This window comes from Falco biarmicus, chromosome 3, assembly GCF_023638135.1.
Source record: "Falco biarmicus isolate bFalBia1 chromosome 3, bFalBia1.pri, whole genome shotgun sequence".
NCBI lineage: Eukaryota > Metazoa > Chordata > Aves > Falconiformes > Falconidae > Falco > Falco biarmicus.
The window spans coordinates 11,304,030-11,430,887 of record NC_079290.1 but is presented as its reverse complement, the minus strand read 5'-3'; the positions used below and the strand labels follow the sequence as shown (position 1 = coordinate 11,430,887).

At 40.2% G+C, this 126,858-nt stretch overlaps 2 protein-coding genes across 3 annotated transcripts; both read right to left on the bottom strand.

The window, feature by feature from the left end:
* Positions 1-45,771: 45,771 nt before the first annotated feature.
* Positions 45,772-55,481, bottom strand: ZNF622 (zinc finger protein 622). The gene is made up of 7 exons (XM_056332849.1): positions 55,395-55,481; positions 52,577-53,185; positions 50,310-50,558; positions 49,436-49,598; positions 48,520-48,632; positions 47,467-47,610; positions 45,772-46,858 (listed from the first exon to the last, which is right to left on the bottom strand). The coding sequence occupies exons 2-7, from the start codon at positions 53,181-53,183 to the stop codon at positions 46,731-46,733; spliced, it is 1,404 nt and encodes a 467-aa protein (XP_056188824.1). The 5' UTR covers positions 53,184-53,185; positions 55,395-55,481; the 3' UTR covers positions 45,772-46,730.
* Positions 55,482-56,465: 984 nt separating this feature from the next.
* On the bottom strand, positions 56,466-126,542 carry RETREG1 (reticulophagy regulator 1). Of its 2 annotated transcripts, none has more exons than XM_056332677.1 (9): positions 126,091-126,542; positions 110,368-110,474; positions 108,584-108,650; positions 70,234-70,360; positions 68,305-68,389; positions 66,864-67,001; positions 64,997-65,061; positions 63,721-63,847; positions 56,466-60,755 (listed from the first exon to the last, which is right to left on the bottom strand). In XM_056332677.1, the coding sequence occupies exons 1-9, from the start codon at positions 126,363-126,365 to the stop codon at positions 60,244-60,246; spliced, it is 1,503 nt and encodes a 500-aa protein (XP_056188652.1). In that variant the 5' UTR covers positions 126,366-126,542; the 3' UTR covers positions 56,466-60,243. The 2 variants fall into 2 exon arrangements, with proteins under 2 accessions (XP_056188652.1, XP_056188653.1); XM_056332678.1 differs by having other exon boundaries at positions 108,584-108,614; positions 126,091-126,540.
* Positions 126,543-126,858: the final 316 nt, after the last annotated feature.

The window sequence follows — 126,858 nt, the reverse complement described above, 5'->3', positions numbered from 1 at the left end:
CAGGACATGTCAGAACAAACAGATGAGTCCAAAATACTGGTTAGGAAAGAACTAAAGCAGAACCAGAAGGAAAAGACAGTGGAACTAAAGTAGTGAAGTGAGAAATGAATGCTAAAAGGTTACTCATCTGCATCAGAGGAATACAGCGTGCCCTTGCCATTTGCTGTTTGCTGGGGATTATGCCATTTTTCTTTCTCATCCTTTTGTTTGTCAGCAAAAAATCAATAAATAACATGGCTTTTGGAAAGGATAAAAAGAGAAGATAAAAATGTCAACACAGAAATGGAATGACTTCTTAATGACAGGAAAAGAAAGAACAATGTGGCGATAGAGAATAATAGTGTTAAGAATTAAGGTCAATCTTTTCTACTTAATCCGCCCCAAATAAATGTATAACATGACTCTTCAAAGGGTTAACAGATCTAGTATAATTATAAGAATTTTTCTTTCACACATATGTAATTAGTTTGGAGAGCTGATTGCAAGTGGGTATGTCATAGACATGAGGTTTTTAATACATCACCTGTTTACATGTCTACCAACAGCTTACTGGCACACTAGCTAAAATAAAATTGCAAAGGCTATCGATCCCCATGTTTCAGCGTACATTAGCATTGTTTGGCATGCTGGGGGTGGGAGGAGATGCCAGCAAATGAGCAGGGGGGGGTGGTAAGTGTTATATAACACAGCATCCAACCCAAGCGGCGTTCAGCCTTCTGCTGAGCGAGAGAACAGAGAGCCAACAGCAAAGATCGAAACAGAAAGAAGAAAAATTTAAAGCAGGAAAGGATATTCTGCTTCGTAACAGCAGTAGTGTAGGTGGTTGGGAGAAAGAAAAAAAAGAAGCTGAAAAGAGGAATTAATTTGTGATGGGGACAGTGAAGTGGAGCTCATGGGATTTATGTTCAAGCACAGCTTTGCCATGCGCTCTTTGAACAACCTTGAGCAAGTGACCTCCGGTGGAATGCAGGCATCCAGTCCCCCAGACACAGCAGCTAGTCCTACCGCCAGCTGGGTGTCCAGCAGCCTCCGGAGGACTGTGGCCATCACCTCTGCTGTCTCTTTTGGGAACCGTGGGGCATTCAAACTGGCACCAGACTTCTAGATGCAGGCACATCTCCCTTAGTCTCTCTGTCTTGTTTTCTACGTAAAACTGAAACAATAATGTTCACTTTCTCTGTTCTTATTCCTGCCTTTTCCATTAGAATTTGCAATATTTTACTGGCAGATTCAGGCCGTATTTGTACAGTCTTGATCTTGGCTGAGGTACCTAGGCATTGTAACAAGGCAAATAAAAGGAATAGTGATACAGATAAAAATAACACCAAGGTGATAAGACTGTGGGACAGTGAAATTAATTGCATTTTCAGCAGGCAATGGAAAAGGCAGGAGAAGTACAACCCCTGAGAGAATGGAAGTTGTCTCTCACCTATTTTACTCTCAGTTCTGCTCCACGTACAGTCTTTTTCCCACTCCACCAGCTCGGCACCGTGCAATTTTTTCCTCTAAATAAACCAACGAGAAGTCAAGCCCATTTTTTTACCTGAGGACAATCAGATGTAGATAGAATATCCAGAAAGAAAAAACAGAGGAAGGTGTTTGAATGGTGGGGAAATGTTCAGGGAATGGACAGAACAGGGTTTTTTGTTATTTTTAAATTATTATCTATCAAGATAAACACTGTAAGTACAGTTTTGTGTACACAGAGGTGTTGGTTGCACAGGAATAAAGGGTAATACTCAGGGGATGTTATAAGAATGGAAGCACTGTGTTACTGCACATTTAGAAACTAATCCCTGCTCTTCTTTTTTCTCAAAAAGTTTCTGTAATGCATTGGTCTGTACCATAAATACAGTAACAGTTCAGTGATAGGTTTGTTCCATTTTGCGGCTTCCTGTATCTCTGAAGAAAACAAAATGATATAGTTTTAAAATATTAATAAAGGAGTAAAGGGAGTAATTTCCAGTGTATTACATTCAAAACAAAAAAACCCTGAGATAGTAGAAAGCGAAATCCACTTGAATGATAATACAGACACATTATTATTCTATTTACTGAATAGCATGTATATGTCCCTTTCAGAATAAAACTCAGGTTAGTGGAGATCCCATGTAAACAAAAATAAGACATTTCAGCTGTAAACAAATGCCTCAGATTAACTGGAAATGCATTTTACATGTTTAATGCAACATAAAAAGTGCTTCTGAGTAATATCCCCATCTGTCAAATTTCCATGCTCAACTTTATTACACTAAAAGACCTGCACAGATGGTTAATAGCCATGCTGGTGACTGTGTATTATTTGCTGGTTCACTGAATGTGCCTGATTTTTGTTATGAACACACATGCATCCTGCGGTCGAAGTTTTTACAGTTATGTCAACCAATTAAAATCTCATGCGGACAGAAACCTCTTGGCTAATGAAAATCTTTATTTTCATATTGCTCTCTTTCTTTTTTGGAAATGCATACCTAGGTTCCCATCCAACCCAATATTGCTCGAAACTGATACATCTCTACATTGCAAAAGTGTCTAGTCTCTAGCAGCTACAGATGTTTCTTGCTCAAACCTTCACAGGGATTTCCCATCTCCGTGGGGCCGTGAGCGCATCCCCCCTCCCAGGCAGTTGGCTCCCAGGTCTCAGGACTAGCTCAGGGATGGGGCAGCCACAGGCTGTCCCCTTCCTTCCTTCTGTGACTGGGCACGGCAGGGGAGCCACAGCCTGGGCCAACCCCTGACCCTGGGAGCTGTTTTAAGCTGAGCCTCTGCCACTTGGGCCCTGCCTGAGCTACATCTCCCACCATATCATAGGACATGCCTGGCCATGGCCACATAAACTTGGGCGCAGCCACGGGACCATGTCCCATCTGGTCTCATCCCCACCCGCAGAGAGGTGCCCAGTGCCCGGGGCTGGGCTCCCCCAGCTGCCCTGGCCACCCAGCCCTGCCATCACCCACGCAGGAGCCCCTGGCACCCCTGGCACAGGAGTCTGCAGTGCCCTGACCGTTCTCTGTATTTTCTTTTGTATTTTGCCTTTTCTTCTGTATTGTCCAAGAAATGGTGAATGGCATCCTTGTCCTTTTACAGGAGGCTTCTGAAAACATGCATCCACTAATTATTTTAATGTGCTTTCAGATGCTTATGTGGGTGATCATAGAAAAGTTTAAAATTTTTATTTTAATATAGTTTTCCTTCTTGGAATATTATACCATTCATAATCACTATGTTTTACTTACTGAATTCCCATCTTATTTGCCAATATGCTGTCTTTCTTCAGACCTGCTAATTTATTTTTAAAACATTTGAAACTACCTATGATTAATTTTTCTCCACCGTGAAATATAGCTTACTGTGAAATATAGTCTCCCTTTTGATCTTTAACTGTTTGGAAGTATTTTTTCTTAACATTTTTCCTTGTACCAGTTGTTGAGGGGGAAAAAAAGGCTTAGCATACCTCATTCCAGAATGAGGTAATCTTTGTTTGCAAATAATTTTAGTTCCTTGGTTTATTTTGGAAATAGATCAGCTGTCATGGATTCTAGAGGGCAGCATCACTGAGTTCGGTCTATTGAAACAGAAATGACAGGATGTCAATTAGCTTTTCCATTACAAGTTATATGAACAAAAACTACCATGCAAGGCCAAAGTGAATTTATTTTAGTATCAGCTGAACAGATCCCTTTTTATCTGTTTACAAAGAAAAGAAAAATAAACCTTTTTTTTTTTTTTTAACAGGCATTTTTCTTCGATTTCATTGTCTTTAAGCATCAGAATGACTGTAATATGCGATATAGGGAACCTCAAACCTTTAAAAGTAGTGTTGAGACACCAAAAATAATCTAACAGCTTCCCAAATATTTACCCGTTGGCTTTTAGCCTATTCTGTATGCCTCCAGTGTATGTCTAACAACTTAAAAAGATTTGAGATGTTCATTCCTGGCAGAGGAAGCATTGGTCTGGTTGTTTCTCACACCATAGGCTGTTCTTGACTGTTTTGTCTCCAAGGGCTCAATCTCATTCTGGAAATAAAAATACGAACCCCTGTATTTGAACTAAAGACCAGATCTTGATGTGGCAGCAGTTGTAAACTTCTGTGTGGTCTAAGCCATAGAAGATGTCACAGCTATGATGAGTCAGTGTGAATTACCTAATCTAGTGCTTTCTGAGACACTGGCAAAAATGCAGACTTCCAGGTTTACCTCCGGTTGGACTGCGTGTTTTGCAGCTCTACCAGAAGTGACCTGTGGACGTTATCTGCTAAAAAGGAGATCCAGCTCCTGCAGATATGAAACTTTGCTTCCTTAAGGGGTTCCAAAACAATGAGGTGAGTTGTTGGAAGAGCTAGAGATAGAATTCATAATTTCAAGATTGCAGCTTGACTGTGCTTTTCTGTGAAATAGTTTTGTTCTCTTCATCCTGCTACCCACCAGCCCTCTCAAAAAGAAAAAAGAAAAAGAAAATACTATCTCATGAGATCGCCCATTATGTATCAATAGCCAAAATTGTGATTCTTTTGATGAATTTGTAACAAAATATACAATAGCCACCACAGGCCATGCTGGATTAGATTAGGAAAGTGTTACATCACTGAAGAGGGTATTCTAGTTCTTACAAAATCTGCTGCATTTGCCAGTTAAATAATCTTGTTTCAGAATGACAGTTACATAAACCAGAAGAAGTGACATCTTTTATGCTTCTCTAAGGGGAAACAGTAAATACTCTCTTCTCACTGATCCCACCCATCCTTGACTACCTTATCGAAATAAGATGCTAGCTAAGTCTGTTTTTAGCTTTTTGGCTCCGTTTCTTCCTCTGAAGACACTTGCAGAAAATGTGAGGTAATGCAGGAGCATGTCATCTGCTGCGGGAAAGGAAAAGGAAATGATTGGTGTTGGTGGAAGCTCATGAGTGTTTAATCAAGGTCTGTGGCTTGAAATCTATAGCAAAGGAAATGCAGGATTTCCTGTGCATTGGTGATCAGTCCTGGAGGTGACCGTCGAGTAGATGTTTACGCAGAGAAGTGAAGGATAGCGTTTAGGAAGGATTCTTTATTTATGGCACTTTGCAAGGGATACTTTGCAAGCAAGGTAGGACAGGGCAAGGACAGAAAAGGGAACCGTGGACACGCCTATGCTGCAGTAACAGCTAGAGCTGCCGTGTGGCAAGAGTTACTGTCTTTCATTGAACTTATTTCATGCATGTACTCACAACACACCAAGTACACAAAGGGTAGAGCACAAATCCATTGGATACCTGCTTCCTTCACTGCACGATTTTTGCTTTCACTGCAGGAAGGCATGCTAGGGACAAGCAGATACAGCTTCACACTCGGGGTGTGCAAGGTTACTGAGGTTACTGCAAAGAGAAACTGGACAAAAAATGCTAAAGAGCTGCAGAACCGGTGGTTCGTTAACTGCCCCTCCCTGGTGAACTGTGCATTGTCCAGCCTGAACCTGAACACTACACTGAATAAAAGCTGCAGAGATGAACACAGAGATGTGTTAGCTACGTATGTGACCCTTTTGAAGCACAGCTGCAGGGAAAGGATAAACTGGAGGTTAGTCCTGCAACTATTCTGAACATTCCCTGACTGCTAAAGCTGCAAAATGAAACATGCCTGAGTGATACCAGACATTGTGGAGGCACCGAGACAGGAGTGGTTTCAGATCCAGCGGCAGATACTTCAGTGAAAACTTTGAGTGTACTAATCTGAAATCTGTGTCCTTTGGATGCAAGCTATCATTGCATTCCTCTGAGACATTCACATGGAGCATGCAGATACGCTGTAGGACCTATAAGAAACCCATGCCCTTCTGGCGAAGCATCTGGAGGTCTGGAGATCAAGAAGGATACCTAAGGGCATTCAAAATGGCACCAAATACCTACATGCATGCAACTAATTAAAACCTGAATCAACCACCGCTAGAGAAACAGGAGGTGGGCAAAGTCAGATTGGTCAGACTGCACTTGAGCGCATCTTAACCTCTCGCTATTTCTCTAGACTTCTTGAGAACTAAGGTATTACCGCTCCCACTCCTGTTTCGGCACAGTTCCCTTTCTGTCTGTCATTTGGGGTGGCAATGGTGGAGAAAGAGATACGTGGGCAATGCTAAACTGGATGAAGAGATCCTGGATAAAAACATCCCTAGATTAAGCCTATTTCTAATCATGAATATACAGTTAGCGAGCTTGATCCTTGTTCTCCTGGTAACAAACACTTCTTTCTAGAACAATTGCTTGAAACAGCAAGCAATTGCCTTCTTCTGTACATTTGATTACTAATTTCTTATCAGAACAATAAAACCCAAGTCACTTCTCTTCCAGTCCTCATATTATAATTTCATTTCTGCTGCCAAAGCGTGCCTGCCTGGCTTCTGCTTTGTATATTTGATGTGCAGCTGTGGTAGGAAGCCACAAATAGCAGCACAACATCTTTAAGAGCTGCGTTTCCAAGGGTAGAAGGACCCTGCAGGGCAGCTATTCCAAGGGAGCCAGGGAGCCATCCAAAATGTTTGGGAAGTAGCAAATCACGTTGTGATGAGAAAGGTGCAGAATTAACCAGAAAGTGTTATTCTTCCAACTTTCCCATTGCAGGAAAGAAAGTGGCTTTTGGCCAACTATACACAAAAGAAATCGGTACCCTTTCTCACTAGTTTGAAAGGCAGATATAGGCTGCTCTAGCTGTGTTATATATTTATGGAGGCATGACAAAGTATGCAAGTATTATTCCATATATTGCGCTTTTTTTTTTTTTTTTTTTTACCTGCTGTAATAGATAAGGGATACTTGCAAAGCAATCAATCTGTAGGATGCCTTAGGATTAACTAAAAGGGGTTTTTTTCATCATTTACAATAAGGATGGACACATGGCATTTATTTAACTGAAGAACCTTATGCACTCAAGAGAGGAAGGGAAGCACCCTTAAGCTGTGCATACTAGAATCTAATTGCTATCCCTTATTGTATTCATATGCATGAATATGCAGGGATGTCCATGTCTGTCTTCAGGTGAAATAGGACAGCCTTTATAAAGCTTACATGGCTGGCTGTGGGCTTTTCAAATTCTGGATGCTCCAGAGCTTTCTGTCTCTTTTTAGCCAAGAGCTGGAAGCATAACACTACTTGAAAGATAATCCTGGGTGTTTAATTAAAATCTGAAGAAAGATATTTGAATATGTTACCTTAAATTTCAGCCCTGTATCTATTTTCATCTCATAGAGGCTTCTCCTGACAGCGTCGGCTCTTTTGAAATTGGTCTTTCCTTGTTTATTTGTAATAAGCATTCCCAAGTTTCTCTTGATAATATTGCAATGAATCGTTCAAAGAGCAGAGCGAGTTGGATTATTTGGTCCAGAGTAAATTGTAATACGCAGTGATTTTTATGTCTGGGTCATATTCACTTGAACCACAGGGAAAATGAGTTTTAGCATCCTTAATAAAAAATGTTCCCTTGGGATATATACCCAATTTGCAATGATTGTCAGTTAGAACAGCTGATACAGATACAAGAAGTTACCAGCTAACCTTACTTAGCACTTCAGAGCTCTAGATCCTGGGAACAAAGTTCAGTGGTACAATTAATTGATCTTTCTGTCTATTTATGTACTTTATCTTCTCATGCCTGTATACATTCACTAGTAACTTCGATATCAAACAAAAAACATTGTGCATAAATTCTTATCCAATTGCGTGCCATTATTGACTTTTTATCAAATTTATTGCATTCTGAATAAGCATGAAACTGCAGCATAAAAATCTTTAGGGGATTCCAGGGCAAGTACATGAGCCTGTCGTAACTTCAAATATTCATAGGAACATAGATTTCAACAAGCCAGAAAAGATCAAGAGTCCAAATGTTGAAACATCCTGCCCCTGGCAATGGTCTTTAATTATCTTTCAAAGAAAGTTCACATGGCTTATTTCCACACTGGGTCAAGCCTATCTGGGTAAAAAAACCTGTTCAAATGCTAGTCATATGGGTGATCTGCTTGTGCCCCAAAGCACTAGATTCGCTTTCCCAAGCCATTCTAATATGCATTTGCTCTTCTTATTGCTCTCAACCACACTCTAATCTCATCTTTGATACTTGGGAGAAAAGTCAACCCAAAAAATGAGATTCCTTTAGCTAAGTCTTTCCACATTATTTCCCTCTATTTATTTATTTATTTTTCATTAATACACCGGCTTCATTATAGGACATGAAAAATTATAGTGACACAGAGTTTAATTACTGTGCTTTTTCTCAAGGGAACTGCATTGTAATCTGTATCACTACTATTACTGCCTTAACTAATAACTAAAAGAGGTCATGTTCTAGGTTAATAGCCTGCAGCTGCAATGTAGAAAAATCTGCAGTACTAAATATTGCTGTCTAAATAAACTAGATACAGCTAATAGTGCTATCCAACGACAGTGAGTATTTGCACACAGATGTTGACATTAATCTCAAGTGCCAGTTCATTTCACTCTACTTGACTTTATTGCATTTGCACCTACATTGAAAACCAAATCAGGTCTGGAAACAGCATGTTGGTCAAATAATTCTTTCCAGCTGAGGAATTTCTGAAGGTGTCCAGCTGGAGAGAAAGTTATTCAAACCAATGAGTTACAGGTGGTCTCAGCCATCTTGACAGTCTTTACTTTAGACGCTTTTACACTCACTGTCAAAATAGACTTTGTGAAGACTTCTTCATCTGTCCTTTCAATGGAAAATAAATCACAAATCCCACTTTGACTTCAACAATACTTTAGAATTTTTAACAGGGACACTGATGGTGTCCAAAATTATGCTATACTCAGCACTTGTAGAGTACAGCACAGTCAGTCTGCATTTCCTTCCCTGTCAAACCAAACAGCCAAATGTCTATATATAACTGCTTAGCTATCAGGAGGGGGCTTATAGTGAGAGCATTATGGAACAAAAGAATTTTCCTCCTATATCTCCTACATCTAACATGCCCGTCTGGCTCAGTTAAAACATTTCACACAGTCTCTTGCTTGTGTCTTCACCATTTGTTATTATACAAACAAATTGAGTCTTTGTTGTATAACCTGTACATCATGGCCACACTAACACAGATGATAAAGCTACTGATGTCTCTTGCATTTGCATTTCATACATGAGAAACGGATGTAGGAAAGTACAAGAAACTGACTGGAAAATTCAAAATAAAACTTGTATGCCTTAGAGTTATCCTGTAAGGTGGTTTTGCTTTTGGTTTTGAATTTAATTTAGCTAAAAGAGTTACAGTATATTTGGTTTGTGTATTTGTATGTTTTGATGTCTTCTGAGGAAGGATTGCCACCATTTCTTTGTTTATACAGATATTTTGCAATCCACAATTCCAACTATTCTACGCAGTGGTGCATCCAGAAACTGTTACTGAGATTAAAAAATAAGACTGTTGGAAAGGTGGCACAGAATCACACTGAATAAGAACGAATGAGATAAGAACGTGAGGAATGGGAGCTATGTTGGTTATTCATGTGGGATATTCTTCACACCCACTGACAATGGTCCTAAATGAGTCCTGACACTCAGAAGTCCCAGAATTCTGGATGTCAGCTTTGATGATGATCCCTATAAAAGCATGAAAGCCTTGTTACTACAAACCTCTCTGCAAGTGTCTAGCAGAGACTAACAAACTTTGCAGCTCACTGCTTCCCTACACCCCTGCCTCAGCTGCTGCCTGTGTAGTCTGGTCAGAGGCTGGAGACAACTCCAGCAGAGCTGGTAGGCAGGCTTAGACCTTACCCACTGCACAGTTTTCACTCCATAGCAAGAGAAACAAGTATGAAATGAAAATCAGAAGGGCACCGCACCACTGATTTTCCTTGTCTTCTGTTTTTGGTATATTTCACAGATTGTGCTTTGTTATTTAAAAAGCATAACTCATTACTGTTTGCAGCAGATGATTTGTCTGCCTTGTTCTTTTCCTTTCCTTCCAGAAATTATTCAAGGCACACAAAACTATGATTGCCTTCCACTAACAATTATACCAAAACTCCCCCAAAATTATTAAATTGGCATTACCCTCTTTGGGAACTGTTGGGAAAGAGCAATACTCTACAAGGTATGGTTTTGTAGCATGCTATGTAACAAAGCAAGCAAACATGGAGTCTTATATAATAAGATATTTTATCCAAGTAGAGATTAGCATTCTGATTGTCTGAGACATTCAGAAATGCAGCAGAGAGAATAAGATATCAAAAGTATCATTTTTCTGGGCAAAGCACATACAATTGCAGTGCATTATTCATTAAAATCATTGTACCTGGCAGAGAAATGAACACATATGGCATTACAAATTTCCCTTGCCCCCCAGATCCTAATGTAATGTTATTTATATGAGTACTTTCTGGTCGTACAAATTAGTCTGTCAGTTTTCAGAACTTTCACCATATGGAAAGAGTCACTTATAACTTTACAGATGTTGCACAGAGCACAGATGGCCACACACACAAAAATGGTGTTTGTAACATTTACAACCCAGGTACTTTGGAAACACCACCATCTTTAACCTTCAAAATGTGCACTCTACTGTCACTGTGCAGCTACTAAGAGAGTAATTAAATTTTCCGTGTGTCTTACAGTGCTACAATAAGATTTTGAAATCAGTGATAGCAGAAAATAGGAACACAACACAATGTTTTATTTCATAGCTGTTATCCCACAAAATAGTCACAATACTTACACCCTGGTGCAACAAGGTGGGACGGAAAACATCACAGTCTATCCAAGCGTGTATGTGCCTCATTTCTTCATCATCTTGGTGGCATTCTCTGATATATGAGAACTGATGAACCTGCCCCTACAGAGTCCCAGCGTTATATTCTCAGTCCCATTCTAGGGCTCGGTCAAAAGTCGTGAATGTCCTGTCATCTTCCCAGCAGAGTTTGAAAAGCCTGTTCTCTCAATGGCACAAATTGATGTGCCCCAGTCTGGGAGTAAATGAACCTCACTGTAGCTCCAAGGGACCTGCACCATCATCAGAGAGCTGGTTGACTTACTACTGCTGATGAGCATTGCTAGCTGAGTGGTCAGTGTCAAGGCAAGTACAGCATCTTTGCATCCCAGGACACATACTGAAGTGGCTGATAAAATTTCAGCATTGTGAAAAATAATCTTTGAGAATTCATGGAGAATGGGTGGCATTTCAGATAATGGGAAGAGTAAATATGTTGTGAGCTTTAAAAAGAAAGGAAGAAAATATGGCCAGTCAGCAAAGCTTCTGTTTCTGGAAACAGAATTACTGAAACAAGTAACTAGACAGACTTCTTGGAGGATAACAAGGAGAGAGTAAAAAACAATGTCACTTTTTTTGTGAGAAGAGATTATATCAGAATAATCCACTTTCCTTCTATGATGGGTAACAGACGCTGCAGACAAAGGAAAAGCAATTGCTATCATATTTCTTGATTTCAGAAAGGCTTTTGATGCTGTTGTTCATGACATTCTCCTCGGTAAATTAGAAAACATGATGTACATGAGTCTAGAAAAGAACAGATACAACCCACATTGGAAAATCCATTCTCAGAGACAGAGAGGCTACGGAGGGGCACAGTCAATGTGGAAGTTTGTATTGCATGGGTTCCATGAGGATCCAGTGAAATGCAAGTGATATTCTGCAGTAAGATACTGCAAATTAATTCCTTGGAAATCCTTCCTGGTAAGGGTAAGAATAAGATGCTAAATACCTCTCAAGATGGTGATATTCTCATTAGCAGAGCTTTTCAATAACAAACTAGAAAAAAAGTATGTTGAAAAAAACACAGGTAAGCTGAGTATCGTAACCTCCTTAGCATCAACTTTAACTGGCTGTTTTGGTACTTAGGGACTGGGGCAAATACATCTCAGACCCTCTTAAAGGCTCACTTGTCTTAGTGCTCTGACTCTAACCATAAGAAACAAGGCAAATATGGACTAATGCATAACTCTGTATATGCCTCTGTTGCAGTTTCCCAATTTTTTTTAGCTGTTTAAGGCCTGTTTAAGGATTTCTCAGGCTGGAGGTTACATCTAGAGCTGATAGTTTCTAATGCATTCATGGATTTTCCAAGGCTTTTGTCAGCCTGCTTGTACTTTGACCTGACACCATGCAGAATTACTGAAATCCACAGTTTAACCATGTGTGAAAATGTATTCCTTTGTGTTTATTTTTAAACCTGCTGCCTGAAACTTTCACTGAAGTCATTTAAACCTTATTGTACACAGTAATAGAGGTGTGACTTACCTCAGGCAGAGGTACTGGAGTTACTGCTACTTACCCCAGACGGGCAAGGAGAGAACTTCCTTTGTGTTGTGTTTGTTCAGCCTTTCAAGAAACATTAGTGCACACCTGGTAGCAAATGTCATAGTATCAACTAAAAATGTCCCTAATTTTTCAGCCTCATTCTTTGCATTTCTTACTCCTGTGTCTCACAAATTGAAGTGTCTCCCTATCTACAGCACAGATAGTTCACCGTTCACTAGAGCAGCTAATGGAGTCATGAGTGGCAAGGAGGATCAGTTGTTCATTGTCTTTTCCGAGGCAGGAATTAGGGATTATCAGGTGAAAACAGCGGGTAAGAAGTCCAGAGCAAACAAAAGGCAGCGGTTCTTCACACCAGGTATTTACACTGGCTGTGCAGCTCCTTCCTACAGGATTTTGCAGATGCTAAAGCTTTTACACTGGTTTAAGTGAGGATAAATCTATTTCATGGAAGAGAAATACCTTGAGGATAACTAAATACACAGGAGCCACATTTGGCTTTAGGAGTCCCTGATTCTCAAATGGTTAGAGGCTGCAAGTAATACTAAGAAGTATAATAAGCTTGTCCAGTTCTTACACCCTTTGCAAAGCATCCACATTTGATGATTAGCAGAGAGGCCACTGGGCTAGATGGACCTTTAGGCTGACCCCTTATGGCTGTTTCTGTTCCTGTAAACTGGTACAAAAGTAAATTATCAAGTAGTATGAAAATAAACCTGCTGTTGGATTTGTCTAAAGACAATGTCTAATAACGCATTACATATTATTTTCCATAACAGCCTTGCTGTTACAGTGACGAGGCACCGAGTCCTGCCCCCAGGAACCCCAGACATGACCACTGAGAGACACAGTGGTGGTTTCTGTGCCTAAGGAGGCAAATGCGCTCCGCAGCGTGTCTCACAATCTTGCTCTAGTGCTTGTTCAGATCGAGGTGCTTGTTCAAACCAAGGTGCTTGTTCAAACCCAGGTGTTTGCTGCTGGGTGCTGCACCTGCCTTCCCGCCTGCACTCCTGGGTCTTTGCAAAGGAAACCAGATGTGCAGGAGGAGAAGGGCTCATCCTGATACTGAATCAGGCTACTCCAAGAAGTTCATCTTTTATATCCAGCCTACATTGTCGGCACCAGGCTTTGTGAGCGATATAACCACTGTTTGCCACATATGACAATGTGTTCTAGCTGGTTAGAAGCCTTCCATCAGCAGCAAGAGCAGGTATCTTGCAGTGTTGACATATCCATAGTTTTGGCTTGCCACAAACAGGTTTGCTGCCCCTATGAGAGTGTTAATATTCCTCTTTGCATCTACTCTATGTCTCTTCATTGTACATCTAGATTAAACCTAATCAATGATGAGCACAAATACTTCTGTATTTGTAATCTGGAAATAGTTTTCCAATACTAATCTGGTGTACAAAATAGTGACTACGCTGCTGCATATTATCATTTCTTGGAAGTAATTTCGGCAGAGCTGTACAATGAACTTCGGGCCAAGCCTTAGCCCAGAGTTTCGCTCCTGTGCCAATCTATGTGAGGCAGCCATTCACATCAGTAATGGTCTGCCAGAGGCTGATACCAATCAGTGTACTTTCATAAACTTTGAATTATGACTACATGTGGCAGATGTAGGACTGGTCCTGTTTATATTTGCCATAGCTTTTAGCTAAAGTACTAAAAAACCACCATCATAATATCAAACTTTTACATTCCAGAAATTCCTTTCTGCTTGTAAGAATACAGTGTTACAACAATTGTAACAGCATTCAATAATACATTAATAATCTTAATTTCATTTTGAGAAACCAAATTTTGCCACTATTTCAATGAGCAACTCCTTGTTTTCTTTTTCATGTTTTTGTTTGGTAATACTGACAGAAAAAATGTGACTGAACAGGCATAGGAATATCAGAACCTGGACCACTACAACTGGTAAGAAACCTAAGCTTGTTGCAAAAAAAAAAAATTAAAAAAAAAAATCAAGATTTGGTATCAAGATAGAATTTGTCTAAACCTAATGCACAGTGGAAATCTAAACGTGACCGACATTTAGAAAAATTACAGCTTTCATTGCTCCCACACCCTTAGATGCTTTAGTTTTGTGGAAAGGTTCCTTACAGGTAGAAGTGCATTTCCTGCACAGGTGTAACACGGCTGCTTGGAGCGCTGCAGACAGACACCGAACTCAGGCGTTACACCACCGAGTTTCACAGCACAGAATCATAGAACAGCCCAGGGTGGAATGGACCTCAGAGGATCATCAGACTCAACCTTTAGAAAAGGTTGAAACAAAAAAAATCTCATTTTTCGAATTGTTTTTCCAACAAGGGGGCATTCGAACAGTATTTCCACATTTCATTCAGAATTATCCAAGCTTTATTTGGAAAGCATTGGAAAATGCTGACATTATTAAAAATAGGAAAAAAAAAAGGTTATTAAGTATGCAACTGCAGTCATCATATATTACAGCCTAGCGGCCTGAAATCATTAAAAACACATTTCATTACTTTAAATATTTTGGATCAGCTTTCCATGTTAAACATCATCTGACTAAACCAGGGCTATCCATGTAAGAGTTTGCAGAATCTGCTTTACACAGCTCCTGCAGTACTAACCCTTTGAAGACTGCTGTTGTCAAATGCTCTTCCCAGACAACATGAAATAATTCAGTGAGAAATGATGGATGAATGCCAGATGACATAAAGTATCAATGATTTTTTATTCCAGACTTTGAAACATGTGTTAATCGCAAGAAGATGTGTAAAATTGGTGAAAATGTGGAAAATGCAGTCTGCTGGGCTATCCTGTACACTGATAAAATCTATATAGAACTAAGACATGTGTCTTCATTTAATCTTATAATTGCCAAAGGCGGTTCATAGGCCCTCTCCAATTCTCTTCACCTCTTTCCCAAAATTCTTGGGCTGCAAAACCTGGCATGTATTCTGTTCTGCCAATTAGAGCAAGACTTGCAGAACCTTTATGTTCTGACTAGCAATATCATATCATGTTACACCAAAGACACGACATTTATTAATGCCAGAAGAACGTTGTACTGTTAAATTATATCATAATTGAAATATAGATCTTAGTGTGTCAAAGTTCAAAGATGAGTTCTCCTCATTTGGTACATTTCTATCAAAAGCATTGGATACAAAAGCTACCATTCTGACCTGACAGTGCTTCACATAGGCAGCAAGGACTAAGGTAAGCTTGGTCTGCACTCTGCACTCCTACCTCTTTCACCAGGGAAGTTTTCTCCTAATTGTAGCCATACCGGAAATAAGTATGGAAATTAAAATCAAATCATTTTACCAGACATCTAAGCTTAATCTGAGCAGAAAAAGGTGCAAAGCGGTGAAAGTCTGGGGCAAAATTTCTTGTCATATTCCTGAAAAAAAAAAATTGCAATTTATTTTTCTCCTCTCATTTTACTCCTCTTAATCATCACGCTGAGACAGGTCTTCTTACATGTTTGCAGAACCTTCTTTATGAAACCCCTATATCACTGACCCTTTGAAATCTGTTCTTAAATATGTTTGCAGATCAGCGTGAAGGGTCTGCCTGTGCAACACTGGTTTTTTTAATTCAAAAGAAAAACTTGTATCTCCTTCAACATGTTTTCAAACTCTACAAGCCGCTGACACCTTCTCCTTCAAGTACAGCTTCTATAGCGTGACCCACAGGTCTTTTCTTCCTCTTGCACTTGCTGTTCCCTTGATTATGGTCCCATAATCAGCACAGTGAAGAACTGGCAAGTATAAAGGCAGTGAGCCCAAGGACATCACTCAAGCATTAAGATAGTGCTGCTTGGGAAGGTGTAGAGAAGTGGTGTCTGACCTTACTGAACCACCTGCTTATGAGAATATAGTTTAGCAATAGGCCTTGTCCACAGGCTCTACCCAGCTCATTTTATCTGCTCTTTGCAGCTGCTGGCAGTCATTGTGACCTCTGCCATGTTCCTACTCTTCTCATTCTCACTCCAAGAGCCAGATCACTTAGTGCCTTGAACACACAGGCATTCATGCAGTCCTAGATCTCCCCCCTCCCATTCTGCCTCCATTCATGGGACCTCAAGCAGAAGTCTCCTGCTCCAATGAGATGGTAACCAAGGGGACATTTTGGCATCCTAACTAGGCCAGTCTGGCCGGTGGTCCTCACAGAATCACAGAATGGCTGAGATTCCAGGAACCTCTGGAGGACATTTGGTCCAACACCCCCTGCTCAAGCAGGGCCACCTACAGCTGGTTCCCCAGGACTGTGTTGAGTATCTCCAAGGAGAGAGATTCCGAAACCTCTCTGGGAAATCTGGGCCAGTGCTTGGTCACCCTCACAGTGAAAAAGTGTTTCCTGATGTTCAGAGGGAACCTCCTGTATTTCAGTATGTGCCCACTGCCTCCAGTCCTGTCCCTGGGCACCATGGAAGAAAGAGTCTGGCTCCCTCCTCCTCTTTGCACCCTCCCTTCATTTACTTATATGCATCAATAAAATGCCCCCTGAGCCTTCTCTTTTCCAGGCTGAACAGTCCCAGCTCTCTCAGCTTTTCCTCATAGGAAGATGGCCTAGTCCCTTCACCATATGCGTGGCCCTTCATTAGATTCTCTCCGCTACGCCTATGTACCTCTTGTGCTGAGGAGCCCAGACCTGGAGACAGTATTTCAGGTGTCACCTCCTCAGTGATAAGCGGAGAGGGAGGATCACCTCCCTTGACCTGCTGGCGATGCTTTGCCCAGTGCAGCCCAGGATACCGTTAGCTGCTTCTGTGGCAAGGGCACATTGCTGGCTGGTGTTCAACCTGGAGCCCACCAGCACCCCCAGGCCCTTTCCTGGAAAACTGCTCTTCAGCTTGGTGTCCCCCAGCATATACTGGTGCACAGGGCTGCTCTTCCCCAGGAGCAGGACTTTGTACTCCTCCTTGTTGAACCTCATGAGGCTCCTGTCAGCTCATTTCTCCAACCTGTCCAGGTCCCTCTGGCCAGCAGCCCGACCCTCTGGCGTGTCAGCCACTCCTCCCGGTTTGTCATCAGCAGACTCGCGGAGGGTACACTCCAAGAGTGTGCCTCCTGAGTGCTCCTCAGCTAATCCAGAGAAGATAAAAGAGGACAAAAGATATCGGAGTCCTTGAAACTGTGATCCTGGGTTTACATGCGATTTTTCAGCTGCTTTGATCCGTAGTTATCCTTCCCCATATTGCAGCTCAGTAGATCCTCACCGTGTTCCCTCAATAGAGAAAGAATTTTTGTCCTTTTTTACTATACTCTTTTTTTCATTCATTTTCTTTAAAATGCATAAAAAGGCTCTTAGTTACAAAAATATGGACAGGAACATGTATATGTAACTATGTAAATGTGTTCCCTGAGACACACAAGAGTAGCTTCTAAAAGCTTAAAAGACAATATTAGGACCTCTGCTAAATCTCGGAAATTTCAGTATGTGTAAGATCACAAGAATAACTGTAGCTATGGTGAAAATTAGTAAACGATATAATTATTGCTATGTATTTGATATATGTCACCCTGCTTATTTCAGTCTAAGAGTAACGCAAATACTTCTGCTAAGCCCAGCCATACGGATAGATGCTTAATGTTTTTCTCAGAACAATGCCTTGGAGAGGGGCTATGTGTTCCAGAAAAGAAAGCAGTATTTGCTGAAGTTCTGTAACTACTCTGCTACCTGGCTCTTAATTGCCACAAGTTCCTGAGGAAATAAAAGCATATGTAGCTTCCTCAGCTTTTCTTCCAACTTTTCTTCATCCAAAGGGAAAAGCACAGTTATCAAAATCAGTTTGCCCACATCCCCAGATGTGGTATTATCCTGCCAAGAAACAATTTCACATGAATTATAACTGATCCCATAGTTCAGATAATAAAATCTCAAGTACTTGAAGGCAACTACTCCAATAGCAATAGGAAGAAGAAGGAAGCAGTTTGATGAGCAGCTCTATCTGAATGTGACTGTGATGGAGTGGTCACTCATAGCCATCCCGAAAGGTGGCTTTTCCGTTGTTAGCAATGGGACTGCTTACAAAATAAGATGAAACACCACCACAGGGAAACTATTGCTTTAAGGGGAATGAGACCAAATTAATCTGGTTTGTATGTTATTCATTATAAATATTTTTCTCAGCTCAAACCATGGTTTTTACTAGTGCCTCTTGTTAAATCTATTAGAATATTGAGATGATGAGTGCAGCACAGAGAGGAAGCATTATGTCTGGTTTTGTTTGTACAAATAAATGCTTTCCAAAGCTCTGTATGTGAATCCTGGAAAAGAATGGTTTTGATTTTCCCTTGGGAAATGGGCTGAAACATTTTTGTCAATAGGCGTCCTTTTCAGATAGAAACCTAATTCATTCTGGCCCTGCTGAATCGTTTCAGAGCCATGCACCCTGGCAGCAATAATACTGTCAGCTTTACTCTCATATTAAATTCACACTTGAGGAGCTGTAGATGATGAATTTCAGATTGCTCTAACCCTCGATGCTGTTTTCAGATTTTGAGTAAACTAAAGCAAAAGCTGCTTGCTGAAGGAAGTTGATAGAGTCTGTCGATAAGAATCTGAGCCTTGGGGTCATATAGTAAAACATTTTAAAAAAAAATATATAAGCATTGTATCAATCTATAGGTAGCACAATGGCCTTCCTTTAGGCCAGCTTAAATCAGACATTTTAACCTTCTCTCTTTCTTTCCTTCTAGGTATGTATATGTACTACATTATATAATAGTTCAGAAATCCTCGAAGAGAACTTATGTTGGGGTCAATTAAATTAACCAAGGAGGGATCTGGTAGTCCAAGTCCAGGACAACTAAGTCATTGAAGTAATTTTCAGTTTTAATCCTAAACTTTAGAAAAACAGTATCTTTATCCAGTCTGGTATGCATTGATCTCAGTGCGGGGTGGGAGGGAAGGCAATTTCTGTGCCTTGCATGTTTATACAATGTCTTGAACATTTAAACAAGATGTGCCTGTTCAAGATGCAAGCATGATTGCTTTATTGCTTTGCACAGTGTCCTTGAGCTCTACATTTACTTTTGTGGAGAAAGCATCAGAATGAAAGCCCAATGGTCAAAGGCTTGTATTCCAAGTAGGAACTGGCATGGGAAGAAGAGCATTCAGCTTTGGTGAGGAGTCAGAAAAGCGAGTAAGGGGCAATTCTGGCAAAAAAAGGGCTCAAGCACAGTTCAGAAACAGAGGTTTTCCAAAAAGGAATTTGTATCCTGTTTGACTTTTTATTCTTGTGCATATTGGCATGGCGCCAGTAGCCTGTACATAGCTTTCCTAGCTCAGCTGGCATAAGTAGTCTCTCCCGAGCATAACTAGGTTATGAAAACAGAGGTAAGGTTTGGGGTCTTCCCACTCACCAAGGAAAATAGAAAGAAAAGACACATCGAAAACATCTGGTTACCTTAAGGTCCTGCTCAGCAACGTGCTTCTTTTCCCTTCTCCATACAAGCCACAAATTCTCCCAAACCTTGACAATGTCTGTTCAGCTGATCTGTCCACCAGACATTTCTTTTGAACTGAACACTGCAATTTATTGCTGGGCAATGAACTTCCCAGCCTTGCTTTACCATAGGAACATGGCTGGATCTCAAGTGGGCACTACCTAGAGGTTTTACTTTCCTTCTTAGGCTTCCTCCTTTTCCTAGAGCTGTACCCTGTTCCTGATCTACCAGACCCAGCATTCAGGCAGCGTACACCTTAAAGTCATTACCATGAATGGTAAAAAGATGTTGGTAGGCTTCAGATTGCCAATTAAGTCTAAATTAAATAACCTTACAAAATTCACTATTTAATACGGCTTGTTCAAGAGAAGATTAAAATAAATATGACAACATCATCGCAGCACAATCATGGAGAGAATTATGTGATTTGTTTCAGTTTTGAGGGAATTAGACTCAGTGGGAGAAGAAGAAATTCCTTAGCCATAAGAACCAGCTGTGGCAGTAAAACATGGACATAAAATTAATTCCCAATTAAAGATAAAAATCATAGGTATGTGGGGAGATGTTTCTTTGTAGTTTAGGGAGGGGGGCTTGTAGATCTGTGAAGAATGGTCTTTATTGGCACATCAGGAAGTCTATCCCTTTGAATGTGAAATAAGTAGAGTGGGTGCTTCACATCAGCTTCTCAGCACCAATCTGCACATCTTTCCTTACACAGTACTCAGCCCAAGCTATGATGCCACCTTGCAAGTCCAGCCACCAGAGACACAAGCCCAGTGTGTTTCTGTTCATTTTAGCCTTAACATCATAGAACCTAGCTCCTCACCAGGACGTCAGAAATACCTGGAAGTACTGTTGGAAAAGAAAATATTTAGTTGCATTACACATTAAAGTGCACTGCAATTCACTCAATAGAAAGCAGAAAGTACACAGAGAAGACTTTCCTCAAAGCACCAGACTCAGGTAACCCCAGGCTAACCAGAAACACTGAAGAAAGCTGAAGCACGCTCGATGGCCTAAACCTACATCTTAAACCTGGCAGCAGCCAGGTTCTCTGCACACCACAGATGTAAAGATTCTGCAAAGAGAGTAAACATACTGCAGGCAACAGCTCAGAACCAGGCACGCGTGCAAATGCTGCACTTGCCAATCCAGTAGAAGTCTTTCCTGTGCCCAGCAAGGAAAATGTTGTAAGGGAAAGAAGCCACGCAAAAATAAAACAAACAACAAACCAAACCAGAAAATGTTCTTGTATGCTGAGATGGCCCCAAGCAGCATCAAACATAGGGAATTTTCAGATTAAGCTTCACATTTGAGTGCTCAGGCTTTTCACAAGTATTTTGTAGCACTTAGACATTAAAGAAGAAAAAAAAAACCCAAAACCAAAGAAGGATTTCCTGTCACTGAAATCATTATAATTCATGAATGTTTGAGGTACTCCTAAAAAGCAGAGACGTATAGATATACCGGGCTAAACTGGTAAAATGCAGCATTGCAGGATTACCCATCACTGCTGCACAGAATAACAAGCACAAAATTGCTGCATTGTAGCTCCTGCCAGGCATTTTACAACACAATCACTCATTCACTCTCCTCAGCCTGACTAGAGACAGAAATGGAGCAACATCAGGACAATACTAACTCAACAGTTGGCTCTTGTTTTGCGGTTTTCTCCCTCTCCACATTTTAGCAGTATGTGGTTGTTTCTATTATTTCCTGATCTGAGTCCTCTCTGTGTGTAGAGATGTTGCTAATGGCTAATTGTATTCGTGAAATTCTAGCGGGAATGCATTTCAGCATGAAATATACTCTATATCCTGCATTTATTCTTAATCAGGAAGCTCAGCCTGTAAGGAAGTATGCTGATACATCTCCTTTATTTTTACGTCTGGCACCTTACAGAAAAAAAAAAAAAAAAAGAAAAAAAAAAAAGGAAAGGTTGGCAAGACCTCAGTCTTTACTATACTGAGATTTTAACTCCTTCAGAGTCTTGTGTTAAGAAAAGATGAATCAGTTTGAATAAGAAAGGCATCCTCATCCTTCATGCTGTACGTATGGGGAAATCTGGTAGCCCTCTGAGGGCATTTCAGAGCAATGTTATTCCTAATTTCAGATGCAAGCAGGAATTTGAAAATGGAGCTATCACCAGTCTACTCATAAGTGGAAGGCTGTATTGTAAGGTTTCTTAATCTGCCAGATAGATATCCTGATCATGGAAACTTCAGATGCAACACTGAATTTGACCCATATATCTACATCTCTTGTAGCTTATGCATCCCTGGAGAGATGTACATGAACTGAGGAAATCTGTTTAGCTCCCTTTTCAAGTGAGGCCTTGTGAATGCTTCAGAACATATTCGAAGCCCCCCAAAGTCAAAAAGACACTGAATTTTAGCAACTTCACTGGAGCTACGCCATCACGTACCATCTTAGATGTAACTGCTGAGAGAAACAGTTAACATTGTTTTTTGGACTTTCTGTGGCATGCCATACAGTTATTAAAATATTAGAAAAGTATTTTTCTTAATGAAGAGGATATCAGGGTAACTTAAAGAATAAGGATATAATAGGCATAATTCTGAAGTCATGGGGAAGTCTGTTACTGGTTTCTGTGAACTTCACATCAGACCTTCACTTTGGAAAACGTTAAAGAAAGCAAAAATGGAGGTTTTCCTTGGCATAATGCAATGGTAGATCTGCCACATGTGGCATGCACCCACTTCTTTTTATTCCTCTTTTTTTTATTAAAATATTAAAAAACCTTGTAATTTGCAAAATTTACATCTTGGAGCATAATATTTCCCACCACAATTCATACATAAGTTTGGCAATTTTCTATCAATTGCATTATTTCCTTAAAGCTTAGTTTGATCTTTTATGGGTACAAGTTGGCAAAATTATGATCAACAACTTGTCGTACTCTGACATGGGCACAAAATGGATTTGACAGCCCTTAGAATGTGTCTTTTAATCCATTAAATTAGCCCAGTCCATTAATATTTACTTGCACAGAAATCTAAAAAGAAAGCTACTATTTAATATGGCAAGTTTGGCGGGCAAGTTTCGTAAAGCTACTATTAGAAAAGAAAAGGTGGTATCTGATGGCAAAACGTGCAAGTCTTCTACCTGGCAAGCACTCACAAAAGGATGCCCTGCATTTCAGCACTGGAAACCATGCAAACATGTTCCTGCTGTCAGTGTGGGTCTCGCCTGTTGTGGAAGGCCATCTTCCAAAAGATTTTCTTAAATAAGCTCAAATAACCATCAGAAGAGTGGAAACAAGCCTCTAATAACATGTCATGCCTTCAAATTTTTATTTTTGGCCCTGACAACACGCCTGGCTATTTTTAGCTTTGAAACTTTGGGTTCAGCTATTTTTCTGAGTGGGGCATTCACAAATAAATGGTGAAATGTTTATTGTATCAGATGGGACCATACAGCAACTTAAAAAATCAGAGGACCCTTGCAATAGCTGCGGAGGTTGGTACAGACAATGACATTGTGTGCCATTGTGACTGAGTAAGGTACTTAAAAGCAAGTGAAAAAATAGCTGGGCATATGCAAAAATGTACCCTGCATCCAAAGTAAAAATGAACAGTTTATTCATACTGATCATGAAGAATGTTTCATCAGAGTGACTTTCTTTAGGCTACTGTGTGGCTCAATAGGTAGCCAGTCTTCAAAGAGAGGCCAAGAGGTAAAAACGTGCATTAGAATATGGGGTCATCAATAATACGCTGAAAAACCTGAAGAGTCATGTTTATGTTTCTCAACCAGAGAGGAAAACTCTTATTCCATGAAAGCATGTATAGCAGCAGCCAGAAGGGTTTCTAGGAAAAGCTCCTAATAATATATGCTCATTTTTTAAGACTCTCTTTAAAAATATATAGAAAATGCTCTTTTCAAAGTTTGTTTATATTAAATTTAAATTCCAAGCAAAGTGGCTTTGGGAACAGTAGCTTTCTGCAGAATTATGCAGGCAGCTCAGGGAACGGCCTAGTTAGGACTGCAGTTCAGACTGTAACTCAGAACTGTGCTGTGTATGTGGCTATATATGCAATTATATGTGTAAACACAGCTGCACATATTACACCCTTCAGTGCTGATCCGGAAATGCAAATCGATTGGAAAGCATCGAGGGACTGAGAAGGGGGGAGCTGGAACACACAGTGTTCCAGCGGTGGCAAGTGGGACAGTTGTTCAGCTGAGAAAATGCTGGAAGGCAATCGAGACTCAGGCTGCTCCAAAAAGACCCCACACCACTTACCCTCAGGTCTTCCAACATCTAGAAAAAAATAAAGGGAGGTGTAGGAAGCAACAGCTACTTCCCTTCCATTTGCTTAGGGTGGCAGCAGATCTGAGCCGTTGCCTTCTGATTATCTGATACTGCTTTTGCCACTGGATGATTTGCCATGCTTCAGTAATGCAGCCACCTCAAATATACATGATGATGCACTGCCATGAGCTCTTCTTAAGGCACAGACTGGGGGGAGGCAGTGGGAGCATACAGGCAGCGCAAGCGCTTGCACCCAGCTCTAGATGATCTGTGCTTTGGCTGATAACCTTATTAGTATTTATGGGAATTGCTGTGTAAAGTTACACGCGGTGCTCCTTGCCAAAGGATCAATTTAATGTTCTGCCCTTAAGGTGCATCGGTTGTCTGAATAGTTTCCTCTTTATAGATTTGGGCAATATGAGACTGCATTTTCAGATATCCCTGGCTGGAACCCAGTCCATGTCTCACAAATACATTGATTCAGAGAAGGAAATGAAGGAGATGGGGAGGAACAGGGGGAAGTACAGACCTGATAGTCTGTGTCAGATAGATTGAATCAGCCTTCTATTACCTGCATTGCGGGGACTATATCAATCAAAGATACGTTTAAGAAATGGTTCTGAATCACCGAGCTGTGTTTCTAAGTAACCAGGAAGCTTACGCTACTGTGATGTTTATCGACCTTTTAAAATTCTTCTTTAAATATATACTTATGATTGTGTCTACCACTCACCAGACTGGCACCTGTCAAAATGAACCTAGCTTGGCTGTTGAAGCAGGGACCCCTCTCCCTATCCCATTGTCTTCAAGCATCAGTTTCATTCCCTAGTATTTCAGATCGATTAATCTACTTCCTCAGGATCTGGAGTGCCATTTTTACAATTTCTCTGCCTGCAGTGGAATTGCATTCAAGAATGGTGCCCAGCTTGCACGTCCCATTGAAGGTAACTTACCGTCTTCACTTTTCCCCTGTAAGACTTCATCTCAGCTAAGGCTGGGAAAGTGCCTGATATTAAGTCTGATTTCCCTCATTTGTGCAGTGCCCACAGAGCTAAAACAAGAACAATATTATTGACAAATTAATAAAAGGAGGAGATATGTTGATAGATGAAAGGTATTTGCAGGGAGGGAAGACTGTTAAGAGCTGCTAGACCATAAACCCGTCCAGCTAGGTCTGCTCAGAAACAAACACATTTTCATCAGATTTCCTGATTCTTTCAAATAGAAATAATGTCTGTAGATTACATGATTTCACTGGAATTTGTCTGGAATTCTGCTAGCAACCCATCTGCTTTCCCACTGTCCTCCTGTTCAGCTCCAGGGACACCCTTCTTATTGATGGGCATGGGTAGAATGGAAATGCCTGATTCTCAGCATCCTGAAATCCCAAGTGACTTTTGTGTCCATGGCTCTAGGGTTCTCTTTCCTTTCACAAGGAGAGACATAATTTCATTTTTTTGTGGGTTTTTGTTTTTGTTTTTGGGTTTGTTTGGGTTTTTTTATAATATTATTGATGATCATCTCTGCACAGGACCACCCCAGATTTCACCATAACCCAGCTCCCCATCAGATGCAGAAATGAATTCTCTCAGCTCAGTTCTCCACTGTCTCATGTCTAGCTCTTCAAAATGGGGAAAAAAAGCAGAATTTGGTGCTTAACTACTTAGAAAGATGTGAGTACGCAGCCAACCCACTCAAGAACTGTGTATTAGTAAGGAAGAAAAAAAGAAAAGAAAAAAAAAAACCCAAACATGCCAGCTGTTGCAAAATGGTATGTGGAAAAATCAAACCTTTAAGATGTTTGTGAGGTGCAACTGAGCTATCTGTAATATACACCACATGCTGCCTAACATGGTGCCAAGGTTTTAAAGAATCCTCTGAAAATTTAAGATGATGCTTTTCTTTGTTTCTGATCCTTCTCTCGCTCGTGTTTCCTAGCAGATCAGGTAAAAAGGGTTTTCTACCATCTTAACACATGTTAGTGGTAAGGGAGTAATATAACCTGTTGTCCAAACATCCGATAGATTTGGTATTTATACTTGTAAGGGTAAATTTCAAGCCAGATATTTTCTTTCTCCACAGGTATTTGCTCCCTTGCATCTGTGTTGATGTTGCTTAACTAAAAAAAGGTATCTTGCAGATGAACACATGCGTATTTCTCCTGTGACTAATTGTTTCCACCAGAGCTGCATATCCACCCTCTGCTGGAAACTGAACTGTTTCCACCTTCTGGAAACTGAACTATTATTAGACTTAATCTTGTGGCACTTTATCCACAATGTGGCTCCTGGAAGGAAAGAAATTGCTGTAGGATGGAAAGGGCAGAACAATGATAAATAAAAATACTTAAAAGCTCAAGGTCCGTCTTCAGCCAGATGAGCTCAAAGCAGAAAACAAGTGTTCTTTCAGAAAATACATTACAGCATCCTCTGGTAATGAAATAGCACGAGCGCTGTTGTTACATGTATCTGCAGTCAACTGGAATTAGCAGAATAGGAAGAGCTACTTAAATTCTGTGTGCTGGTGGCACAGCACCCCAGAAGCCGCTGGAAAAGTTGGCATGCAGGAGGGAAAAAAAGCGTGCATGGGAGGCATGGTAAAGGAAAAGTAGAAAAGTTAATACTGATTAAAAAGTGTTCCTGTCTGTTGTCGGGGGTTACATTTCTGACCTGTTGTAATTGGCATTCGTGAATGTAAATGTGTACTTTCACATGTAGCTGGAAGAGTCTGTCCTGGCTGTCAGGCCAAAGGAACTTGCTCCCTTGATGATGATGGGTGGAGAGTAGCCTCTCGTGAAGGCTGCAAATATATCTGTGCTAATTTCTCCATTAAGTAACAAGCTCAGCCCAAGACATCTGAAACCTACCTGCGAAACTGACAAAAATTTAGTACCTTGCTAAAGTGGCCACACTGTCAATGACGGGCCCATCCTCTGAAGCATCTGTAAACGTTCTCAAGCAGCACTACTCATGCAGAAAAGCTTTCTGGGCTGTTTTCCTACTCCCAGTCATCTGTTACAACGGCTTTGTTGTTTTATTTGCCAGGATATCTTCCATAAAATCTATAGTTGCATTAAAAAACATAATCCTGAAAGACTGCTCTGCAATGGCAGTATGTCAAGAACAGTGGCCACAGGAAGAGCATTTAGTAAAAGACCGTCAAAGGGCACTTTGTATGTACTATGTCAGTGACATGCAGCCACCTCTGGGGTAGCCCACACATGCTGCTCAGTGTGCTTTAGGAACACTGAACACTGGAGACAACCATCATTATGTATCCATCTGAACAGAAAAGCCCCTACAGAAACCATTATTTGAAGAGTCAACTCTGTTGACCGTGGGTGGTTTCTACCGGTCGCTTGTCAATCACAGCACGGATACAGATGCTCTCTCACCAGTCCCCTGTGCACCTTTGGTCTGGTCAGGCTTTTTAGCAATTTCCCCAGGAAGACAGGCATCCTGATGGAAGGAATGATCTACTGTCTTTGATGAGATTTGCCTTCCAGCTCATACTAGTGTCCTCTTGCACCAAATACAATCCATTGGGAAAGGGGTCCTTCAAGAACAGGAAGAAGGTGGTGGCGGTAGCAGGTTTGTCACTGGAAACAAACAGCTGGGTTTGTGGCGGCTGAGGGGACAGCATGGCAAGTTGCTTGCTAGGCACCAGGGTGGTGAAGCTTGATACCTAGGGAGGTACTTAAGGGTGCAAGAATGAGCCTGTAGGTATGCTGGTACCAAACAGGACGGAAGCTGTAGGATAAGGATAAGAATGGGACTGAAGTCCGAGACCCCTCTCCTGACTTTTTCTGAATGCTTCTAGTTTCCTGGGAGAGACCCTGGGGGCAGGTGGAGGTACTGAGTGCTAGTGTGTGGAGGAGTCTTAGGGTAGAAAGGAGGGATTTATGCCTGCTAAGACCAGGAGACAGGAGTAAGCTGTAAAGGATGGATAGGCTATACCTTAACGGAAACAATTCCAGTTTGCTGATGCAAGGAACCATGGCTGAGAGAGCTGATGGGAATGGAAAATTTTCTTTTTACAGCTGGCACATTCCTCAGAAGGAATGTGGTTCAAACTCATTTGGCCTCTGAAAAGACCAGAAGGGAAATAAATAGCACAGTCACAATGAACAGAAAAAATCAAACCGCCTACAAAGCCAATACCGAGTGACAGAGCAAGGGCAGTACTTGCAGGTGCATTTACACCAACACCAGAAGTCTAAAAATGGCACAAGGGAGCCAGAACACTTGGCATCAAATGGCAATCCTGATCAAACCAGCACCTTGGGGATGCAGTGGGGGGAAGATAATCAATGGCAGCTCTGCCACACTACCCACTTTACAGGAATGACAGGGAGGGACATAGGGGTGCGGGAGTGACACTGTACGTGAAGGACTATATGAACCGTAATAGAAGAAATATATCATAGGAAAGAGACTCATTGTAGAATGCTTGTGGGTTGAAATACTGTGGTGGAGCCAACACCATGATCATGCTGATGACAGCATTTAGGAAATACTATCACAGATCAGAAAACCTGAGAATTTATGACTGGTGACTGTAGAATTCTCAAGCTACCTTTACACAGAGTGAATAAATGCATCACCAGAATGAGATACAGAATAAGTAGCTCAGGAAGCATTTTAAGAACTTTTTCCTAGACTCCCCAAGGGGTGTGGGAGCTAGATCATGACATGCTAGCTAAAGGGCTGCTCTGTAATAGTACCCATAATGGTAGTAGGTTTAACACTACAGTGGGAAAGGACAAGCCAAATAGACTCAAGCCATAGCTATTCAATTGCAAATAAGAAAGTTATGTAGAAATAAGGGAGCTGATCAAACATATAAAGACCAATTCAAAAGCCTTTCAGGAGCCTGGAGACTGTTCAAAGATCTTATATCAGAAACCCAAGTAAATGGTATAGCACAAGTGAAAAAGAGAACAGTGAAGACCTTGGACGCAAGTAGAAAACAGAATAAAATAGGGAATAGAAAAAAAAAAAAAAAACTCAATAGAAAAGTCAGGCAGGTTAATCTAGAAAAGTCAGTCCCCCCCTTCATTGGGGGGAGGGGGAAGGCAATACTTAAAAATGGAAATGCTCAAATGAGAACAAGAATGGCCACAACACAAGTCAGGTCAAATGTAAACAGGAATTAAGAGGGCCCAAAAAGAACTTGAGGAGCACCTTGGAATGGATGCTTATGCTGACAGCAAAAAAGTTATGTAAATACTCATAGGCAGGAAGCACTAGCAGTTGTGAGACGGTTGGATGACTGAGGTGTAGAAAGGACATTCAGGAATGAAAAAGCCACGGCAGAGAAGCTCAGTTAATTCTCTCCTTTTCCTTTTGCTGATGAAGATGGTGGGGAGGCACCTGCTCCCTACCCACTCTGTGTAGCAGATAGGTCAGAGAAGCTAGCTTGATATAAGGTAAACCAACAGTAAGCATTAGATGGAATGAGTAGGTTAATGTTAACAAGTCACCAGGACTAGCTGAAGTTCACCTGGGAGTCCAGTGGGAATGTGGCTGTGCAACATACCCCATATGTTGGCCAGTAATTCTGCAGCGCTGCACCAGCATGCATGTGGTCTGCCAGGGTAGGTCTCATCTACACATACAGCCCAGAGATGGTTCAGGGATCTGCAGACTCATCAGCCTCCCTCCCACCCCAGGTAAGAGGGACTCTTTCAGAAAATAGGATCTCAGAGCATGGGATGAACACAACCAGCTGGGAAAGAGCTAGCATGGTTTCTGTAACAGAAAACCTCTGCTCCAGCCCACTGAACCTCTGGGGGCAGCGGGGGGTGTATGAATAAGCATGTGGATAAAGGAGATCCAGTTGGCCTCATAACTTGGATTTTCAAAAAATTGTGTGTTGGGAGTGGGGACAGATGGGCTTCAGGGTAGATAAATACATTACACATCTAGGGGGGAAATAATCTAATACTCATCTATGGGATGCTGAACTTGGAACCTGCAGTCGTAATTCGGGGATCTTGGAGTCACCACTGACGGTTCTCTGAAACTGGCTTTTGTTGGCTGCTGCGCATTTAGCCAACAAGATGTGGGGAATCATTATGAAGGAACAAGACTTTTGGCCCTAATAAAGACTTTGCACAACCACAGCCACCTTCAGCACTGAGTACAGTCCTGTTCACTGCACCTCAAGAAAGGGCATACAGAGCTGGAGAAGGTTTAGCGAAAATCAAGGGAATAAGCACCTGCCTCTGTAAGAAGACACTAACAGAGGCTGGGGCTTCAACTGGGAGATGGGGGAGGTTATTCAAGGGCAATCTCTGAAGCTTACCACAGGCAGCTGTTGGAGGCACACTGCATCAGTAGGTTCAAAGGCAAACTTATGGACCATGAAGAGATGCTAAAGGCAATCAGCAGCAATGAAGCATCACACTGCTATTAAAGAAGTATGACTGCTGAGGAAATATGAGGAGAATGGGTCACTGGAAATGGCCAGGCTCACAGACTCTTGCTAAATAGTGTCTCCTATTGCCATTGCTGGAGAGTGTATTGGGCTGGATGGGCCACTGGTCTGAACAGACTTCCACCACACTATGGCTGCTGCTGGAAATAGGACAGTAGACTAATGACGCTTTTGATCTGACCCAATACAGATGTTCTCATCTTCCCAGAGAGCTGGGAAATTGAAAAATAATGACACAAAAGCCCTTGTCCAGGTAAGACAGATCTGAACAAACCAAAATATCTCTTTATACCAACAAACCCATTGTGACTTGCTGCTCTGAAGAGCGGGGCAACTGAAGGGAAGCTCAGCAGAGGTGAACACGCACTGTGTTTGTCACTCTCCAGCCTTACCACCAACTTCATCAAGTATGGCCAGGTTGGAGGCTTGAGTCAAAGAAAAACAGCAGTGGATGAAAACAATTGCCCCATGAACAAGCCTGAGAAAAGTCAAACTTAACTTCACCAGTCAGACAAGGGAGGATGTAACACCTGAGCCACCTGCCTATAAGATGATCATTAATCAGCTGCTTCTAAGACAAGCATTGGACACTGACGTAAGGTACTGAGAAAGGGAAGAAGGAACCAGACTTACAGGTCTCTGACCTGCATTACAAGGTGCGAACTGAAAGACTATCCTTGCCTTAGTGAGCAGGAGTCTAGAACAGGACACAACAGAGCAACACAGGTCTGGAGGAGTGTAAGAAAACTGTAGATTTGCACAAGCAGTTGTCCTTAGAAAACTTAAAAAAATAGATCTATTTTCATGGTCTTACATCTTTGGAGATGTGAATTGAAAGTACTCATAGGATACAGCCAAAACTACTGGGCTGGGGGAAGGGAAGTCTGTGGTAAGCAGGTTCAGGAGAACCCACTTTCTTGAAAAGTTGACAATAAAAGTGTATTAAGAAATTACACTTCAGAAACTGAAGCCAAAGATGACTGGAGCCTAGTGATGCTCAAGGCATGCAGAACACTAGGGAAGGGAGGCTAGTGACAGTCCGGCAAGGTCAGCATTAGCCAAACAGTTCACTTTCAGCCTGAACTGGAAACACCAAAAGGGAAACCAAAAATTATTTGTAGTAAGCTACTTAGATTTTAGCATCTTTATTTTTTCCTTGATACAGGCATTTGACCACCATCTTCCCATCTTTATGGTTACTGACAACATGAATAACAACAATGTGCAACTTGGTATGTTGTGTAGGCTTGGAAGAAGCCAAACTTACCGCCCCACTCAATCCAAAGGGTACCCCCATGATTTCATCTGCCCGCTCTGCAGCTACCAAATAGATGTAGAGGAAGAACTGATGTGAAGGAGAACTGTGCAACTGTTACAGAAAAAGAAATGCTCTTAAGTACAACTGCAGCAGCAGAGCAGTTATGTGAGTTCAGAGGCAGATGAGGAGCCTGTACGAGCTACTCATTTCGGAGTAGGGTAAGAACGTGAGTAGGAGGCCTAGTAAGAAAAGAGAACCAAAGATTATCCTCCTACATATACATATATCCATACACATACACAGAGGTTGCATGCTACTTACACAAACTCTTCCTCAGGCTTTTTCTGTACCCGTGGAGCAGTGCTACCACTGTTTAAAGTCCTGAGATTTTTAATAGGTTTGCCATTAATTCTGTTCTCTCCTTCAACACCTGGTGGGGTCTGGCCTTGCCGTAGAGATGACTGTCATTGCCAGTTATAAACTTGAGGACTGAGGAGGAAAGCTGGCAAAACCAATGTAGTCAGCTGTTAGAGCTTTGGAGGGGTATGGGGGTAAAGATGGAAAAGTGTGGGGTCTCCTCTTTAACTGCTCCTTAAAGCTGAAGATTCAAGGACTGCTTCAGCTCCAGGAAAGCATCAGTATCTTCACAGAATCATAGAATAGCAGGTTGGAAGGGACCTCAAGGAGCATCTGGTCCAACCTTTTCTGGCAAAAGTACAGTCTAGACAAGATGGCCCAGCACCCTGTCCAGCTGAATCTTAAAACTCTCCAATGTTGGGGAATCCACCACTACCCGGGGGAAATCAGTTCAGTGGCTGATTACTCTCATTGTGAAAAATTTTCCTCTTGCGCCCCATTAGAATCTCCCCAGAAATAACTGGTACCCATTACCCCTTGTCTCTTCCAGGTGACTCCTTGTAAAAAGGGAGTCTCCATTTCCCTTGTAGCCACCCTTTAAATACTGGAACATGGTGACAAGATCTGCCCTGAGCATTCTTTTCTCAGGGCTGAACAAACCCAGTTCATTCAGCCTTTCCTCATGTGGCAGGCTTCCCAGTCCTTCGATCATCTGTATGACCCTTCTCTGGACCCTCTCCAGCCTGTCCACACCTTTTTTGCATAGTGGGGACCAAAACCGGACACAGTACTCCAGGTGTGGCCTGACAAGCGCTGAGTAGAGTGGGATGATTTCTTTGTCTCTGCTGGGGATGCCCCTGTTGATGCAACCCAGCATCCTGTTGGTTTTCCTGGCTGCAGCAGAGCACTGTTCACTCACACGGAGCTGCTTGTCCACCAGGACTCCCAAGTTCCTTTCCACAGAGCTGCTCCCCAGCCAGGTAGATCCCAGCCTGTGCTGCACTCCTGCGTTACGTTTTCCCAGGTACAAGACCTTACATTCGTCTTCGATGAACTTTGTAAGGGTCTTGTTAGCCCACTCTTCCAGCCTGTCCAGGTCTGGTTGGAGAGCAGGGTGGCTCTCCCTTCCGAAGCGTCCACTTCCCCACTCAGTCTGTGGGGCAAACTTCATCAGGGTACACTTGATCCCATCATCCAGATCACTTACAAAGATACTAAACAGTGTTGGGCCCAATAGCAGTCCCTGGGGGACCCCACTTCTGACAGGTTGCCAGTCTGAAAAGGAGCGATTTACAACCATGTCCTGGTGCACCGCACGGACCGCTTCTCTAGGCAGTAACGTATCCGTTTCTCTAGGAGGAGGCTGTGGGAAACCCTATCAAAAGCCCTGGGAGAAATCCAGGTAGACAACGTACATCATTCACCCCACATCAGCTGAGCCCATTAGTTGGGTAACCTGCAAGTCCAGTGCTGCAGTTATATATTTTAAAGAATATAAAGTTCAACAGGACAGATAAGTGCATTAAGACAAGAGCATGGAGTTCTTCCCACTAAAAAGCAAAACAATCAAAACCTGAAATTTGGACTCATCATTCAAGCTGTGGTACCAATGCACTTTAATGTAGACTGTAGTAAGAAAACACCTTTGGGGCAGCAGGGAGAGAGGGACAGTTACTAGAAGCTCTCCCTCCTTTCTTTGCAGAGAAGCTTAAAAATGCAACTCATATGCACTGGAGGAAGGAGATGAGGGTTGGATTTGCCTCCTGTTGCTATAGGGGAGGATTTGGTATTCCAGATAGGGGTAATTGAGATAAGACTCATGATTGCTACGAAAACCTACTTCTGTGACACTGGGGCCTCCTCTGTTCTTCACGGCTGTTTTCAGTGCCATGTAAAAAGAAAAAAGTTAAACTAACTATGTATGAAAATATTTTAAAGGGTTCCTGCAACTTTTCTGCCATAGTTCCCTTTTCTCCCAATTTAAAAAAAAAAAAAAAAAAAGAAAAAAAAAAAAAAAGGTGGGTGGGATTTGGAATGTGGAGAAGGCAGCACAGAGCTGCTATTCCCAGTGCACACCTAGAACCAAACACCACCAAGACAGGGAACTGCACCAAGTGCATCACTGGTCCCTGCAATGTCAACTTTTATTAGTCTCTACAGTAATGTAAGAAACATGAGGGCAATCTTTTGTAGTCTCTCTTCTGAAAGGATTGAACCTCTTCTAGTGCTGCAGTTATGTATTTTAAAGAATATAAAGTTCAACAGGACAGATTAGTCCATTAAAATGAGAGCATGGAGTTCTTCCCATTAAAAAGGAAAATGATAAAAACCTGAAGACCGGAGTCATCATTCAAGCTACAGTACCAATGCACTTCAAAGTAGACTGTAGTAAAAAAATTAATATTCTTCTCCCTTGCCTTGGCACTCCTCCAGTTGCATATTAAGCCTGTGGGCTTGTAAAGAACAGACTTTCCACATAAATATACATCACATGTAATTCAGTATGTGAGGCCAATTCTTCTGATAAATATATTAATTTTAGGCTTGTTGATCAATGATCGTGTCTCTTGCTGTTCTGCGTTATCTGTCACTCCCCCAGGGATGTTTTCTTGCCAAAAGCAGACACCAGTAAGCAAAATGCTGGTAAAATGCTGCAAAATGTCTTGGGCTTTTGTTCTTGACTTCAGCTCAGATCTCAGAAGAGGAGACTTTTCAGTGGTGGTGAGGAGATTTCCTGTAGATCCTAAGGATAAACAGGCCGTAGGTTGGATGGAGCCGTTTCTCCAGTACTTCTTGCTTTCCTCTTCCCAAAAGTCCCCATACTGTCTTACACCTCTAGAAGCGATGCAGAGGAAAAGTTAAGGTCGTGGACAAAGCTCTACTGCTGAGTACAGAGTCTGCTTACCTGCCCAGATAACGGAAGATGCCGTGAAGGACCGCAAGCACAGTACATATGAAATGGCACTGGCAAAAGGGAACACCCAGGCACTCAGTCCACAACACTGCACCTACTGTGATAAGGTATTTAGCACAATTCCCATTCACAAATAATTCATGCTGATCGGCTGGATCAGCATCGCTCTTGTTCTGCACGCTGCTCTTCCTCCATTCAGTCATTAACTGCTTTAAACTTGTTTAACCACGCTAGTAATATGCAAAAAAAGGTTTTAATTTACAGGGCTATCTTCTCAATATGAGCATTTTAAAGTTCATTATTACTTAGAAAATGTGGCTCCAAGTGAGATAAAAACTTCAGCTCATGGATATTGTTAATAAAGCTCTGCTGATGAGCTGGGCTTCTGCATTTTGAAGCCAAATACAAAGCAAGCCCAGGTGAATTAGCATATGCTATGTTACTGAGTTGTCTAGATCTCAAACAGTGACGCTATTGACTCCCAATTAATCATACAAGATGACAGTACTGAAAGGAGATAAAAAGGAAAAAAGGGCATTTGTGAGTTGGCAACAAATCTAAAAGCCGTCACAGTTCAGCGGGGAGGCTGGGGAAGGCACGCTGCACAGGGAGGACAGCATTTCCTTTAAGATTACACAGGGTTTATGACTACTGGATTTGGACCATCAGGTCCAGTTTGTTATTTCTCCAACTTTTCACACAGCTCTGCTTAGAATGCAAAGGCTAACCCTTTGCTTTTGGCTGAAGATCCTGGGGCTTGACACTCAGCTAGAGCCTAAACGTGGTTGTGGACAGGCTGTAGGAGCAGAAGTTGGAGGGGGGCAGACGGAGCCCCTATGCGGAAAACCGGGAGGAGAGCGGGGGAGGCAGCAGTGCAGCGCGCAGCAGCATGGCTGCGCAGGGTCCACGGGGCTGGTGCAGGGTCCACGGAGCTGGTGCCGGAGGGAGCACGTGAGCCGCCTGAAGCACGTTCCTCCAGCTCCCTGAAGGAAGCCTCAACGCTTCCCACCCATGTGGTGCTTGAGCTAACATTAGAAGCATTCAGCTTGCACAAAGTACCAGCTCAGGAAAACACAGCAAGGCTGCTTCTTACAAATGTGAAATTCTTCATCCACTTGCCCCCGCGTGCCATCTGCCCAGTTCATCCCCCACATGAGGGCAAGCTGGATGTAGTTCCAGGGCAAAGAGCCCAGTGAAAGCAGAGAGCAGAGGGGAAACTCTGTCCTCAAGAGTCTTGCCGGCATCGCTTGCCAGACTTGCATCGTGACTGGTGTCCGTTTTTATTGAAACACCCACCTTGATACTACTGACTGAAGATCAGTTTTCTGATATGGTGGCAAATAGTTTGGTCGGGCAGTCGAACACTCCGGTGTCCAGAGTAACATCGACACGTTAGCTGGAACGGGCAGCGCGGCTGGCCTGACGTCCCGGCCATGTCTCTCTGCTAGGCAGAAATGCAATCACCTTGGATGAATAAAGATGAGGTCGTCTTTACCACAGTGCACAGACTTGGGTTTTTTTTTCCAGCTGTGAGTCTTTCCTTGCATGTTTTGCCCCGTTCCCTCTTTTTACCTGCTTACCTCAGGGCTCTCGGGGAAAAATTGCTGTTATCAAAACATCTGCTCATGACTCTGTGTTGGTTTAAAGCACAGGTTCAGGAAAGTCAGATCTTTTACTTTCTTCTTTCAGCGCAAAAAGCTGAGACCCAGGAGACCCAGCACTAGGCAGCAGCCTCCACTGGATTCTCCCACTGTGTGTGCAATGCACACGCCTGGGTTGGAAGCAGAGGTGGGATTCCCAGTGCGAGCCCCTTAGCTCTGCAGCGTGCATCAGGCTTTCCCCAGGGCTGCAGGAGAAAGTATTTTCCTTCACACACAGACGTTCTGAAGTGTAAAGGGCTGTGATGGAAGCTGGATTTCGGTGAAAGCTGTCAAGGTACAGCACAGAAACTCTTACACTCCTGATAATCTGGACTGAGCCACTTTCAGTCAGCTGGATGCAGTTCATTTTGTGGTGGTTGACTTCTAGAGACAACTTATCCCTACTACAGAAATGTTTTTGCTTTTTAATAGCGGTACTACAGACCGCTGTATCACAAAAAGTAATAGTCTGCCGTGCATTCTTGTTGCTATTGTGGACTGTATTTGACTTCAGGGTAATTTGTGTGTTTGCTCTTGGATGTGGACAGAATTTTCTGTGAGGCTGGTGTGCTGTCTATAAAGTTTTACACCTCTGGTCAAAACTGTAACAAATTTTCGGATGTAAGAAAGCAAGTTCTGTCTCCAAGTGAGGCACCGAAGTCAACTACAGAAAAACCAAGCGATGGTTTGCCCCTTTTGAAGCCCTTCTGAATGTACTGGGTCCTTGCAAAGATTAGCATCTTCCATGAATGAATGGATAGGAGACACTGTTGGAAGTAAACTGAAAAGACTGCTGCCCAAGGGACTGATCCTATGACTGAATCAGCAGCGTTTCTCTGTGGTTTAGTCTCGAAATACAAGACTCAAGCAAACAACAGACAGCAGGAAGAGGGAAGCAATCAGGTGATGGTATGTCCCGTGCTAACCAAAGGTACTGAGTAACTACAATCCTGTTTGTAAATAATACAGGTTATGTTACGCCAATCTCAAAGATCAGCTGGAGTCGGAGCCCCTCCAAAGAGCTAAGCTTTTGGGAGAACATACTCAGTGTTGTGTGGCCCTCCCAGAAGAGACCCCCTGTAGAAAAGACCTTGGTCTCTACTGCAAGATCTATTTTTCCTTCTATCTGGATACATTTACCTCTTTCTTGCTGTAACCTTGATCTGTCACTGTAGTCCAGATAGGGCACGTCAAATAGGAAGATGAACAGACATGCAAGGATGCTGACGCTTTTTGCAGTATCATCACCTTGGCCGAGGAGGAAGACAGTCTTTTGAAACCTGCTGGACACTCATTCATAAATTGAGGCTGTTGCACTAATGAAGAATTCCAGTTTAGTCTTCAATGGCTCCATAAAATAGTTAATTATCGGTCATTACAGAGAAAAAAAAAAAGCCCCATATACGTGATGACCAAGAAATAAGAGAAGCAAAGAAGTTAAAAAGGAACTAAATCAAATTACATCTACAGCAGAGCCTGTCACCAATTGCATAGCTGGAAAATGTTGAAGTGGCTGAAGTTCATATTTTTCTGAAGCATTTGTTAGTTTCTAGGAATAGCTCACCTGTTTCTTCAATGGACTTTTAGAACATTAAGCAACTAGTCTCTAAATATTATCCTCTAAAGATCCACTGAGACTCCTTTCTTGCAGGCTGCACATTCAGTATGCAAGGGTCTTGGACTGCACAGAATCTCCACCCCTTATCATACTACTTTTTTCTTTTCCTCCAAACCCTTTAAGCTGTGCTGCAGATTTCGTTTTTTGCTCTGATAACCTTGAAAGGTGCTGTTAGGCAACTAATGAATTTAAACCGGGAAGATAAATATGTGTGTATTCCTGAGAATATTCTCAAGAGATTCCCTTTGAGATAGTAGCCAAGAAGAATGAATGTCTTGGTCATGTAGACCTCAGAAGCATTCCAGATGTAACTGGTACACAAAAAAACCCTGAGGAGCAAGTATTTATTAAAGGTGCAAGGTCTTAGCAAGAATGGCACGCTAATGAGGGAGGAAAGCCCGTAAACTGCTCTTGCAATGTTGCTTTTAAACAAATCGAAGAGCAGGATCTGATCAAGTATATCATGGCAGCCATTGCCTTTTCTGCTTCTTCTGATAATTTTTTGTGTTGAGGTTTAAAATACCTATGGGAAAACCAGTCATAAAAGCTACTGACCAAGCAGGCAGGTGGGGCACAGTCAAGCCAGAAGCTCCTGACACATGATTTAATGCACTTGTATGACCTTCAGGCCTTGGCAAGGCGATGTCTTGCACTTGCCACTGGACATCAAACAACCTAGCCAGTCAAAATGGGATTATTTTCTCACAATCAATGAGCCAGTAAAATATTATACAGAATAACAGAGGATTTATTGATTCTCTCTGTTTGAATGATTTGCTGTTAATAGCTGCAGCTGTCACAGGCAGGCATATAAACGGGCTTGGAAGTTCAAGAGCCTGCATGCTGGAATGCCTCGCTTAAGCGAGCATGCGAGAACGTGAGCTGTGATCTGCTCCTGCTGACACAAACTGCAGGAAGAAAAACACGTAACAAGTTATTTTGCTATTAGATTTCCTTTGGTTGTTTGCTAGGGTTGTCAAGGGGCTTCTTTTAGTTCACTTGGAGATCAATCTCCTAACAAGGCTGGTGTCAAGGAGCAAAGAATAATGTGGGGCTACTCTGCTGAGCTCTGGGAGCTGACTAGCCAGTCTGAGATGCCCGAGAAACAGGACGATACGAGCAGCAGCAAAACAAGGGCACGGTGCAAGGGGATCTGACCATTGGTAAGAACAGGTGGATTTCCAAACTATTCAATTCTTGGTGACCTTGTGATCTTACCGTTGGGGTATGATAAAAGATTTGAGGTGGGCTGACAGCAGTTTCTGGCACAAATTTCCTGTACACACAAGCCTGAGTAACTCAGGCATGCACGTACAACTTTGGCTGTAATCCCACCCAAAGTACCTCAGCTATTCTTAATGGCTGTACTGGGATGGCTTATTGGAGCTATGCCACAGTACAGAAAAAGATGGATGATTCATGGGGTCAAAAGACTGAGTCATTTAAAATAAAACTTCAAAGGCATCTGGCTGATTTCTATATTTAACTGCCTAGTAACCACGAATCTGACCAGCTGGCCTATTAATTAAGAAACAGGCACTATCCTGCAAGCACTTAAATGTTCAAATCGGGTGTGGTGAGTTACCTGAAAAGCACCTGCGCCCCAGAAAGGACTCTCTGCTTCAGATTACAGCTGGAGCCCAGACCCCAGGGCAAGGTGAGATGTTGCATTAGGTCCTGTTGATTAGTTCTTGGTAGCTCCCTGCTAGAGGATCGTGCGGCCACAGCAGAGCCACCTAATCCTCTTCATGCTCTGTAAATGGCTATTGGACTAAGCCATGATGGTACTACTACTCTCCTATAAAATGTTGGTTTTCTGTCAGGAACTAGGTTGCAGGAAGAACTATGGTGACTTAGGTGTTGGAAGAGTCAAGGAAAACTTGAGCATAACATGCTCGCTCTCATGCAGCTATGACAGGCACGGCTGACCTCAGCAGACAAGCAAATAAAAATAGGTTGTGCAACGAACTACGGGGCTTCTACCAACACCGGCTGGCCAATCTCTAAAGCACTGGAGGATGACGGACAGAGCTCTGCACCTTACAGGTCACTTTTCCCTTCTCTGAGGGACGATGAACCTTCTCCTGGCAGGAAAGCAGGTCCAGCCTGCAAATGTCCTATATTAAAGATGAAGAAAGGTAACACCATTTACCAGGCACTTGGATATGGGAACAACTTACCACATATCATTTGAATAAAAATAACAGTCCAGGTTTATTATTGGTCTATGGCCAGTTTAAGGTAATTTGTGGGAAAAAGAAACAAACAAAAAACCTGACAAAATTCTTCATCTGCTGTATTTTGAAAGCAGGTGCTTCATTAGTATGGTTTAGTTAAAATACGGTGACGTGAATGGCAGGATTTATTGAAATGCCATGATTGCAAGGCATTAAGTAAGCTATGTATGGCTGCACCCATGAAGTACGTCAGAAAATACCTAGATTTTGGAGCACTTCAGTGAAAACTTTATCAAATTTTCAGTGCATATAGTGTAAGCAAACACATAGCTGCCCTGCTTGCTAAGGTGTTAGTGGTGGTTAGCATAGCAGAATTGTACGTGACCAAAGGCAGAGCTTGCCCAGGAACGCCAGCTTGCTTTCATGTCTGTAAAGAGCGGACGTTTAAGGGTGGAAAGCTACCCAAGCCAACATATCTATAGATGACTCAATAAACCTTGCCAAATCATTAACAGGCATTGGCAAGGATGGGAAATGTGAAATTGCTTTTGCATGGTAGGATTTGGTTGAGGTGAAATGATAGAAGGCAAATTGGCCTTGAGGTTTACAAGCATGCCTGCTCTTCTAGCTTAAAAAGAACCGGAAGTAACGGAGGAAAGTGAGGCAACGACACGCCGTAACGGGCTTCAGCTGGTATTTGGGGCTGCACCTGTGCGTGTTGCAGAGCCTGACATGAGGTGCTGCAGAGGCTGAAATCCCCTGTGGAGCACTGCAGCCATGTGCCAGTGTATGCTCAGCAAGACTCCTTTTTCCTTCCCGGCTTGCTGGAAAATGTCCTCAGAGCTACGTGCTAGCCTATCCTCTTCTTACACACCTGAGGTACCTGTTTTACACATTTTCTATCGATATGCAGCTTCTATTGGTCTGGTGACTATTTACTGAGCCATTTAATTTTGTAAATTTCTAGCTGAATCTTCCAGGCATGGAAAAAAATGTATCTTGCTACAAACTTCATTTTGTTAAAACATGAGGTTATCCTTCATGGCCTCTAGAGCTTATAAGAAATGTAAAAATTATCTTTTTTCCTCTCTTTAACCAGCAAATGTTACTGTTTTTTTCCCCGCTAACTCTGTTATTCAGGTTACTGATTGTCAGTAATTCCTACCCAGACCTGTTTCCTGAAGATCCTTCAAGAAAGGGATGTTAAGATATGAGGTCATCTGATATGCAGAGTCCTGGTATATGTTCACCTTCGCTATTAACACATGATGCAGGAGGAACAAACCTCTTACTTCCATACCCACGGTTATGAAATTTACCACTTTAAATTCTCAGCAAAGATAAAAAAGTTGAAAAAACAAATCTAGTAAAGAGGGATGCATATAAGACTCCCAAAAAAAGTTGAAAAAACAAATCTAGTAAAGAGGGATGCATATAAGACTCCCAACACATCAAGCGTAATGAATGGTAGAAAATATGTCTCAATGTTAGACAACTCTTTTTGGGTAAGAGGAACTGTACAAAGACATAAATGTTTGTTTGGTAATGTCGTTGTTTAAAAACGTGTTTTAAGGTTCCCTTTTTGCTTTTGGGAAGTCATATAACTTCACACTGGGAAGTGCTGACTGCTTTTAGACTAGAGCAATTCTGACTCCCTTCCTGGCTCAGCTGGCATTTATTACTCTGCTTTTAGTCTGGTACCCTACACATGTACAGAAATCTTTAACTAAAAGCGGGCAACAGGTCTCCTGTTACTGCTTCTGTTGCTCCTGAAGGGCTTCTGCATCTTACGCAGGGTAGTTCGGGATGTAGCGAGAGAGACAACAGAAATTTCCTCTGGGTCAGACTCCTGAAGCATGCTGTCCCACACGAAGTGCCATCAGTTGGTCACCTTAATTATCCAGGCTCTGCTGACTGCTGAGCATTCAGGATTTGATGCCAATGTGGTGACTGCTGCTCTCCAGCCTCAGTATGGTAGTCAGCTGGACTAAAGCAATTCACTACTAAGATTCAAAGCCTTTAAGACATGTATTTTAGTGTTCAGTCAGATGCGCCCTAAGGCTTATCTCTAACCTCTCAGCTATTACAGGTAATAATAGTATAAACCCACTTGGGTCTCTGAAGTGCAGTTTCCCACCACAGCTTTATGCAGATAGAGTGGAGGAAGATGACCGAACCCCAGAGCAGACAAAGCCCATTAGCACAGGATGTCTCAGTTTTAATAGATCAAAAATAACTCTTTGACGCTGTAGCAAAGAATCTGACTCGGGTGCTCCTCAAGCATCAGATGTCAGCTGGGCGATGGTCCAACTCCTTCACGTATCAGGCCTCTACCCTTGTGGGAACTGATGAGGGATCGATAATGCACTCTTAAAGGGTGTTCACTTTAAATAGATCTTCATTTGGTGACCTGCAGCTGCAGTGTTGTAAGCTGTTAGGATGTTTTACATACCTGACTCTAGTGTCTCTGCCACTCTGCATCCCATATGCTTCTCTCTCTTTCCCTTCCAGATAATGGGTACATGTTTTTCCCTCTAGTACCACCTGGGCTGCTCTTAGGAAACTTAAGTGTACAAAACAGAAGAACTACTTCCAAAAGGAGACAGGCAGATGTACTCTATCAGGTTCGCCAGATCTTTCATTCTGCCGATTCATTCTGCAATGCCTGAAGCAGCACAAGGACCATTTCAACGTTCAGCTATTACTGGATGGACAGGCAGACACAACCCGTTTGTCCAAAATGGGATACCTTCTCCATACCTCTTCCTAGCCTTTCCTAGTATGGATGCACCAGCTTCAGAAGGGATCATCTCCTCTGGGAGCAACACACCCACCGAACTGCAATCATACCAGGGAATTCTTGCCCCAGAGTATCCACTGTATCCAGGGATTGTCTCAGTCTACTTGGTTGCATCTAGACTTTAGTTTCTTCTCATTCTGATAGCAAAAGCCAGAAAAAGCAAGGTCAGAGCAGGCGAGCACAAGCGCCAGGTGAGGTCATAGCTGGAAACATAGCTCCTTGGTGGGAACCATCATCACTTAAGAATTCCTTCAGGAAGCAAAAAAGCTGCTCTCAGCTATCCTTCATACAATCTTCAGGATTTAGGCTAGGCAGGTAAGAGACTAAACTGTGACACTGTGGAGCACGTTTAATAAAAATACTCTCACGTGGTTGGACATCGCTGGAGTTACCTACAAGCTGTGCAGCCTGCAGCACTTTAAACACTGCAGAGTATCTACATACTTGTTCTAGCCACCCTTTGCTAGCAATGCTCTCCCTGGGCCTACATAAAGATATTAACAGCAATTAATCTCGCAGAAGTCTACTGCTAATCGTAACTTGTTAGTGGCGAGCTTTGCCTTCTCACCCTACTGGTGTTCCGCATGAATGTACTCTTATTAGATTTTATTTATTTCCATAGTAAGCACAATACTGGAAAAGCTTTTCTGTGCCCTCTGCTGGTTTTCCAAGGCACTCATTTTCAGCTTAGAGTAAAAAACTTTTAAAATACTAGGCCAGAAACATAGGTGAATACTGTAACAAACTGTCTCGTCCGCTTCCCTCTGAGACTTGCCATATGACTACAAATCTTCACTTTTGCTTACTTGCATTTCCTTCTGAACTAGACTGTTCAGGAAATTCAGGCAATCCCCATCTTTTCATAAGCAGCAGGCTTCTTTGAGCAAGTCTGCATGGACTTAACTACTGGAGTTTCTTTTGGTTGCCCTTTCATGTTGAGGAGAACAGCACACTCCATGCACCTCCAGCCTGAACCTTATGGACCCCAAATCATTTGTCATTGGATCAATTACCTCCTCGTATTTCTGCCTTTACTGCAAAGACTCCTTTAAAAGCTACCTCTGAGACCAACTGTACTAGGTTATGCCCAAGACTCTTCCAGGACAACTGTCCTGTCCTTCACGTAAATTTTGGATATTCCATGAGTGTTTTCCAAAAGCTCCAGACTGAATGCTGCTCTGATGCTCACTGTTGACTTACACTGGTATTCAGTCAGTTGAGAAGACTTCTTTACAAGAGTCTTAACCTGAAGCCTAACGCATCTATTTCTACATTTTGTGGCATTTCATTTTGCTCTGTGTGTAAAGACAATGTACGTTCATAAGCATACGATCCTTTGGTAGTAATCTAACTTCAAAGAAAAAGTCAGAGATTACCATGAGCAGCTCCCAAGGGCCACATGCTGAGGCTTGACAAATACAAGTAGGATATACCCTCAGTGCTAGAAATCTGTATCACAGTTGCAAGCTGGGCCTGGTTATGAGTGTAATAAAGGGTATGATATCTTAAGATTCACACGGCTTGAGTCACATAGCTGAGAAGAGAAGCCTTACTTCTAACTTTAAAAGTAAAGCACACTAACCCAGAACAAATCTCCTAGAATAAATTGAAATGTGAGCTAGATGCAGCTATGGATACACAGCGGCAGTAATACTGCCTTGCCCGGAAAAAGGATGTATGCCTTTATCATCCTAACTGTAGTTTAGGATTTTGGATGTGAACATAGCCTTTTTTCAAACCGTTTTTAATGTACGAGTGACTTGACTTAGAAAAAACTGTCTCATATCTATAAGCCTGCGTTACTGATCAAGTTCTGTCTTCTCAGTACAAGCAGAAACACTAAAAAACTAACAAGGCAGCAGAACTTACTAAAAAAAACAAACCAAACCCCACCAAACCCAGAAAGCAAAACACCACAGACAAATCCACAGAAGAGTAATACAAGCACGCACCTCCATTGTGAAATGACAAATTTCCTAGGAGTCCCACAAATACTCTTTCAGAAGTGCTGATATGCCAACAGTAATACTTTTTATGAACTACTTCTTCAGGAAACTTTAGTAGAAAATTACAGTGTTAATTGACAAAGTCTCCCCCTACCACTCCCAGTGATACGCACACACACACCACAGGAGAGGAAGAACACTTACGTTAAAATCATGCCAGTAAAAGCCGCTACCAGGGAATCCAGAGTCATCTTAAAACACAGGAGTGTGACATGACTAACCAGCTGCAGCTGCCTTCGCAATGAATGGAGCAAACAAACAGTAATTTTCCTGTGGCATACACCCACGGCATCCAGCACACCACCAGCTCGGGGCCTCGTGAGCTAGCCCACACCTTTGCGTGTAAGTGCCCACCTCACCAGTTCTTCTCACCTTCATGTAAGGTCACAGAAGCTTTTAACATCTGTAACAGCAGGACCAACACGAGTGCTGGTGCCTCAGCCCTCTAACAAGCAGCTTTTCTCTACACCTGCCTGTAACAGTTGACCTGCTGAAGCGAGAGACTGTGCCTCCATTCCAGCCAATCCATGTCTCGGGTCACTGTCCTTCAGCAAGATCATACCAAATGCCAGTACTCGATGGGAACAACAAAAGCTGTCATCAACAGTAACTTCAGAGTTTTAATTAGGAAGTCTTTAACAGATCATCCGAAATTTTGATTGGCATTCATCTAAATGTTACAGTAATTTTGAGCAGATTTTAGATCAGGGGTCCTCAAACTTTTAACCAGGGGGCCGGCGTGTGGATGCAGTGGCAGGCAGTCATCTGCGGCTGCTTGGTTTCCCTCCCCAACCCCCGGCGGGGCGGGGGGGTTCTGTAAATACCGGGGGGCGGACTGAGGACCCTGGGGGGCCGTATCCGGTGCACAGGCCGTAGTTTGAGGACCCCTGTTTTAGATTATGAAAATTCATTACATTCAGCATAGAACAACTGCACTGTAAATTATTAATCCAGCCCTGAGCTGGAGCATTAAACAAGTGCAGTCAACTTCTGAAGACAGTATTAATCCTGGAGTTACATCTTCCATCAGTGCATTGCTTCAAACAGCTGTCACTTAACTTTTCCCAGAATCTCTGCTCCTGAATTTTCACCTCAATAGTACCAGCCAGAAGCCCAAAACAACCAGCTAATTTGTGTCTGGCCTCACCAGTGAAAGCCTTCAATACACCCCATCTCAGGCTCTTAGATCTAGGATCTTCTTTTGGCATCAACCATTTTGCAGAAGTGAAAACTGAAGGTATTTAGATAAATGACAATGTCAGCTGCCCCACAGGAATGGATTGCACAAAGATGGGCAGCAAGACTATGTGTGCTTCTTTATTCATAGCCATAGCTACTTTGCCACGTATTCCCTTTAAGTTATTTTATTTTTTAAGTTAGATCAACCATCGTTTCACTGGAAGAGACAAGTTCCCTGCTCTTCTGGTAGGGAGGAGAGCACACCAGCATACGTGTCCCCATTTGATATGTACCAAGTCCATTTTAACAACAGAATCCTTGGCCCAGAAACTATTAAATCCCCCCTCCCAAAACCAGCTGCATGCAGCTCTCTTGGGAACTCAGAATCTGACTTGCGCCCGGAAATGCATCTGCTTTGTAGCGTTGTTACGCATTCCTGTCTTGAGCATCCACTTTGACTTCATCCTCTGCAGGTACTGCATATCACGCTGCTGAGCAAAGACTGCCCCTTCAGAAAGAGAGGAGGAAGAGAAAGGGGGTAAGTGTCTGTAAGCTTACTTACTACTTACATACAAACCAGCTAACCTGTCCATTTACATCAGCAGTTAGCTATACGTTTTCCTTCCCATACTGCTCTAATTCTTTATACTTTTCTCTTGGGAAATGCCAGTTCCCCCTACGAATACCCATGACCCTGATTAAGGGAAACGGTTATTTTGCATTCCAATGTATGATTCTTTTATTTCAAAAGTGGATATAGATCACGTCACTGCTTTCCAACTTGAAAAGTATTCTAACTGTCAAAGAATGGTTTATGTTGCCTTAATAAATAGCAAGAGTAGCGGTTTTGACAGGCAGAAACCAACAAATCTTAGGAAGTCACCAAATATCACAAACGCACATGCTGATGAACTGAAAGGCTTGCACAAAGCTGCGATGGATTTTAGACACAACTTCCTGTCACTTATTTTGCTTGGATGTCAGGAATGAAAGGGGACCGAGTGGAAGACAAACAACTGCATAAAACCCCACAAATGTGAAACAAAATTGACCTATTTTAATTGTACAGTAACGACATCCTAGAACCTCCTCTGCAAAAAAGCCACAGTCACTCACCTGTCTGACTTGTCCAGCCCAAAGCTCTGTACTGCTGCAACACCCGACCCACTGCTTTCTTATTTTTCGCAACAGCCACCGTTCTTGACAGACCAAACCGTTGCTTGTAGTATCTCATCAAAGAACGATGACCCACCCTTGCACCTGTTGAGAGGAGGGGACATCTTACTATGCATAATGAAGCAGCTTCTGAAATGTAGTATTCAAGCACACCGTGAAAACTGTGGAAAATCCCTATGCTAAGAAATGCTTTTAGAAGGCTCAGAAGCTAAAAACCTTTAGGACTACTAGGACCTTGATTTAAATACTTTAAGAGCTGCTGTACTGCACTCTACCTTGAAGGAAAAAAACCCAAAGAGTGCTGTTGTTCAAGAGGGCCTTAGCTTAGATAACAAACAGGCAGTTATCAGAACAGAAAGTTTTCATTAGGAGAATGAGTAGAGGCAGTGCTGTTTCAAGTGACCAGGGAAGTAACTTGCTGACATTCAGGAAATCTTCTGTAACTGTATAGTTGGCAGCACTTTTCAGAATGAAAGGGCTGAGGTCCACTCACACAAAAACCACTAAAAGAAACAAATATACAAAAAAACCCCAAAACAACACGGAAATAAAAATCCAAGCAAGAGTGTCAAATGCTACACACTGCAAGAGTACATTGTTTAAATAATTTAGTTTTACTGAACTAGTTTACTAAATTAGTTTCCGGCTGCCTCTCTGCAAAAAAACCTACACTAGATCACCTAAGTTATAGCCTCTCCAAGTTGCACTATGAAGCATGGAAACTCTTGGAGTATACCATGAGAGTCACGTTAATGAAGAGGTGAAGTGGGCAAAGGCACCCCCTGCCTCAGTCCACAAATACATTCATGCTGAAGAAGTGGAACTACCTGTGAGTGAGAATAATGGAAGGCGAGGCCAAGACCCCAAAGACCCTTAGATGCAAAATTACCTTCTCCCTTGCCATAGGAAACCCCTCACAGTGATGACCTACGCTGCAGGTAATGGCTGCAGCTGTGAGAAACAGAGACATCATAACACAAATCTTACGCCTACCTGATGGAAGGATCAGCTCCATAGTGTCATCATCATAATCCAACTCTCTCTCTGCTGGGCGCTCTCCAGACACCTCCATATCTTCCCCATCCTTGTGATCAGGGTAACTGCTCCTGTGGAAGAGTAGCAGTACATGGTTTATACATGGCGAGCAGCTACAGCTATCCAGACCCATTACACAGAAAAACTGCTATGCACAGCTACAGCAAGCCACAAACATTGTCACGTGTCATCTACTTTAGTTTGGGAGTTCTTCCCAGTAGCACCCTGCCCTGAACAGATACCCAAGACAAGGGCCACTCTTCCTCCCCCTGTCCTATAACTCAGCACGGCTCTCCTGCTGCACATGTAACAGCGACTTCTGGCGAAAAGCCACCACTGTGCAGCCCAGCAGCTCTGCACAGCTGCTGAATGAGCGCTCAGAGAAGCTCCGCTAAATCCACCTGTCACCATAATAGGAGGTATTTCTGACCAAACTGAACTCATCTTAGGATAAGTTACAGGAAGCTCAACCAGAGGCCTCTGAATCACAGCAGTCCTGTTTAACTCCAGCTACTTAAAAAAATTAAAAATCCACAGTAGGTATTAAGCCCACAATCCATCTAAAAGGTAATGGAAAAGACAGAAATACCCTTTCATGGTCTCTTCTGGTGCACTGGAATCTACACTCAGTAACAGCAAACATACAAAACAATTCAAAACATATTTTTATGTAGGACTGGTATTAGTGGTCACAGGAGAGGAGAACCAATCGTGTTTATTTTTACCTAGAAAAGTAGTCAACCAGCTATGCAAAATAAGCATCAGAACCAGAAACGGGCTAACTTTTAAGAATGAGTAATAGTTTCTGATGCAATATTCAACTGTCCTTTTGTCTGTCCCCATCTGTGCTCCACTCAAAGAAAAGCATTCTCACCTAAAATCATAGAAGTCTGCAAATTCCAAGGCAGCATCTCCATCTGTGAACAGTTTGCAGTGGCTTTTATCATTCATGTGAGCCTGCACTGCTTCTGTAGAGTAGAAGGATTTCCCTTTCTCGTTGCACCAGATGCAGATTTTCCCAACACCAACTTTCTCTCCTGCGGAAAACATTGACACTTTTACTGGTCTGAACAGAGCCTCTCTAGTCAATAATGAACATTCCTCTAATGTGGGCCTCCTAGCTCGCAGAGACAGAGGAAGAGCCTTGAGCCTTGCATTTCCAGAAAAGCCCTGCTGTTCCTATGCCTTGACCATACGGCTCCACCAGGGACAAGTCTGTGCATTCAAAGATTTCTTATGACAAGATATGGATCATTATGTACTCTCAATAACAAATTTCATATGAACAATACAGGTTTTTATCTATTACTCCAAAGTTATTTTGTTTGCATCATTATTTGTAGACATCCAAGAAGGTATTTTTTTTTCAGCTTTTAGCTCTCTTATAAGTATTATAAACCAGTAAGGCAAATACTTGTGACTCGTTAGTAGGGTACACAGTCCATATGCACACATCAGCAACAGTGTTGTCCTAAATTTCATATTAGCTGAACGACCTTCTCAACGTTAGAAAATTACATGAGACCTACAGGGTACATGACCACATGTTTGATCAATGGGGTTTTCTCCCACTCTCTCCTGAAAGCCTGTGGTCCTGTTCATGATCAAAATAAGGAACTAGACAGCACTCAGATTTTACACAAAAAAAAAACCAAACCCAAAACATTTAAAGTCATATCCAAGTGAAAATAAGCAATAACAGTATATAATTATCCTGACCAAAAATCAGAGAACATTCACAGGCATACCCAGGTACTGGATTAGTCCTCTCAGATCCACAAGGTACTCTATGTCTGGAATGAAGAAACTGTGAGCTTTCGTCATATGGGCCACATTTTTCGTGAGAGATCTTGAGTGGTGGGGACAGAACAAGCAGTCCGTGACTGGGATGGCCCCAACAGCAGGAGTGCTTTCAGCTTCTGCCTGCTCCTCCTCTTCTCCTACACTTTCCATCTCTTCAGAGCCGATGTCTTCATCAGAATCCATGTCTTCCCAGTCTTTTAAAGGAAGTTAAAAAAAATATTTATTTGTATGATTACTTCTCCCAAGCAAAATAAGTCCTGATTAAGTTAGAAAAAGCTATAGACAATATTGCATTTTCTATTCTTACAGCGAAGTGCCACACGGTCACTTCCAGGTGTAAGAATACACCATTTCCAGTAAAAGACATTTGCACAGCAAAGCTTGTCTGCTCATAAAAAAAGTGCACAGTTCCACTATTTCCCACCCTCTCTCCATTTTCTCAGCTATTGAAACTTTATTGCTGTTTTGAAGCCTTAAATTTAATTCACCACAGCACAAGAACACAAGTATGGCTCATTAAAAACAATACAACTCTGTCAGAATCATGAAAATACTGATTTCCAGCAGAGACTCAGCAGTGAGGGAAAACACTCCTGTTTACACATACATTGTCAACAACAGAGAAAAACAAAACCAGCTGTCACAGATACACTATGTTACATTATATGTTAGTAATACCAAGATATACTAATTATTTTACACATTTGCAAGATTACTGCAGAGCTCATTAATGGATAGATGAACCAGCAATCTGATTATACTGCTAGAGGGGTCTAGAAATCTTTAAGGAGTTCAGATCCAGTGCAGTGAGCATTTCCCAGTACTCTGTTCGTACTGGTCCCCTTCCAAATGCCATGCGCACGCACAGTGTTTGAGAACAGGGAACACAATGCTCTCCAGTGTTGTAGGTGGCTAATTAGAGATCTCTGCTATAGGATGTAGTTTAACAATTTCAAAAGCCTGACACTGAATTAACAGGCAACATTCCTGAACAAACACTTAAAAGGAAAATCAACACTCAGAAACCTACTGAGATTTCAGCATTACAATTTATGACTAACACATGAATACAAAACAGTGCATGCTAGCTCCTTCTTTAGATGCAGAGATGCACGTTGAGAGATGCAAGTTTCTTCTCCTGTAGAACAGAGTCCCTGAATTGCAAATGAAATTTCACCAGCACAAAACTGCTGTAACAGATGTAGCAATGTGACACAACGGTTTCAGTAATGAAGCTGGCATGGTATCGTCCCACTTCATTCACACCTGTCCCCTTGCTGCAGTTTAATCACCCCATTCAACTGCTCCCATAGATGCATTTGGGGCTGCACTGTAAACTACAGCACTGAAAGCATCCATGTTAAAAATAACCTTTTTACAGGAATTCTGAAGCTCTGATCTTTTCAGTTGTCCATTTTGCAGGCTCACCTCCAACAAGGAGCTGTATCCACACAAGTGGTGAGGATGAAGCAGCACAAACAGGTAGTACGAGTGGCAACTCTTAAACCAATTTTGATATAGATCAGGCGTCCTCAAACTTTTTAACCAGGGGGCCGGCGCGTGGATGAAGTGGCAGGCAGTCATCTGCGGCTGCTTGGTTCCCCCCCCAACCCCTGGCGGGGGGGGTCTGTAAATACCAGGGGCTGGACTGAGGACCCTTGGGGGCTGTATCTGGTCCACAGACTGTAGTTTGAGGACCCCTGATATAGATGCTGACAGCCTGAGAAGCTATGTCACACAGTGTCAGGCTAAGGAGCAAACTTTCTCCTCTGGTCTTGAAGGACAGATTAAAGAAAAATCAACACTTCAACAGATAAGTGACTGATGGGACAACAGCAAAAGATCATGAGTGGATTTCAGTTCATCTATTTTGCAGAAGTAGTTTTAGGGTAACCTTTTATGTTAGACTTTGTTAAAGGAAACTTCTGGAATTTTACGTTGGAAATAGTGTTCGTATTAGTAACACTGAACCTTCACACACATTAGTATCTTCTCCAGCTGGCAGTTCAGACACTAACAGAGTCCTTGGCTGCAAGCATGGGCCAACCGCCAACCTTAACTCCTTTGTTAAGCTGAAAATTTAACCAACAGGAAGACCTTTTGTGATAGAAAATGCTGTACTACTACAGAAATAGGAGGAGACTTTAACACAAAACCAGCAACGACGTAGCTTACCCCAAGCCATCTCTTGTCAGTATGGTTACCGCCTTACCTTCTTCCACATCCTCTTCTTCCTCTGCTTGTTGTTTGGCCAGCTTCTTTGCTTGCTGTTCAAACCACTGTAGCCGTGGAGGTTTTTCCGATCGTTCTCTACTCTGCGATAAGCTGGCGCTTTCTGTAGAAACCAGAGAGCTACTTGTATTACTAGGAGGTAAAGGTGTCTTCTTTGGAGACGAAGACGGCTGAGCTCTGATGGCTTGCTGAATAGCTGTGTTCATTTCATCTTTGTTTACACCCTCTGGGGCCAGCCCCTTTTCCAGGTTCTTTTCATTTAATATTTTTACTTTCTTGCTGACAGCTTCAACAGCTTTCTTCTCCAGCTCCAGGTGCTTCTTGGACTTTAAGTGATTCTCATAGGCATTGAAGTTAGAGAATCTCTTGCTGCAAACTGTGCAGTAAGTGGCAGTGATTTTGTTCTGCTCCTCTGCTACTGCTCTCTGTGCTAGGACTCTCTCTTCAAAATTCTCAGCAGTGACAGGAGGCATGTCAGCAACCTTACGCTTCAAGTTGTATCTATGCCAGTCAGTTTTGTAATGGGCACGCTGAATGTCAGCATCCTTGAAAGCCACACGGCAAGTAATACAAGTGTAGGTTGCCATTACTGGAAAGTGAGCAAAAAAATAACCGTTATGCTAACAAAGATAAGTAACAGCCACAAAAAAAAAATCCCCAGACACAACATCCTGACAGCACCCATGTAAAGCAGCACTGAGACAAGACAGTTCTTGCACAGAATTAAATTTAGTAAACATGCTGTTTGCTAATGCTGGTATTATGTACTAGAAGGAGTAAAAGAAAATATAAAAGACTTTGATAGGGTTATCAGAGATAACTCGTACCACAGGAGATCTGAGCATCCCAGCTCTGGACCCAGCACCCACTGTGCTTGGCCAGGGTTCAGACAGAATGAGTATTCCCAGCCCTAGCAGCAGTACTTCAAAAGCTCTGCAATTTTTACTGAAGATCAGACACTAAAGGTTCTTGTCAAATGCGTGTTCTGCCAACTATAGGCTTCTGAGGAGATTAGTGATTGCTACAAAAAAAGGGCAGGAAGGGAAATCCTGCTTTCATGCCTATTTTCCACTTTCCACAGCCTTATCAAATAGAAAAAAAAAAAGGTTACCGCATTTAAAAAATAAAACCCCCTCAGCTATCTGGAGCAGCACAAGTACTGTCAACAACACTTTACCCCAAAGTACTGTGAATCTGGAGACACAGTCAGTCATGCCTAGATCTCGTGCTTGAAGCCACTGCTACTACTGGTCTTCCTCTATGCTCCACCGTGTAGTTGAGCTGCGTTATCGGGGCTGTCACAGGACTACTAGATGGCAGTGACCTGTAACTGATGTCGCCCTTTCCAAAGCCACTCATTTCCTTTCTTTTCAGTGCTTAATGAAAGTTAACCTTTCTAAGCAAAGCTGATGGAATCTCTTGAACGCTTCAAAAGCTAAGAGCAAAAAAAGCATGTTCTAACTGGAGAGCACTAAAGCCACCCCCATGTTTTAACCAATTTAGAAAACCTATAGTTTAATCTGGAAAAAAAAAAAAAAAAGAGAAATAAGACATCAGGAGGAGGGGGTCTGAAAGCAGGTGGAGGAACAACAGCTCCTCCCAGAACCTACCAACAAGGAGGAGCAGTTGTGAAAGACACAAATACACAGAGAACTGAAAGGTATTTTATGAAATGCTTGTTCCCTGGAAGAACTGGACTCCTCATTCTCTGTTTGCGCTATCTGTAATCCTACAGGGACAGAAGATATGTTAACAGAAAATAAAAAACACACTATTTTATTTGAAACACCATAAGCATCCATTCAGTATAACAGATGCCTTTTGTCTGAGAGGAAAATGTATTCTCTGCTCACTGATGGATCTCGATTGCGCTCTGAAGCATTTCCCTCCCACCTGCAGAGCTGCCTATCCCTTTCCTAGCCCCCAAGCAAGTATTTTACTGCCACAAACCAAATGACGCAGAATCACGTTTGCTATTAATCACAACCCCCTTGCAGAAACCTCGAAGACTGAACAGTTTGATCTGGTCTCTTACAGGTAGACAGCAGCTACGCACTAGACTACCCTCAGGTTGATTAAAAAAAAACAAAACAAAAACCAACAACAAAACAACAACCAAAAAAACAGATCAGAAGAAGAGGTACGCCAATGAGAGCATCCAAAACCATCACCCTTCATATATGACCACGAAATGAAGAAGCAACATTCACAATTCAAGCTGCATAAAGTACAAAAAGCAGAAAAAGTGCAAAAAGCAGCTGCAACCAGCCCTTCCCACTGCCCACGTGCATTTTCACTCCCAATTTTAACCGACCAAACCAAAGCACTGACCCTTCCCCTGCGTGGGGCTCTGGAAAACCAAACCCGAGGCGCTCGCAAGGCCCCAGTCCGGGCACAGCCGCGCCCGCGCAGAGCCGCCCCCCCGCCCAGGGCCCGTCACGGCCTCGGCTGCTTCCACCTGAACTCGGGCCGAGGCGGTGTCCGCAATGCTGACACAAGACGGAGGGGCCTGGCTGACAGGCAGGCGCTTACCCTGCGGACACCAGAAGCCACCGCACAACCTAAACCCGAGGGGAGAAAGCAATAATAATAGATTAAACCCCAGAAGGGGCGCGGGCGGAAGCCGCGAACCTTCGGGCCGCTGAGACGTGGCCAGCCAGGCCTGACAGAGAGGCTCCGCCATGAGGGACCGCGACCGACCGGCCGGGCCGCGCCCTCCCCGCCACCCCCGCGGAGCCGGGCCATGCCGTGCCGCCCACCGCCCTCCGCAGGACCGCCGCCGCCGCCGTGCCGCCCACCTGCCGCCCGCGGGGCCCGGCCTCCCGCGCCGCCGCCGCCAGCAGGAAGTCCCGCACGGCGCCAGGCGGGAAGGGCGCCAGGCAGGAAGGGCGGGGCTGCCCCGCCGCCGCCGCGCCCGCCCCCTAGCGACGCGGAGGCTGCGCAGCGCCGCCTGCTCGCTCCGCCGGCGGGCCCGCGGGGGCAGCGCCCCGGCCCCCAGCGCTGTAATCCCATACCACGTTATTGGGGGGATCTCATGTGAATCCAGTTATGTAAGCGGGGCAAATACATTATACTATTCCCAGACTAGTCCCATGATACTGTTGTCCGGTGTCATCATTCAATAGTGTCCAACAGTATTATTAATTCCTTCTTAATTAAATTTGGCTTTTATTTCCAAACAAGTATTTACTGAATTTCAGGAAAAAAATTCTTTAGAGGATATGTTCAAAAATAATCAGGTGCCAAATGTATTCCAAATTTTTTAAGTGCTGTCAGTCCTATTTTCTGAACACTCTTCAAAAGAAAATGAGAACCATTGATCCCACTCCCAGTAAGGTAAAATAGAATAACACTTCAAACAGGTGCTGACTGGATTACTAAAAGTGAGCTTTAAATGAAACTCAGTGACTGTCAGTAATTTCCAAAGCTCAGTAATACCTTTAGGTATCTCAACATGAAAGATGCAGTACTTACCCCCTTATAATTAAGGGTTAACTCTTAATAAATAAGAGGGTTAATTCTTAGAGATAAGTCTTGGGGATAAGTCTTAGGGTTAAATCTTAAGGTTAAGTCTTAGGTTTAAGTCTCAGTGTTAAGTCTTAGGGATAAGTCCTTGGGTTGAGTCTTAAAATTTAAGTCTTAAGGTTAAGCCTTAGGGGTCACCGCCGCCCCGGGTCTGTGCAGGGGTAACGCAGCGTGGGGGGCTGCGGGCAGGAGCGGAGCCCGGCCCCTGCGGGAGGAGAGCAGTGGAGCTCCCTTCGAGGGCTTTTTTGTTTGTTTGTTTGTTTGTTTGTGGTTTCTGCTTTATTTTTGGGGGGTGGATGGGTATTTTCCCCAATTTGGGAACAAACGAAGCATTAGCTATGATGAAAGATAAAAACTAACACGCATTTATTAAATGGTTTTACAAACAATCAATATAATAATTCCATGTTTACAAAATAGTAATCACGCTAGGTAAAGTGCTGCAAAATACTTTTAAATAAAGACATTTTGTAATTTTCCAGTTTCTGGTTACCCAGGTTGGTGTTGCTCACAGACCGTTACGCTGCTCGTGCAGTGAACAGACACAGAGACTACGGGAAATTTGTTCAGAAGGCTTAAACAGTCCGGGAAAAGTGCAAAACGAACAAAAACCAAGTAAAACTAGTATTTCTTCAGATCCTATTACTTTGGATTAAAAGACTTCCCCTCCTCTGCATAGACTTTCTCCCCCCCCCCCCCCCCCCCAACCAAGCTGAGGAGTGGCAAGCAGGTGTGTGGGACCCACGCGCAAAAGCCCCATGTTGCTGCTTTTCCGCTGGATGTGACACACCTGAAGGCCACGGATCCAGCGGCAATCGCTCCGCCTGCACTAACGCCAGGGGAAACTTGCCGAGCACAAAGGACTGAACAGCATCCCACAGACCCTGTCCTGACACATCGTTTTCTTCCAGCACGGATATATGACGCGGCCACTGCAAAGCGAGGGAGGGTGAGCGCTTCAACCACGCTACTGCGAAAATACACAGCATCCTCAATGTACTGGCAGGCAAGAGCATGCCAGATAGTGCAGGCAGTACTGATCCCACGGCAAGATCACGCTGTGTTACCCCACGGCACTTGCTCACACGTCCCCACGCTGATCTATGCCCTCTGCACTGCCCGTACTGCCCTTTGACTGGAAATTGAAGGCAAGCAGGCTTTCCACGGAACAAATGCACATTTCCAAGCTACATCCTACCTCATACATAGCTTGCCTTTCCTCCTACCCGTGTATTCAGTTTTGGAAGATGGGAAGGTGACGACAGTGCTCGATAGGAAAGATGCTGTGGGCCACTGTGACAGGAATTTTTAAGTAACTGCTATTTTGTGGCTGCTGCTAGAATACAACAAAATGAAGGTTTTCCTGAGGGATTTCCAACTGAAGGCAACATGGAAGGGTTGCACAAAGGAGAGAAACGTTTTCTTTGTGTTTTGCTGTCAAACTGCTGGCAGTGGAATGTATCATGTCCAAGCAAAGTGATTCTTTCATGCAGTTGTTTGGGAGGAAGAGGTAATATCCTGCAGAAAATTAAGCATCTTTCCACTACCTGCGGAAGAATATTGAATATTACAGAATTACCTCTTTCCATTAAACAGTACTTAGGGGCTTGAATAGAATCAACTACCACAAGAACAGAAAAAAAAAAATTCTAACGACACTCAAATAAGCAATTATGCCCCTAAACTTGAACAAATTGCATGTTCAAGTTTTGCTTTGTTTTTCTTTCTGGGGAAAAAACAAACAAACAAAAAACCAAAGAAACTCTTACTGGAGAAAAACTGGATCTAGTTTTCTATCTTGAAACCAGAAAATGGATCATTTACAAAAAGTCCAAGAAACTCCTCCAACTGCTTTTCCTTCTTGATCTATTATTCTAGACGAGTGCCCCTGCATTATGTACTTCATAAAACAACAATAAAGTGCATGCTGTTATAAGCCACGATTGACAGCCAGCTAGTCTGTTCTGTCAATCCGCTCCAGAAAAGCCTGTGAAGGACTGCTCCCTCCCTCCCTCCCTCCCACCTCTCCCTGTCCCGCAGCCTGCTTCCCTTCCCGGCACCAGTACTCCTGTACAAGGAACAAGGAAGCACACAGTTGTTTGTGTGCCTTACAGTTTCATCAACAAATTGGAAGTTTTTAAGTGTATAGATTGTCCTAAACATGCAGCAAGGAAATGAGGCTTTTAACTCATCTGAGAAATTTAAATGGCCTTTAAACTTACTGATTTTCCAGCAAAAGCTTCTTTTATTTTTGGTTTGGTTTTGTGTTTTTGTTCTGTCTTGGTTTGGTTTTTTTCCCAAATGAGAAGGACAGGCTGTGGGAAGCTAAAATGGAAACTTAGTGACCAATGCTGTGGAAGTGATGTCGCCATGTTTTTTAATCATTTCCAGAAACTTGCTTTTAATGTTAAAATGTATTTCAAAAACTGCATCTTGTGGGTGCTATATCCAGCACCCGCTTACTTCATAATGGATTTGATAATGAAGGCACAGGCTCACGTTTTTTACAGGAAAAGGACAGCAAACACGGTCAATATGCATTACTGACACAAAAGCACAAGCAACGATAAAGGTAGTGTCAAAAATTCTCAGCATCTTTCTTTTTTACTATACTCTTTTTGGCCATCTGCCTATTTTTTCACCTCAAAAGGAAAAAAAAAATGGAATTAATTTTGAACACAGGCTTACCTACACATATATGTTAGTGGAAGATTTTTATACTCTGTTGCTGTACTTTCTGAGGGTCCTAGATGACAGTATTCACCTCTTCAAATGCCAGTAAATGGAAAATGACTTTAGTAGTAGTAGCAGCTGACATGGTCCCTCAACTTTGCTAATGGTTTACATCACATTAAAAAAACTAGCTTTACTTCTTCCTATGTCTTTGATTACTACCTCTTGATATTATAATTCAATTTTGTCACAGGTGAACAAAAAAGCCCTAGAAAAAGTTAAATCAGTTACCTGCTTAAGATCCCATGCCACTCACTCAGCATGTCTGGAGTTTAAACTGGCAAACAATTTAAACAAGTTCTTGTTTGTTTGTTCTAAATTACATGCCAAGAAGAAGACTGTGAGTGTCTTCTACAGCAAATGACCTCACCAAATACTTTTAAGTATCTTAAAATATTCAGCTTGCAACACAACTTTTGTTGCAAGTGATGGCAGCTGTCCTGGGGAAAAAAAACCCAAACACCACAGAATCTTGAATTAATGAAGTGGTATCTAAAAATGTGGGGTTTGGGTTTTTTTTAACTCTCTAACCTCTATTCCAAACAATTACTATCCACACCTGCTCCCAAAAAGGTTGCTTGGGTTAGATGATATATCAACTTGTAAAAATAAAAAGGTGTTGGCTGACTTCACATGGGCAATACTGCCAAGGACCAGACTCTATCAAGGAACACAGCAGGTGGTCAGTCAAATAGCATGCCACTTTACAACTCTACAAGCCTAAAACAGCAAAAACCTTGGAAATGCATCGCCATATCCAAAATAATTCAAAGGTTTTAAGTATGAAATCAAATTCTTTGATAGTGTTGCACACATACTTAAACTAGAGTTGTGTTGGTTAATGTGTTTCATATTTAGTAGATGTGCTATACGTAATGCTAACTCATGGATTCATGCTTTTCAGCATGACTGAAGGAGGTGAGATTTAGTTAATCTCATTGCAATCCTGTGGCAATTTACCCTCGCCGTGTGAATCATTAATTTTATCACACGGTTGGCAACCAAGAATAAATAAACTGCCAATGTTAAAAATTTGGCTCAGGACCCCAAAATGCATGGTTGGCAAAAAGATAAAAAACCCCTCTCCCTCAACTCTTGGAACAACTCATCTCCAACACTCACCTGCAACCAAACAGTGAATAGATAATTCATTTCCATGCTATTACACTGAGGTATAACTACCAGAAACACTGAACTATCAGTATCAGCTGATATTTATCCAGTTAATTCACTCTGCATAAGGGAAATTATTACAATACATCTAAAGGAATAGTTAAAGCTTACAGCTCAGAATTTTCCTTTTTTTTTTTTTTTTTTTTTTTTTTTTTCATTTGATTTTTTTTGTGTATGTGTTTAATTTCTTCTATGTTACCATCTGCAATTTCCAGGTTAATGACTTCCAAGCAGATTTGAAAGGAAGCCTGAAGGCTTTTTCTTTTCCTGGGATTCTGCTTCTTGGCCTTGTGAAAGTCCCAATTCTTTCTCAATCTGCTCAAGCTCAGACTGGTCAAGCAGTTCAAAATCATCAGCTTCTTCTGTGTCTGTCTCCTCGCTCAAACTGGGCACTGCATGTGAGGGAGCTTGCTGTGCCGACTGCAACTGGTCTTTGATGGCAGCAGATACTGCAGCTGCGATGACATCCCCAGCAATTCCACTCATTAAATTAAAGGTTTGGTCACTGGTCAAAGGCAGGGAGAGCCCTGCAGTGGATGGTCTCTCTTTACTCTGTCTGGAAGCATGATCCACCTTGAAGTACGTTTGTTCTTTTCTTCGTTTTTGCTGGATGGGCATACCGATGCTTGAGTCATCATCATCATTTGTTCCGGCACCATTTTCTAAAGAAGGAAATTCTGAAAGATCTCTAGCGAAAGCTTCTTCATGATCACTAGGTCGGTCAAAATCTATTACAGGATTAACAGAAGGTAACAATGTTAGCAAACATGAAAGGCTTCCCCCCAAAAAGCAGCCAAATATAAAAATGCAGTCAGTAAGTGTTTAAATACATTTACTAATCTATAGACTGGCAGTTTTCTGAAATCTCAATGCAGAGCAGTTTGTGTGACATCTAAAATAAAATGGTTTTGAGGTCGTAAATCAAATACCATAAATCAGCCGGTATTCACCTAACTCACTATTTGAGGAAAATACCTTTTAAAAATAGTATCTAGCTGTATATGAAACAACCCACGCAAACCTTTAGCACAGCTAGTTCTAAATATAGCAACCACAGAAAGTCCTAGAATTTATAATGGGACACGAGGTCTCTAAACTCTTTTTTTTTCACAATACATATAATTTAGAAATATGTAAGCATGTACAAAAGTATTGCAAGCTTTTAATATACTTTTAGAATAACAAAAAGAATATTTACCTGTTTAATCAAAAATACAAAACCTCTGTAAAGACTTTATTTCTGAATTTTTCCTTTCTTGGCCAATGCTTGTATTAAATAGGAAACAGAAAATGAAAACTCTACAGATGATCTGGAATTGTTTCATGTTTTTAAGAGGCCAAAAAGCAGAATGTAAACTAATAAAATATTATAACGGCTGCATTAATGGCATGATATTTGTTACTAGAAATGTGTAAAACATACTGTACAGTACATGGCCTGTGGAAGAGGCCTAATGAGCATAAGGGAATACTATGATCTAATAGTGGAATGAGAAGGTAAAAAATAATCGGTTTGAACTTACTTTCTATGAAAACAAGCAATAGAAGTATTCATAAGGGCTAAGGAAATGAATCCTAAAAATGTCTCATACATCATTTTCTCCATTTTCTTTAGGATAAACAGGCTGGGAAGGTGAGGAGGAAGGGTTGTGCTGTATGCAGAGTGGTGTCTCAAATGCACAGAGCTTTGACAGGAGATGAGCCAATCACTGGATGCATCCCATCTGGTCTTGCACTTGTGTGTCTGTCCCATTTGCTGAAATGCTCCATAGGACAGAAGAGTGGATGTTGTTTATTTTTCACTTAGCAAGGCCTTTAACGCAGTTTCCCACATTATCCTTACAGCCAAACTGGTGAGTGAAGTGGGTAAGTGAACTGTAAGATGGGTGGGATATTGGCTGGACTGACAGGGTCACAGGGCTGTGATCAGCGATACAAGGTCCAACTGAAGGCCATTTATTAGTGACCTCTCAAAGGTACTGAAACCAACACTGTTCAATGTTTTTTATTAATGACTTGGATGACAGGATGGAGTGCGCTCTCAGCAAGTTCACAGGCAGAAAGGAACTGCTGTGGGCCAGGTGTATTTCATATTCTGGAGGGCTGGGTGCCCTCAGAAGGACCTCAACAGGCTGGAAAAATGAAGAGGCTGAAAAGGAACATCATGAAATTCAACAAAAGCAAGTGTGAAGTCCTGCATCTGGGATGGAATAATCTGTGCAGCAGTACAGGCTGGGGGCAATGAGACAGCAGCTTTCAAGAAAAGACCCATGGACAGCACGTCAGTGGTATGTCCTTGCAGCAAGAAAGGACAGCCAGATACTGAGCTATAATAGTGAAATCAAAGTAGCAAAGTCAATGGAAGGGATTTTCCACCCTCCATCCTACACCTACATTTGGAGTACTTTCTCCAGTTTTGACCTCTCCAGTGCACGACAGAAAATGAAAGACTGGAGTGAGTCTCCTGGAGGGCCAGCACAATTATTAGAGGGCTGGAGAACAGGACATTAGAGGAGATGCTGAGAGAACGGGCTTTGTTGGGCCTTAAGAGAAGGTGGCAAAGGGGGGGGGGGGGGCGGGGAATCACATAGCTGTCTAACTACCTAACGGGACGGTATAGAGAAGACGGGGCCTGACTCTTAAAGGTGCACAGTGGAACGGTAAGAGTAAATTGACACAAGCTGGAACATGGGAAATTTTGACTCACTGTAAGAAAAAAACTGTTTCAGCATGAAGGTGAGCAAATACTGTAAAAGGCTGTCCAGGGAGGTTCCTGAATCTCTGCCACTGGAGATGCTCAAAATTCAAATGGTCAGAGCCCTAAGCAACTTGATAAACTTGAACCTGCTTTGAATAGGAGGTTAGATGAGATGGACATTGATTTATTCCAATTTACGATTCTGTGATCATACAATGCCATCTATTTACAACTTGAAATAGTAACAAAATAATTTAAATTATTAATTTAGCCTGTATAATGTCATTACGTAGTATCACCCTGCTTGTAATTTATAGTGAACTTTTCCTAGAAGAGGAGAAATGCAGGATGAGCAGAGCCACGAATCCACAGGTAAAATTACACCAAACTACTCTTGCCCTTAATCTTTATTCAGGCGAAGCGCTAACTGAAAGCTTGGTGCGTAAAAAGTAAGAACTTGAAGATCTGGTCAATACCAAGACGAATGCTTGAGAATCTTTTCCTATCTTAGTCTTCACATCTAATTTAGGCTTATTGCTGGCTGTCTTCATTAGCGTTCTGGTAATAAAACCTAATAATACTTTCTTTAACTGGCCCTTCGGCAATTCAAAGTATTCACTTTTTCTTCCTCAGCTTTTATTTGTATAGCTTACCCACAAAAGCATTGATACTAACTTAAATGATTTATTTGCTTAAAAGGTTTGGCAGAAGAGAGCACTAAATCTAGCACTTACTGAACGTGTTGGTTTTACCCACCACTACTTACTTATTTAGACACTTGCTGATCCACTTCATGGCTTTTAAGGTGAGGACAGTTCTTACACAAGACGTATCCAAAATTATATAAAACTCTGGAATTAATTTATATTCATTGTAGGTGAAAAAAAACCCAAACCAACCAACCCAGAAAACTTCTGTCCTCAAATTCTCCGATGATTTTCAGGTAACTTACATGACTGCAATTCATCGGTGAAACAGATGAAGCCATTACATACCATCAGATGTGTCTGTCTGTGGAGAATACCCCTCGGATAAGTTAAAGGTCCCATTATCGGTCCAAGATACTTCTGATACATCTGTGTCAGACACTGACAGCTCTTTGGCAACAACTGCAGCACTAACCTACACATAAAAAAAAAAGTCCCATACATGGCATTCTTATACTCAAAATAGTCATGCTACAGGAAGCCAGTGCTTAGATACTGAAAAAGAAGCCTCTCGCACGTCATAGCAATATAAATCACCTCCTATTTAAGCTTTAATTGTAGAAACATGAAGAGAATAGGAGTATACAATACTTAGGAGTGAAGCATCCCTCTCTGTAATAACTTAAAGCTGTATTACACTAAGGAACACAGAGAATTCCAGTTATTCATTCTGGAAGTAACATCCTACTGTAATGAAAGCAGAATGAGCCTGCAAATACAATATACATTTAAATGTAAAGAAATGCATAAACTTGAATTAAAAAACCAGTCCATTATCTATACGACAGTCAACAATTAGCTAAACAAAAATCATTATCCTTTCCAAATTTATCCAACAACATTCAATTATGACAGCTACTAATTTTTATCCCATGAGATATATATTTTTTTTTCAGAATACAAAACACCTTCAAAGCAACCACTATAAGTCAGACTCTATACACTATTGATCAAATACTGCATAAGAATTCCTGTAAATCTGAACTTTTTTTTGTATCTACCAGTGTTCTGATTATAATGGAAAATCCTTTACCATACAGTTATTTGGATTATTAAGAGAGAAAGGAGATATTAGTGTTCTCATACATATCTAGAAAGATATTTCTAGATAATGTGCTGACTTACACTATTACTGAAAATGATCAGAGAAGCGGTTACAGAAGTATCTGACAGATTATGTAGGTTTTCTATGAACGTTTCCCTTTTATGTTTTAAATTGATAAAAATGAACTGCAATTTCACTGTTGCAAATAAAACCAGCCACCTTTGCTGCTGAATTCTAGCTTAATCATTCTACAGCCAATACAAAATAAACACGTTCTTAGTTCAATAGGCCAAAGAAACCATTACCTTAAGGCCAGAAGTCACAAATGCAGTAAGATAATCAGTATAAGCCTAAAGATGGAGACTATGAATCACTTTTAAAGCATACTGCTTAGTTCAGGAACAATGCCTCCTGAGCAGGTTAAAGTCTTCCACAGAAGAACAGAGACAGTAGTCTAGATATTCTCCATTATCCATATAGATTTTAAAAGCAAGACAGGGCTGACTGAAAAAAAGTCACCTTAGGACACAGAGCTGATATGTCTAATTCACTGTCATCTTCTGTGGGTTTTGTTTTTGCTGTTTCTGAAAGAAAAAAAACATATTTTTTATCCTACTCATGACAATGGACTTCCAGGTTCAATGTGTGTTCTCTGTCACAGTTTGCGTAGTACAGTAAACTTTCACCTGTTGGCGCAGTGCATCATTTACGTAATGTGCTACTAAGGTGAGGGAAACAAGGCTGATTGAGAGGCTATTTAGCAAAATATATTGTGCAGCAGCCAAAGCGGGACAGATAACGTTGCTCTGAAATACATTCCAACAGATTTGTTTACCTGTATTGTACTTCCTTAGAAGTCTCTGTCGATCACCATAATGTTTCTACCCTGGCAATATCTATCTATCTTTTAAACTGCACTGTTGGTACAACGCACAGTTGTAACATAACGTTAGAGCAGTGTAGTTATCCCAGCACATTACTTTGCCATGAGAACATGCAATTTTCTGGATAATTCATGTAATCTTCATTCACAAAACCCTTCTTCTTTGCACCCAGCCACGCTGCATTCATATTTATATGCAAATATGCATACAAAGCATCCTGTGAAGTCTAGTAGAAGGTTGCTCCTTACAAAGAGACACACAAATTTTGTCTCCCCTCTCCGTCTCAGAATAGCTTCGTTAATGTTTTCAACCAATCTAAGCTGAAAAACACAGTCATATTATTCTTGGTGACCTATTTATCCAAACTGCTATTTCCTCTCTTGTGTCAGTACAAAGGTTTGTGAACCCATGTGGTGAACACAAGTGGTGAAGCAAGGTAGGGAACTTGTCTGGGTTAAATTAAACTGGAGGGTGAGGGGCAGGACAAAACAAATCTAACTTCAACCATTTCCCCAGTGCTGGCTTATGACATTTATGAAGCAATAGTCTGATGTCTCTCTCTGCCAGTTTCACTTAAAAGTAGAACAAGGTAGAATAATACATGAAAGACAATTTTCAGTGCATGATTCCGTATTTCCAACAACTGCTGCATTGTATGTAAGAGCAGGGGAAAAGGCAGATGGTTCCTCTGATTGTGTCTAGGAACAGCACATTGTTTGATGAACAGCTACAAGAAATGCATGTTTTAAATCAGATACAAAATCTACTGCTGTAACACTAACTAAAAAGGGTAGGCTACCTGCAAGTAATGTGACTATACTACCAAGGTTTAATTAACAAAACTGTAGCACACACAAAAAGCAAACTAAAAATAACATTGTTCATATTAATATTTTTCTTGAAATAGCTTTATTACTTAAAATCTAAAAGTTTTCAATGTTATAAAGATTTCAGGTGAGATAGGTGAAATTTTGTTTTAAACCGATTTTTCCGCTTTCTAACTAAAAACTTTAATTTGTAGCAACGATCCTACCGCAATTCTTAAATGCTTACTGAGTATTTGGGGAAGAAAAATTCTTGCTGCTGTTGGGAATGAAAACAAGGCAGATTCAGATACCTGAACAGAGTTCAGTGTCCTACTGAAAATTCTGTTATGTCCTTATTTTGTATTATTGGGCAAGTGTCTCTCCTGGGTAAGTCTGCCACATCTAAACAGAGATAAGCATTGCATACTGAAAGCGAGCAGGTTTTTTTCTGAAAACCTACAAGCAGTACATCTAATCAAGTATGAAGAGAACCATCAGCCTTGCCTTGTTGCCTTCCATGACGGAAACCATACCCAGACATCTGACATACATTATCACTCCTTATAAAACTAAGAATGGTAGCCAGGTTCAAAGCATGAAATACCTTTACAGTTGGCTTCACAGGACAAACCAACTGGTCTGCAATTTTCTCTGCACACAGAAATATATTATTTGGGACTATAGTTCACTACTCACCAGACCTCTCTCTCTTCTTCTGGTTGATATATTCCACTATTCCAAAATCTAGTTTCATCAGAACAGTCTTAATTTTGTTGCACAATTTCTGTCCAAACTCATTGCACTTAAGGAAGGGACATAAAAAGGCACACAATACTGTGATAAAAATGAAGACAAGAGAGAAAAATTGTATTGAAATATTGCTTTATAAGAAGTTACTCAGTAAAGTTTAAACAATGCATTTACATAAGGTACCTACTAATTTTACGAAATACAATTAGTTTTACATTAAAAATGCACTGTGAAATACCCATGTCACACAAACTGTTAATGTCAAATCCAGTTTCTAGGAGCCATTCCTACTTGTTACAGAAAATACCATTGTATTCTTACCAACTGACACCTTTTTTACTTCCAGTAAGGCACAATTTATGATCAGCTTAACATTTATCATTATCTTGACAATGGCCGCAGTGTGTCAGAATCACCACACTTAAACGCTTGTAAGCTGACTTCCATATGAGAAAAGGCACTTGTCAGAACATATATATGGGTATATATATATATATACACACACATGTATATATGTCCCACCTGACCTTGAATGTTTGTGGGGTGACTGGTGGTGGGGGTGCAGGTATCTACCACTTCTCTGGGCTACCTGTTCCACGACCCTTACTGTAAAAAATTTCTTCCTTATATCTACTCTGAATCTACCCTTTTTTAATTTAAAACCATAACCTCTTGTCCCACCAAAACAGACTCTGCTAAAAAAGTTTGTCCTCATCTTTCTTATAAGCCTCCATTGAGTAATGAAAGGCCACAATAAGGTCTCCCCAGAGCCTTCTCTTCTCCAAAGTTTGAACCACCCCAGCTCTCTCAGCCTCTCATCAGAAGGGAGATGTTCCATCCCTCTGATATTTCTGCAGCCCTCCTCTGGACCCTCTCCAATAGGTCCGTGCTTCTCCACAGCTGGATGCAGTACTGCAGTTGGGCTCTCACAAGAGTGGAGCAGAAGGGGACAATCACCTCCCTCAACCTGCTGGCCACGCTTCTTTAGATGCAGCCCAGGATATGGTTGGCTTTCTGGGCTGTGAGCCCACATTGTCGGGCCACGTTGAGCTTTTCATCCACCAGCACCCCCACATCCTTCTCAGCAGGGCTGCTCTTAATCCCTTCACCCCCAGCCTGTATGATACCGGGGGCTGCCCCGACGCAGGTGCAGGACTTGCACGTGGCCTTGTTGAACTTCATGAGGTTCCCATGGGCTCACAGGCACCTCTGGATGGCACCCCATCCCTCAGGCCTGCCAACTGCACCACTCAGCTTGGTGTCATCTGCAAACTTGTTGAGGGTGTGTAAATATATACGAATAAGTAAGGAAATGCTCCCTATACAGAGACCAAATAATGAACAAACCACATACATAAATTGTGGCTGAAACAGAGACTGTACTTACGCAGGACATAGGAGAGGACAACTCCAGGAATGTAACTTCCCAAGACAGTGAAAAATGTACATACACTGCAGACTAGTAGGCAGAACTGGCAAAAACATTAAAATTGTCCATTAACACTTCCACTGTTTAAATGTTTAGATCATTTTGCAAAAGAAAAATGCTGCACGCTAATTGAAACCTAGAATGCAGTGGAAAATTTAAGGTGCTTTTGCTTTTTGTTGTTTTTTTTTTTTTAATTAGGAAGTAACTTTAACACTTCTGGTGCAAATAAGCATCACACAATCCTCTGGCTAATTAAAACGTACCCCTTCTTCTACAGAAATATGCTATTTTTATCGATTTGCTGTGAAGTTTTAATAAGCTCACAATTATTGCTAAAATTTCTAGTAATTACTTCACTACACAAAGAAGGCTAAACAGCTGATATTCAGGGAAAAAAAATCAAATCACTCATTGAAATATTACAATGCATACTTGCTGCATGCTTACAAAGCAAAAAATCCTTCCTGTAAGTACAGTTCTCTCCTCTGTTGTGTTGCTTTGTGAAACCATTTTCTCTTATACGCTGCAAGCATTCTCTTGATGCTTGTTGGTACTCTAGCATTCCTGTTAATGACAAGACTGAGCTGAATTTTCAGTATCAAAAGAGATTTGGCCTCTGCTGTGACTGAGACAGAGCGCATCTTTCACAACTGTACAATGCTGAGTACAGAACTGATCTGTTGAAAGTTTACAGAAGGAAACCATTTGGGTTTTGTTAAATTGCAATAAAATGGTTAATTCAAAGAAATTTTGCACACAGCATCAGTGCCCAATTTGCTTGCAATTATAGCAATAAAATAATGGCATGGCTTCCAAAATGAGGTCAGAAAAAAGAAGGAAAGCACACGGTCAAAATTATCTTTTTAAAGTCAGTGTTATATGTATCTTAACATGCAGTTACTAAGTCATGTTACCACATGACAAAATTATGGGACTGTGTATACTAAAACCACATTTCCTTACCTCAATATATACCTACTTTTAAAAAATATCAGTTTATTATCCTGACCATATAACTTCTTTTTGTATACTTTATTAATCTTTGAAATGTATTTCATCCTGTTACTTGTCCATATTTTCAGTCTAAACTAATATTTGAGTGTGGTACTATATCCTATTTGCTAATTCTGAAAAGCCTGTTTTCAGGAAAGATCTTGCGGCAAAGTTAACTGAAAATTAAAAGAGGAGAAAAAGCTTCCTAATCTCCTTCTAAATTGTATTTAACAATACAAATATAAAAATGAAATCTTCTGTTGTCATGAGATACTTCTAAATTATTTATATTTTTCTTTGGAAAAGAAAGCTGCTTTGCTTTTCACTAGAAACTACGTAATGATATTCCTCCTATTTGGAAGGAAGAAACCTTACTCTTGCCTGCCTCTTCACGAACTGGGTTCTCCAGCTCAGTCTTCCCAGTAAAGAAACCCAAACCCACCAACTATGTCTGTATAGAAGAAAAATTATCACAGTAACGTAAGAAATTATCTTCTATCATGCAATACTTGTGCAACTATTCCTGAATGCTACAATTATTTGAAAAAAAACCTCCATATATACGTTCAGGAACTGTATACTTTTTCTGCTTTTTCAAGCTTTTATTAAATTGTGATGTTTTGAATTTCCTTTCCATGGAGTGACTGGTGAGGTTCCAGCAGCTGTAATGGGAGGGACTGTATTGCTATAAACTGTACCATGAGCTTTGCTCACTGACAAGCTACCTGTGTTCTCCACAGCAAACAGTGGCAGAAACTCACGACTGAATGTATTATCACGTGTATTTTATTTTTCATGGTTTTGCTTGCTTTGGGTGTTGTGTTTTTTTTTTTAACTTATCTTGCCTTTTTATAAAACAGTATTGAACTGTAAATCTTACTTGGGAGTGCTTACCTTGCCAGGGTTTTGTTCCTTGAAGTGGGACATTTCTTGAAGAAATACAAATAAATTCATCAGTGTTTCTGAAATGCACTGATTTATTCTGGGTCTGTAGTCTTGCCTGGAACTGATGACTTTCCAGCTGAGTAAAACAAACACAAATACACAACAACTTTGGTTATAGCTCATACAAAAGTTGAAACTGGTTGAAAAAACATGTTGTAAAGCTATAGTCTTCAGTGATCCAATGTCTGCTGCTATGCTAAAGAAACCTGTGCTTGTTTCCACATATTTTATACTTACAAAATATTTTTTAAAAAATAAATATTATCTTGGCAGTAGCAATTCTCAGTCCATACAAGCAATTACGAAATAAATTACTGCTTGTTCATTCCAGCCATATGAAAACACTGAGTTCAAGGCACAGCTGTCATCTAAATTAAGCAACTGAACCCCAAACTTGTTTTTTAATAATTCTTTTTTCTTAAAAACAACACAGCACAGTAATTTTCATTGCCACAGGTTGGCCTGCATATTAATACGTTTAATTTCAAGCATACAATCTTTGTGCTTTTTCTTATCTATTTTTTGTCTTGTTTGCCAGACTGCCATGGTCTGTAAGAGACTGATATCCAACTTAGAAAAAAAAATAGCTCTTAAGGTTTTGATGCTTACATTCATTTCCTTACTGATTTTTTTATTTCTCTATTATACTGAAAGGACTGTTTCTAAAGCTTAGCTTTTTTGGCTTATTAGTGTTCAGTCCTTCTAACACAAATTAGAAACTTTAGAACAATTTGCTGCAAAACAGGAGAAAGCTTATCTATCTAATTTCGGGCTGATCAGTTTATAGGCAATATCCAGCTGAAATGATGACATGGTATATATACCTTTTTGGAGCAGACAAAAACATCTACAACAAAGATGCTTTAGGAAACAACAAATGAAAGGAAAAACATACACAGGCCAGTCGATGTCAAGTGAAGTGGGTACCAAGTATGGATGTACCACCATGCAAACCCTGAGAATCCAAAGGAAATCTGCACCAATTTTACAAAGTTATCTTTTGCATAATTCACTGCTCAGTACACACACAGCTTTGATCACAGTGAATGCAAGTAAACCATAAATAACCCCACAGCCACTTTACCTGGATACATAATCCATTAGATTTTTAATGCATCACTGCATTAACGGTAAACATTTTTTCACAGGTGGATCACATTACAGGATAAATAAAAAACTACGCTATGAAAAAAGTTTGTGTGCAGCAATAAGGCCATAACATAGACTGTCAGATCAAACTGCCAGCTTCTTCTTCCAAGTAATTACTGTTTAGCTACTAAAACAGCACAAGGCCCTGTTCACAGTTGTTATTGTTATTCAGAATGCAAATGCCCTCCGATAGCTCCCTGGGACAACTTACATTTTAGCAAGTGTCAGAAAGTGACTGATGAGATATTTGCTATTCAAACCTTACCCTGTATGAACTTGGGTTTTCAAAAGTAACATTTAAAATTTTGCTTTACTATTAGGAATAATGAGAGATAAAAATTTTTTTGTAGTGAATATATGACTTTAAAAAAATACTTCCTATCACCACTTGTAATGATACCTGCAGTGATTAAAAGCTTCAACATTGATAGATGCTCAACAGATTGCTTAGTCATTTCTGTTGGCACATACTGTAAAAATTACACGCCGTGATGAGCATTTGGACTTTCCTCAGTTGAAAGCTGGTTAGTAGGTAGCTCTTGTCTACCTTCTCTACTGAGGACACAACACATAACCTACCTTTGCTGCACCGTACTGTATTCGCTTTGAGTCGTTCTTACTGTAAGGCACCGTTATGTCTTAGGATACGAACTTGTTAATGCCTCTCATTTCTTGATATATGGAAAGCCATGTAGGTTGTAAATTTTTTGAACATGTTTGTATTTTTGTGAGCCACTGGCAATACTGATGCACATGTACAACAGCCTTGACGCCCTGAGGCTACTGAGACTGCCAGCTCAGGTGTTACTTTGGAGTTCTGTTCCGTGACAGATGTAATGGTGCATACTTAAAATTACAGTACTGCTTTCTAATTTGCTTTACACCTAACATTTTTCAAAACAGATGTGGATCCCTATACAGCAAGTTTAACCTACCAAAATAGGCTTATTTTTCCTCATAAATATTTTGCAGCTTCTTTAGAATTAGTTATAAACTTGCAGGAACCCATAGATTAAAAGTGGCCGTTCTGTTTTTCCAAAGTGCTTAAAAAAAATTTTGCTCCCTCATGTTATTTTTACTTCTTCAGCCTACAAAGCAAAAGTTTACAGTAATGTTTTTATATGGGCATGAGTTCACACCCCACTTGCACCAAGAACTGCAACGCAGTTCTTTCTAGTAAAAGCAACTGGTTTACTTACACAGCCCAAGGGAGAAAACGGCTGAAGGAAAAATGGATTTGAATTCTGGAAATTATGTACTTAAAAGTTACACGTATAATTGCACTGCACTACAAGAGATATATTGATTTTTCCTAAAAAGATAAACTTCTGACTTGCTTCCTTTTGCAGGGCTGGGACTATATGCTCATACTGCACTGGAAGGAAAGTGGTCTCTCACATGGCAGTATGCAAAATATACTAATATAGCACTAAAGGGATGGCTATTAAAAGGTTCAAGTGGCCTAAATTAGGCAGAAGCTTTGATCAATGAATCAGGATAGGAAGTAAAATAATGTAGTCCACACTGTCTACTGCATTATAACATCCAATGAAAAGTTTGGGATTACAGTATTAGCTCAGATTTCTGGTCAGAGATTAATAACAAAACTAGGCAAATGGTAAATATATATATAAATGTCTATTCCACTTTATCTTCCAACTGAAAAAAAACCCTCTATATTTTCAGTTGTAGAACCCCAAAGATTACTTGTATTTTACAAACTATGATAAAAGGAGAAAGCGACTTTGAATTTAAAATCCAATGTCTCAGCAAGAAGAACACCAAACTTAAGTTTGCCTTAAAATCTTTAATTAACGTTTCAGTGAAACCCCAGACAACATGTCTGACATTCAATTCAGCAAGGTCTAAAGCCACTTTTTCTTACAATTATATAATCTTGTTCTCATTTCTCCTGAACACACAGGATAAGAAGATTTTGGGCTTATGTTGAATTTTATACACTTTGGTCCGACTGATTCCCACATTTAACTTTGTGAATTTTTACATACTTTTATCTAAGCCAGGAGTAAGTCTTCTCCCGCATACATGACACCCATTTTTATTCTACCTGGGAATGGTACATAACTTCTTTTCCATTAAACCTGAGCTTTCCTAATGTAATGGAGGTTAAATAACCTTCTCCCCATTTTCAGAGACAGCCTCCACAGCTTCATTTTTAATAGCAGGTCAGGAATAATTTTGGTGAAAAATGTCTAGTTAAACACAAACAGAGAAACGTCATCTTTATGCCTGTTTTTAACGACGGTACAGCAACCTCACCACGAGATGGCGCCACAGCAACACCGGTACCGGAGCACGGCTTGGCGCCATTTCATACGGGACATCAATGGCGCTCGTGGGGCATCCATAGTCAGTCTGTCACCTGCACAGCGAAGCGCTGAACATGACTGAAGGAAAAACTCGTATTTCAGCAGCAGTGACAACTGATTCAAGTTCAAAACCCAAGCTGTCGCCCTATACCTGACTTTATTATACTATTTATAGTGTTGCAGTAGTGTGATTTCCTCTTACATTACAAAATATTCGGGGTGAGGTGTTCCCCCCCCGGCCTCTGAGAATAAAAACCGTAATTTAAAATAGTGTACCTGAAATTTATAGAATGAGAGTCTCCTGTCTTGAACTAGGTGACTTTCCTAAGACAGAGAAAATGCGACGTATTTTCCAGGCACGCATGGCACTGCGTGCTGGTATTTGCCTCCAGCAGAGAATGTAAATAAAACCATTAAATAACTCATGGAGAACCCAGCAGGAACCCGCTGGGAGGGATTAGCAATGTTACACAGAATTTTTGTCCGCCTCCCATCCACACTAGTAATTCCAATTTGCATCCTTTCTGATAATTAGCAGCTTCAGAAAAGTAGTATACAAGGGTTTTGCTTTATGAGAAATGCAATTTTATGGATAGGCTACTCTCCTTACAGAAACATCACTTCCAGCTTTTGTAAACCATTCTGCAGCATTAGTAACAATTGAGTTGCCTGTTTATTCTAGTGCTGAAAACTATTATGACAGCATTCCGCATTACAAAACCCTTTTAGAGACTTTGCTCCTATCCTTTACTTAAAATTGTTGACAAAGCAGAACTTTGTGGAAGCACAAAGAGAGAAAATGGATAGGCCTGATACCTACTATCGAAACAGAGCTTTTGAAATACATAGGACAATTGTAGATAGTTGGCTTACTAACTTTAAGTTAACAGCAAAAAAAGGATGGGTGTGTGTGAAAGCATAAACTACAATAATGCAAACTACTTCCATACACACTAACCAATACAAAGACAATCTAAAGAGGAGATGCAGCAAGGCGCGCTGGGGTAAGTAACAGCAATTCAAAAGACGCAGGCAAATTACGCAGAAAAATGGCACATTTGCAGGGAAAGTTCTCTGGAGCTGCTTCTCTTCACCGTTAATAATGCTTTCTTTTGCCAAGCTGAAAAGATGTTGAAGGTATGAGCTGCAGTGCAGATAAAATGTGTTGCTACATGCATTGGTCCCGTGGTCCACATGTGGTGTGCTGACAGAGAAGCAGCCAAGCAAGGCGAGTGATGGCTCAGGTGAAGTTTGTTCCAGAACATTACAAACCCGCTATTAAGCTTGGTCCACAAAAGAACGCTTGGCAGTTTCTTGTAGGCCACCAGAAAATCGTAACACCTTTGTCAGTTCTGCTATAGCCACACTTTTCTATTTTACAAGGAATACCAGGGACTATTTCAAATCCTTGTTCTAAACTTGGGCAACTAGAGGTGCAAGAAAGTCAGCTTGCGGATCTTCAGCACGAAAATCAGATGCACATGCTGCCTCTTCTTGTTCACACCTACCAAGAACTACCAGCCCTGGTAACACCTGTCCCTCCTGTCCCTTGTCCCCAGAGCCCACCTGAACAGCAGCACTACCCAGAGGCCAGATGGTTGGAACCTGATGAAGGGGGATCGAGAAAGAAAGGAGATACAACATGTGGTTGTATGTACACAAAGATGGGAAGGTTATGTCATGCCCTTGTAGAAAAAGAAATAAACATTAGACCTGCATGAGATCAAAAGCTGACAGACACATAAAAATGCATACTCCATACAAATTCATTCTTCAATAATCACATTTAAAGAAAAAACGGGGAAAAAAGAATATATGTGAGGTAGATGATGAATGTGGAGTGCATGACTATGACATCAGTCAACTAAGAACATAAAAAACCTACTTCAGCACAGTATTAGTGGAGTTACAATACCTTAATAAATGACCTAAATGTGAACCCTATACTTCCTGCAGAAACAGCTTTTGGGGCTCCTGTCCAGGTGTCCTTTGGGGATAACAAGCAGCCAACTGCCTCTGAACAGCTTCAAAGGCTTTTGTGCATGATTTAGAAAGAATCCAGTTTTATGCTCCCATCACTTATCGTGAGTTTGATATTAAGTACGACACTTCTATTCTAAAATGACTGTCAATAAGATTGAAGGTGTTCAGAGAGAAAATTAATCACTCATATCCTTCTGACTGCCTACTGCATCATTTCTAAAACTGGGCAAATACATAAACTGTTACCTAGTAGCTGCAGAAAAAAACCAAACAAAACACCCTCCTGCCCCAGATGCTTCAACTCATCACAGTCACCAACTCTGGCCAGGAGAGTCAGTGGCATTACATTCTCTAAAAATGACTGATGGTATCATGCTCTCATTTCGTATCTAGACATCTGTTCAAGCAAAGCCCCGTCACATTTCTCTCAGAAAGGTCAGTAGCTCTCATGTTACTAGTTTAAAGATCTCTTCGTGATGTGCTGGATTTTTTTTTCATTATGTGTACACAGTTTCATATGTATCTTCACATAGATATGCTACTCAGAACTAGCAGTGACAAAGTACACCATGATGTGGTGGATCTGAAGGATTGCACCTACATAAACATCAACAAGGAGTCAGTAATTACAGAGCTTCTAAACTGTCTTGATTTCCCAACTGTAACCACACATACTTGAAACCTGTGCAGACTGTAATTTTAAGGGTAACTTACAATGTATTAGTCAAGGTGGAAGAGCTGAAAGTTATATTCCCAAAGATATGTAAACCAAAATACAAGTAATTTGGCTATTTTATAGTCTTTTTAAGTACAATCTAGAGCTTATAGAATGATGCGGCTGTAAGGGATGTGGAGATCTAAGGACAAACCCCATAGGCAACCAGGAGGTAAGTATGAAACGTGACCAAATGAAATGTGTAAACTATTAGCAAAACGCAGTCAAGCAGGTCTACCTTTTCAGAGCTTTCACAGGTCTCTGCTATGAGGAAAGCAAACACCACAGTGCAGAAGGGAGTGATTATAATGATGCAGTTACCCTTCTTTGAAACAAAAATTTTATATCTAAAGACCTATGCCAAAATATATTTTTAAATTTCTCTTCTAAATTATTCAGGTACAAAGAAAATAAATTCGCATTTAGATAAAAGTTTGTGGAAAACATTTTAAATGTTTTTTTTACATTTATATTTCAGGTGTCCAAATGAAAATAACCATCCCCCTCTCTCTCCCCAAAATATGAAGTACTGTAGAAAGCACATTTTACAGTTAAGTGTATTAAAAGTATCAATGCCAAACCCTCTGAAATCTACTATTGAACTGTGTGGTAGAAAACAATGCAATATTGATTAGCCTTATTGAATTACAAGTAACAAATCTGTGACTGTTAAGTGCGCTATGTGGAAGGGACATAATAGCAAGCACCACTGCACTCATAGCATAGCATCTTTATGACCTACGTAGCTAATTTAAAAGGTTATTATGTAGAACTGTGCTTTATTCTGTGCCAGTTTGGGATCCTATGCAATCATCAGCTATACTAAAATAATTACATTTGACTCATGTGGCTATGAGCAAGTCAGTAAGACTTGCAATTTAAATGCATCACTGGGGCACCAGGTAAAATCCTGCTTCCTTCCAAGAGTTCCATGAAAGGATGCTGTACCACTGAAAGAACGAGGAACACAGGAAGCATCCACTGATACACTCCACTGTCAAACTTCAGGGAGCATCTTCATCTACATCCTTTTTGCCACAAACTCTACACACCTTTTGTAATAGAAATCTCTCCAGCTTGTAGATATCCATATGCATTTTGTTTCCCATTGCTCATCTACAGACCTACACAGGTTTACACTTTCACCAACATCTTAACACTGTGGCAAACATCCTTCAACTGACCACATTTGACATCTCTTCAACAATAAGGCTTGGGCACACTTGGAATCTCCAAGATACACAAAGTTAGATCTTGGTTTTAAAAGAGAAGCTGGAGAACGTCGGTATCAACCTTAAAGAGTAACTAACAACATTCCCCTTTAATTCTCATCTCTCCTGTAATTCAAATACATGATTTCTGAGAACTAAATTAATTTTGTTAATACCATGCAACACCGCTTCTCAAGCTTTCAAAATGTTTTCTTTCTGACCTCATCTGTCTTCATCTGACACTTGAATTTTGTTCTTTTTATTAACAGTGAATCAGTCCAATTTACTGGGGTTTTTTTTCCAGGGAAAGATGTGCAATAACAAGCTGAAAAAAAATCTTATTTCACAGCTTTCAGTAACATGCATGCCCTTTTTATTTCTTGACCAAAAATATTTTTCAGTAAGTATTACTGCACAAGAAATATGTTTAAATCATCAGCATTTGATGAGGCTGGATGTGTTTTTTCTCAATGCACTGCACAGCAGACTGGCCAGGATATGTGACTTTCAACAAAACATAATATAAGCAACGCTTCATCCCTGACTTCATATGCTTCTTGCATAGCGTGTTAAACCAAAATCATAGCGGTATTTTCTTCTCTTCAGCTGACATGAGAACATTTTACCACTGGCATGCTACTCAACAATATCAATCCCTTAAACAAAGGGGTTTTTTCCTTATATTACTAGTCGAGAACAAACTTTTCAGACAGTGAAAGCAATTCTATTATTTTTAAAATATACCCAAGTGTTCTGCAAAGAGATAGGGGAACTCATCTTGTCCTACAGGTTGCTTTAGGGATGGGGGGAAAAAAAAAAGAAGAAAAAAAGGAGCCATTACCACCAGGATTTTATTTTGGAGGGGATGTGTTCATTTCTTCTATTCAAGTGTAACACCAGTTGTCTTTTAAAGTCTTAATAAAAAGCTGTATTGTCTGTCTTTCTTTAGCTGATCAGATACAAACTGGTTAACTCCAACTTTTTTGAATGTGATCCCAGTACAGATGCTCCTCAATGTAGCAGACTGTACTAGATGTTGTCACCTTTTGATGCATGTCCTGCTAAAATAAACAAAATATACTCCAACTTAATATGGGGCATTTAATTGTCCAGCTCCTCTAGACAGATTCTTCTAAGCAAACTGACAGGTCAGCTTTCACAGCAAACCCCTCCTTTGACCTCTACTACTCTTGCCCAGCTCTCCTGAGAGAAACACCAGCTATTCCAGTTCGAGGTCATTCAAAACACAAAGTGTGCTCCAATAATCAAGTACTATTAATTCAAAGTCATGACTTAGCCAATAAGCACAGTTTTTTTTAAACGTCCCTTTGCATGAGAACTGAGTGCTTCAGTGTCACATAAATACTATTACAGACTTGCTTTCTGTTTAGCAAAGATGATAATGCTACTACTATGTGCTGTTAACCTTTTAACCAAGACAGTACAAGGGCTGCGATTTTCCAGGTCAGCTTCCTATTTGTGATAGAAACTGGTGATGTAAGAAAGACATTTTTATTGCACTATTTTTGTTCAGAAAAGTGAGGAAGTCTTGTTTCTGTCAACAGCACCATAAAGTTCTGTTTGCAGAACTTTAAGCAGCTCTGCCCAGCTGTTGGAAGTGATTCTTTTATTTTCCTCCTGCAAAGACAACTCTTTTAACCCTTTTTTACAAAATCAATTCATCTTTCTCCTTCAGCCTCCACATTCTTCAGCTGGGATACTCCTAGTTCAAGGCCTCTCAAAGTCAAACAGCTAGGAAAGATGAGCTGAGCATTCCTCGAGTTGCAGAGCAGCTGCACAAAAAAGGAAAACTGGATTTTATAGTGCCAAACAAAAAATACTTTTAACCTGCAAAAACATAAACACGACTTTTTGTGTAGTATACCAAGGCAGCTTTAACTCTTTGCTGTGCAGAACTTTGTTCTCACTCTCTTCAATGTGTTTTTATGTATTTTGTATAAGCAGGTGACCATTTAACCTCAATGCATTCGTGCACTAGTGAGAATTCCTGGCACGAGCTAACCACTTGAGGCCTACATTTGTGCACTGGATTCAATCATAAAAGGAAATCAAATACTTTCTGCTTTATTAACTAATACCAGCAGAAGAAACAAATATTCTTATATAATTACAAATCAACATGCTTTGAATAAGTAACACGCAGATTTGACTTTAAACTGGATCTCCATTTTTCTAAGCTAAGCACACACTGAGAAAGCTATTGCACTGTGAGATGGTAGTTAAAAATCAACCAGTTCAGAATCACACAGCTTTCTCTCCCATTTTTAGTCAAGTCATAAAAGGTTCCTGGCTAACAGTTTAGTGTGCCACCCTTTTCAATGATAGGCATGTGACAGCGATTAGAACAACACAGACATTATTCTCATAGAGGAAGTTATACATCAGTATCTCTTTGAAGCAACTACAGCCATGTCCTTCCACCACTTCAGGACCAATTATTCACAGTGCCTTCTACACATTCTTGACCACCATTCCATTCTTCTTGAGTTGCCAATCTTTAAATTTTTTTTTAAAAAAAGTAAATTATACCATCTTACACCAAAACCATAGGAGACTAGATGATAAAGAATTACTGGGGGAAGTACTGTCCTTATGCTAAATTGTTTTCAATCCTTTACCTTTGACCACATCTTTCCTCACTGTTCTTGATCTGCCACCACCCAGTATCATAAAACAGAAGATGTGAGCGTGTACCTGATCTATCTGACTCCTAGCTTTTTTGATAGCCTAAGAAGTATTTGTGCATATGCTCCTTTGCTTATTATACATTTAAATTCACAGCGTGACTAACAGACGATTGGCCAATGCCACATCTTTAACTATGACGTCATATTATTCATGAAATCCACTTGTGATGCAATGTTACATATTTTATGAAGTAGGACATGAACTTGAGAGAGGAGAGGATGTAAGAAGTATTCGTTTGCATCTGAGAAGGAGCTAGGAGGAGTGCAGTGTGCCGAAACTGAGCGGTGAACAAAGTTCATTCTACAGCTTCTACAAAAATACCACCACCCTCCTTTTTCAAATATATAAAGCAATAGCTTGGATTCAGCATGCCCTCAAAATTACCACATTATCTGTGCATTTACATAAATATCTCTTCTTTTATGACTCCAAAATGAATTGCTCCAGTCCAGTTCCCGTATTGCTCCAGTATAGCTCCCACAGCTCCTCCTTCTATTTCCCTCTTGTTTAACTTGGACCACGACCTCCACCGAATCGCATTAGCACTTCTGCTGGAACGTTCTCCAGTTATATCCTACTTGTTATGACCGTGACAAAGAAGAAAATTAATTTCAGAAAAAATCAGAACCTTTCTATTTTCTCAAAACTTTTTGCTCAACAGCAAAGACACTAAAGGATGAGCAATTACGATCAGGGTCAATTAATTTAATGGTAGTTTCAGAAATTACAAATGGGAAGAGTAGGCCCTGTTATGCATTTTCAGGTTACTGCTTTAGAAATGTTCATCCTTTTTGCCTAAAAACAACTAAAACAACACAACAAAAAAACCAACTTTAATTCATAAAAAAACAAAGTCTTAAGAGGGTTAGGCCTACTATTGCTTCTATTTAACTGCCAAAACTTAGTACAAGCCTTCATAGAGAAAGAATAGTGAACAAAGTAAATTAGGTATTACAAAGCTTTTATGTTTTGCATACCAGTTGCATCCTTTTACATACTGGTAAACGCTGCAGCTTCCCTCCCCGCCATTGAAATTTTTTGGGGGGGAAAAAAAAAAAGTCAAAATTATTTTTCTTCTCAGCTGGTAAGATTTTCTCTCATCTTGACATCTTAGTTTGAAAAAAAAACCAAACCAAAAACCAACCCCTCAAAAACCGAAACAAAACAAAATGCCAAAAAGCCCCCCCAACACATTTTCAAGGAAGGACATGATGCATATCCTTTATAAAATTGATTCAAAAGAAAAAAAAAAGGTAACTCTGATCTGAGACCTCTTTTTTTAATGTGTCATGTGTATTAATGTTTTCCTGTATTAAAAATTATATAGTTTAACAAACTGGAGATTCAGCTACACATTTTTTAATGAATGGCAATTAACACTTCGGTGGCTATCAGTAATGAGTTAACGTTTCCTTAAAAGTAAAGAAAAAAAATGCTGCCTACTATACTTACTTGTAATCTATGTTATATATAGGGCACAACTTAGATCTCTGCAAACAGAAATGTATAGGTGACCCACCCCTGCAGAGACCCAATTATGCCACTGGGGATGGATCCGTTCACCCACACTCACCCAGTTAGGTGACCATGCCTGAACATGCTGACCTACAACAGAGAACCAGAAACGTCTTGTGTGTGTCATCTATCTTACAGCAACACATTGACATACATATTGGAAAAACATCCACATAAATGTTCAAATTTAATCTAACTAGAAGAAAGTGGATCTGAAGCCATAATGAAATGCTCACTTCCGATTCTTGTAAGTTCTTAAACTTGCCTCTATAATTTGGCATTTTGTTAATTAACTTCTAAAAAGAAAAATTCTATTTCCAAATACATGGCAGGTGGGGTTTTTTTTGCAATATAAAATATTTCATTAACACGATTTTAGAGCCAACATTTTGATTAGCATCAAGCAGCAACTATGGAAGACTATGTGGACTTTAAGAAACCTAGATTATAAACTGTCATAGCCAAATATTAGCAACATCCACCTTTTCAGTATCTATTTTAAAATCTGTTTAGCTTAATTTAATTAATGCATTTGTTTCATAGGCAGGTGCCAGATCATATTTGAGAAAACAGTCTTTGTTAAATTGTTTTTTTAGATCCAACTACTTCCTTCTTGTCCTGACTATTGGTTTTACAAGATAATTAAGATAAAAGTTAAAACTTCAGAAAGACAGGCATACCTCAAAGGGACACAGTGCCCTATTTCATAGTAATGAGTTATGGTTCTGTCAGTAATGTGGCTCCAACAAAACTATTTGTGTCTGACATTTGAGGCTTGTAAGTAGTCCCATGGTTGGGAAAAGTGACTAGGTAGAAACCACCCGGTATTTTCTTCCCTTCACCTTTAGTTTAAGAAATACATAAGAGCTGAACAAACTTAACCTCCATGCAGACATTAAGATCTAATACTACTCTCCGAAGTAGTCTTCGGTTAGCGTTAGAGGCAAACCCCTCAAGAATTAGATGATCTGTTACAACGCAGATAAAACTGATAGGCTGAGAACTCAGGAGTGGACACAGATTAATTACACATAGCCTGGGTCCATACTGCGCTGCACAAGAAGGCCGTCAGAATCAACGTACAGTACCTTTCATCTTGTCCCAGATCCTCACTGTCTGGCATTGCAGATGTAAAAAGGAATTAGCTCGCTCTCTCTACACCAATCTAGATAATCCAGGCAATGATCTTCTAGTCTGTTTTGTGTTTTAGAGGTGACAACCCAGGCACCTGTCCTGTTTGCTGCTGAGAAGAGTGCTCCTTGCTCAGAGAGCAAATGTTTACAAGACATCCTAAGTGCCTGCTGGTCTTGAATGAAGTTCAGAGCATTCAGCTTTGATTGGCCAAGGCTATAAATAAACAAGTCGTGACTCACCTCACACACTATGACAGGGTGTTTAGTAGCAAGCACAGCCAAGAGCAAAACAGTTTTGTTGTTTTTTTTTTTCTTCTCATCATGTGAGGGAGAATCACCTCCCAGTTAGTACATTTTATTTTTCTGCTTTCACTGGAAAGCTTCCTCAACGTCTTCCATTTTTCCCAGGTGTAAGTGAGCAGCAACCAAAATGATAGGAAGCTAAATGACAAACTTTAAAGTAACATGCTTAAAAATATAATAGCAAAAATCTTACTCCAACTGTAAAAATATCCTTCTTTTTTTTACTCCCCACAAAGTATCAGTAACAAGCTATCAGAAGCAGCAAAGTTATTCTCCGTTGACTAGATTCACAAATGAAAAAAAATCCCACTAGCTCAGCGATCATTTTAAAATAAGGAATAAGAAGATGAGTTTTCAATAAAGATTAATTGCATTGTGTTTAAGTTCTGATTCCAACCTCGTCTGCCACAAGCAGTCTTAGCTATCACAGGGATAGCAGTAAATCGCACTGGAACAGTCCTCAAAATGAAAGTGTGTCAACAGGAGGAAATTTGCTGCCGAAATACTTCAAATGCCTCGGTGAACAACCGAAGGTGAACTGACAATTTTACTTACCTCCTATGGCTTTTTGCTGTGCGCACGACAGGGATTCTGTCACCCCAGTTACACCAACTATGTCTCTTAATTTTCAACACCCCTGCAACCTTATCTGTGCTGAGGAAGCTTTGTTGCGCAGTTGAACACTCCAAGGATCACACAAGTACATTGTTCAGCACATTGCTCAGCACTGCTCTTTCACATGCCTTGCTTCTTGCATTAAACAGCTTGACCTATTGTTCTCAATGTATTTTCAAGTAACTATTATATGCAGAGATCTTCACACACACAACTTTTCTTCTAGGAAGGAACTCAGCAAGATTTAGACCTGCCTCTCCTGCATGAGACAGTAGGAATTCTCCTGTGGATGCCACATCTTACAAACAAATAAATAAAAAAATAAGCAAAGCTGGAAGAAAAGGTATGCCAGACTAAAAACCAAGCACACCATACCTTTGATTTGGTAAGCTGTATTTGGTGTATTGCGGGTAATGCATCATTCGTTGCAAAGCTGCTTAACTTTCAAAAGTACAAAGGATTCTATCCTTTCTTCTTATTTTAATATAAAATATTTCAAAACTATTAAAATCTAGACAGAGATTGCAAAATTTCCCCAAACCATGGAATCATAGAACTATTACTTCAAATTGCATGGTTTATATTTACTATGTCTCTGAATTAATAAAATGACCTCAGGAAATGATGAAAAACAAAACAAAACAGGAATACTGCCTATCTGTGAATGACAACTTCCTTAACTCTTATCCCAACATTTTAGTTAATTCCTTTTTTCTTTTCTTAATCTCATCCAATCTTCTGCATTCATATCATTCCTAAATCTTTCACAAGCCATGTGCTTCCTGAAGCAGTTCAATCGTACTGGCATTTTAAAAGAAAGGAGGAAGAAGAAAAATGGGAGTAAGGTCCTATGTCTAAATTATGCAAGGCAATATATAAGTATGTATTAATAAATGTCCTGCTCTACTCAACAAAGATGTTCCATGGTTACCCATACCTGCATATTCCAATATCATTCTTTTTTCTTTCTTTTTCTACTGCTGTTATAAATAGAGCTGAGTTTCCTTACCCTGAAACAACAGAGCTGCTAAAATAAAAAAATCTTAATTAATGAAATCGTTTTGTGTGACAACTTCATTTCCAGATTAAAACTCTGAATTCCTCTAATTAGGAAAAGAATCAAAAGAACTGAAATCTCAAAATACAGAAAAGCATTGAAAGTTTAAATGTAGCATCAAAAATTAAGAAGCAAAACTAAAGCCCTTGTGCAACTTCAGTTGCTTTTGTTTGTTTACAACAAAAAAATCTTCAAGTATGACTTTGGGCTGTTCATTTCTCTTGCACACTGTACACAGTGCTCACCACTACAACATGAAAAATTGTTCACTGTTTACTTCTACAATTCCTTAGAACTCCTCCCTAGCCCTCACTGAGATAAGGAGGATGATATCACCTTGTTTACTTGTTGATAAGTAAGTCCTGGAAAGATTAGGTTCATAAGTGTCTACTAAATGAGTACCTAAGTGAAATGTCAAGGACCTGGTAACTGCGAAGTAAAGCATTTATAAAACACTTCAGTACTCAAAGGCTAGTTTTCTACTGATTCCACTGCTCGTGATTTTTGCAAACCAACTTCAGAACACCAGCGTGTAATTAGCTGAACCACAATCACACTGAAGTATTTTGCCAAGTGTCAGGAAGAACACTATATAGAAAATTAAACTCAATTTTCTGATCATTCTGAATCCTTCCCCACCCAAGGGACTTGGAGCTTGCAATGGCTCATCTGGAGGTTTCCAGCAGACTGGGCTCCAGACTATTTCACAGCCACATGAGATGGAATGACCTCTCCAAGTACACTTGGGTGGAAGACCAGCAGGTGAGCAGAACTACTGTACTGAAGCAGGCCAAAGGGCTTCTGGCATCTCCTACTGTGTCCAAAGGCACAGCGCCTAGGGAAAAATGCATTGCTGCCTCCTCCAAATAGCCTTCCAGACTCCAACTTGTGCCTCAGGAGTTTCCTGAATCAGCAGTGATGTCTATATTTTTAGCTCTGAGTGGACTTCCACATCCTGTGATAGCATCTGTAACACCTTCTGGCCAGGACTTCTGCAGCTTAACTACATACTGTTTAAAACCAAAAGACCCAACCGAAGCCCACCCCATTTTTTTTGCTCTGATCTAGTCTCTTCAACTGATTCCCAAGTAGTCTTATGCTGGGACAGGTAGATGACAATTAACTCTCATTAGCTTTTCACAGCTATTTGTAATTTTTGCAGACCATTATCACATTATTTTTGATGTGACTGCAGAACCTAAAGGTGGAGCAACCTAGAAAAGAGTTTAGCTGGAAACTAGAATTACTAAAAAACAGTTTAAAACTTTTTTCAACATGGTAAACTCTGAGTGACTAGAAATGACAGAACTGAGGAAAGAAAAGCTCTTTCCCCGCCCACGTTATTTTTCAGGGAGGTTCTTACTTCCTTGCTTAGTTGCAGCTAACGCTACAACTTTCTGAATTGCAGGGGACTTTGGCCGGTGCTCTTGGTCCCTTTGAAGCTCCTTCTTGCCACCTCTGAGGCCCCAACTCACACGACTAATCCCTGTTCCTCTCAGCAACCTCTTTGCTTGAGTTGCTACCTTCCAGCCTTGCTATGTCTCTCTCACTTCTCACACCCACCATTTTCTGAGATTTTCCCTCCGTGGGTTCCTCAACAGAAAAGACAACCCCTTCCACCTTATACTGGGTTCTTCCCCCAGCCCCATTACTTCTGGAAGGAATATGAAAGCACTTGATTTTGTAATCAAAAGGAAAATATAAAATTGATCATGTTCTGCTCTTGGTCAGCTCATTCAGCTTACTTTTTTCATGCATGTAAATTGTTGCATGCCCTCAAAGATCTTCCCCGTTCTTTTCCAAACTTTTCCTACATTTATTATAACTGATTTAAGATGGGAGAGATCAGCAATGTGCACCATTACTCCTGGCGAGGACATGCTACTGACTTACAGATTTTGACCCTTTTTGTCAATTGTTCCTCATGCTCTGTTGGCCCCGATTACCACATTTTTTACACACAGCTTTCCAAAGTACATGGTCCTCTATTTTATTTGGATAACTTTCAGAATCAATCCTTCTTCTGTTCATCTCCATTACCCTGGTTCTTCAACTAAACAGACCTGTTCTAGACCTTTCTCAAAACTTCCTGGATAACTGGAAGTAATGGCTCTCTTTACCGTCAGGTATTAAAATACCCCAGATGATGTGCTGGCACACAGATCAGATGCCAGCCTGACACACTGCCTGATCATGGAATCTTACCTGTTTTGCTCTTGTTCAGTCTAAATCTGTACTCAGCATGTATCATAATTATTAAGTAAATGGCCTTCCCTTCAAACAGTATAGACATCTATGTGAAATTTTCCTTTTACAGACAGGCACCAAAGACTTCAGAGGCGGTCATCAACAAAAGAAGGAAAATAAAAGCTATGTTCTTGCCAGAGACAAGGAAGCAGCTTTACTGAGTAACTGCGAGGACTGGAAATAGCGTCAGATGCACTGTTTTATACACGCAGATATCTAAGAAGCTTTAGCAGGTAGGTGAAAGGCAGAGTGCTGTCCATGTGGAGGGCAAGGGAAATTACCTGGTGTTACGTGGTAGATGGTGTACCCCACCCAGTCTGCAAGCTTTCAAAGATTTTAATTACTCAGCCCGCAGCACGCTTTGGCTGGCCAGCGAGCTCCAGAGCCAGTCACAATCACTGCCACCTTGTATGTCTCTCATCTTTAAAAGGAGAGTAAGACAGTGCTTTCAACATACTACCCTGTTCTAATTATTCAGCTACGAATGAGTCTCACTTCTAATAATAATGAACACTGTATGTACATTTAAAGACATCCTAAAAACCCTCATAGCAAAACTGACTCATAGCAAAAAAAAAATATTATAATTTTTAAAATCATGTTTAGGATTAAAACTAATTTGCAATGCATGTTTCTGCTGTGAATAAAAATCATGTTAGTAACTTCATGAAATCCCCCAAAATGGAATATTTTTCCCTCTTTTTCAACATAAAAAACTGAATATACTGGTCACATTTCTGTGTGTGCAGGCCTGTGTACCTTCATGTGTTTACCAGAACATATAGATGGAAGTGTATGTTTTATCTAATTCATCAATTTGAAGTGCAGACTCAATTTCCCTGTATTTTCAACATCCAAATGTGCTGAATGACACCTGTCCCAATCCTATGTAAACTGATTTAAAATTGGAAATGCTTATTATATTTACTTAACTTTGTGAACTCTTCATACAATGGAAGATATATACAGGAGGCTTGTTTTAGAAGACAGTAAACCTTTCATACCAGCGTAAATGGAAAAAATCAAGATACAGCTGCTGAACATGCTCAGTTTTTGCTGGAGTATTATAGCAGGTATAACCTCAACCTGGTAAGTAGTGTGCTAAAGACGACTTAAGACAACTATTACACACAAAACATAGTTTTGTATTTATCTGTACCTAGGACTAGGAATGGGAAAAAAAACCAAAACCAAAAAACTTTCAACAGTTGAAGGCCAATTAAAACAAACAAAATAAGCACTCAGAAAAAAAGGTGTCTTCAAGGAATCCTGCATTGTTCTTTGTACCTGCATGAAATAACTAATTGTTAAAACATTTTTTAAATCATGAGCTGCATATTCAGAAAAAACCAAACCACTCATCATTCAGTTTTGACATTAAAAAAGTAATGCAACATTCAAAAAGTCAAACAAGATATCGCATGAAGAAATATTTACTAGGCAGAACATAGCACATAAACACATATTTTTAAAGAATCATAAAAAATTAAGTATGAAAGCAAACTGACTATTAACAGACACAAGAATCTGATTTCTATCAGCAACAATATATTGTCACTGTGGGTTTTAGTGTTACATTGTAAAGCACACATAATAATATGCTACAGTGCATGACAGTATTGCCATGTTTTTGAACAAAAGCAGAAAGAAGAGATAAAGGAAGTAAGAGCCACTTCAACTGCAGTTTAAAAAGCAAATGACTACATTTTAGTCACATGAAGACAGCGAATCTTCCTCTGGCACAAATATGATAGATCGTGCTGGATTTGTGTAACAAACAGAGAAGAGCTGGAGACATGGCTGTAGAATCTTACCACTAAGGTGAAAATCAAAACTGCTCTGGATCTTTTTGGCCATGGGATCTCGTTAAACAGCTATAAAAGAAACAGACCGGGGACACCCCTCCACCCCCACATAATACATCACCTATCAATGATCTGATCAATTTATAAAGATAACTGTGTTTTCCCAGATTTTTCAAGAAACTCTTTACATACTGTTTCATGAAATTATTTTGTTTGCTGTACCACATTTCCTCATTACCATAAGACCTACAAAGGTGCTTATGTACTAGTTCATCTATAATAATAATAACCTGTAATTCAGTAAAGTCACATTAAAATGCAATTTTATTTTACCAGGCACACATCCTACTCAAGACTTAGAAATGCCACTCCACCTGTCTCTTTCAGTTTGTAGAAATCAGAATCTGTTTCTTCCCCCACTGAAAAGAGATGAACTATGCGGAAGGCAGACCAAATAGCAAGATATCTATACACTGAAATTAGCCTGCATTGGACAAACTGGTCAAAAGATTAAAAATAGTTAAGAATGCATGAAGACTTGAAAATATTTTTCAAAAGTGCTGATATAAAGAGTTAAAGGACAAACCTGAGAGGTTTGTTTTCTAATGTAAGTATTAGACACGGCACAAAACAATGCAAGAAAAACAGACTGCCAGCAAGCTACCAAGAAAATGAGAATATTTAGAAGACAATTCTATATGCAATTAAATTAGGAACATAAGAAGTCACTCGGCTATATAGAATCTCTAAGGTAATTAGGACACTCAGAGCCACATACTGACAATGCCTATGTCTAAAAGATTTTGCTGGTATGCTCACAGTTTGCTAAGACAACTCACCATTATATTTTGAGGCTGCTATCAACCTATGAAGAAGAGGGTATCATCCAGTTTTCTGCCTAATTATTTAATTTATTTTTCAGTGCAACGTAAGAAAGTCTCACCAGACAATGGCTAGTGCAACTGCAAGCTGTAACTAGATCAAAGTCCAGGTCCTAGTCCGGAATTAGACCTTAAAAGCTAAAGGATGAGTAACTGCAGGACTTCAAATACATTATACTGGAAGCACGCACACAGTTACGTATTATTAACAATTTTCTTTGACATGAACCCTATTCTTATGTTCCAACTCAAAAAGCCAAAGTTTTTGATTAATATTCAGAACTGCTAGCCAAACATATTCACATTAAATATGATTAGTCATGATTCCTTCAGGGCCACAGCCTTTTTCAATGCCAATATAATGAAAGTGAGATGGATTACTAAATTATACTGTCAACTTATCAGCTTACTAACATCAACTTATTATCTGTTTGTTGGTTTACTGTATGACAAGAGACAAATTCTCTAGTGTTTCGTATGCCTGATGATAAAATTACAATCCTATTCTCTCCTTTTAAAAAGAGCTTTTTCATAAGAATTGTCTTTATTCAGACTCACTGTAGTAGTTTATAAAACTGTGTAACTGTGACATTAAAAAATATTGAATCATCACTAACACGATTCAGCTTAAAGGCTGTATTTTTACCTGATAGAGCAACTGGAAATTTGTATGCTACCTGTCAGTACTTTCCAACTCCAACATATGTAACAGCACATTAGCAACTCTGACACATTATAATGAAAACACTGAAATGTAAATTTATACAAGCAAAGTTTAAAGTATTTAGAAATTAAAACAAATCAGGGAAGAAATGTCAGCGTGCATGCAATTTAGAGGCACACATTTGTGTATGCTGCTAAACCAGCTTGTTTAAAAAAAAATTAAAGAAAATTTAGGGACCTCTCACCAGAGTTCATATATCATTTGATCTCACATTATAGTTCTACCAGCTGAAAAGAAAGCAGACATATAACCTTGTTAAATGCTAATATTAAAACTTAAAGAAAACAGTCCTACATAATATTACAAGCAACAATGTAGAAGGGTAAGATAGGTAATAATGACAAATAAAACCAAGAATAACATTATACAAAGCAATGGTTCTTCACACGATGACAACTCATACATAACGACAGACTAGATAGGATGGTTAATTCTGAGACACACTGATGAAAACAAACCCCACTATCCTGGAGTGACTGGTGTGCTTAATTTCTTACTGCAGTTTCTCCAAAGTAAACACCTGCCAAACCAGAACCATTCTGCTCTTTTAACATCCAGCCCTCTGTGAAATAACTGCAAATTTCAAGCTATGGAGGCCAATGAAACACCACACAGCTCCACAGAGAAGGCAAGGGGGCAGTCAAAACTGCAAAAGAGAACTCAACCCGCTCCCATGATCACACCTACCCCCAAAAAAATTCAAGAGTTAAATGGCTCTCGAGCTAATACAAGTCAGGAAAGGTTCAGACCAGGAATGCTGACCAATGAAGACCTGCAGCTTAACCCATTTGTCATCAAGGGCACATGCAGATATGTGAGTGCTGCCAGAACACTCAGCCAGAAGTGCTGAGCACCCGATAACCTTTGCCCTGCCTCGAGAAGATGATAATACGCATGACATTTTGCTGAGAGGCTGACAGTACTAGTGGGAAGCCAAATTAACTTCAGTTATCTAGACTTTTGTCTCACAGTATAAAAGATGTAAGTTTTCCTTTATTATTAATTTTGATTTAAATTCAATCCATTTCATAAGGTGGTTTAGAACACATGCACAGCAGCAGCTCCTATCACCATTAAAACTTCCTTCTCCCTCATTTTTACAGACATCTAGATTTCTGAAGCAACTTTCTGTTTAAGCTGTAGGAAGCACATTTCAATAGTACCTTTTGCTGCCAGAAGACTGAAAAATTAAGTTTTCAAGTTAGAAGTTACTTATACATTAATTTTATCTATGTAAATCTGTGAATTGCATATCTTATCACAGCTTTTACTGCTTCCTTCAGAATCTTGATAGCTGAGATACCTATCAGAAAGCGTTCTTTGCTTTGAAAAACCTTCTTTGCTGATACACAGATCGTAGAATATCTCAAGTCAGAAATGACCCGTAAGGATCATCGAGTCCAACTCCCTGGATGTTCCTAATAGAGGAGGGAAGCAGAACGGTGAAAAAATAACACTCTACTCGGGCTCACTTCAGTTCAGTGAGGTGAGTCTTTCTTCTTAAAAAAACAAAACAAACAAAATATAAAAAAAACCAACCCAACACCCCCCCCCCCCTCGACTTTAGTTATAAAATATTCAAAGCAATTTATATCCTCTTTCAACTACTTTTCAGGTATCTTGTATTTCTGTCCACCTCATTTCAGTGATTAACAAAGAAAGCCCCAGAAAACTGATTTCCGTATGCTAATGTTATTCTTTAACAAAAAAAAGCCTCTTCAGTATGCTTGTTGCTTGATTACTGGTTGATGAAATAAGTATTCTTCAAGGTACATCTACAAGGGTTTTGAGCAAAGTTATTTTAAAACCTTAAAAAAAATCTGTTTATACATCCTTTTCAGAAACTTTTTATATTTCTATTTATCATCAGATTAAGGAGTTTTCAGCTGAATTCCCACATTTGAGACTCTGATTATAATACCAAATATCTTATTCAGCTAACAAGTTAAGATGGAAGTTGCCAAGCTACGCATCCTAGGAAAACTGCCTGCTTACGGTGAACTGACAATGGAAAGTTTTGTTCCTGTACAGCCCTGACATGAGAACTTCCTACAGTAATTGTTCAGACACTTTTGGAGTCTTTGCTATCAACACACAAGACACCAATCTCACATGTGTTTGTTTCAGTTTGTGTTCCAAGAAAACATATATACATGCATTTGGCTAAGAGTTCTTAAAAAAGTTAGGAACAGTATTTTTCTAAAGATCAGATGTGCAAACCTTAGATATTACTGATCTGATTTGATTTTGTTACTCTTATCTCATGCATGCCTAAATGCATAAAAGCAAGTTCTTAAGGTACACACTGACGTTGCAAATCCCGTGGAATGTGGTGGTAGCAGCAGACACTCAGCCTAGAATTGGGCAACAGCTATCTGACATGCCTTTCTGGGTCTATCTGCCTGTATAATTTATATACAAATTATTAACAGCATATACAAACGCAGAAATAAATAGATGCATTTATTTCAGTCTTACTATGTAACTTAACTGAATAAACAGTTAATGCTTTTAAGACTTTTAGCAAGAACAGCTATGCTAGGTCAGCAAAAGTCCATCTAGCCTGGTCTTCAACAGTTGCCAAAATTGAATACTTGGGGATACCTGAGCAACAGATTAAGAACACAGGAAAACATGTAATGATACCTCCATAAAATACAATACAGCCTCCAACTATCTGCAACTCGGGGACTTTCCAAGCCAGAGGTGGCGATTTTTTATTTAAAAGCCTTCAATTAATTTTTTTCAAATAATTGTCCTGCAATTTATATTTTCAACCCACATATAGTTCTAACTTTCACAACAGTCCTGTGTCAAGGATTTCTAAAGCTTAATTGCATATTTTTAACTTTTCTCCAGCCTGCTATCTGCTATTTTTGATGCCTTCTCATTCCAACAGCATGAGAGAAGGCACGTTCCTTATGGTATCTTAGAGACCTCTATTAAATTTCCCTTTAATTAATCCTTTTCTCTTTTGAAAAGTCCTGTCTCATTTACTTGTTCTTTATACAGAAATACTTCTGTGTATTTGGTCTACCTTATTGCACTACTCTGGACTTTTTTTCTCCTGTATCTCTTTCTGGGAGGTAGCTGATCAGAACCAAACACAGTATTCAAGGATGTAGACATAAAATCAGACCGGCATGTGGCTGTGGTTACTTTTGCCCTGTATGTCTTTTTACTGAAACTTAACGGTACATTTAGTCTGTTAATCAGCGCTGGTTTTGTGAGACTAAATCTTATCCATGAGTGGTTACAGTCACCTTCGGACACTCATTTTATATGTGAATTTAGGACTGGTATTCCTGCATAACTCTACGGTTACCTACACCAAATTTAATACACTATTTTACTGTGGAAAAAATCCTGTATCTTCTAAAATTCTTCACGTCTGTCCTTGTTTTAATTTCCTTGAATAATTTGGTACCTCCAGCAGGCTTGGCCATCCTACCATTCACTGCCTTTTCAAATTCACTTATTGAGTACATTTATCAGAATTGTTCCAGAACACACAGCTGCAGGACTCAATTCTCCAAACTTTAACATGAAGGCTAGCCATGTACTCTCACTGCTGTCCCCTATAATGCATCTGATTTTTTTTTTTAATCATGGGGCGATCTTCTATCATTTTCCAGAGTTACTTGTTTGCTTTTAGCTAATGCCTTTTGGAAATTCAAGTGGACTACATCAATCTCAGCTCAGCATTTTGTCAGTCTTCTTGTCTAAAATTTTTAATTTTTAAAGAATGTTAATATTTTACTTTTCAAAGTATTAAAAAGAGTATTTCTACTACTTTCATATTGGATATTTTTATATTCATCGTGCAATTCCCTTAAGCGTTACCTCACTATGAACAGACCTACAGTAATGTCAATAGCCACAGCCATGTCAATGATTGTTAGTTGTACTACCAACCCAAGCACTTGGTAAAAAAAGGCTGAACTTCTGAGAGTATCATTCTCCTTATATCAAATCCAAGCTAGGAAAAGGAAGTATGTGCCATATGGTGCTGTGACCGTAACATTCAGGTGGACTTGAAAGAACTTCTGTGGTTTTGTGCTACAGTAAACATTTGTCTCCGAAAATTTTTATTAAACTGGTCTCCTGAATATGTCTGACCATCTGTATTCAAGGAGTGGGGAAACTTGCAGAACATGAAAAAAAATGAGCATATGCTACTTTCTATTTTCCACAGTGTAAAAAATAAAAGACATGTAGTTTTATAGAGCTGATTTTGAGTGTCATTTAGACTCTAAACCATCTTGGAATAGTAACAAAACAAAAAAAATAATGCACGAATATTTCAATATATACATTGCATAAACATGCAACATCTCTTCTTGGAAAAAAGAAGATGAAAAAAAGGAGACTCAGGGAAGGAATATCATAATGTTTGTTTCAAAACAGCTAAGCTGTTTTACCCAACTGTATGTCGAAACACCTAAAAGAACATAGTATGTTATTCTGCTGGTAGTCTCACATGCTTCAACAAAACTGTGTGCCAGGACATTCCTTACTAAATTAGTGACTAATCAGATGTTGTGCTTGGAAACACACCCTCACGTGTTACAACAACCTAGGCATCTGCAACATTTAAAAAAAAAAAAAAAAAAAAAAAAAAGGACGACTATAGGTTCTTATGCCCCCCTGCTGTAAATAACTTCCGTCATGCGTTTTGTAATCTAATGCTTGCATTTGGCAAACCAGATGCAACTAAAGATCAAAACCTGACTACTACACAAACTCAACTCTACTTACTCTGATCTTTCTCCTGACTATCACCATTCTAAAGATTCCAAGCAATGACATCCTTTTCTTACCATGGCAATAACTAGTGTATGTTTCTTAATACCTTGCTTCATTAATCATAAATGTTTCTTGCTTCTTTTATAAAGTTCTCAAATTAACTGAAATTGCTTCTTTTTCCTTCTTATTACCTTCAAATTTCCAATATATTTTATAAATTGTTAACTTGACAGGAATTAAATCAGCAGGCTGTTAGGAGACCTGTATGTATTTTCTTCTTGTCAAAAACAGCATTTTTACAAAACTGAAAATGTAATTTCTATGTTCTTGCTTCATATCAAGGGCATATTGTTTATAGAAAACTGTGTAGTGCTATAGAATTTTCAATCTTTGTTCTGGTTGTTGAGATACAAAATAGTAAAAAGTATTATTTAAATAATTCAGTTTCTCAAACCACATATAATGTACAGAAAAGCAAGCCTTCTAAGCACAGAAAACAGTCACTGATTCAATGACTTGGGTTTCAGGTTCTAAAACCTTTGCATTATCTATAGAATTATCTGAAAGCTGCTCTCATGATGCTGAAATCAATGCTTAGGGACAGCTCGGCCCAGAACCATTTCTGTATATCATGTATAAATATTCTCATAACCAGATTGATGTTAAATTACGTGGCAAGAAAAAACATAAAAATCCACGACTGGCAACAACTGTGACAAGTCATCACAGCAACTGAGTAATAAACTCCTCTAATAAATATACCTATGGTACGTTTGGGTATTTGATTTAGTAACATTTTGTGTGGAACAAACCCTGTTCTTCTCCTCAAAATACTAAAATAACAAAAGCAGCATTTCTGCCTAGAGAAACAGTTAATATATACGAATATTAAAAGGGGGAAAAAAGCTGTTTGTACTTGCAGGAGAAACACATCTTTTTCACATTTTTGAGTTTGGCATAAGCCGTAAGATTTCGTGCAGTCTTGAGTGATAATATGAAAAAACAGAACATGGTGAAGTCTGTTACCTGTTTTTATGAAGTTTTTTTATCAAATATGATTTCACTTGTGTTTAAGAAAACCAATTCCAAGATTAAACAGTCCATTTTTTTTTCTTAATCCTAAAAGCAGTCTCTCTATTTAAAGTAACACTGGGGGCTCCCTGAATGCTATAGTTTATAAATACACTTTAAGATGACAAGTCAAATGACTTCAGGATTGTAAGCTATCTCTCACAGTTGTTCAACTGTTAAAATGGAAAGCGGTAAGAATAGAATAAATATACTGATGGTAAAAATGTTACATGTGCAATGGAATAAACATAGGGAATAAGACACATGACCATTTTAACATTAATCTTTCTATTTACTCTCTACCTTTTAAAAAGGTCAGTTTTTCAAACTTATCTTCTGATGAGCAATTTAAGGTCTGTCATTCCGTTCAAAGCTCCACACATCACAAATGCACTCTTCCTCTACTCATGATCTGTCTGGTATTCGTTGCAACAATATTCTGCTGGTTTAAGTATTACTAATAATTCGATGCAACCCACCTAATTATATAATGATCATTTTAAAGTATTTACAAAAGGTGGAAAATATGAACATTACATTTGCAAGCAGAACAAACCTCTGAAGCAGGCACATACCCAACAGCCCTCTGACAATCAGGCTGTTTTGGACTAGGCAGTAGTTAAAATTGTTGTATGGTCTAACACTACAAAATGTTACAAAATGGATGTTTCGACTGTATGTAATTTTTCTGTTCTCTTTAACAGGGCATGGTACCTTGATACTCTAAAAAAGGTACTACTGCTTGTTAACCAATTCTGGGATAGAACAGTGTGCAGCTAAGGTCTACCTGTCCAGACATTAGTAAACACTGCCTGACTAAACTCTGTGAAATCTTTTAGCTAAAAGATAGTCTTCCTAACTCCAAGTTGCCCTAAGAAAAGCATATTCTTTAGAAGAATCTGACTTTTTCCACTCTGTGCTGTCTGCAAAGCCTTGGAATACAGTACCTCCACTTGAAAATAAGTAATTAAAGATCACACTCTAACCAGTAATGTAGTGTTACTTCTAGTGTACTGATATGCAGCTACTTCTGCAAAGGCACAACTACAAACTGTGAGACATCTGACATGATTCCCAGCACAAATTAGAAAATCCCAGAATACTAAGTACTTGTTCAAAAGTCTTGACGGCTTAAGAATAAAAATTTAGGGTGCAGGCTGACAGTGGCAGGGAGTGAGAGCTCATCTGTTCAAAATGATGCAACTGCATCCAAATCTTCCCCTTTCCCTGGCTGAGCTGGGTAGGAAGGCTTTTGCTACCCTTCAAAAGGCAGTTCACAATCTGAGCTTAAAGTTCAACATGTGAGTTGAAGTACACCTGTCTAAGAACGAACGTTACTTTTTGGCTGACATTTTATAAGAGCATGTCCAAACCTTTTGATCCTTCAACTGGAAGAATCTTCATCTAGGATATGAGGGGTCTGATCACTTTCCTCCACATATACTTTATTTCAAGTTTCACTTTCTTATTGAGGAAATACCTGTCAATCACATCCTTGGACAGGTTTTCTTACACTATTTAGGCCAGCAGCCAGAGTGTACCTTCTATAACCTGACTCTGAAGCATGCTATTTATAACAAAGACTTTGTAAATATAAGCAAGTCAAAGGAAGAAAAAAAATCAAGGTCTTTATACTGAGAAGTGCAGTAATACTCAGAACTGACAGTAATATGTAAGTGTGCCTGCCAGTAGCTGACAATTTCCAAGCAGCTTTGAAAAATAAATAGGGAAAGAGTAACAGATGCTATGGTTAGCATGAGAAAGCTGATCTGCTCAAAAATGGTCAGAGAACAACATTTTCTTAAGGTTCGGGAGGTACCCAAATATCGTCCCTTTTAACTCATTTGATACTCTCTGTTGGGGTCCTTGCACCCCACAGCAAGCAAAGATTAATTGCTTGCCTCAACAGGGGTCCCTAAAGGCAGACAGAAAAAGTGATCCGAGATAGATGGTACCAGCACAGCTCCTCTGCAGTTTTTCAGATACAGTTTTTCTACAGAGATATTCACAGGCTTAAGAAAGCAACCCACAAATACGGGATAAATGAATACTTTAAGAGAAGCTTGCACATTTCATTGTACGTCATAAAAATCACAGAACGCTTTAGGCTGGAAAAGACTTTTAAGATCTTTAAATCCAACCGTTAACTAGCACCGCGTCCGAAATGTGCCCCACCGCTCAACACAAAAGAGTGTATTTTGTTTTCCCTGTAATTACATGTTTAAAGGTTTCTCTCTGCTGCTGAAAAATACTGGTGCCAATACTGCTGTATCGATAACATGAAAATATTAAATAGTTAATGACACCTCCAAACTCCCTTGTTGAAAGCTGGAAAAACTTAGCAAACAGCATGCAACTACACTGCACAAATCAGCGACCTGAAATGCAGCACCTGCCATACTTGCTCTTGTCCAAGACGGAAGAGATCTAAGCGCTTGTTATTGAGATAGTGCAAAGTTGAGAAAGGGAGAGCTCCACAGTAACGCTAACCATTTTGGCAATATTCTCTTTCTAAATCTCTGGTTTGTTTCTCTAGTCACCTCCTGGACCGAATTGTGTGTATTCTCTTTATTACTTTCCTTTCAACTCCCATGAATTTCCACTTGTTGTTTTGTTTTCTTAGTGCTGGAAACATGTTGAACTAAAAAAACCAAAGAACCGAACGCCTGCTATTCTAAGTGTCTTCTACTTAATGTTTAGTTAATACTGTGATGAAAAGAAACATTTTATCATTACAATAAACATAGCAATAAAAAAAGATGTGAGACAGCCTAGATTATGGTAGGCAGTAGTGGGGAGGGTTGCATTTTTTTCCCCAGCAATGGTAATACAGGTATTACGTGACATGCCAGCAAGCATGACACAAGAGCTATCAGAACTGGGTCAGCTCCGAATTAGCAGTTCTTAGGCTGTTCACAACGTACAAATCCACCTGGCTGCGCTCACAGACACCTTTAACAGAATGGCATTTTTGATACAGGGGATCCAGAAGCAAAACTCTCATGAATAAGTGTATGGTGACTGCAGCTCTGTACTTCAAGAAATGAAACACAGAATAGAGCTGGCTTTAATATATGTTGAAAATTGCTGAAGAAAGACTGACTTATATTTTCATTAAAACTATGACAAACAAAGGCTGTATTGTCCATCTTCCCATTATTATGGAGCTAGCATTTTTCAACTGAGTGTAACAGTTAATTTTTACCAATGAGCAACAAAGGAAATTAATTACTCAGTCACTTTTGCACAGGATGCAGCACAACCTGCAGTTTGCAAAGACTGCATTTATGTCAGGTATTTATTTCACACATTTAATCATGGATGCATGCAGTGACTTCATTCAAATAAAAGTATTTCAAACCTAGTTTATTTAACACATCTCACTGTGCAGGTGCCCAGATGACCTTTTTTCCAACATAGCGGTAAACTGGCAAAATCATAGAATCACTTAGGTTGGAACGGCCTTTAATATCATTGAGTCCAACAATAATGCTAGGTATAAGCATTCTTAGAAGTCTCCACATGAAACCTCCTGAAGTTGTTCCGTGAAATTATTCCTTCTGACTTATTCAAGGAATAGTATCTTTTTATCCCTGAGACGATACAAACAGAACACTAAAAAAAACCCCAAAAGAAACAAACAAAAAATACCCGCTTTCAAACAACATGCTTAGAAATGACTACTGAAATCTCCTGCCTGTGAGAGATTAGTAAGACCAAAAAACAACTGTCAATTCAGACTACGTGAGGAGTTCTTCCATACCTTGAAATTTTAATTAAATAGTTGTATCAATAACACCCTTTTGTTACCAGAAGAACAGAAGAAAAAGGATTTCCTAGAGGTAAAAAAATGGTAGTCTTCTGAATGACTCCATAGAATCTCAGTGTTGCAAAACCAAAGCACAAAAACATTTAAATCTTTCAGAGCTCTCTAAATAGAATAAAAAGTTTAAATAATTCTTGATAACTTTGAACAACAACTAGCCAGCGGATTAGAGGACAGGAAAGAACTGTGGGACAAATGAAAAGATTAATATATTTCTCAATGATTTATGAAGTTGAAACTAGAAAAAACAGGGTTATCTAAGTAATTTCAGATCAACTACTCTCACTTGGATACCTGGGAGAGATAGTGACCAGGTTAGTAACATAGCTGAGAAGCCATTAAAGCAGTCAACAAGGATGATTCAGTATCTAAAAAAGTAAAAAAGGTGGCATATTTCTTTTAAATAAAGTACAGAGCCCATCCTAAAGAAAAGATGGAAGCATACATCTCAACTGTTGCAATGCTTCAGATTTCCTATAAGACACTTAAAAGCAAAGTGCAAAAGTATGGCTTATATGCAATCCCCATAAAATAACTTCACCTTTAACTGAAAAGCCATACCAAAGGGCAGGTATTAGAAGTGTTTTGTTACATGAGATTGATACGCCTTCAGCATTTTCATTCAGTATCCGCACTAATCCTTCAGATGAGTGAGTGGCAATACCCTGGGAGGGGTGGAGGACACTGTAGAGGACAGAATCAGGGTTCAAATTGGAGCTCAAACTGTTAAATGGCATGGAACAATCCACCAGCCAAACTCATCGAGAACATGCTGTATTTGACAAGCCAAATGCATGAACACAAAATGGGAAAAAACCCAACCAAAACCAAAGGATAAGTGTGTAAGAAAACATATCAAATGGTCTTCAGACTTTGTGTGACACCTTTGCCAAAGTTACATCCTTTCTACTGAAATACTATTTTTTGTTCCTGTAAGAAAATGAACACACAACATTTTACCAGAATGCTGATTTTATCATTTATCGAATATAAAAATAAACCCTGAAGAACACGTTAACTGAAAAGTGAGGTAGTAATTTGGAAATAACTACTTAGAAAGCAGGAATAAAGTCACGTGATATAAAAAACTCAAAAATAAATATGCAAGCGTCAAGAAGTTTTTGCAATGTAGACAATTCTTTCTGCAACCCACAACAGATTTGCACACTTCTCTATAATGTGCCTTTGTGATCTGAAGATAAAAAAACCACCACGCATATTGCTAGCTGAGTTGTGACAATGCATTATATTAAACGAATGATAATTACAGTAATTGATATTTGAACAGTACAGTGGCTATGGAATACACAAAATATAGGTTTAAACCGCAAATAAAATTCTCTTTCTATTTGATAAGATTACAGTTCCACGAGTATGCATTCACTTTCTGCAGGACTGCAATCACTTTTTTCTATTAAGAATATTTGGGAGAATCGTATTTTTAAGCAGAATTATTTGAGGTATGTTACTCAGCCACATATACATTCCAGCACAAACTCCTATGAATATATGAGCTGAAATGAATTGAACAGCAAACACTACAAAATATGAGTGGAAGCCTTTGAGTACAATACGTGCCTTCAGATTATATCTAAACAACTGAAGGAGGAAATATTTGCACTGTGAAACCTATTTTTATCTATTTATCCATTATACTATATTCTGCCCTCTGCCTTCCTGTAGGTCCACAGGAAAAGTTTTTCTTCAGTCTGTTACCAAATTGCATGCAGTTGTGTACAGCCATGTGAAAAATGGATCTCGTCTGGATGACCAAGAGACTGCACAATGGGAACTGACACCAGCAGTCCCATGTTTCAGTTCTGACTGGCCAACACAACTGGCCTTGTCTTACATTACCTTTGTTCCTATTTGCAACATCAAGGAAATGGATCATCAAGGAAACATTGATGCAACAATCAAGGAAACAAAACAGGAATACTTCCATTGCAACCCTGATTCTGTTTAGGTTTCCTAATGGAAAAAGACCTCTTATTTCCTAATCCACTCATCTGCAATGAGATCTCCTTGCAACACCTTGAAGGACAGAAAGAATTATTTTTTTTTTGACGTACGATTAAGCGGCATATCCTTAAGGTCTGATGAGTGATCTGAATACACAATCACACTGTGCCAGAAACGTATTTCAGAGAAACTGCTTGCATAGCAAAGAGACAGAGGTAAATCTAGTCCCCATGTTTGTTTGTTGAGCCCTGCAGTTGTTACCGCTGTGGAATGGTATCCCAGCATATTGCTGCAAGAGTCAGCTTCTTATTGTAACTGTGAGCACTAGTCAATGGCATCTTTAAGACAGACAGGACTTCAGACCAACAGGGAATAATGACACAGGATTTTAAATGCTCTTACTCATCTCACCACCCTAGGCTTTTGGTATATATTCAAGGGAAACAAGTCGTCACCATTAAGGTACAACATACCTGACCAGCCCACAGACATGCATTTAGGACGAGATGAATCATGCCGTGTATATCACAAAGTATTTCAACTCTTTCTCCACTGACTATGACATAAGACTAGGCAGACTACATCAGAAATCTTCAGGCAAATCACTTGCAGATTGCCTTAAGCAAACCCAGCAGGCAAAGTATATGCAAATCAAAGGCATGTAAAGCCTCAGACCTAATAAATGAAGCATGATAATTAGATGAAAGGAGGAATTGTCTCATTTATCTTTAGTGATAACATGAAAAGGTTTTTTTCATTGCTGTCAGTGACATATTCGGAATAATTTTGCACAAGTGTATTATGCAGTCACGATTAGATTAAGATTTTTTTCTTCTTCTTGGATAAAAAACAATAACCACACATTGTGTGAAGTCTGTCAAGCTCTGAACGGGGCTAGTACAGAATACTACCCTTCTTCATACTGCACTGACCGTTGCAATGCATGCAAATGTCTATGAGCTGGGCTGATGCAAGGGAATTTGTGTAGGTTGAAAGATGAATTCAGGTCTTGGGAAGTTATGACCCGAATCTGAAGCAGATCTGTCACAACAGGGCTTTAGCACCCAAGTAGTAACACTCCCCTGAAAGTGGGCAGCAACTTTGATGGCTCTGGGAGTCCAGAAGTAGCACCACAGTTAACTCTCATAAAAGAAGTCCCTTCAGGAGGGACTGGAGGAAGTGTGTGTGTGTGTGTGCGCGTGAGAAACAGGAACATCCTGGGCTTGAACAATAACCTCTGTACACCTCTTTGTAACCTGTCAGTGAAGGCTGTTACCTTAGAAATATCCCAGTTAGCTAACTACTGAGCTTCAAGAGAGCTTCAATATTAACCCATGGTTTTCAGCATCAAGTCCTGAATTTCTTCAGCAAAGACAGCTGCCAGTTAAAAGCTGCAGCCAAGAAGTGTCCTTTTTCTTGTGATGGTCCTTTCTTTGTTTATTCTTACAGAAGTCCAAGTTTTGATTGGTCTGATTGTACAGGCAGCAGTGGTAAGACACGCTGTTCAGGGTGTGGTGCTACATTATTTTTCCCTTCTCTTGGGACCAGAAGAAGACGTGGAAGTCTACCGGGGAGGAAAATCCCCTCTAGAAGGAAGAGTCATTCTTTCAAAATACAGGGCCAGGAGAACTCTTTCAGGACTTACTTTCATGGCCTAAAGAATTATAACCAAGACATTCAATGTATAATAACGTAGTCAGCACTACACATCTACTGCAGTCTGTGTGGCTGGCGTGGCTACTAGTGCAGTACGGCGCTTAACACAACCTTTGGTCAGGCAAGCCTCTTCTAGAAGTCAGTAGCTTTCATTTAAGACAATGATAAAGCACTGTGGGGCCTGAAAACTAGCTATGCACAGCTGCCAGTTTTCACAGCCATTAACTCCTTTCTTTCTGGCTTATTCTCTTTAGTGTCTCTCTGATGGCCATTTTAAAGGACTGTTGCTTAGCCTCCTTGCAGGCTGAAGCTGATTTGGGGTTTTTTTTTAGGTTTGTTATAAAAAGCATAATTTTGAATTAATATTAATTTGACCTCCTTAAGTTTGACCACTCAAGAAATGAAGGTGTGCCACAATACTGTCCATATTCTAATACTACTAGTAGTGACCAGAGAAGCATCAGGTTTCAATCTTGCTAGGACAGGAAGAAAAAAAAACATCTTTATAAAGAAAAAGAGTAATTTGACAAGTTACCATCTTGACTGCTGCTTTAACAGTTGTTATCCATTTTTAAAAAAGGTAAGATATCAGTAGAAGAGCTCCTCAGAAAAAGAAGCAGGTTCAGAAAAGCGTGTTACAAGAGTCAGCTTCACTGAGAAAGGCTTAGGCTGAGACCTTGTTTCAGTTCAAAAATTTTTAACTTAAAATAGTACTAAATGACTCCATTAGAAATAAAAGCACGGGTCTTCTAACATGGGCACATTTTACATGGGAGACAACTAGCATTCTGCATTCGAGTTAGGGCAATGAAAAAGAAGTGAGGCTATGCTTGCTTTAACTAGTCAGCAGCACTCAACAAAGATAAAGGAGGACTAAAAGCAAGTGCAACAACTTAGCAGTGTCTTTATTGAAGGACTTGATCTCTGATGCTTGGAGCACACGTGCAGCAGAATGGATGTAAAATAGAAGTGAACGTTGGAAAAAATGCAGGTGTCAGAACAGCAATAATCAGTCATCCACCCTTCAGCTACCACCAGCTTTTCTTGCAAAAATAACAGTACAATTCATACCATTTCACTATTAAAAATCATAAAGCTGTGCTACCATTTATGAAAGATCATAGTGTGATACTAACTGGTGTTGATTTTCAAAACCAGAATTAAATAACACAAAGGTAAGGCTGGAAATTAGTCTGTTCAGGTAATTTGTTACTTTCTGACTATATTTTGATACACTAAACTGGGTGTGGCAATGCTGTAAGGCTCTAGAATTGGTTATTTATGCAGTTACACCACTAAAATAGCTATCGGCAATAGTTCTGGCACATGCAAACTTGCACTTTTCCAAATAACCCAAGTAATTTCAAAGTTGGCACAGACCAGGAAACCTTTCCAGCCTGCACAGGGCCATTCTGGGCGGACTGTAAGGCAGTTAAATGTAAGGCTGTAAAGACTACAAACACATCTAATATTTGGGAAAAGGCATTGCCTCTCATTCAAAGTACCACAGACCTACTAAACTTTTTCTCCCCATGTTATTTAAGAGTGTGTGATTCTCTGCTGGGTATTGGTTTTTGTAGACAGACAGTATGGAGATGTTTGACACAGCTTGCTTATATAAAATAACATGCAAACAGTTCTTCATATCCAATCTCAAGTAAAATGAAAAGCACCACAATCAACAGGCACCTTAATGTTAGCATTCAGAAAAAAAGAAAAAAACCCAAACATAGCCACAGTGCAAACAAATGCAAAGTCTTTATGTGAAATTATAAAAGTTCTAAATGAAAGCTAGGCTTCAACAGTTGAAATTCTATTTATCTTAAATAACCTGTCAAAGCTGCCTTAATACCAGAGAACTGTGAAATGTCTAAAGCAACATCTATTTTTAGACAAGGTATGCAAGAGCCAGAGAACTGCAAACCCGTAAAGACTCATCTCTGGTCTGTGCAAACTGCCAGGAAATCTCATAAAGGACCTGCATGTCTATCCTATGGTATCCTATAAAGGACAGCACATCACAAACCTTCTGTGCTTTCAGAAAATCAACCAACTTGTAGGTGAACATCGATATCCAGAAAATTTCACCTGAATTTCAGATGTGGCTTTCAAAATAATCTCTCCTCAAACGGTCTTACAGAGACTGCAAAGTCATGGGATATGAGAGGAATTATTCTGGCAAAGATGGAGACCAACTGCAAGGAACTGCAGAACTTTAACCAAGTATCAAGTGATTTGCTTGCAAAAAGGCTGATGAAATGTGGAGAGATTCAAAGACAAAAAAAAAAAAATCTTAAAGTCACATAGGCTTAAAGCTGACTTTTACTCCTCAGGAACATAATCTTGAGATGTTTATATATCCATGAAAACAACAATCCAGAGCTCAGCAGAGGTTAAAAAAGCCATCAAGCATTAGGATTTATCTTGATGAGAGGGCATTCTTATGACAACGTGCAGTCCCATGCCAATGTACAGTCCAACGGTCTCCGTGAATGCTTAACGCTATTTCTGTTTCTGCCCGCCTCCTGCCCCTGCCAACAAAAGGGATAAGAAAAATGGAAGGAAAGTGCAGCAAAGCACAATGAAGAGATCAAAGCTACAGAGAACTTCTGTTTTAGGCACAAAGTTCATCATGAACTGAACAGGACAGGGTAGAGGTTTATAAAGTCACAGCTTCCTGGAGAACGGAGAGTGATTGCTCACTGTTTCTCCAACACAGAAAAAAAGGTAGAAAGGGATAAAGAAACTATTATACAGCAGTAAACAAACACAAGGCTGTGTTCGCAAAACACATAGTTCAGCTGTGGATATCTGTGCTACAGGATGTTACAAATAGCAAGTGTCTTTGAGAACAAAAGCAGTAAGACACATTCATGTAAGGTCCACCTAGAACAGCTTGGGGCAGGGAGGGGAGACACCACTTCTGGTACTTCCAAATCCTTCAACTGGAAGTCGCTGGGGGCTGGGAAAATATACCAGGAGAAGGATCTTGCAAGCTTGTCTTGCTTTTACACACTTCCTGAGGCCGTATTTCTCTTGGCTATAGGCACTTTCAGAGAGCAGATACCAGGCTAGATGGACTTGCAGATTGACCTTGTGTTCTTACCATTGCAAATTATTTCACACAGAGACAAACTGTGCTTGTATTATAATACCCAATGGCATAGGCTATGGTTAAGCTTATCGGATTTTCTTTTCTACTCTCTGTACTGCCTTCCCACAGAACAGAGTCAGGTCCAAGACCCTGGGACATCTGAAAACCTGAACCCCAGATATTTAGAGTACTGATTTAAGTCTTTTCCCGAAAATCAACTGTTCTGTTTTGGGGACCTGATGAACTGGAGAGCAAGACAAAAAAAAATGTCTCAGACTGCAGAATTATTTTTCATGGAAACAAAAAGCAGTTAAAAACCCGTTTCCTTCCATTCCACAAGCAATTTGATTTAATATTTTTTGTCTTTCTCTTCTCAAATGTAAACCGACAGGTAAATTCAGATGTCAAACCCCCCAAAGGTAGTAAGTTTTATGTAAATTCCTCTCATAAAGAACAGGAGGAAAGAATGAGACACAAATTACACTGACCTATTGTGCCACAGCAATGGCATCTCCGTTAAAATCTCTGAAGCGCTGCCAGTCTACACAGACACACTAAGTAGCACTAGCTCTGGTAGAAGAACCATTTTATGCTGCTCAGTTTATGAGCTAACATGTCATCAGTTGCACATAATTCCACTTCAGGTTTTTAAGAAAGCCTTAAGATATTTCATACCTCTAAAGTTTAGGAATGACTGCACATCTACTGTCTGTAACTGCCACGATACTGGTATCTATCTCTAGGCAGAAAACAAAACCCTGCATCTTCCCTTCTCAACCTTTATATTACTGTTGCTTCAGTACCAGGGTGCAATACAATTGTGTACTAATGGATATGCTTTCAAATGACATCAGACACACAACAATTCCTGGTGGTCTGTTTAGAAGAATAATACCTGAAATATACAAACTTTATCCTTAAATATACAAATTTATTCTGAAAATGGATTGTCTGTAAACCATTCAGAGACACTGTTTGTACTAAAAACAATTAAATCAATTATATACTCTATACTAATGACATAACATAAACATTTACCTGTGGACTAAGGCAGCTCAATGGCAGGTCAACAGACTTCACAATTATTGATTGATTTCTATTTCTATGGATATCAACTAATATTTCTTTGAAACTATAATGATCAGTGACTTGTATTGACTACTACAGAAATAAAGGGAAACCCCAGCAAGCTTATCTACTTCTACAAAGCACTGGTATAATGATGTTTTAAAAGAAAGTGACCTCAACCAACACAATATTTTTCCCTAATAACCAACTTCAAAGAAAAAACTACTTCCCAGAAAATACAAAGCGCAATAATCCCACTGTAAGAAAAAGCATTTCTGAAAGTATTTTGATACGTTTCAAATCAGAAAAAAATACACTTCTTACAAAATTATTAAAAATTAAAACCGATGAACAAGCAGTAATAAACTTCGAAAGGATGCCAAGATCAAAATAATTCAGTTCTATTTTAATTAGAGGGAAAATAGACTATTGTTAAATACAAGACAAACTATAAAAAAGAAGATAGAAATAACAAATATATTAAAAATAATGTACCTACTTGTCAGTAATGGTCCTCCAAAGCTGCGCACCTGCAATTGTTGGAATGCAAGATGAAACACAATGCACTAAAACAAACAATTTTATTTTTTTTTTAATTCATAAGGAATGTTCAGATTTGGGCAAAATGACTAAGGAATTCTCAGTTAAAATAGGAAGGATACATTAATTTAGAGTAACAGTTCTTTAATTGTTTTCTGTAAACTTAACATATCAATTAAAAATGTAAATGGAAAAAAATCAGTATCTTATTTATATATTATCTATATTTTCACATGGAAGGAGAAGACATCCAACATAATTTATGCTTTACGTCTAGTAACTGACAACCACTTTCTACATTCCTTAGGAATATGTAATAGTCTTGCCATCTAGTGGCTGGTTGGAAGTGTCTAGTAGCTACACAGAAGTCTTAAACTGGGAAGAATTTTCTTCTCCTTTTTCAAGGGCATTTCATTGATTTCAAGTCACTATCACAAGATTTTTACAGTATTACTTGAAGAACCTGATTGTTCTTGAACTCTGCATACAATGCCATCAAAGGGAACAGTAAAACAAAAAAAAGTTAAATGTAGTAAAATAATAATTTTGTATACTGGGAAACACGGGTCTTCTAGTTTCATCTCTACAATGAAGGGTTAAATAGTAACACAGAAACGGGAGTGAAACACAAGTGAAGGCAAGATGGTATTCTTACTCTCTTAGCTTCATCAATATTGGTACATCTTGGATTCAGTCAAATACAAATATATTAGTAATTGCAGCCAAGAGAGAATTTACCACCTTCCAACTAGTGAAGCATTCAACATTTGTGGTGATGTATATAACAGAGCTTAAAAATTAAATTCTGCTAGGCTTTGTAAATTGGCCTCTGAGCTTGTAATGCTCAGGCGGGAAACAGAATGGTAACGAAGACTCCAGAGAAGGCAATGATGATAAACCATGCTTCAGAAAAGGTTACAAATAACTGCCGTAACTCAGCAGAGAATAGGCTTTGGCAGTCAGAAATGATGTGGTAGCACGTCACAGAGGGATGCCATGCTTCTCTGACACCTATTTCCTGCTTAGCACATTCCAGGTGATTTTTGAAACACTTTGCATGGGGACTCAACATCAAAAAAAAGACAAAATAAACACTTTAAAAGAAATCTTGACAAGGAAAATTAGACTGATGATGAGCATTTTGTCAAAGAATTTTCAAGATGGTAATTAAGTACAGGACAGGAATTTTAAAAAAAAACAACACCAGCACAGCCAACAGACTCAAAATCCCTTTCAAATTTTGTCGTATTCACGTAAGACTTTATACACACTGGAAACTAAACACTACATAAAGTAGAAAAACATAGCACTCACTTCTTACTTCAACTGTGCCAAGATAGGTCATTTCTCAATCTGTTTAGAAAGTTGGTCAATTTATATTGGGTCTCCCAAACTTTCCAACAATGATGTGATTAGAGTAATGTTAGAAGAAATATGAATGTTTAGTAAAACTTGGTATTTTAGAAAATGATGCGTTTTCAGACCTAGCAGTTAAGAAACAAGAATGATTGTTCACTAATAACAATTCCACTCATGCTAAAACAAGTCTCCCAATGCCCTGCCTACAAAATACAGAAAAACTTAATTGAAAATTATAATAGATCATCACAGATATATTATTTCTCTCTGAAATTAGCTAATACTTTTACAATAATCGTAATATCAAAGCAGATTTAGTAATGAACTAACATGCTCTGAACTGCAGGTATTTAAGCAAGGAACTCTATCAATATACTGCCTTACCTTTTATCCTTGAGAATACCAAATCCTTTATTATCTGAAGAATTAGCACTCCAAGTATTATGACAGAAGTCAGATGATACACTCTCCAAGGGGTCAGTGCAACAAACCTAGAATGTCAAGAATAAATAAGCATTGAGTGCTTTTAAACTTATTGGAAGCATATGTAAATTGACAGCTGCTACTAGTACTGAAAATAAAGAGGAAAAAATAGACTGATATTATGTTAAATGAATTTAGTTTCTCCCCACAACCCCTCTACAGGGATAAATCACTGAGAGCTCCAAGCGTGACAGTATAATTTAAAGATGCAACTGTTAAACATACATTGAGTTTGTAGTAGATTTTTGTCCATGCTTTTGAAAGGAAGTACAGAAAAAATATCTAGAAAAAATATTTTAATTATTGTATAGGAAATATTACTTTTAAAATTAATTATGGTTTTATTAACATAAATTGTCTTGGCACAGCACATTAAAATAAAGGTTAAACATTTGCTTCTGTTTCCTATAAGGTCTATGTTCACAAAAGACTTTTATACAGACCATTCTTTCAAATGCAAAGACTAGGTAAAACTGCGTCATTCATGGCGTAATACTCAAACTTGCCTTCGTAATGTGCTTTTGCAAATTTTTTTCATTACATACATTTTTAGAACATGTCTAGTCAAGTTAAACAGATCTAGAATCAGAATGTATGATTTATAATCTCATGCACTGCTGACTTCGCTATCCAGGTGCGTTTGGAGATTAGCTCTTCTGTTTCATTGACAAGTGTCAACTCACAAAAAAGGATGTGAAGGATAAAAGAATTATAATTCAAATTAAATTTAGAAAAAGCTTAGGTATTTTAACAGCTTGTTTCAAGCACTTTAAACCAGATATCTCAATACAGATAATGAGCAAATTAACATTTTTTTCAAGGCAAAAGCAAAATTAACTTAAAAAAAGAAGCTGAGGATAGGAAAAATCAGTAAGAAACCAGTGTCCTAGGTAGTGGATCAAATGAGAATACCAACAGAAAGAAAATCCTACAAAGCTGGGAGGTTTCCAGGAAACCTCCTGGATTTGAAAATGGTAACTGGCCACCCAACTAGTTGCTGCTGCAGAGTTTTTCTGCAAGAAAGAGGGGGAAGGGAAGTGAAAAGCAGTAGCAATCACAGCCACTGGAAGAAGCCAAGAGGCATCCTTTGAGCACACATAGTTTGGTTTTTTTTTTTTTTAAGAAAACTGACTTCCAGGTGTTTCTAACAAGCTCAGGATAAACCACAGTTTTAGAAAACTGCTCCGGTATTCCTTGCAATCCTCAAAAAACAATACTGCATCAAAGAAAGTGTCTGTGCCGCTGATTTTCACATTTAACAAACTCGTAACACCTAATTACCCTAGGCAGACCAGGATATTATTTCCAATATGAACAGATAAGGTCACTCCGAAAGTTTTTTCTGAATACGAAGGTTTTCTACATCTGTGCAGAGTTTAAATTTTAAGACTATTTTATTAAAAAAGCATGAAATCAAATACAGCTGACTATTACTTAAGTCAGCTCAGGAAAAATCATAATAATGTGTAGAGAAAAATGATTACAAGCTAAGTTCTTTCAAAGCTACCCAAGCACAGCTCATTAAATCAAAACTGTTAACAGCTTTAATCCATCATGTTGCCCCACTGTTTTTCTTGGTAATATTCTTCAGCATAAAAAAATTCTTGATTCTGTTCAAGGATTAAGCTCAACTGCACTGAAGACTTTCTTTAGCCTACTTATTTTAACTTACTGATAATGGGGGGTGGGGGCAGAGATGTGACCCTACAGAAAAATCAAAGGATTCTTCATAAAACTTCTAGGCATCAAAAGTTTCTAACAAATACAGACCTTTTAAGTTATCTGGGCTTAACACCATGCCTATTCTGTATGTTCTTTGGGGTGCTTGTGCATTAATATTTTATAGAACCAAACGGTAAGCCCCAATTTAGCGATTACCATTGGCCAGTCCTCAATGGTTTCAAAGAAATGCATCAATACTGAATTTTATGTATGTGTGCATTCACATAAATTCACACATTTTATTAGTTCTTGAAGGTGAGACCAGATGTTTACTAAGCAGGTTTAGTCTGCCTTTCAGAGATTATACAGAACACGTTTGACCTACTTTATGCTCACAACTAAACCATACACCCAGTTTCACTGCAATCACAGCTGTCACCTGCTGTTAAAAACAATTGCACTAATGCAGATGAGGATTAACACACAAGGATTAACAAGGTAGCATCCTCTCTGAAAGATGCTTCCAAGTCATGTCATTCTACCTTCTTGATACTGCAGTCTTTCTGCTTCATAACTTTTGGGGAAAAAAACCTGTAATCTACCTGAAGCAGCTAATGTAGACACCAAACACGGGCTCTTCACTTACTGGGAAAACTTTGAATTGTTCTGACTGGACTTGCCATGCTTTAACATTTTTAGTTGTCACACTTCTTCCTCACCTGCTTCAGTACTGTTTATTCACACTGTACTGTTTGCAAGAAAGATGGTCTCCTATGAATTCATTTACAGCCAGCGTGTGTCAGCCCTCAGGTGCTCCAATAATACAGATTAGAAAAACTGATTGTGAGCCATATGTCAGAGATACTTATGTCCTTGAAGCCCTTACTGGTCAAAAGCTGATAAGGTCCCCTTGCAGTTTTTTTGGCACATGTCTACCATAAGCTTATCAAAAGGTTAGCCCAACATTGCAGGGATCTGAAAATCAACTTACTATGCTAGCACTGTCAGGATTCAGAACTTTAACAAGAATTATCAACATGATGTGTACCAACCAGCCTAACAAAAAGTTTCAGTGGTACTTTTTCTTATTATTAGAAGTTAAGGGTTCCCCCCCCCCCTTCTTTCTTAAGAACAGTTTACTTAAGTATTTCTAACACACACACATATATCTGACAAAACTGAAAGCCTCTACAACATCACCATATACTTCACAAAAATATTCCTGTTTAGTAGAAGAATCCATAGCTCTACTTACTCAACAAACTTCTATGCTCTCTTTTTAAGCAATAAACAAAACAGACTGAAGTTCAAATTGTTTAATTTCTTCTAAAAACAATTACCAGTAACATAAACAAGATCTTTCCCTCCATAAAATTCTGTGGCAATTCAAGATATTTCTTTTTTTTTCAGAAAGCAAAGGTTAAAACAATGTATAGAATTATGCATTTTACGTAATTAGTTCAGCAGTTAATAGGGCAGCTTGCATGACAAGGGGCAAGAAACTCTCCTGTAGACAGCGTGGGACTGCACAAAAATGGGTCATGAGGTGCCCACAGGTCTTGGTCCCAGGCATTGGCTGAAATAGTATCCCCAGCACGCAAGAGGCCTTCACTCAAGACAAGCTCCAGAGGCAGGATACATCCATCTGGCTTTGGGGCTACAAGAAGTGCCTCTCCCCTGGGCTGATGGCAACAGTGGCCTCACCTGTGAAAGATGTCCTCTGGTTAACACATAGAGCAGTCAAGTGAAAGTGCTACTGGAGGCAGTAAGCAGATGGCAGACCACTGTGGAGAATAATCTCAAAAACACTGATGGTCCAACAAGCTGAGCAATTTGGTCTAACTGGGCCTAACTGGAACAGTTCAAACTATCTGACCTCCTGTTGTCCTTCTACCTTCTTCTGTGTAGCAAGAACGTAAGCTTGATGGAGCCAAGCCTGCTACTGAACTCCACCGGGGAGAACTGAGAAACCACGATTATAAAACGAAATAGGAGAGAGATCAAGTATTGACTGTTAGGATAATTAAGCAGGTGTTGGCCACAGAGTTCGTGGAATTTCCATTCTTGAAGGCTATCAAAACACAACCCTGAGCAATCTGTTCTGAATTACTGATCCTTTTTGAGCTAGAGGTTGGACTAGAGACCTCCTGAGGCCCCTACCAATCCGAATGATATTTTCATTCTGTGACTGTTTTAGTTTATTAAAAGTGGCTGGCAAATCCTTTTTGGTAAGATGCTGAGCTTAGAATTTTAAGGCATAACAGTCTGTATTTCTTGGCGTACTTGTACTGCAGCTGAACTGCAATTATTTTAAACTGCACAATTAAGAGTCAAAACTTGCCAGCTTCCAAACAGGTCAAAATTCTTCAACGATGTAACGGTAAACTCTTTCTGTTGCAATTTAAAAATAATTCACATATACAATACTACATACGAATGTGAGATTTGGTAGGGGGGAAGGTACACCATTCTGAAACTCCACTGAGAGCTACCCTACCTGCTCTTTAGCATTTCAGTCACCTTCATTTTCTCCTACCTACCAACAATTACAGAAACAAAATCATTTTCTTAAATCCCCTAATACAACTTTTCTTAGCAAGTCATGCTTCTTTATTTTTAGTATCACATAAATAAATATGCGTTGTCATTAACCTCTACTGTCTATACAGAATTTGCTAAATTCAAATGTAAACTTTTCAGTATTTTGGCAAGTTCCATATTTTGCTAAAATGTAATGTTTAAGTTCAAGAATTCTGCTCTGACTAGAAATAAAAAAAAAGAATATCCTTTTCACAAGCTTTGTGAAGATCAGATAGAAAAAAAGAGATAGGAGAATAAATGCAACAGAAATCCCAATGGCAAAAGCAAGACTGTACATAAAACAGCAACACATTAAGACTAATGATTAGGCTTAGTCTGGTTAAGAGAGCTCCTTTACTTGCTCCTGGAGGTAATATTATCTAATATTGCATCACCTAAAGATAGAAAAGTACCCTAAGGTACCTTGTTCTTGACTTTTCTCCAGCTTTTTATAGTATGGGATGGTGTCATGGTTTAACGCCAGCCAGCAGTTAAGTACCACAAAGCTGCTTGCTCACTCTGCCCTCCCCTCCCGCCCCCCAGTGGGATGGGAAGAGGTAAAACCTGTGAGCTAAGAACAGTTTCATAATTGAAATAAAGTAAAATATAATAATAATAATAATAATTATAATGAAAAGGGATGTAACAAAAAAGAGAGGAGTAAAATCCAAGACAAATAAATGATGCACAATATAGTTGCTCACCACCCGCTCACCGATGCCCAGCCAGTCCCCCAGCAGTGATTGGCCCCTCCCCGCCAACTCCCCCCAGTTTATATACTGAGAGTGTGACATTCTATGGTATGGAATATCCCTTTGGCGTGTTTGGCTCAGCTGTCCTGGCTCTGCTCCCTCCCAGCTTCTTGTGCCCCTCCCCACTGGCAGAGCATGGAAAACACACAAGTCCTTGATTTGGGGCAAACGCTACTTAACACACTGATGTTTAATCGTTGCTATCAACATTATTCTCACACTAAATCCAAAACACAGCACTGTACCAGCTACTAGGGAGAAAATTAACTCTATCCCAGTTAAAACTGGGACAGTTGGTTGTATGTCAATACTGGCAAGATATGTTAACTAACACAACAAATCATCCATTGGAGCTATTAAATCAAGAACTAGCCACCTACCAGCACACAGCTCCTGGGACAATTAATGGCACAAACCTGATCGTACAGATTCATTCCAATGGCACAAGCCAAAAATTTCAGAAGTAAACATTGTCATACAATACTGCAGTCTGTAAATGTACTGAACTCATAGGGTGTGACAAAAGCTATTTTTAATTGTACTTGTGAGATACAGGGAAGGCATGGACCTACTAAATTGCTTTAAAAGTTAAATAAATTTGACAATACAAGCTTCATTTCAGGGGTGAAGGTATTTTTTACAACAAATTTTAAAATTATGAATGACTTGTATTTAGTAAACACAAACATTTAGAAACTATTTCATCAAGAATTACAACAATTTAGATTATCGCAACCAGAGCTAGCTATTTCTGGAAAGCTTTAGTAGGTACACTTTTAACAACCATACATCCTTAGATTAATTCCAGAGATAAGCACACAAATACATGAAAGCTGTGAATAACACATATGTGTACATGGAGCTTTGCTTCACTGTCAGCTATTGACACATTCATTGGCTGCATGACTGTCTTGCAAACTTCAGTTCAGTGCTCAACAAACATGTATTTACATATTAAAACCAGAGCCCAAACCCTGCAAAGCATTTTTGTGGAGCTCTAAATAGCACAGCTTGGTATATACTCCTTTCCTCATTAAATGTTAAGGTGAAAATGCACTAACACTTTCCAGACATAGTTTTCCATAGAACCAGTCTTCTTCCATAAGACACAGGTAAGCAAGCATGGGCCATGACATAAATCAGATAGAGAATGGCTCTCACCTGTACAGATCAAGCATTTCCAGTGCATTTTGAGAATGCTCAACTGCTGACAATGGATATTCTTGGGGTTTTATCTGCTAATTTTAAAGCTCCTGCTCTTACAGAGGACTGCCCAACACTGTTTCAGCCAGATGTCCCCAGCTATGGCACGCAGGCAGGGAAAAGATGTGGTCATAACTGTTTCCTGCTTGGAGCTGAATGTACAGCATTTTTCCATGCTTACTGCTGGAATGATCATCAGCACCAGTCTGGTTGCAACAAATCCTGATGCCTACCTCAAGCAAGAGGTCTGGGGAAGGGGAGGAGGGTTAGTTTTCTTCTAAATACAGCATGAAATGCACTTCCTGAAGAATGCTGAAATACACTGCAAAGGCAGTACCAGAAAGCTTGTGCTTTTACTGGTCGCTGGCTCAATCATTTTATTTGCCCTTTTGTGAATCAAGAGGCTGTAATATATATTAAATTCAACTACATTTATTTAAACGTAATTTAACACTTTGGCTCTTCTAATTGAAAAAAAAATCCCAAAGCAGGTTTGCAAAACCTGCTCTTCACATCTACTGAATGTGTGAAGTTACAACTTCTGTGGGAATTGCTTAGATGTAAAGGATTTTCATATTAAGCTTCTGTAAATATCAAAATGCAGTATCTATAAAGATTAAAATCTAGATGCCCAAGTATTCAACACATTTGAAATCCAAAACTCAATAATCTAGTCTTTTTCCTGTTCCTTTAGTACATCTTGGTCTGAGCCAAGACATTTAGATACCTGTTCAAGATTTACGATGTAAAAATCCTTTCCCCATCCCTGCACAAAAAGTGTATATACTGACTTAATGCAAAACAAGTTACACGTGCTTTTTTGGGAGAATCTATTTACAGAACAGAATTTGGTAGAATCTTATTATGTTTATATGGTATTTAACTGGCAATCTGTATGTCTGAAAGATACACAAAACCTGTGGTACAGCAGATGCCTGTTGCAGAGGGAAGCATATTACACATAACAAAAACCGTTTGCATATGTGCTGTCAAAAATTTTAGAACGAACAAAGACTTTATAAATTCTGTATAAAAAAACTCCTCACCCCTACAAAAACCATAATTTGTTGAATAAAGTAATTTCAAAAACATATACTCCACACCTGTTAACCCAGATTTAAAATGTGCACACCACCACTTTGGGTGCCCAGCAGCTTGAACTCAAATAGCTGTATATCTATTTAGCTGAAAACATGTAAAATACTGTAATAGAATGCTTCTTAAAATACATGCATTAAAAACCATTTTAAATCATTTAGTGGAGAAAAGTGTAAGCTTGTGTAGAGATTAGGAAGAAACATCCTTTTCACTTAATTTTTTTTCTAAGTAACAATGCCACCCAAGAAGTTAGATAGCCAAGATTTTTAATAAAATATTTCAACCAGAACAGAATAAAGAACTGGAAAGTAGTTGATTCATTACTTTATATGCCAACTAGCAATGATTTTTCCCTTAGATAGTGCCCAGAAGACTAAAACCCCTACGATTAAGAACATAAAAAAAAAAAACCCAAACAGAAGAGGTGTGATTATTATTCTAAAACTCACAGCATTTTCTTTAATTCTTTCTTTGTTGAGACAAATCAACAACCTTTTATTTAAGAAGCTTATTTGTCCGGTTTTATTCAAAAGATTAGGATCGTATTTGTTCAGCCAGAAAGCACAGATCAAATCAAACCTGGACAGCTATTCTTTAGAAAACCTTCTAGGACTTACAAGGATTTTGGAATAATAAATAAATCTCTTGTCATAAGAAACAGACTCCCATAAATTTAAACTACTATTACTGACAGCTATCTGTAGAAGTGGTAGTTCTCTCAGAGGTCTGTGCACAGGTTGCAGGTCAAACACTACTGGACAACTCTAACTAAAATTAGTAACACATAAGATAGGAATTTAAATTTCACATTCTCTCTACCCCAACTACAAGAAACGACAACATAAACTTATTTAAAAATCTAAATAAAAATGAAAATTGTACAATTCTCTAAGCAACAATACCAGAAAAATCTTTAAAATGCTTCGCATTTAATCACCAAAGACAAATTTGCTTATAAAATAGAGTATTTGGGAGTATATTGGTGGTCGGGGAAATAGTATCAAGTCAGTAATAAAATGTCTCATTACAAAATTATCTTACCGTTTGCAAGGAAAATTCTTGAGGAATGCAGCAATCTGAATCATGTTTCAACATTAGTGGCTTGTGGATCAGATTTACTGCAACCTACTGCATTCAGATAGGCATATAAAATAAAAAATTGAGAAGGAGGAAGTTTAAACGACCTCAACTACATACCTTCTGAGTGCACCACAACATCAAATGCTACTGTTATGTCAGTGAAAATGGGGGATGATAGTCCCATGGAAGCTAAAATTATTTTGAATTAAACACGTAATCAAACAACCTGGCTTTCATTATTTTTGCAGAAACATGCCCAGATGACCTTAATTAACCTGTACTTTGGCAAAGTACAGAGGAACGCTTAATCCCATTTTCTCATACAGTAGCAGCAGTTTGATGTTAAACAATTCACCTCTACCATGCTGCCCTAAATCTCCTTTTCTTTAATGCTCTCATTAGTCCTGTAACATCTACCATTGGAGCATAGCATATCCCTCTAGAACTTCCATTGTTCTCAAAATTCTACTTACTACTTGAAAGGTCTCATTATTTTGAGTTAATACATGAAGAAATCATCATTTCTCTCAAGACAACTGCTTTAGACACAGATTTTTTAAGTTTTAGCAAGGCAGAATAAACCCAAGCCACTCTGCAATTCAGCTATTCTCCTTTGTTCAGGATTTCCATCTTTCCCAAAGTCCTCATCCTGGATTTGGCCCTTAATTGTTCAGTAATGCTCACTTCCCCTCAGTTCCTCAATTATCCCATTTGATTTCTTTTCTGATTGATCCTGTTTTCATCTTACTGGTTGAAAAATGCTGTAAACTGTCCAGGTTTTTATGTAACACTCTCTGGCTCTTAAACAATGTCAATTTTTATTCCTGTAAACCGATCTCTCAGACAAAACCACACAAACTGTCACTAAAAGCTGCTGAGATAATGGCTTTAATTTTTTTTCCTAACTAAATGAAATTAATTTAACTTTCTGTTCCCCTTTTCTACCTCCAAAGCCTTCAGAAGTTTTAATAATTTCTATTGAAAAAGTGAATATAAGCTTAAAACTGCCTGAGTAAAAACAGGCAGACCCTAAAATTATATCACACCTTGTGTTGCCATCGGAATTTTAGCTTCACTTGAGAAAGCATATTTTGGAATATCAACTTCTAAGGAAAAAACCCCACCAAACCGCAAACATTTTTTTAAGCTTGCAGAACAAACAGCAACCTACGGTACTGTAGCTGGGTATAATAAAATAATCACAATACCAATGTTACAAAACATTGATAAAAGGCAGCAAATTAAGTAAATTAAGACCATCAGACTAGAAGAAACATAAACCAGTAAGCACGTAAGAAACCCATTCATGTGGATGTGCAATGAATTTCAAAACTGCCTATGCCAGAATATTTTCTTCTCTTTTTTAATAATGACTGTATTATAATTACTAAAGAAATACATCAAAACATAACCCATTCTACTACCCTTATTTAAGAGATAAAAGATACAAACTCTTACTAGGGTTTGAAGCAGGATTACAATCTGTATTAAACTATTCACTTGTGTGTTATCCCGATACCTTGGATTTTGGGAAAGTAATCCCAAAGCAACTAAAAAGGTAGCTCTAAGATTTCCTATAACAAACATAGATGAAGACTGAAATTCCCCCAATTCAAGACCACATTTAGCATCTGTGGATGTAGAAGAAAAACATTCTGTCATAGAAACACAGAAACATATAGATGTGATCTCGTGACTTGGGAGATACTACAAATTTAAGATGGTGATCTGAAGGCCAACATACTACAAACTGGCCTCAAAACGTCAATACCCCTTCTTACTCCAACTCACTTAATTTTCATGCATTTTTCTTTATGTTTTGATTTCACAGATTTCTTTTATTCCATTTCTCACTTGATCTATTTTGCCAGTCTCCCTACTGTCCACCACCACTGATGAATTTCCCACGTTATATTCTAAATGAAAGTAAATATTTTGAAGCAAGTATTTTCTTCCTAAGGATTTAAATTTGGGCAGAACCAGTTCTTTTAATATTAATTCTGCTTGGTATGCTCTCAGATTTGAATGGGGTTTTCAGAAAGAAAATGTCTGGGGCGATGGGTGGTGGTGGTGGGGTGGTGGTGTGTGTGCGGAATCCCTGTGTACTGAGTACTGTGTACCTGAATTACAGCAATAGGGAGCAAACCATTCATATATTGCAACTTGCAATTCCAGTAACTGGACTCATCAAGCATCCAAAGTTGTCCAAGTGAAATTAAATACTGAATTTAGGTAGCCAATACAATCTATACAGAGTCTCTGAATTTCTTATGAATGACATCTGGTGGCATGCTGGTAATAAGTGGTTTGGATGGATAAAAGCCACCTGATCTTTGTACAAGGACTGAGTCATCCTTAAAGAAGGGACCACACACAATGCTGGAGGAAAACAACCACCAACCCCACAACCCGCCGGCAGTACTTAAAGACACTGATCACCACACTAGCCTTCTAGAACTAACATCACTAGCATAAGACGACTACCTAATACAGACAAGACCAAGAAAAAAGTATTTTTGTAAGCAGTGGACTGCCTAAGGTTCAGAATGCTAAGTTCACCAAGATGTCCTGTTTGACCAAGCAGTTCTCCAAGGACTACATTTCTGGTGGTACCCACAGTCAATGTGGACAGCAGACAGGAATTTATATTCCCCTTTTGTAAATACTTGAAACGGAACATAATGACATCGCTGTACCAACACATACATAGAATTACAACAGCTATACAACGCGTGGCCACTGCATGCCTAAATGTGCATGAACATCGCTTTATAGGCAAGCAATCCATCAAGATGTAGTCGTGGCATCCTTTACAGTTTGTGTGCAAATACCTGAGAGAAACGCTTAAACCAGTATTATTTTCTGACATCAAAAGACTAAACTAATGAAAAGTAATGCTGGCCGCGGAGAGATTGCAGTATCATTGCCAAGCAAAGATTTCAATTAAGAAACACTTCAATAACAAATCTTAAAGCAAACTGGATAGTTAAAGCGCAGTAAACCTCTAAACTCTGAATGTGTTTTTGTTACCAATATTAAAATAGAAATTAGATTTTATATCTGGAATAAACATCTTACCACAGTCTTCATCTGATGCAATGCACATGACCAGTTCAGATATAAGAAATCTTGTTTCCTCTCCTGCTCAATTAATTCTCTCATATAACAAAAATATTAATGAGGTTTGAGACCAAACAAAAAAGTCTGCATATGGAAGGTGACAAAAGACACTATTTTTAATGGTAAAACTTGCCAGTGTACTTGTCTGAATCAAGGAATCATACTTGTATTTTACCCAGTTGGTCAGTTAATTTGTTCATCCAGTAGTGACATCACATAACACTGTTAACAGCAGACCTGCAGTAACATACAAATTTGTATATGAGAAAGCATATAAAAATCCTCAAAGAAAAATCTGAATTTGGGCTAGCAATAAGAACAGCCAACAGGTTAACACAATAAATTTGTTCCACAAGGAGACAGAAACAGAGAAAAGATCCACTACATCTTAGTCTTTTTACTGCTTCTCTTCACAAGAAACCCTATAGAAATCAAGTCACTTGGGCAACTGGATGCAGCTGGTGCATCTAAGGATGATCCTGCAGACATTAATGTATTGTGTTTGAAATATGTATCTGCAAATATAAAATACATATTTAAAACAAATACCTGCAAACTACAAAAGACATACAACAGCACATGCAGAATCACTACAATTTAACATGTCCCCCTGACTTCATAGAAATAATTAAAATAACAGATTGGGAGAACAAAAATTAAAAGCTACCACTATCCCCTCTACCCCTCCTCCCAAATAATAACTAGGCTAGAATACTAGATAAAATCTAGGCTTGACCGTTAATAGCTGTCTAAGATTAAACCCAAGACAACTGAAAGCCAAAACAACTGAAAGTTACCAGTCAGCAGCCTAACACTTAGAATACCTGGACTAAACTTCTGAAACCAGCAGAGTTTCTCTGCTTTTGGGCAAATCACTCACTCTTTCAGTACTATGCAAGTAAAAGACGGGTGGGGGAAGAAGTCTTATTTTCCTCAGGTGTTACTTTGACTTCCATTTGTAAACTATCTGCAGCAGAAAAGTAGAATCTGTATAGTATTTCAGATGATTAGGTGCTAAATAATATATATTTACCCCTTGTTAATTTCAAAGAGTTTCAGCTGAGGTCATTTGGGGCAGGAGGCTTAAAGCTGTTCACTGTGAATAAATAATGGAAGTGATAAGTGACAAATGCTTTTTCAATAACCAGATTTCTTTTTACTTTAACTGCCAGTCTCATTTCACCCATTTTTGAGATATTTTTTTTAAAAAAATTAGTTCACTAAATGTACCAGTACATATAAAAATCTAATTTATATTATAATTAATATTCGATACATTTATTAAAAATATTAAAATAAAGCATATCACATCAGCTTTTGCAGAGTCTGAACTTTAGTACTGCCTTCATGTGAGAAATCCATGGAAACTGAAAAATGGTACAGTACTGTGTAGTTTAGGAAGGTTCTGAAGTCACGATCAAGAACTAGTTGCTGTAAGTCTTGTTAAAGAGTTCACAATGACTTGTTCAGAATATTCAAAAAACCAAAGGAAAACAGAACGAAATCAAATTAGTAAATTTCCTGTACCTGTAAGAACATTATTTCAGTAGCAAACATTAAAAATGCATTTACATACAGTACTGTGGTTAAAAGATTTTTAATGGGGAAGAGGTTAAAATAAAATATAAAAAACACCAAAATCAAAACCCAACAGATACCGTGACATCAGAGCAACAGTTGCTCCTCAGCAGCTCCTACTGCAACAGTTTACACATCAAGTGTTGTAAATGGCATACATACACGAACTAAACTGTGACGAAAACACAGTCCCACCAAATTAACGGGATGGGAGGAAGGAACATCACTATTCTCCCAACATTTAGAAAACTAAAATTAAACTTCACCTCCCCTTCCTCCTCCTTCCACCAATGCTATTATAGTTAGCGAAGTCTCCCATCCAGCAATACAGACTTCTCAAGTTTGAGAAATACTGAGATTAAGGCCCTACACACTGGGAGTTAAGCTACCTCTGCACGGGGAGATACTTGTAGGCACAAGGAATAAAGATGAGGCACATTAAACAGTAACTGGGAAACGTTTCGTCAACCTAGGCTCCAGCCAGCACAAAGCCCCGTTAGGAGAGACTTCACAGGCAGAAGGGTGCACTCTCATTCCCAGTTCTGAAGCAGTAGCAACTGGCTGAGTCATCACAAACCAGGCTGACCAGCAAATGGATTTCAAACAAGAAGGCGAAGCAGCAAATGCACTGTGCTGCAAACACGATGCCAAGGCCAAAGCAGGTAAATGTGAAACCAGATTTAAATTATTGTTTAATTTTCAAAGTGCCAGATTTCACAGGTTTGCTAACAAGGTCTTTCCTGATGTCTTCAGTCTCAAACCACAGAAGTTTACTGGCCATCACACCTGCTCCTAGGTATTTCCTAGTTTGTCTCCACCTCTCAGATCTCCCTGGCACTAGGACAGCAAGCTTCCTGCTGAAGTACAATACCACCAAAGCAAAAGCAGTCCTTGCCCTGACTTTTGCCATTCTGGCTCATCTTGACAGTAAGAAAGCAGAGTGAACTATAAACTTTAATAAAATAGTATTTTGATAAAATACTGGTCACATAAGTTGCCAGTAAGACTACCAATGGAGATTTGCTACATGCATTACATAATGCACGCGCTATATACCTTGCTTATGATCAAAGTGGGACAAAAGAATAGCAAATGAGTTGCCCAGCAGGTACAATTCCTTGAGACACAGAAAAGTATTCTGTTAGACACTGTCCCTGAAAATTTTATCAGAGCCATGCCACAAAGAAACGTAAAGCGTTATGACTCTTCCAAATCACTGAAGGAACAGTTGTTCCCTGAAGCATGCAGAAAATGAGAGCAAAACCATGTAACTTTTTCAGTGAAAGGATTTACCATGGGTACCTAAGAGCAAGACCGCTAATAAAAGTCAACCTCAATTAGGCATCACACACGCTGCTCCTGAGATTAAAGAGGATAAAATGATTTTGAAAATATTTGCAGAGAGGCTCTCTTGTGCAATGCAAAGCTTCAGAAAGTTCTCTTTCCATGACTTCGACCCCATGTTTAAACATCATACTGTTAGGGTTACAGAGAACTAAGTGGAGTTTCCAATTAATCCACCTCTTTGCTTGTTTACCTCTCATTCACTTAAGATGAAAGGAGGCCGTTCCAGCCACATGAAAAGAAACACAGTTCAGTCTTAAGAGTCTCAACGGTATTATTAGACAGAGCCCTAATTCATACATCTCTCTACATGAGCAAGCAGGCATACAGCAACATTTTAGAAAACCAAAAACGTAGGCATCGCCAAAACCTAAGATCAGGGGAAAGTCCTGGAAAAGTTTCACGTAGCAAGTCAAGTTTTCTTCTACAGAAATAAACGGAAGGGTCGTTACAATGAACAAATCCCTGCGTTAATTTCTGGGGTTTATACGACAAAACTGTAACGGACTAGAAAAAGCTTAGTCAAAAGCGAGAACTGGTGCACTGCAGTAACATCCCCGCCGTCCCCACGCCACAAAGCCGCCACTAACTAGGCCACCAATTCGGAAAAGCACGCACACCCGGAATGAACTCCGAGGGAACGGGCCGGGGCAGCCACCGCGCCAACGGCGGGCTCCCGGCCGCGTTCCACGAGGTTTCCCAACTCCGCAGGGAAGGCAGCCCCCGAGCTCCCGGGAAGGCGGCCACCCCGCTCACCTCAGCCGCAGGGCGCGCAACTTCCCGGCGGGGCGCGCCGCAGCTGTGGTCTGAGGCGCCTCCTCGCTGTATGAAACAGGGGAAATGGGGGGGGGGGGGGGCTGCGAGCTGACACAGAGGGTGACAGAAGCCGAGGGAGCTGCCGCACACAACGCAAGGGCCGTACCCTGCCCCGCAGCGGCTGTCGCGGCAGGGGAAGCGATGGCGCAGGTGGAGGGAACAGCACAGCCTTCCCCGCAGGAGGGCAGGGGCGGCTCCCCCCACAGGGCGGCCAGGGACCGGGCCGGGCCGGGGGGTGCAGGGCAAACGCGCCTCCCGGGGCATGAGCGAACCGTAGGGCGGGGGCAGAACGCGCCCGTCGCCAGGCGGGGCGGCGGCGGCCCGGGCAGGGGCTTTCCTCTCCCGGGGGGCGGTCCCGACCCCGGCCCCCACCCCGGCCAGGCTCGCTCACCAGAAGAGCAGGTTGGCGCAGACGAAGCCGCCCAGGCTGTGCAGAGGCCGCTCCCAGCTCAGCGCCGCCGCGATGCAGCAGCCCACCGCCAGCCCCGTCTCCCCCAGCAGCGCCGCGGCCGCCCCGTCCCCGCCTGACACCTCCGCCGGCTCCGTGTCCCCGGCCGCCGCCGCGCCCTTCTCCTCGCGGGCCTCCGGCCGCTCCCGCCCGCTGCCACGCTCCCCGCCCGCCTCCGGCTCCGGCTGGCGGGGCTGCGCGGGCGCCGCGCTCGCCATGGTTCGGTGGCAGCCGCCGGGCTGCCGCTAGGCCGGGCGGAGCTGAGCCGGGCCGGGCCGGGCCGATCTGGGCTGGCGGGAGGCGGGGCAGGGGCGCGGCCCGGCCGGGCAGCGCTAGGGGCGGGGCCCGGAGCGCAGCCGTTTCCCCCCGCACCCCGCCCCCCCCACCGGCGCCGGGAGCCGCCCGCCGGGCAGGTGTCACGAGGGGCTGCGCGTGCGCGTGGCAGGTGCCTCGGGGGCGGTGCCTCGGGGGCGGCGCCTCGGGGGGGGAGGGGCGAGCGGCGGCGCTGCCGGCTCGCGGGGATTGCGCGCGGGGAGGGTGACGCGCTCGGCCGCGCGCTAGTTGCACCGCCCCGCCAGGTTGCCGCCGGCCCCGCCCCCGCGCCGCCCGCCCCGCCCCCGCGCCGCCCCGGCTGTCCGCGCCCTGAGGAGGCAGGCGGGCGGTGCGGTGCGGTGCGGTGCTCCGCGCCGCCTCTGCCTCCCGGTGGGTGTT

Coding starts and splice junctions, on each gene's coding strand:
- ZNF622 (XM_056332849.1), bottom strand. CDS start 53,183: ATGGCAACCTACACTTGTATTACTTGCCGTGTGGCTTTCAAGGATGCT. Junction 48,633..49,435: donor GCAGACTTCTATGATTTTAG/GTGAGAATGCTT, acceptor ACTCTTCCACAG/GAGCAGTTACCCTGATCACA. Junction 47,611..48,519: donor GGAGCTGATCCTTCCATCAG/GTAGGCGTAAGA, acceptor TCCTCTCAACAG/GTGCAAGGGTGGGTCATCGT.
- RETREG1 (XM_056332677.1), bottom strand. CDS start 126,365: ATGGCGAGCGCGGCGCCCGCGCAGCCCCGCCAGCCGGAGCCGGAGGCG. Junction 68,390..70,233: donor AGGAACAAAACCCTGGCAAG/GTAAGCACTCCC, acceptor TGTTTTTGCCAG/TTCTGCCTACTAGTCTGCAG. Junction 67,002..68,304: donor TGTCCTCTCCTATGTCCTGC/GTAAGTACAGTC, acceptor TTTTTATCACAG/TATTGTGTGCCTTTTTATGT.